The following is a 144,179-nucleotide window of genomic DNA, read 5'->3' on the forward strand; positions in this document are numbered from 1 at the left end:
ACTAAAAATACAAAAATTAGCCTTGCGTGGTTGGGGGCACCTGTAATCCCAGCTACCTGGGAGGTGGAGGTTGCAGTGAGCCAAGACCGCGCCACTGCACCCCAGCCTGGGTGACAGAGCGAGATTGTGTCTTCAAAGAAAGAAACTAAAAACGGGATGGGAGGGAGGATGGGAGGGAGGAAGGGAGGGAGGGAGGGGCATAGAGAGGTGGTAGTGTGGTGGGTTTATTTCTTGGCCTTCATCTTTGACTACCTGGGGGTTTGGGATCTCATATCCTTCCTCCTACAGATATTGTGAAGATTAAATGACAGGAGAAGTCCTTAGAGGGGTGCAAGGCACACAGCCTCACTCAAATGGTAATTGTTAATGAGTATTTAAAGATGCCATGTATTGTGAAACTACCATAATGGTAGATAGATATCATTATGCATTTGTCAAAATCCACACAATGTGCACCACCAAGAGCGAACCCTAAGGTAAACTATGGGCACTGAGAGCTAATGATGTGTCCATGTAGGTTTAAGATTGTAACAAGTGTACCACTGTGGTGCAGAGTGACAGTGGGGCACGTGTGGAAACAAGGGATACATGCAGCTCAGTTCTTTCTGCTTACCTTTGCTGTGAACCTAAAGCAGCCCTAAAAATAAAATTTAATGAAAATAAAAGATGCCATGTCTTTTTTTTTCAATTACTGACACATTACACAGTTGTGCAGCACTTTACAAGATTCAGAAAACCCCATGAGCATATTATATTATCTCATGCTAGCCTCACAACTTTGAGCTGAACAGGACAGAAGCACAGGCATGGCAGTTTTACAGATGCTGAAACTCAAGGATTTTAGTAGAGAGCATTAGACACTATTGAAAAAATCTAGTCCTCAATTTTCTGATTCAGGATCCTGTGTATGTTTAACAGACTTCTTTCCTCTATTTAATACCCACTATTTAACAAAAACAAACAAACAAGAAAAACCCTACTATTCAGTTTTTAACTTGGTTAGTTGTTTTGCACATTAAGCATTAAGTCACATGATCTACTTGTTAGTTTCTAATATCACTTGAAATTGGCACAAGTCCCTGAAATAAGCTGTTAGAATAAATTTCACGATTATTTAAGCAGTATGTGAGCTTATCTCAGAACAGCAGCTGTCCTGTGGTGTCAACATGAGGTGGGTGTGGTAAGTGTCAAAGGAGTTACAAGCTGTAACCACTTTTAGATTTCCACTAATACGTGACAGAACTTACAATAGTGAACTGTTTTGCCCTGCACTTCAGGCATTAGTTTCATAGTTCTAGACATTTAAAAAAGTGTTTTCCTGGTAAGACCTCACTTGACATCACAACTCTGTGGAAAGCCAAGTATGGTTTCCATTTTATTGGAATGGAAATCGAACTGCCTGAGATTAGGGGACTGCCACACAGCTGGAAAACGAGGTAGGCCAGGCCTTGTCTAAGTCTAGAGTTCCATTCAGTGGAAAGTCTGTGAAGTTCTTGACTGCTGCTGTCCAAATATGCCTGCTTCCAGAGAAAAAACTACTGAGGGCTTTAGTTTTACCGGGGTTTGTTAAATTCCATTTTCAACGTGTGTGTGTGTGTGTGTCTATTTTTGCCTGTAACCCTGGACTCTATTGATGTATCCAGGATCTTTTCCACTCATGAAAGATTAAAAAAAAGGAAAAAAAAGAAGCCATTTGTCAAACATATTTCAAGAAGAAAAATACACTGAAGTTATCTAAGAACATTTAAAAACATTTTTGCACACTGCTGATCCTGCACACATTGAGCAAGAGTTTTTGTTGTTGTTGTTGTTTTTTGAGACAGAGTTTTGCTCTGTCACTGAGATGCTGGAGTGCAGTGGCGCCATCTTGGCTCACTGCAACCTCCACCTCCCAGGTTCAAGTGATTCTCCTGCCTCAGCCTCCCGAGTAGCTGGGATTACAGGCGCCCACTACCAAGCCCGGCTAATTTTTGTGTTTTTAGCAGAGACGGGGTTTTGCCATGTTGGCCAGGCTGGTCTTGAACTCCTAACCTCAAGTGATCTGCCCACCTCGGCCTCCCAAAAAGTGCTGGGACTACAGGCGTGAGCCACTGCACCCAGCTGAGCAAGTTTTAACCACCACAGGTTGGGGCCACTGGACCACTGCTATACTAAAGACATTTCCTATTTTTGTTCCTGAGAGAAGGTGGCAAGGAGAACCTTGGTAATGGGGCATTTGTAGAGCTGAAGACAGATAAGCTGGCTGCACCTGAAAGACAGCTAGGCCAATGGACTTAGCAAAGAGCAGATGTTTCAGTATCCCAGCTGGGGCAGCAAGATGGGGCTGTGACCACATCCAAGTAAAGAATCAAGGGCAATCCATTCTGCAGGCCCTCTGGTAAATACTGCTCATTGACCCATGGATCCACTGTGAGGAACTGAAAATCAAACAAAACACCCAGTACTTTGGGCAGAAGCTACCATAAGGATCAGATTAAAATGTAGGAAACTTTTAACATCCTTAAAGGTATACAAGAAAACATGGCTCCTGTGAAAAGGAAGCGAATATAAGGAAATTAAGGAAATGAGAGGTAAAGGAAGGTCAGTGAGGTAAATTCCAGAAAATTAGAAGTGCAATAAGAAAATCCATATTAGAAACAGGAAGCACCAGAATGACAGTAAAAATTAAGCCAGTCATGTAGAGATTAAACTTGAAGTTTTCCTAGCATGAAGTCGCTGGATAGATGTATTTCTATACTGAGGTAATGTTCTTTCTGAATTACAGGGATAAATTAAAAAACAGAAGCACCCAGGCAGAAAAACAAAACCTACAAGAGAACAAAAATTAGCCTGGTCTTAGACGTGTCTTCTGCTATAATGCCAGAAAACAACAGAACAGCATCAATGGGCTTTTCAAAGAAAAGTGTGACAAGCATTGTAAGCCTCGTCGACTTTCATGCATGAGTTAAAGAGAAGAAACCGGAAGGGGGGCAGCTGAGGACAGTCACGTAGAGCAGCATCAGCCCAGGTTGCGTCATTCATTAGTTTGCGTTCAAAATGAGTAGGGAATGATCACTAATTCTTTCTACTACGGCCTCCAAATTCTGAGCTCTTTAATTTTGATATGATTTGTCTTTAGCTAGACTGTCTTCAAATAATTTTTTAAAAAAGAAGGGCACAGGGATATGCGTCTTCTCAATCCTCAGACATCCAGAATGTTTGCCCAGCAAGCACCCCCTGCGCCTCCCTGCCTACAAATTCCCCGCCCCCTCACCCCCATCTGTGCCTTTTATAATAACAAATTTATATGTTCCCAGAGCCTGGAACACACTGGATGTTAACACACACCAATGACTGCAAGGGTACAAGTCAAAGGGAACTCTGTGTATGCTATTTTACAGGAGTGTATTTGTCCTTTCTTCTCTTTCGTTAAACTCCTCTTACTATCATTCCCAATGTCCTCATTCCTTCATCTTTTTTTTTTTTTTTTCCCAGGAAATTTAGGAATCTTTCACTAGAAAATAATGTAGATAAAATTACAGGTTGAAATTTTGATTTTATTTCAAAATGATAAATAAACCGAGGCATAGTTCTGACCAGGTACTATGTCTGCAGGGCTTTTGAAATTAAAGAAACAGTCCAGGAGGGCTCCAGTCAGACCCAGAATGACACCAACCACACTTGTGACTGGCAGAGATAACCTCTTTGATCTTCAGGAATTTTTAAAAGTTCTTCATCCTAATTTCTGAGTATCATAAAAAGTAAAAAGTACTTTCATTTTATTTTTCCTTTGAAAATGTTTTTAGTGGCAAACAGGACTACTTGTTTTCCTTACTTCATTTTGATAAGCATAGCAGTTATATGTCAATTTACTTAAAATTAGAGAGGGAGACCCCAGAGACCTGAGTGGCACTTCTCATCCACTGAAGGCCCACATAAATAGGTACTCATGTTCATGTTATCGCGTCTACAAATAGCAATAAAATGATGTCTGTAAATTGGAAGTACAGCAGTAGCAGTTCATACATATTTGATATGCTTTCACACAAGGATTCAGTAAACAACAATAAATATAATTTCCCCTCTTCAAAACAAAAAATGGATTTATACGGAAAAAGGGTTAATTGACTTGGGGTTTATCAGCACACCATTTTTAATGTGCTTTGAAAGAATTAAAAACCATGAAACTGTATTCATTGAATACCAGTCCATAGTTACATTTTTTCTTTTAACCTGGCTTAAATACATACATCATGGCTTTCTATTAAAATCCTTAAATCTAAGGGGATGTGTGGTGGATAAGACTATATTAAAAATTCTTCCTCATTAACAATTTCATTAAATTAAAAAAAAATCTGACATTTCCCTTAAATGTTAAGTTGAAGCCTGATCTACGCTGCTGTGTCCTGTGAAATGAACCTAATTTTCCAAGTCAATAGGAACGCCTGAGTGGCCATTTAGAGTGCTGCATTTTCCTTCCCTCATGATTCCTGCTGGGTCCTCTTCGCTGAGGCTTTTCCCTGAGTCATATATTTACTGGAAAGGCTACCTAGAGGAGGGGAAGAAACAAAACCCAATATAAATGAAACAAGCCTCACTTTATGACAAAAGCCGTAAAATTACTTATTAATTAGTCACAAAAGCTTCATACTAGAATTGGTCACTTGTTTAGAATCAAGTAATAAGACTAGATATTAAAAAGTATATATGCAGATGATCGATTAAATATAAGCTTAGTCAAAATTCTTTCTGAATGCAGATAGGTTCCTAGAGTGATCTCATTTTAATACATTTACATATTCACTATTTCCACGCTGGTACAGAGCACCAGACAAACCTAAGGTTCTGCCTTGTATAATTCAGTATCTTCATTTGCAACCAAACACAATAGATTGCAAAGAATTATCTGGCCAGAAATAATTATCTTAGATCATTACTCTGCAGATACAAAGCTGTGGATGGTAATGATTGTAGCAATAACTCATAGATATAAAAGGAAAAAAGGAAATTTATATTTGCAGGTAGAGGACATGAATGAGGATTACTGATTAAAACCAATACCACAGAATAGTTACTAAATTTTGTTCTGGAGTCTGAACAAATAGATCAATGAAAAAACTTAAGAAACCTGAGAAATTCTTGGTGATTATATGTAACAAAGTAATACATAATGAAGTTTGCATTTCAAACCAATGGGGCAAAGTATGAATTATTCAATAACTGTATTAAGTCAAATAAGTAATTTTGGAGGCAAAGAAGGTAGTTTCCCTCCTCACACCATATCCTTCTTCTCTACCCATTTCCAAGTGAACTACAGAATTAAATGTAACTAAGAGAAAGTCAGAGCATAAGAAATAGTGAGTATTTAGGTAATCCTGGGGTAGGGTAAGAGCTTCCTAAGCATACTACCACACTTAATGAACTTGTAAGTCAACAGATAAAAGAATGAACACCAATAGACAACTAGGTAATGAAAAGGTAATATACAAAATAGGAAAAAAAATGGCATAAGTATATGAAAAAATTCAATATTGGGGTAATCAATGAAATGCAAATTAAAACTATCAATTTTTGGTTACCAAATTATTAGGAGGAAGAAGATCAGGAGGAGGTGGGTAGAAATTCTGCTAAAGAAATATTCATAAAAACCTTATAATTTAACAATGCAAAGAACTTAAAAGTCCCAAACTTACAATATGACCAAGTATATAAGGAACTATGCACATAATAGAATATTAGGTATACACAGAAGGATAATAATGTGAAAAAACAAGATATAAAACTATATAAATAGTATTTTCAAAAAACTAAAAAACACCCCACCAATCATGTATTTGATGCCTCATTTTCTTTCTCTGCAAAATGAGGACAATAATACCTGCCCCTCGAAGTTATTGTGAAGATTAGATGAATACATGTAAAGCAACTGGAATAGTACTTGGCACATAGAAAATGCTTAATAAATGTGAACTATTATTACATTAATGTAAAAAGACAGGAAAACGTTATCCCCAAAACCTAAAAAGTAGTTAATGCTAGAATGGAGGGATTTTAGATGGTTTTTATTTTCTTCATTTTACTTAACAATACTTTCTAAATTTTCCATAGCAAACATAGTAAGTACGCAAATAAAAACATTCCCGAAACACATACTTTTCAAAGCAGGACATCTAAATAATCAACTCACAACGAAAAATATCAGCCAGGGAATTCAGTAAGAAATTTCAGTCAGGAAGAAACGAAGTACTCTATTTTCTACCATTGTATTCTAGGCACCCATCTTTGATATTGTGAACTGCACAAAGTATTGAGATTAGGTTTTTCAGCCAGGTGCGGTGGCTCACACCTGTAATCCTAGCACTTTGGGAGGCCAAAGTGGGCAGACTGCCTGAGCTCAGTAGTTCAAGACCAGCCTGGGCAACACGGTGAAACCTGGTCTCTACTAAAATACGAAAAAAAATTAGCTGGACATGGCAGCGGTGCACCAGTAGTCCCAGCTACTCAGGAGGCTGAGGCAGGAGAATTGCTTGAACCCAGGAATGGAGGTTGCAGTGAGCCAAGATCATGCCATTGCACTCCAGCCTGGGCGACAGAGCAAGACTCCATCTCAAAAAAAAAAAAGAGATTAGGCTTTTCACCAGAGGGAAAAATGCTCAGATCACTATCTCCTACTCTATACACATATAAACTCTGGATGGATTAAAGGTCTAAATAGAAAAAACAAAGTTTTAAAGCTGTTAGAAGAAAATAGAGATGGATATCTTGATGACCTCAGGTTAGAGAAGAATTTCTTAAAAATGACCCTAAATTATGAACCAAATGATGATGAAAATGAATTATGGAAAACTAATAATTTGATTATCTCAAAATTAAAAACTTTGGAATGGCAAGACACACAAAAAGTTGAAACAGAAGATATACTGCAGGTAGACACTTGAAATTTATGCAATAATAAAAGAGCGGTATTCAGAATAAATGAAGAACCTTTAAAAATTAATAAGGAAATGATAATTTAATGGGAGAATGGGCAAATGATTTGGACAGACAATTCACAGAAGAGGAACTCCAAATGGCCAATAAATACGTAAGAAGGGCCTGTAATCCCAGCACTTTGGGAGGCTGAGGTGGGCAGATCACTTGAGGTCAGGAATTCGAGGCCAGCCTGGCCAACATGGTGAAACCCTGTCTCTACTAAAAATATGAAAATTAGCCGGGTGTCATGGTAAGTGTCTGTAATTCCAGCTACTCAGGAGACAGGAGGCAGGAGAATCGCTGGAATCCGGAAGGCAGAGGTTGCGGTGAGCGGAGATTGCGCCATTGCACTCCAGCCTGTGCAACAAGAGTGAAACTCCATCTCAAAAAAAAAAAAGGAAAAGGGCCCCTTGCATCACCAGTCATACAAATACACATGAGAATAACACCATAAGTAGTTCTCATCCATATTTGCAAAAATGAAAATTCTGAAAAAAAAAAATCAAGTATTTGAAAGGATATAAAGAAATGACCCACACAGTGCTAGTGTGAGTTCTAATTATTTCAGCCAATACAAGGGTAATCTGATGGAATCTAACTAAAATGCACATAAGCAAGCTATGACCTAACGATTTGACCTGTAGATACACAAACCCTAAAGAATCTCTCGCACATGCTCAAGGGGACTTCTACAAGGATGTTCACTATAGCACTGTTTATAACAGCAGAATATTGAATACAACCTAAAACTGGGTAATAAATACATAGAATATTTTGTATTCACAGGGTGGAATACTGCAAAGAAAAACCCCCAAATCTAAAAACAGCAATATATAAAAATTTTAAAACAGATGGGGTCTAGCTTGTTGCCCCGTCTGGAGTGCAGTGCAGTGACTACTCACAGGTGCTATCTTTGCATACTACAGTGTCAGATCTCCTGGGCTCAAGCCATCCTCCTGCCTCAGCCTCCTGAGTGGCTGAGACTGCATGCCCACGTCACCATCCCCGGTTCATAGGACATTCTTATTATATACCATGATATGCCATTTAAATTTAAACATTCACCAAGGAGAAACATATGGTAAGGAATACATATGGAAGAGTACAAAAAAATGAACCAGAAGGGGCTGGGCGCAGTGGCTCACACCTATAATCCCAGCTACTCGGGAGGCTGAGGCAGGAGAATCACTGGAAGCTAGGAGGTGCAGGTTGCAGTGAGCAGAGATCACACCACTACACTCCAGCCTAGGTGACAGAGGGATACTTTGTCTCAAAAAAAAAAGGGGGGGGGGAAACTAGGAGACTTAACCTCATAATAATGGATGTTTCTAGGGCTGAGAGGGACATGACAGAGGAAACGATTTTGGTGATGGTACTCAAGGCACTTCCACCACCTCAGTGACAGGTCTTTTATTTAAAAAAAAAAAAAAAAAAAAAAAAAGATTGAGCCAGGCACAGCACGGTGGCTCATGCCTGTGAGCTACTTGGGAGGCTGAGGTGGGAGGATCACTTGAGCCCAGGAGTTCGAGGCTGCAGTGAGCTATGATTGTGCCACTGCACTCCTACCTGGGTGACAGAGTGAGACCCTTCTAAAAGAAAAAAAAAAAAAAATGGAAAAACAATGCCAATTCTCTAGAAGGTAAGTTAGTTACTGTTATACTGCTACTTGCCCCTGTTTCTGTTTTTCCCAAAATGTTAAACCCTTTGGTAAGTACAGTACTAGTAGTTTTACTACTGTAGCATTTAAACATGTAATCTACTATATCCGAAAAATGTTCACTATACCTGAATATAAAATATTTGCATGTAAAAAAACAAAAGTACTAGAAATAACAGATGAATGAATTTTTATATAATATAGAGGAATAACATGACATTTATAAAATTTGGTATCATATGAAACCATGCAAAAGTTGGCTAGATCACACTATTAAAACAAATATTCATCTGTATGGCAAACACATATAAGTGAGGTTAAAAGAATAATAAACTGGGCCGGGGGGAGTGGCTCATGCCTGTAATCCCAGTACTTCCGGAAACTGAGGAGGGAGGATCATCTAAGCCCAAGAGTTCAAGACGAGCCTGGGCAACATGGTGAGACTCCGTCACTACAAAAACATTTTAACAATCAGCTGAGTGTGGTGTCACTAGCGTGTGGTCCCAGCTACTCAGGAGACTGAGGTAGGAGTATCGCTTGAGGGTTCAAGGCTGTAGGCAGCTGTAATTGAGCCACTGCCCTCCAGCCTGGGCAACAGTGAGAGCCTGTCAAGAATACTCCAATACAAAAGCACAAAGACATAAATATAAAGAAAGATAGATGAAATCATGTAAAAAAAAAAAAAGGTAAAGTTCAATGGTAATAATAGGAATTCAAGCAGGTGTAAAAGGAAAAAAGACTATCCCAATGACGTCGGGGTATGGGAAACAATGTCATTGACTCTCCGTGATTGTCAACAATCACAATTTGGGAATACTGGCATCACTGTCAAAATGTGTATACTTTTAAACCTATCATTCTTATGAGTGGGCATTTATCCTGATGAAATAACAATATGTGAATATTGTGAATATTCACTAGACAAATATGTGAATATTCATTAGAGTGTTTTATGTAAACAGTGCTCTTTCAACCAGGGTCCATGGGTTCCTGAGCCTACCTGACAGGGCATGTGGCTTGATCTCGGCTCCCTGCAGCCTCCACCTCCTGGGTTCAAGCGATTCTCCTGCCCTCAGCCTCCCGAGCAGGTGGGATTATAGGTGCACACCAGTACACCTGACTAAATTTGCACTTTTAGTAGAGATGGGCTTTCACCATGTTGGCCAGGCTGGTCTCGAACTCCCAACCTCAGGTGATCTGCCCGCCTTGGCATCCCAAAGTGCTAGGATTACAGGTGTGAGCCATGGCGCCCAGCCGCAAGGATAGTTTTGAGAGAGTCAATTTCCAGCTCTTCAACTTCCATATATACTCTTTCTTAAAAATTATATGCCTGTGAATGCCTTTGTGGTCAAGGCTTAGGCTGGTTTTCAGGAATCACTCCACCTATCCTTTCTAACTCCCCTTTCACAATTATTCACCTACTTTACAAAAGAAAGGCGTATCTCCTAACCAGCCAAATCTTACTGTGGTGTATTGCCACAAGGCAAAAAAAAAAAAAAAAAAAAAAAAAAAAAAAACAGAGAAGAGGAGAAGCAAACAAAATGCTGGTATCTGTGGTAAATGTAAATGCCCCTAATTAAAATCCAAATTTTTAGCTTTCATAAAATTACACTGATAGTGGATGATCATTAGAAACAATTTTTGATGATACATCACTGTGATTTTTGGTCATGTAATTAAGAAGGAATCAAAATAATTGAGTGGCACTATTGCAATGTATCTTCTATTCCCAAACTCTTAAAGTATTTCTATTATTTTTAATTTGCCATCATAAAGAATATTGGGGTTTTTCCATTTTTATCAACTATAAAAACAAAAAAATTAGGGAGAGAAAAGGAACAGCTTCATTCATGCAGTGAATAATATTGACCCAAAGATACATGAATGTATAGGGAAAAAATCTCATCTTTCTTATAAATAAAAGTCATTTTCAGTAAGTAAACATAAAAAGTAATTTTTAATTGAAATTTGTAACATTTGTTTTGATCAATTATATATTCTATTAATTGTGAAAACTCAATGTAGAAAACATTTTCATCCTTTGAGATTTAATAAAAAGCTTAAAAATTTAATTTGTAGAAAATAGACAGGGTCTAGCTTGTCGCCCCTGTCATTTTTGTTGCAGATAAGCATGATAAGCTACTCAATAAAATATCTGAAAATGTGTAATAAAAGTGTATCATCTCAGGGAGAAGTTCAAACAAACAAAATATATCATCTTATGATGAAATTCTATAGAAGTACAACAAAGGAATTTGAGGAGGAAAGGGAAATGATATGTAATTTTTGCCTGTTAAAGAAGAGCTGAGCTGTATATAAATGATGGTGGGTATGAAAAAGCAATAATATTTATACTTCATTTGATACATTTAAGGCTGATTTAAAAGTTTTATTTTAAAATGTCAATATTTACAGACCCCCTCTCCCAAGAAATTACATGCTTTGCAACTACAATGACACCAGATTTAGATATCAACTTTAAAAATGTACAAGGAAATATGTGGACTTCCAATATTGTGGGAAAGAATATGCAAGCACAAGCTGTGAAGACACTTGATATATCAAATATGTGAAAACAGCCAGTCCATTAATAAGACATGATTAAACAATGGTATATTAATACATCAGAATATCCAGAAAAGGATATCAACAAGAATGATCTATATTCACTGACAGTGAGCTCTCCCCATACTATTTTAAAAAGTATTTCTATTATTTTAAACTTATTTTCATAAAGATCACTGGTTTTTGTTTTTTAAAATAAGCAGGCTTTAAAATTCTGGTCAATGATAAATGCTGTAAAAGAATACATCACCATGAGAGCAAAAAGACACCCACCAATCTCTTCCAGCAACTCCAATTTCTCAGATTCCAAGCCATGAGATTAAAATGGAATAAATAAAAAGACAGAGGTAGTTGTTTTTTTTTTTTTTTTTTTTTTTTTTTTTTTGGTAATTTTCTTTACCAAAAAAAGGGTAGGAAGATTAAGGAATAGAAAAAAACATTAGTTTTCTGAGATTCTCATACTGAATAAACTGTCATATACAAACCAGAGTAATTAACGTAAGCATAAAAATCAGTTTATCACTGTGGTACCACAATCTCTACATACTTTTGTTAAAAATTTCCATTATTTATTTGTCCTCCAAGTTAGAAGAGATAAATTACAGCAAGTGTTTGCTAACCACAGTAACAAAGGGCAGTGATAATTTATTGAGTGATGAGATGTGTCGATGCTGTGTTAAGTGCTTTATCTACATGAAGGTAATCCTTACAATCGTCCTGTGAGGTGTTAGCACCAATTTACCAAAAAGGAAACTGAGGCACAGAGAGGTTGCATAACTTGACAGAGGTCATATAACTAGTAAATGGTTGGGCTGGATTTCAAACTCAAGTGTCTCACTCTAAAACTCATGTTCTTGACCATTCTCCTGCTTTGTCTTTTTATTCCTTCCAAATAAGTTCACCTCTAATCAATAAAACCTACTGTATATCTAAGGCATTGTGTGGGGGGGGATGGGGCGGAGGGAGGTAACAACAAAGACCAAGGACATTCACGGGATTTTCTATCTACTATGATCTCCTTTGGGAGGAAAGAACTATATGCAGCCTAGAGGAAAGGATGGGGGTAGGTATCAGGAGAGGAAAGAGAACTTGACTGAGTGCCTGCTCTGGGTGGTACTTTAATCTTCTTAGCACCCTATGAGATAAACGGTGTTAACACCAATTTTATAGATGACACATCTGGAGCTCAGAGAAACCACATCTCTTGCCTAAGGTCAATACACCATATATGAGAGTAGGGGGGCTGTCCATATCAACATGCTCTCTTGAGAAACTACCAGTGGGCCAAAGACATACTTAGTACTACGGAAAGGAAGAGCTGTGGGGAAATTAACACTACTTACAGGTGAGATACAGTTCACATTTATAACAACATAAATAATTTGGATACACATATCACAGATAAACTAGAAACAGTTATATCATCTGTCATATACTTACTTGGAAGAGTCCAATTTATTGGATAGGATAGATTTTAACCACCTATAAATGCTTTCTTTTGTCTGGTATAAAGTAACGTAATTTTTTCTGGTATAAGTAACATAATTATTGCAATACATTTTTCCTGTAGTAAATTTAAGTTAATACTTTTTTTCCAGTTGCTCAAAAGATTTATAAATATGTACGTTTTTTACTCAGAAGATAATTACAGAAATCATAACTTATTGTCAATGTCATTTCTAGGTATATGCCCAGCATCTATATTTCTCTCTCAATTGAACAATGCTGGCACTGGAAGACTTGGTGGTACCCTGAAGGAATAATAACATCAATGCAATCACCACTACAAACCTTTTCTACGCTCTCACTACATGCAGGCGCTGTTCTAAGTACTTTTACATGGATTTCTCAACATCCCTGTCAGGTATTATTATTACCCCCTTTTTACACATGAGGAAACTGAGGCATATGGAGAATAAGGCAGTCTCTCAGAATCACAAAGCTAGAAATTACACCCATGTAATTGTAAACACTATGCTACACTATTCTCAGCAAAATGAACACCGTTGCTACGCAAGAATTCGTGTTTTTTTTTTTTTTCTTTTTCCCTAAATAAAGTGTTTAGAAAGTGTCTGCTCAAGGCTGAAGCTAATGGCCAGATGTGGTGGCTCATATCTATCATTTTAGTATTTTGGGAGGCCAAGGTGGGAGGATCACATGAGGCCAGGAATTCAAGACCAGTCTGGGCAACATAGTGAGACCCCATCTCTATAAATGGGGAGGCTGAGGTGGGTTGGTTTCTAAGTAGCTACCCTGTCTCCACACAGCAGCCATAATGAGCTTTTTAAAACAGGATTCAGATAATATCACTCCTTGGCTCAAAACCCTAAAATACTCTCTCATTTCACTTAAAGGGGGAAAAAACCCAACAAAAACAGTCACTACCACTGCTGAAGGCGCTTCATAATCCAGATCTACCTACCCTCTGACTTCACCTCCACCTCCACCACTCACTCAGCCTCCTGCCTGCTCTACTCTGTTTTTTTTTTTTCAAATTTCTTCTCTCTCTCAGGTTTCCAATCCTGTTCCACTCCTGCCACACTGCCTCAGTGATGCTGTAGGATAACACCCGTTTCCATCTCTGAGTTTACCAGTCGAACACCAAGTTCCCCGGACTGGCCCCTCTGTTTCATTGGATTCTTTGCTTAAATGTTACTTGACCAGAGAGGCTGCCTCCTTAGCCAACCATTCTCTTTCCCTTTTCTTGTTTTGTTATTTCTTCCTAGCATTTGCCACCACATGACATATTATCTCTGTATCTCTTTATTGTCTACCCTCTTCTGAGAAGGATGCAGAGTAAATGAGAGAAGGGGCTTTGCTTGTTCACCGCCGTATCTTCAGTGTTGAGGCCGGTGTCCTGAACTTAGAAAGGGAGGGAGCGGCTGGATAACTATTTGTTGAAAGAATGAATAAATGAAGTAGCTGAGAGGTAACAGTGGAGTTCAGGCTAAGCTTATTTTTTTTCTTTACTTTGTGTGTGGCAAATACTCTCCAGGAGGAGAAAACACTGCAGGCAAGACAGCAGCAACAAAAAGCACGGGACTGGAACAAATAATTGAAGACTCTGGTTGCCACTCATGGGTGGTATAAACACCACTTGGAATTTACAAAACACACAGGCCCATGCTTACCCACTGAAGAATGAGCTTTAGGAAATAAAGGTAGAGGATGGGCAACCGTATGTTTTAAAGTTCCCCCAAGTCATTCTGATGTCCAATCCCTGTTAAAAGCATGTATTCAGAGAAAGAATCTCAAAAGGCATGTGGTAAAGTATGCAGTAAATAAAATAACACACATTTGTTTTTTTTAAAACCCACATACCTGACTGGGGACTCAAAAATATTGTTGTTTTTTGTTTCTTTTTGTCTTCATGTAAAAGCACTGCCTAAAAAATGAAATAGACTGGTTTACAAAATTGAAAGGAAGAGCATCTGAAACAGCCTTAAAACCGAAACCATATCCAAGGAGAGCTGAAATAAGGCATGTGGGTGGCAGAATTTTGCAAGTTAACTGAAAAGCGAGACCATATGCAGGAGTTCTGAAACAAGGCCCTGCCATCCGGTGCCCAGCAAGCCTCACCACGCACCACACCCACAGACAGAAAGAGTGCTGCAGGTCAGCCACAGGAAGGAGGGCCCGGGCTGCCAGCATGGCGGCAAGGACCTGGCACAGAGTGAGAGCACTCAGGGAGCATCTCCTGAGTGAACAGATGACAGACACGCCTCCTTCTCGGTTTGAGCTAGGTTTACCTGAACAAATGGACCAGTTGGTTTCAATGGTACAGGTGAGGGGGATCCAAACATACAATCTGATTTAGACATTCCTAAAAAAGAAATTAGCACTTTTTGTCCCTACTTTAAATTGAAAGCTGTAGCCCTGTTTTCAAATTTTCACAGAGAGACTGTCTGTTGGTGTGACAGAAGCTCCACTCAGTATATTGTGTGGACAAAGGAGCAATATATCTGAAGAAACAAGAGAGAGCAGCATAAGTTTTAGACAGGAAGAAGCAACTAATTATTTCTTAACTGCCACCAAGGGAAATTCCCTATATCTATCTCCATGCCTCCACTGTCGTTTCACGTTTAAAATATGACTACTAACTTTAATGTGTCAAGACTGCATTCGAAAGGGACCACATTTCCAGATAAGTGCTCTTCCTTATGCTTGATAATCCCCCTGCCACCCAGATTCCCCCCTCTTTTTGAGTTGCTGCTGTCCCCCATAGGCTGCCAAAATCACTGTTCTGTTGTGAGAGCTTCCCTAGTAAACAACTTAAAACTTGCTGCTAGCGAGAAAAAAGAAATTCATCAAAGCTGGGGCAAATTCTCCACTTTGTTGTACCAAAGAGGAAGACTGTAATAATGTTTCAGTCATGAGTAATCAATACAGGCTTCCAGTCATTTTGGGAATAATTCTGGGAATACTATTTAAAACTTATCTATACTATTTACAGTTTCCTTACCCATAAAACTGCAGATATTAACGCATTTAATGAAGCTGTTGTAAAAATTAAATGAAATTATCCATGTAAAGTACTTAAAATAGTGCCTAACTCATCATGAATGCTCAATGAACGTTGGCAACTATTATTGTAATTTCTTTTACATACATTTTCCTCTTAAAACAACACAAGAAAATCACTTTATTCTGGTATATGTCCCATGTGAGCAGCTAAAGCTGTATCTTTCATAAACATTTAAACCCTAGTCTAAAAATAATAGATAAAAAATTTTAAATATTTTTCTTTTCATATAAAGCTCCTTTAAAAAAGAATGGGTATAATCTAAAAATCTCCTGTCTCAAAAAAAGATACACTATATTGCTGAATATGATAAAATAAAATAGAAGAGAGGTATTCTTGTTCCAAGAACTATACACATGGAGTATTTTAAGGAAACTGTAAAGCAGCTGACATTTTATGCTGTCCACAAACATATATATACAACTGAGGATAGCGACAGGATTGACTACTTAAATAGAAAAAAATTACTTCCCAAGATTTCTTTTCTATGCTCATCAAATTTCATCACTTGCACAGTTCTGAGAAGTGAGAAGGTAAATTGTTTTGTAAATCATTACTTATTATACACACACAAGGTACCCTTATAGTTAGTAGTCTGCTTAAAAGGTGCCCACAATAGACGTTTCACCCATTTAGCAAAAATGGCCAATTTGTATTTAACAACTCAAAGCGGCCAGATTTGGGGATGGTGTTGTACTAATGATGGCTAATAGATATTTTCTTCATCATAAGAATAATCATGCTCACTTGTAGAAAATCAAAATGACAAAATCTACAGAAAGAAATCTTCCATAATTCCCCTCTGCAGATATACCCACTGCTAACTATGCAGCCTATTTCTTTCTGTTCCCTTTTCTACGCATGTGCCTGTGTGTGGCTCACCTGTGCACAGAGCATGGTGTCCTGAGATAACTCTAGCTACCGCCACCCCTGTGATTTGATTTTACAAGTACATATACCAAGTAGCAAAGCTCAAGTTGCAGCTTCTTTTCTGGTCACTGAGGCTACATTTGCAGGTACCAGGGATGGCTACACTTTCACCTCACTGATAATCTTAGAAAAGTTCACCAAATGACTCTCATAAGACTCTAAATAAAGCCAGGAATAAGATATATGGAGGATCAACATTAAAGGAGGGGGAAGGGATTTTACTTTCTTGAAAAAGAAGATCTTTTTTGAGTAAATATATTGATAAAGAAAGATAACTAAAATAGTAAAGAGCTCTAAAAAGGAGATTTCCCTTGAGATGTTAGAGCAAACATCAAGGTGTGATAGGTGTCCATACCTGAAGAGCCTTTAAACTGTGGGCATTCCTTTTTAATGTGCCCTTCTCTTCCACAAATAAAACAACGCTTTTCTCTTAAGTCTTTGTCATCCTGTCTCTTCCATTTTTCCACTGGTGGTCTGAGGATCTTCTCCCTCCCCAGGTCAGCGGCTGCCCGCACTGGCTTGGCTTTCTGAGGTGTGCACTGTATGGGCTTATCTTCTTTTGTTGACACCTCCCTTTCTGTGTATTTGTTGTGAATTTCTTTGTCCTCTTTGCTTCTTTTTTCCTTGTTCTCAGGGTATCTTTGGTTCAGGGCATCTTCCTGATCTCGCCGCCGTCTCACTCTGTAGAAGACATCATATTAGTACCAAAAATCTAAACAGAAGCCTAACAAAATATTAAGGCAATTCCCAAAATATTAAGGCAATTCTAGATTTAAGAGATAACCAGGAACAGAAAGTTTAAAAGGAAAAGCAAGAACCTAAATGAAAATCCATCTTCTCTATTAAGACGTTCCCTCAGGGTTTAAGGGTGCAGTTTTTCTTTTTCATTTTCAAAGTTGCTCTAGTGCTGTAAAACCAATAACTGCAATTAGTGGCACTCCTTGGTTGAATGCCTACTTTGACACTGATGTAATGAAAGGCAAATCATACTTGGAGTGATTTCTTGAATGGCCTTTCTGGCACATTAGCATTCCTTCTTTACTAGGCACTGGAAATTTTAGATGTGAAGGCTTAAATTCACAAAGGAACAATGGTTATAAGATTTATAAGATTTATATTCTCAAAACGTCAAAATCATTTCTCCCTTGTCCTAATAATCACCGATTTTTGAGTAATGAAGAAAAGGACTGAAAAAAAGGGCTTCTCAAATTCCAGATGGTAACCTAATTTGAGCACCATGTTTCAAAATATTACCGTACAGTTAAAAACACCACCACTACACCATTACTGTACAGTTAAAAACACCATTACTGTTACCACTACATTACTGTACAGTTAAAAACACTATTACTGTTACCACTACATTACTGTATGGTTAAAAACACCATTACTGTTACCACTACACCATTTACTGTACAGTTAAAAACACCATTACTATACACCACTACACCATTTACTGTACAGTTAAAAACACCATTACTGCACACCACTACACCATTTACTGTACAGTTAAAAACACCATTACTGTACACCACTATACCACTTACTGTACAGTTAAAAACACCATTACTGCACACCACTACACCATTTGCTGTACAGTTAAAAACACCATTACTGTACAGTTAAAAACACCATTACTGTTACCACTAGATTACTGTACAGTTAAAAACACCATTACTATATAGTTAACAACACCATTACTGTTACCACTACATTACTGTACAATTAAAAACACCACCAAAACAACGTGTCCCAGGCAAGAAAGCAAAAACATGTTTCTCTTCCCTCCCCATAACCACCACCAGAAGAAAGCATGGTGACTAAACTGCGTGGCTTACCTACTCACAACAATTATTGAGGGTTAAGTGGAATACAAACAAAGAGTGTTAAAATCCAGTGAACTGTTTGTGAATATAAATCCCAACGTGCTGAACAGGTACTGTACATTAGAAACGTCACTGAGCTCCTGAAGGAGGCTCCCTTGACTGTTCACTGACTGAAATGATTCTGAACTTCTCACTACTGTAAAAAGGAAGAATTTTTGTTTCCTCTTTTCACCATGTTGGCAAGACTGGTCTTGAACTCCTAGCCTCAAGTGATCCGCCCACCTTGGCCTTCCAAAGTACTGGGATTACAGGTGTGAGCTACTACACCTGGCTTTTTTTTTGAGACAGAATCTCGCTCTGTTGCCCAGGCTGGAGTACAATGGTGTGATCTCGGCTCACTGCAATCTCTGCCTCCTGGGGTTCAAGCGATTCTCCAGCCTCAGCCTCCCGAGTAGCTGGGATTATAGGCACCCACCACCATGCCTGGCTAATTTTTAGTAGAGATAGGTCACCATGTTGGTCAGGCTGGTCTTAAACTCCTGACCTCAGGTGATCCACTCGCCTCGGCCTCCCAAAGTGCTGGCATTACAGGCATGAACCACTGCACCTGGCCTAAAGTCACGTTTTAAATCACTTCATTTCATTAAAAAATAAAAAAACTTAAATGTATCTGAAAACTGCTGGATTTCACACAAGTGTATTTTCTTTGTTATAATAGTACCTCATTTAAAAATTGGGACATTAAGAAAATAAAAACACAACCACCCCTTCTGAACATTTACTTACTTTCTCCTCATAGGACAGTCTTTCATAAAGTGTCCGATTTTCCCACAAATTCGACAACATCTATCATTTGGGGCCAGCTCTCCTTCAGTTAACACATCTGGATCAAAAAAGTATTCCTAGAAGAACATAAATATATAAAAGTCTGAACTATTCATGTGAGATTGGAACACAAAACTTGATATTAAACAGTCATCTTACAATTCAATGTTGATAAAACATTACTTTTAATAAATATTATTTATACTGCTTAATTCCAAACAAAATCTAAAACCATCAAGGTCTAACTCAGGATAGTTTTAACTAAATCCATTTTTGTTTATTTCTTTTAGTCATGCAGAGCACTCATGAGCCCGAACCCTAAAGGTTTAAGCACACTTCTAAAGAAGCGGATTACACATCCCTGTGAGTCAGTTTTCCCAGGATGTGGGAGGGAGTTGAGGCCAGGTACAAAGGCTTTGTCTCCTTATCACATGAAAAGGCTAAAACCTAAAGAATTGAGAAACATGATTTGCATTACACAGATCATATTGAAGAAAAGAAAAAAAAAAAACTATGTGTTGCTACTTCGCTTAGTTGTGGCTACTGAAGGAAAAATAACAGAACAAAGGAAAGATAATGGTCTAGCCTGTAGCCTCTTTGTACTAAAATTAAGGTGGAGGCCAGCAACATGAGCATCCCCAGGGAGCTCGCTGGAAAAGCAGTCTTGAGCCTGATCTTAGACTTGCTGAATCAGAATCTGCACTTTAACAAAATCCTCAGGTGATTTGTTCTAACAAGTTTCAGAAGCACTGGTGTAGAAGCCACATCAATATCTAGCAAAAACCAGATGTACAGATATAATCAAACACTGAATGTGCCTATAAAACAAAACACTTATGCTAAATTTTAAATGTCTTCCCTGGGAGGACAGAGGGAATAGGGGGTTGTTGGTCAAAGGGTACAAAGTTTCAGATACACAGGAGGAATAAGTTTTGAGATCTGTTGCACAGCAGGGTGACTATAGTCAATAACAGTGCATATTTCAAGATAATTAAGAGTAAATCTCAAATGTCTCCCCACAAAAAATGGTGAGGTGATAGATATATGTTAATTAACTTGAATTCATCATTCCATATACATGTATCAAATCGTCACGTTGTGCTCCCTAAATTATATGTCAATTAAAAATAACATTAAAAAGTCTTTATAAGGAAATTAATGCAGAAAAACATAACATTATTCTTAACAAGACCATCTAGTCCCTAGCCATTTTTCTCTCACTGAAGTTATTTTTTTGACACAATACTGCTTTGTTTTCAATAAATGTGGTTCCTTAAAAACTCGAGTATCAAGTTATATGAGAAGAGATACCTGTCTGCTACAGGAAGCACTGTTATCCCCCTAGTCCCAGCAGAAGATTTACTACTTTTTGCAAGCAGATTGGAAAATCTAGATTCTAGATATGTACAAACTGGGCTTGGCCAAGGCCGGCATCCAGCCAAACGCTGGCGGAACAGCAATGCACCTATGAAGGCTAGCACAGATAACCAGGAAAAAAAAAAGGTATCAAAGAGGAAAACAAGAATGGAACAACCTTAAATCCATCTTCTCTATCAGGAAGCTACCTCAGGCGTTAGAAAGTAGCTTTACTTTCTTTCTGTTTTCAAAGTTGCTCTAGAGCTAGTACATGTTTCCCTGGTGCCATGTTACAAGGAAAAGCAGCAGCAGCAAAATTAATAATTTTTCTACCCAAACTCCAATTCTTGCTATTTCTCTCTATTCTGATGGCCTTTACCCAGGGATGTTTAAGAAAAAGGGGGACTCTGGGAATTATTCTGTGCTATAGTCATTTATTTTGGCTAGACTCACCGACTTTCTAAATATTTAAGTTACTACTGAAGTGATGTGTACATATTAGGCACCTTTTTTTTTTTTTTTGGGGTATTTTCAACAGACACTTACCATTTTTGAGGGGTAGTCCTTTGGAAATCCCTTGACAGGAATACCAAATACTCTTCTACCATTGATAAAAGCCTTCATTATAAAATTTGTCACTAAAAAGAAGAGTAAGAACTCAATGAGGTGGGTTAAAAGGAAAAGAGATTGTGTTACAAATGACAAACTACCTGGGCCTGGTGGTGCCCGTTATTGTAGCACTCTGGGAGGCTGGGGTAGGAGGATCGCTTGAGCCCAGGAGTTTGAGACCAGCCTGGGCAACAAAAGCAAGACCCTGTCTCTATTATAAAAGTAAATAAGTAAGTAAAATAAAAAATAAAATGACAAATGAAGTAACTTACTTTTCCTTGATAATCCAGCTCCAAGATTATGATTCAAATCAAAGGGATCTAGGCAAAAAAATTTAAGAGCAAATAAGGTAATCAAATAGAAAATGCCACCATTCATGCAATAAGTGAAGTTCATAAAACAAGACAAGGATATCATCTACTTTGCTTATCATTAATAAGTTTTAAATTCACATCATAGAAAAGAAGTGCAAAAAAAAGTTTTAAATGACACCTGTTAAATGAGCTTAAAAGTTATAATAAAGCGAAGCAATACTTATTCCTAAACATAAGGCAAGTTTTTCCACTACAGTGTTCATCAGAATAGAGGGTACTGCTTTACATTTAAATCATTATAAAGCTCTTTATGTTACGACTGGCTGCCTATTTTTGAACAAAATACTGTTTGCAGAAGACACATTAGCCTGATATTACTTAATGACACTAGTTTTGGATGTATATAGAAGTTATAAATACATTTAAAACATTTTAGCACTAAATGTTCCCACTATGTAACAAGTTTCTTAAAGATCACTTTAGAAAATAATTCATCATGGAGATTACAAAACACACTTATAAGATAAAACACACAGAAATATACATCTGTCCCAGTGGCATGCCATTGGCTACCTGGATCTCAGGATACAATTTCCAGTAAAAGCTTAATACAGACTCTCATTTGATCTTATGTCTGCATCTCCGTCTGCATCTCAAACATCTTACATAGCTGTATATATGATGTGTTTTGGAATATTGTTTGTTAAATAACCTAGGAAATGGTAGGAATGATGAAGCTAATGTCAAAGATGTATGAGAGGTCTGAATAAACTGTCTCATGAAATAAATGGGGTTAAAAGCACTATTTCTAAACCCAAATACTGTTTTATAAGTGATCTAAAATAATATACACCCATAATGATTCATAATTTAGACATTATGTGTAGATCTCTAACTTCTATTTTTTACATCCCTAAAACAATACTCAAGAAGGCGAAGAGAAAAAAGTGATGACCTTTTTTCGGGAATCCTCTTACTGAGAAAATGAAGGACTGCATGGATATAGTATACACCAGAGAAGTAAAAAGAGGCATCTTCCACTAGCCAGTTACGCTGCTAGTGAACAGTAACAGGTGTACCAGATTGAGATTGAGCCTAAGTTTATCGAAGTATAGGACCCTTCCTTCAGCTTAACCCTGCAATAATCACTGCTAGGAGAAGGTTACCTTCATCAGTTTGGTCATTCTTTCTTCAAGTGATTTTTATATGTGCATGTGTATTTTTGGTTATTTGCTTGGTGTAGTGGAGATACTACAATATTAGCTACTGTGCAGTTAAAGAAACTACTACTGGTTGGGTGCTGTGGCTCACGCCTGTAATCCCAGCACTTTGGGAGGCTGAGGTGGGCTAATCACCTGAGGTCAAGAGTTCGAGACCAGCCTGGCCAACATGGTGAAACACTGTCTCTACTAAAAATACAAAAATTAGCCAGGCGTGGTGGCATACGCCTGTAGTCCCAGCTACTTTGGAGGCTGATGACAGGAGAATCCAGGAATGTGAACCCAGGAGGCGAAGGGTGCAGTGACCTGAGATCCTGCCATTACACTCCAGCCTGGGCGACACAGTGAGACTCCGTCCCCCACAAAAACAAAAGCAAATGACTACTATCACCACTGAAATGCCTTAATTCTAAAATAGCTGGTTATATGATTATGAATAAAGTCTTCTTTTTAGTTTAGCCTATTACTAACAGCTTGTCTGAAAGTAATGTAAAAATTAGAGGCAAAAGATAATAACCTTAAAAACTTAAAAAAGAATACATTAATAGGCTGGGTGCAGTAGCTCACACCTGTAATCCCAGCACGCTGGGAGGCGGAACTGGGCGGATCACCTGAGGTCAGGAGTTTGAAACTAGCCTAGCCAACATGGTGAAACTCTGTCTCTACTAAAAATACAAAAAAAATTAGCCAGGTGTGGTGGCGCATGCCTGTAATCCCAGCTACTCGGGAGGCTGAGGCACGAGAATCACTTGAACTGGGGAGGTGGAGGTTGCAATGAGCCAAGACCGCGCCATTGTACTCCAGCCTGGAAGACAGAGCGAAACTGTCTTAAGAAAAAAAAAAGGAATACCTTAATAAGTGACAGATGATAAGAACTGCAGTGATAACAAAAAGGAGTAAGTCAAAAGTTCTATGTGTTTGACACATGAGATTTTAAAAAATCAAAACTGTATTTGTAACCCATGGTGATCTGCATTTCATTTTACAAAAGTTCATTGTATTTTAATACTGCCAATATGCAGAAATAATAAAACCACAACTTAGAATAGTCCATATTATTTATGTGATACAAATATATTTAAAAATTTAAAAATCTCATTAAAATTAAAAAAAAATATTTCTTAGGTCATTTCTCAACTAAGGCATTTAAATTCCATTTTGTCTCAAAATAAGAATCCCACAAATTGGAAATAAACAATCAACTATTAGCATCAACGGCTCCAATAGATCACTACCTTTAACAGAAAAAGAAAAGGTGGCCAGGCGCAGTGGCTCACGCCTGTAATCCCAGCACTTGGGGAGGCGGAGGTGGGTGATCACCTGAGATCAGGAGTTCGAGACCAGACTGGCCAACATGGTGAAACCCTGTCTCTACTAGAAGTACAACAATTTAGCTGGTTGTGGTGGCAGGCGCCTGTAATCCCAACTACTCAGGTGGCTGAGGTAGGAGAATTGCTTGAACCTGGGAGGCGGAGGTTGCAGTGAGCTGAGATAGCGCTACTGCACTCCAGCCTGGGCAACAAGAGCGAAATTCCATCTCAAAAAATAAAAAAATAGAAAAAGAAAAGGCCTCCATATGGTCAAAATAAATGTCAAAATGTATGTACAATTACTTATAGGTGAACTCCATCAATAGCGAATGAAGATCTTGAAAATTCACTTAGTGGCACTCTTCAAACCCCCGAACAGGAAGGTTGTATAAGTCCCACTTTCTTGAAGCTGCCTTATCACTACTGCTGCCTTATTCTTCAGTATGTTATGTGTCCAACAATAGTAAAAAATTTGTCATGGTGAAATGGCTTCAGTCATTTAAAAACAAATCTTTAGGCTGGAAAGAGACAAGTTGGCCTGGTATGGACAATGAGACTGGGGCACTGCACACCCCAAGCAGCTGGAAGAGCTCTGCAAGGAGGAAGAACAATGTCCTTATAGTTCAAGCTCTATAGTCTATTCAACTTCAAGTTTACTTGTATTCGTACCTTCAATAACAATGTATTTTGAGGTCCACTGTTTCTTAAAAGTTGTAAGCAGACTTTTTCTCCTGATGCTAATAACATGTTCTTTAAAATCAAATTCCTCCGTGTAGAAACGAAGAAGGCCCAACCATAACTGCCCAACAGATTCGGTATTTTTTCCACATTCTGGCCAATAGGCAGGCTAGAAATAGAAGGGAACAAGGGATACCATGGTCTTTAGTGAAGTGTTAATATCAACATTCATTTGTATCTTAGGGAGTAAATTTGGATTTATTTCTAATTAACTAGAGCTCAATTATACAACTTTTAATCTTTACTCTACGACTTGGAGATAGAAGCGCTCAAGAGTTTTCAGTGTCAAGTCTCAAAACACGTTAGTCGGAGGATCCAGAAATAGATTCTAAGAGCCTTGGTGATACGTAGGTTATTAGATCTCTTTAGTTCAGTGAAAGTCTTTCTAAACTCTGGGTACAAAAACCACAGAACAAATATTCATTCACTTGGAATAAAGTTACTTAACCACTTGGAATTATTAGGCATTAAAGAAATACTAGATATAGTCCCTAGAAATTCACTTGGCTTAGTAAAAATATTTTCACATCAAAGAAAACATCTGTAAACACTATTTTTTTTTTACTATCATAAGATAAATAAATATAACAAGCAATAAAATAGTTGTTGGCCATCTACACTGTAGTATAGCTAATTTTTAGTCAAGGATATAGGAAAATCTTTACTCTTAAAATACGTACCAGTTCATCTATTTGATCAAAAAAATAAATATTCCAGCCATCAACAAATATTTCAGGTTTCTTTTCACCTTTGTATATCTGAAATTAATTTTTAAACTATTAGTATGGATTACAAACTTAATGCATTGATACAAAAACTTCTAGGAAAATAGGTAAAAAATTAACTACAGAACCACAGAATTTTCGAGGAGGAGAAAGGCTCAGAGATCACCCAGTTTTCCAGAGAAGAAATACAATTTCATTCATTAATACCTCTTGAAGGACAGGAATGACTGGTGGATTCCTCTGCTGGAGAAAATATAGCACCATAAGAGTATATGCATATGATGATAAGCTGCCTCTAGATGCATCACCAATATCACACATCTAGACGGAAGGAAAACAAAAAAGGAAAACAAAGAACAAAGGAAAGGTCTGTTTTCTGCTAACTTTGCGTCCATTCTATTATCACTAAAAGTAAAGTGCATATGTTGAGGACTAATATAAAAATCACATTTTCAAAGGCAAAACCAACCCAACCTAGCAAAGCAGTGGACAGTTGGCTACACGCAAGTTCAGGTCATTGTATAAAATTCAGAACAAAATTTTAGCTTTCTTCATAGGGTCTCCCAAATAGCTATATGATGCATTTCACATGACTATAGTTCATTAAAAAATAGATTTATGTTTTCAACAGTGTTTAAAGATGCAATGAAATTTCCTGATAAGTCACAATAGGAAGCATACTCACCTTTGTAAATACTTTCATGGTATAGCACAAATACTTCACTCTGGGATCAATGGCGGAATAAGCAGATAAAAGCCTTGTGTTATGAAGGGCCTGTTAAAAGGAAATAACACTATAAGACTAACAATGAAGTGTAAAGGGTTTTTTTGGTTTTTTTTTTTTTTTTGTGGTAGTTGTTTTAAATAATGGAGATGGGATCTCACTATGTTGCCCAGGCTGGTCATGAACTCCTGGGCTCAAGTGATTCTCCCCCATCAGCCTCCCAAAGTGCTGGGATTACAAGCATGAGCCACCAGGCGAACCTAGATGAAAAGATTTTAAGCTGGAATATTCTAAATAGGTTTACAGTGTGATTCATTTTAGGAAGAAGGCATTTCAACTGAAATTAACCTTTTTTTTTTTTTTTTCCCTAAAGACAATCTTCATTAACTTACTAGACAATAATAAAGAATTATAAGTAACATCTGACCTCATGGCTTTTGTATGTCCTTGGTCTGAACATCTAGAAAATAAGGGCTGGCGAAATAAACAATCAGTTCCCTTTCAGTAGACATAAGATCTCTCTGCAAAAACACCCCCAAAGGGTCAGAGAGGTCCTATAAATCCCTGAAACATATCTGAATTATCTTTGAATTCTCAGCCTCAGAACACTGCCAGGTTCACAGCAAGTAAGCATAACAACTCTTGAAAGATTGACTAAGATGAAATGAATGTCTTCTTTAACTTGAGGTTTCTGCAAGGTGAGACATTTGTTCCCTTTATCTCTCTAAACAAAAAGCCTGAAAAAAACCTTACCAATGTGTTATACAAACTGATATCTACTTCCAGACCACTTCTCAAATGGAAGAACTTCACAATTGGCACCTTTGCTGTTGTAATAGGTAAGATGTTTCTCAGACCTAAGTTGGGAAATAAAATGTTATCATTAAATACAGCAGCTGGAGATATAAGTCACTCTTACGTTAATGTTTCAATATTAAATGGTGTAAACCTAACTTTGGCCTGTTTCATTGCATTCATTAGGACTCATCAAAGAATTCCGTTATTAACAAACATCTGGGAAGATTAGTCTGGCAAAGTTTACATTTATTAAACACATTGATACTAGAACTACAAGACTCAGTCACTCCCCTCTGGGAACTGACTGGATTGTATGTACACACATGTGTACATTCTCTCCATGTGACTATATCTAATTTGGAGAAAAGCCTAAGGGACAATCATCCTCCAAACAAGTTACTCACCTTAAAGCTAGAAGTTATGAAGTTAATAGGAATTAGTTTCAACAGGAGAGAGGAAACTGCCTGAGCTAAGCTTTGAAAAAGAGAGAAAAACCAGCAAAAATCGTGGCAGTTGAGGGAATTTACCAGGCAAGGCAAACTGTACACAAAAAGCGTAGATGCCTGAAATAGAATGGTATGTTCAGGGAAGTTCCAGAGAATTGTATAGGTTACAGAATGAACATGAGGGAATGGAATATGAGGCATAGGAGATGGTGGAGAAACTGGGAAGGGCCCAACTACAGAACATACACATTTTGCTAAGAATTATCCTTAGAATCAAACAGGAGCCGATGAACTGGTCTAAGCTGGGAGGAATCACTGACCACATCTAGTTAGACAATACCCCTGGCAGTGGACAGACTGGAAGCACCAGGAATAGAGGCAGGGTGACCACTTATGAAAAATAACTGGGTGTGAACTTTCATGGTGGCATGGGAATACACGGCAGAAGCAAGGCACGTTTGAGAGCATCTGTAACTGGGTGGGGAGCAAGAGCTAATAAGAGAGGATCAGGGTTTTAAGAGTAAGTGCTGGCCGGGCGCAGTGGCTCACGTCTGTAATCCCAGCACTTTGGGAGGCTGAGGCGGGTGGATCACAAGGTCAGGAGATCGAGACCATCCTGGCTAAAACGGTGAAACCCCGTCTCTACTAAAAATACAAAAAATTAGCCGGGCGCGGAGGCGGGCGCCTGTGGTCCCAGCTACTCGGGAGGCTGAGGCAGGAGAATGGCGTTGGCCCGGGAGGCGGAGCTTGCAGTGAGCCGAGATCGCGCCACTGGACTCCAGCCTGGGCGACAGATCGAGACTCCGTCTCAAAAAAAAAAAAAAAAAAAAAAGAGTAAGTGCTACCACTTCCTGAGCACCTAATGCGTGATAGGGATATGTAAGACTCCTTTACAAACTTTACATTCTTAGGTTTATCACCCTCATCTGTAAGATGAGGAAACAGAGACCCAGAAAGATTCACAAGCTTAGGAATATGCAGCTGGTAAAATGTGGAGCTGGAATTCAAATCTAGGTAAGATTGACTCCTAACTTACACTGAACTTAGTGTGGGTCAGGCTAATTATCATTTCACCCGTTTTGTTGATTCCAAGGATGCCAATATCAACAACCATGAAAGAGGATTCAGAAGGAAGGGGAGATTAACAGAGTTGGTTGCTGCTGAAGCAAAGCAGTAAAGCGAAAGATAAGCTCATTCTGAGATGTCAGAGTTTGAGTTTCTACTCAGAGAGCTAAGTGGTGGTTTCTAGAAAGCAGATACATAGTAATCATATCATAGAACACAGGACAAAATAAGTAGGTAGAAGACATTTCAGGAAAAAATCTGTGTGGCAGACACAGGAAATGAAACTTAATCTGATGGGGAAAGGGGGCAAGGAAGCTCATTTTGCTGAATACTTAGAATATGCTAGGCTTTGCACTTTAATGTATTATCGTTCTTAAACTCAAATGCCATAGAATTGTTATTTCCACTTTAGAGATGAGGAACTGAGTGCTTGTTATGGAGCTGAGTGACTTTCTGGGATTGCACAGCCAGCAAGGGGGAGATGGAATTTAAAACCAGAGTCTGATTCTAGAACCTCCACCTAGTATTTGCTATCCCACCTCTAAATTAGACAGGGCCCTTTTCTTCATATCCTTCCCATTCTGGAATTTGACACTGTTGATCATTGTAACACTTCCAAGTCTAGGATTTATTCACAGCATATCTTCCCAGTTCCTTTTCAGTCTCTTTTCTTAATTTCTGTCTAGTCTCTTTCTCTCAATCTCTCTCTTTTTCTCCAAGGCTTTCAATACAAAAAACGGTTTTACTTTCATCTTCAATTCTGACTGGCAACCCCATATTTCTAATTGCTTTCTGGAATGTTAACTCTTGGAGATTATATGCTCATGGCAAACTAAACACTTCCACACAGGTGGTTCTCTGCAAATATTCCTGGTTCTCAAATACCCAGATATAGACCTCAGTCCTTACTTCCTACTTGTAGGTACCAAATCTAGGAAATTTTCCCACTTGGAATCTCTCATATCATTTTCCTGTTAGTACCAGTGGCACCTTGGCTGAGGTCCTGCTGCCCTGTCATCTAGATTACACTTTCCCTAAAAGACCACACCAGCTGCCTAAAAACCTTATGTTATGCTTTTATTGGGTCCTTTCCCTCCTGAAGAAATTCCAGTGTTTCCAAATATCTATAAGACTTCACCTTATCTCCTCATATTTCCCATTTAAAAATCTCCAAATGTAGAGATTTTTACTCCAAATATTTCCCATTTAAAAATCTCCAAATCTCCAAAAATCTCCAATCTTCTCACTGCTCTCCAAAATATCCCACAGTCTCACATTCACATCTATGCACTTAGAAATGATTTCTTTTCCCATCCTTTTCAAATCGTATTCACCATCATCCAAGATCAGAGCAACCTCCATCTCTTCCATCAACCTCCCCTGTGCAACTCTTTCCCACATTCTCTCTTCTTAGAAGTTATTTAACTGAATATTACCTTACATCGTTACATAGTTTGGAAGATTACCTTACCTCTTAAGATATGGAAGCTTTCAAAAGAAAAACATATAGATTTTTTAACTTTTCCACCATCCCTAAGTATCTAACACAGTGTTGTGCACATAGGAGGCACCCAATAAAATACCTGGGGAGACTGTTTTAAAGATATGAAGTTTTAAACACAGCTCTCTAGTTGTTATGAAATTCTTGTTCCAGGCAATCTGCATTCCATTATTATTATACATCATCTGTGTGCCTAAGTCATTTCTAATCTAAAAATGATCTGTTTTTAACATTGTTCCTTCTTAGGAAATATATACTGAGGTATTTAGGGGAAAGGACATAATGTCTGCAGCTTAATCTCAAATGGTACAGGAAGAAATTGAGAGCAAGCAAAAGACGGAATGATGAATCAAATATGGAAAATGTTAATTGGTGGATCTGAATAAAAGCTATATGTGGAACTCTTTATGCAACTTTTGCTGCTTTCCTTTAAATGTGAAATTAAATTATTTCAAAACACAAAGTTATAAACCTAGCTCAATACTAAAAAATTAATAGTCATGCTAACTTAGTACTTTAGTTTCTTTGCACGACCTTCAAAACAAAACAAAACAAAACACATGATCTTTAGACGTGGAATTCCCAAGTTAAGGGCACGTTCATGCTGTGACTTAAAGTCTGTTCCTAACCAAAATGTACAAAAACTTTTCATGGACAGACCATGGATTTTAAGCTCCTGAGGACAGGGGCCATACATTGTTCACTTTCATTCTCAGTTCTTAGCACAGAAGTTTGCTGAACTACATTTTAAAAGAAGATTTTTCACTGTTAACGGTATCCACAGCTGCCATGACAACAAAAGGATATGTTAACAGCATTTGAAGTGTGTGCATGGTTTACAAAATCTATACATTTTATAGCTGTAAATACTCTAGAAATTACCCAGTTCAGTTTTCTCAATTTATCAATGAAAACAAGAGATCAGGCCAGGCGTAGTGGCTCACACCTGTAATCCCAGCACTTTGGGAGGCCAAGGCAGGAGGATCACTTGAGCCCAGGAGTTCAGAGACTAGCCTGGACAACCTAGCAAGATCCAATTTCTTAAAAAAAGAGATCACTTCAAGTGAACGACTTGTTCATGGTCACACACAGCTTGTTGAGCAGAACAGCTGCAAATTCAACCCACAAGCCCAGTCTGGGGTGCTTTCCTTGACACTTCACACCATCAGCAACTCCCACACTTTGACTTATACAATGCCAACAAAGGAAAAGAATTTACAGACTTTCTTGCCTGTCTGGTGCAGGCTTTGTCTTGAAATAAAACTGAGCTAGGCAACAATATGCACATAAATTATCACCAATTCCTCAGTCTTTCATACTTAAGCATACAAGATTTTAAAAAGACATTAATACTGTAATTATTCCATGAATGAGCCACTATACTGCTTCATGGCATTAGTAAACTCTAAATACGATTGGCCTTTCATGTCTGTGGGTCCTGCATCCCCATATCCAATCAAATACAAACCAAAAATATTTGAGGGAAAAAAGCACTAATAAAAAAAACTAACGATACAACAATAAAAAATAATACAAATAAAAAATACAGTATAATACTATTTATATAGTATTTACACTGTATTAGATATTGTAAGTAACCCAGAGATGACTAAAAGTATATGGAAGGATGTATATAGGTTATATGCAAATACTATGCTATTTTATTTTATTTTATTTTTTATTATACTTTAAGTTCTAGGGTACATGTGCACAATGTGCAGGTTTGTTACATATGTATACACGTGCCATGTTGGTGTGCTGCACCCATTAACTCGTCATTTACATTAGGTATATCTGCCATTTTATATAAGGAACTTGAGCACCTAGGGATTTTTTTAATCTGCTGGGGAAGGGAGGGGTGAGGAGCGATGGGTGGGCCTGGAACTAATACCCCATGGATACCGAGGGAAGACTATATAAAACACTAATTAAAAGTCAGAAATACTTTTAGAAAAAGTTTACAAAAGTACCTGAATGTTTTCTGAGGACTCTTGCTAATTCTTCAATAGTTCTGACACAGTCCAATCCCTGCAACAAAGAAGGCACAAAGAACTTAACCAAAACTGGAAGACAGGTTCTGAAACTGGCTATAGTTTCCATTACCTTCAGAAATAATGTAATTAATTTCAAGTCAGTCTATATATATATTTTTCCTTTCTAGTTGGGTATTAGAGTCAGTATTCACAGGAAATATCCTGAGGGTACAAAAACCACTAAATACCCTACTTCCTAAATATTTTTGGGTGTGCAACAAAGGCTAAACTCAGTCAGGAAGTCTATGGACCCAGGGCTTCCAAAAAAGTCTCTGAACCATGGCTGAGGACCTTCATTTCTTCCCCTCCACATAATATCACTCGGATGTACCCCACGTCCCAGAATAGATAAGAGGAGGCTTCTGTGCCCCAGCTCATTTATTCTAAGTAGACCTTCATTATGGTTTAAGAGTTGATGAATTGCTGTGGAGAGTGATTAAGCTCAAATTATTTCCCTACAGGACTAGCCAGAATTATAATGTATATAACTAAAGTCATACAGCAAATACAAATAGTATCTCAAATAAATCATTCTTTAAAATATTTGGGCTGTCTCTATCAACATACGCCTTTTTGATGGTTATAAAAATCCCAGAACATACTTAGAATGTTACTTTAGAAATGCCCTCAAAACTAGTTTATAAGCCATGTAAAAAAGTGAGTAAATAAATCAATCTTGAGGATGTATGATAGGGTCATTCCATATGTTGAGCCAATCTTGCTTATATACTTTATTCAAATTCAGGCTAGATCACTTTTGACTATTTTCCCAAATCAGATACATCCTCAAAATAGAAAGACTTGAAACTAAGAAAAGGTACAAAAAGGCCTTCAGCAACAGCAGCATCATTCATTTGGATATCTAGCATTTGGACTGCTGTTAAGGATTTAAAAGAATAGGGACTCAGCACTTCCCAGACTTTATACCTTTATATAGTGTTTTATATTTTATAAGTGCCTTCAGATATCCCAGGGGCTGGCAAGCTTGTTTTGCTTTGCGTGCCATATGGTCTCTTACAACTACTAAACTCTGCACTTACAAAGTGAAAGCAGCCATAGACATTACATATGTGAATGGGTGTGATTCTGTTCCAATAAAACTTTATTTACAAAAACAGGCAGTGGGGGGCTGAAGTTAGCCCAAGGGCCATCGTTTGCTGACTCCTGACCTACATGATCCATGATAATGTGTACAAAAATCAGCAGAGGCAGGAGGAACAGATATTATTCTTTATCGATTATTTACCAAAGACCACATGTTTAGGTACTGATGAAACCAAGTTTGTCTCAAATCCAGGTCTCTGGACTACAAGGTTAAGTACTCTTACCATTTACCACACTGCCTGTCTGGTAATAAACTTTATAGATAACCTTATATGGGTGTGTGAGCCAAGTCAGCACAGTAGCCAAGCCAACGGGACACTGGAGAGATTGGTTTGGCTATGTAGAATTCCCAGGCATCACTTTCCAATCCACTTTTTGCTACAGGGTGAAAGTATAACCTTTCTACTCCTCACATTCCTCACAACCTTTCTAAGCTTCTTAATGTATTTGGCCAGAGACTGTGCCAAACAGCACACTCTATATGGTATGCCCTGATCAATTTGGAAAATACCACGCTGCAATGTCAGTCTAGATTGGTTAAATCACACTGCCACAGCAAATGGAAGTTTTATGTGGTCACTGTACCTCAGCAGTTTCAAGTCCATTAATCGTCATACAGACGTCAAGGTCACTCTGTTTGAACCCAAATCCATTTTTGGAGGAGCCAAACAGGCTCAATTTAGTTCCTGTTAGGGATATATGAAAAGTAATAACTAATTACCTGAGTACATTTAATTTTTGATCAAAATGGCCCTCTCATGAATCAAACACACCCAGTTGTTTAACTATCCTATGTTAATCTCACACTTATGCTCTCTGATTAACTGGGCATTTATTCTAAAATCTTTTTCTCTCAAAGCTTCCCTTACATACAAGCTGTATATGGCAAGAAAGATTACCAGGTGCTTCTTTATTCTTAAATGCAAAGACATTTCAAGGAAAATGTTAGATCACCTCAACACATTTAATAATGTAAGCTTAGTTTTGACTCTAAACACACTATTCAATGAAATTCACTAGGCACTTGCTAGAATAAACCCTATACTGTTTCTGTTGGTAAACGAGGATTTGGCAGACCAAGGACCATCCTGGGTATATCACAAAACAACGGAAACCCTGATTCTCAAAATCAGTGTGCTTATAACACAAGAACTCATTTGGAAGAAAGGTCACACTACTTTTCTTAAAAATAAAAAATAAATCATTTACCTGGAAAGTCTTGTCTTATGAAACTTTCTAGGTTTTGCCGAATATGTTCACGAGCCTGTTCTTCTATAATTGTTGGAGAAAAATCCTCTGTTTAAAGATAAACAGACATATTGACAAGATAAGACTGTTGACGCTCTTAAAAAAGCTGAAAAAAAAATTATTTTTTAGAAAATAAAACTTATAAGCTTAAACTTTAAAATTCCTAAATTGTTGTATCTTCTCAGTAGACAGCATTAACAAGGTAAAATTTGTTTTTTATTTTTGAGACAAGGTCTGGCCCTGTTGGCCAGGCTGCACTGAAGTAGCGTGATCTTAGCTTACTGCAACCTCTGCCTCCCAGCCTCAAGTCATCCTCCCACCTCAGCCTCCCGAGTAGCTGGGACTACAGGCATGTACCACCATACCTGGCTAATTTTTTAACAGTAATGTAAAATTTAAAATATCCTTTTTGAAAGAATCTAAGAAGTGCTCTTGAAATGGAAAGTAATTTAAACAGGGATCTCCACCTGGGTTTCCTGAAAGACACCAGGGTTACAGAAAGGGCCTTCAGGGATCGCCACCCCATTAAAGTGGGAATTTAAAAGTTTGTGAGCATTTGCATGTATTTTTTTTCCCTAAGGAGAACCTAGTTTTTTCGCAGCTCATAATATCCAAAAAAAAAAAAAAAAAAAGTTTCCAAAAAAAAAAAAAAGCAGCACTGGTTAAGAACACGTGTCCTCTGGCACAGGTGAACACCTATGATGAAGCCATGTGAAACAAGCTCCTTCATTTTAAGCAGCTGAACATCTCTCCTTTAAATGTTTTCTTTTTGTAAAACTTTAAGCCTCTCTACACCAAAGCTTCCCCAAACTCGTGTTCCTTAAAGGGCTGTTATGTAGGCTATTAATTAGTGTTACTCAAAAAGTATTCTATGTTCAAATTTTAGAAATAATATTTCTCAGATGTCTTTATTATGCTAATATGTCCTGGAAATCTCTAAAGGAGATCGACCGTCCCTGAGAGAAGGGAGTGTGTAGCATTATTCCCTACTTGGCCTGGGTATACTTCTGGTGATGATATATTATTCACTGCATCTAGAAAATCATTTCAAAGGATGCCGGTTGGGAAATGCTAGTACTCTGATTTTAAGACCTACAAAGATCCTCAGCAAGGCAACTTTTGGCCCCTCACAGAGACAGTATTTTGAAATTCGTATTGAGATTTTATCCTCTCTTCCAACCATTTTGGGAAAATTATGAACTGAGACTCTTCAGAAAATATCTTTTTTTCTGGAAGAAAATGTCCCTCCCTTATCCTCATCCTTACTTTGTATCCTGGCTTATAACAGGCCATCCATTTTTGTAGCAAACTTTTCAAAAACGATTATATAACCTGGTCCCTTCTTTCTGGGGCCTGGATCTGCTTACACAGCAGGAGGAATAATGCCACCAACCTTTACATAGCCCAACTAGCCAGGAAAGTGTGTCCAGGCTTCAAGTAACTTGAATTTTAAATTTTGGCCGGGCGCAGTGGCTCACGCCTGTAATCCCAACACTTTGGGAGGTCGAGGCGAGCGGATTACTGGAGGTCAGGAGTTTGAGACCTGCCTAGCCAATATGGTGAAACACCATCTCTACTTAAAAAAAAAAAAAAAAAAAAAAAATTAGCTGGGCATGGTGGTGCATGACTGTAATCCCAGCTACTCAAGAGGCTGAGGCAGGAGAACTGCTTGAACCCAGGAGGCGGAGGCTGCAGTGAGCTGAGATCACACCACTGCACTCCAGCCTGGGTGACAGGGCTAGACTTCATCTCAAAACAAAAAAAAAAAAAAATTTTTTTTCTTGGCAGAGTAATGGAAAATTTAAATGGGGTAAGATATTTAATATTTAATACTAAGCTTTAAAAAGAAACCTGCTGGCCGGGTGCCATGGCTCAAGTCTGCAATCCTAGCTGTTTGGGAGACGGAGCTGTGTGAATCACTTGAGGTCAGGAGTTTGAGACCAGTCTGACCAACATGGCGAAACCCTGTATCTACAAAAAGTATAAGAATGAGCTGGGTGTGGTGATGCACACCTGTAATACCAGCTACTTGGGTGGCTGAGGCAGAAGAATTGCTTGAACCCAGGAGTTAGAGGCTGTGGAGAGCTGATATCACACCACTGCATTCCAGTCTGGGGGACAGAGCAAGACCCTGTCTCCCTATCACCCTCCAAAAAAAGAAACCTGCTATGATTGCTATGTATCTTGATGCAACAACTATGCTGTTAATAAAAGAAAATACAGAAGACACTTGAAAAATAAAATCCTCCATTTGCTTGAGCCCAGGAGTTCAAGACTAGCCTGGGTAACACAGGGAAACTGTGTCTCTACAAATAATGAAAACATCAGTCAGGCATAGTGGCATGCATCTGTGCTCCCAGCTACTTGGGAGGCTGAGGTGAGAGGATCACTTTAGTCTGGGAGGTCGAGGCTACAGTGACTCATGACTGCTCTGCTACACTCCAGCCTGGGTGACAGAGTGAGATCCTGTCTCAAAAAATTAAAAAAATAAAAAATAAAAAAGATCCTCCCTGCATCTTTTCTCATCTTTCTTTGACAATTATTGCATGTCCCAAACAGAACAGACATGACATGGAACACTTGTGGATACAATGGAGAATGGAATAGACTTGTTCCCTATTAATGTTTAGAGACCTAAATAGGATAGTGATTCTAAAGACTCGAGTAAATGTCAATTTAATATTTTGACAAATCAAAAGAAATGTGAATAACTTACTATAACACTGGATACAGACTTGATCTAAGATATTTAAAAACTTGGGTGTTAACGGTGGCAGAGGTTCTAGCTGGATTCTTTTGAAGTCTTCAGGACAGTCCTTCTTTAGATGACCCTCTCGTTTGCATAAACTGCACACTACCGTAGGAGACTGCAGGAATATGGCAAAGCAAAACAAGACTTAACACTTTATTTGCCAAATAAAGGAGTCTGGAATCATGTTTTAAAAGTACATAGTCTCCTATTCACTTTCCAAAGGAAATGAAAATGTAACATGCGTCCACTCAAATGATCTGAGAGTTGGGGACATCCTATGGTATCATTAGGAGAACGAGGTAGTTATTTTCACTACTAATAGCATTCCCTTCCTCTGCTAATTCCCATGAGTCTTAAGGAGGAAAGGAGAGCGAGCAGTCATATCAGAATGAAAGGCCAACTTGTTAAACACTACCAAATAGGAAAACTCCTAGTATATAAAAATTGAAATTAAATGCATTCAAATTCCTTAAAGTCTCCTAGTTCCATATATGACTAGTGGTGGTACTGATTACCTTTCCTTTGGTGAAGATAAGTTTACTGAATTCATAAAAAAAATCAGACTGATCCACAGGTGAATTTTCTTCACATACATTTTCTTCCTTAAGACTTATTTTATTAAGTTCCACTAGGAGAGCTCCTTCTACATGTTTTCCACATTCTTTCACGTCTTCATACTTAGCAGGGTCGCCTAACTCATCATCCTCTTCAGATAGGGCATCCTCATCCCCTGATCCCGTGTAGGTGTTGTCTAATTCATCTTCATTAGCCATGCCATCTTCATCTTCCCTTTGGTTAACGGTGAGTCTAGGTTCTTCTTCCTCCTCTTCTTCTTCGTCTTCCTCCTCCTCTTCATCAGAGGGAATCATTTCTGAAATCTGGTCCTGTACTGAGTGGGTATAGTGGTTTAGAGAGCCTTCTAGTTCCTCAGTGCCTTCTATAATTTCTCCATCAAGATCAGCCTTGTTATCTAAAGTAGCAAGTCCCTCACACTCTTTGGCTGTAGGATTTTGGAAGCCTTCTAAATCCAAAGAGATCTCTGACTCATTATTACGTGTGCTGCCACAGACAACATGCTCTCCACGTTTCTGATCAATAGCCAACAGATGCTTGCCCTTCCTACCAACTTTCTCTTTCTCGTTTTTCCTTCCTGTTTCTTGATGGTGTACTTTATCATCCTTGTAATCATCATCGTTAACATCTGCTCGGATACAGTCTGAGTTTTCAGGGGGGACCCTGATGTGTTCATTTCCCATTTCTTCTGTTGGTGGACTTCCAAAGCTTCCAGCAGTCTCTTTAAGAGTAAGTGGCTGTACCTTACAGGTATTTGCAGCTGAACCGGTAGCACCGGGACCTTGAGCCAAAACTGAGTTTTTGAGCTTATCATCTTTTGTTTGCACATCTGGATCATGATTTATTACTTCTGAAACACATGTAACTGCATTCAGAGGCTTTGGAAGGCTGGATTTTGTAATTTTGTGTGGAAGAGCAAAATACTTGTATGTTGTCCTTAAACAGTGAAGTATATATTCAAACACAGGTTGACTATTTAGGGTTCTTGCCACATTTCTTTTAACAGAGTAGGGATCTGTAATAAAAAAAAAAAAAAGAAAGAAAAAATCCATCTCTTCATATACTACTGTATTTCATGTTTTAAAACTTAGCCTGCTGCAGATAAAAACAGACAACAAACAACAGTAAAATTTATCTTGTATTTTACAGGCTTTAAAAAAAAAATAAACTGGGGGTGGGGAGTAAGAAAATAGAGTTTAAGAACAAAAAGCAGTATTTTCTGAAACATCTGCTCTATGAAGGGAAGCCATTCTCCGTTCAGAACTAGTACCCCTTCTCCCTACTGTGCTCTCTGACTGTGGAGGTAGAAAAGATGTTATCAGCGTGGCTCTCAGGCCCTTGGGAAGGAAGATCTTCCCACAAGGCTCTGCTGCTGAGTGCTCTGCCTCCCCACTCAGTCAGGCCCTGCGGTTTATCGAGCTTACCTCCACTCTTCTGCCCTGGGAAGCCCCATCACTGAATTGGCTGGACTGAATTTCAGGGGCGAGAGGGAGGCACCAGGAGGAGACACCACTTCTCTCAATCTTTTCTCCTCCCCTAGAACTCCAGCAGGTTAGGCAATTGGCCAGAAGAGCTGAGCCACAGAAACTGCAGGGGAGGGTTTAAAAATGTGAGATCCCCATGATTGCACACAGAATTTATGCAAAATGCAAAAAAACCCTCTTATGCAACATAAAGCTTGAAAAAAAATCAAGCAAAAATAAGAGAATTCCATTTAGGAGGTTCTTTAAATTATTTAAAGGAGGAGAATTAAGATTTCTAGAGGGGTTTCAACCTCCTGACTTTGCAAAGCTGAGAAGAGCTAGTTCATTTAATGATATCTATAGGGCACATCAGTGTGTCTTTGATAAAGTGATTTCAGTTAAATGAGCCTTCACTAAAAATGTGTTTTTATGAATAAGTTCTAAATGTTACTGTAGATATGTCAAAAATAATTACTCATTCTCTCTACTGGAGAGGAGTCCAATGGAGAATGACATTTTTGACGAGAAGAAGTATTGTCCTCACCTTTGCAAACTAAACAACTTCAACAATCCATAAATGGACTGAATGAAAAAATCCAGAGGTGAGAATGGTAAAGAGGAAAGGGGGATTTACACATCACTGTGAAAAACATACTTTAGGCATTTAAGTAGTTAAGCAATCTACAAAGAAAGCAAGGACTCAGCCAGCCATTACTCAAGTTGTTTATACTTTAAAAACCCAGGGTGAAAACAGTTTGATTCCTTGAAATGACCCACAGTAACACATGCAAGATTCTAACTATTTATTTCCCTTTGAGGGCAGGCCTACCTTACTTGTGGGAGCTGAAAAGAGACTGAAATAAAAAGCATGCTGTTAGACTGGTACCTTTAAAAAAAAAGAGTCGGGGGGAATAAGATAAACATTTTGAGATACCTTCAATGGCAATGCGCTTTTTGGGCCAATCCTTCAATTCCCGAGATACCAATTCTTTGACACGAATACTTATCACTAAATCAGCCACATTAAATTCTAAAGCATAGAATCGCAGCAATTCCACCCAGAGCTGCCCAACTGGTACTGAAGGCTGGTGTTTCATATCCAATATTAATGACACCTATTAATAGCAAAGAGAAACATACAGGTTATTTCAGATGCAAGTACAATCTGGAAAATTAAAGATCATTCAAGTATCAAATTTAAAAAATCTGGAAAACCTTAACAAAGATATAAGCCTGACAATTCATCTAGATAAATCAATTCTAACTTCTATTTTGTTTGTGGTAAAACAGCATTACTTCACTGCAATATTAGGATTAGAGTATGCTATAATCCAGTCATTATCACAGGAACAGACAAGATGGGTTTTATTTATTTAACCAGACAGCGCTCCTAATTTTGAACTGTTAATAACAGGTGGAGAGGACTGTGCATAGGTTGCTAATATTCTCAGCACTGAACTCTTCCTGTTACTGCTGCTGGAGGCACCTTTATAGTCACAGACACACAAAAATGGACAGTAGCTAAAGGCATAGAGAAAAAGGAAAAACACTCCCCTCGCTGCCCTGAGAAGCTACATAAGCACACTGACTCTGCCAGTGGCAACTGGTTTTTAAAGTCAAGTAACTCTTGCCATCAGAAACTGACACTGGTTTTACAGTTACAGACTTCAGACAAGTTGGACCATAACTGTGATGTAATATAATAGAAAGCACATATTACTTAGGATAGGGGAAAATATGGGCCCAAATAGAGATTCTGCCACGTCATATCTCTTAATTGCTCTGTGACTTAGCTTCCTCATTCTCAGACTGGTAGCACAACACAGTGGCTAAGAGAACTGGCTTTGGATTGGGACAAGCTGAGATTTGAAATCCAAACTCTGCCATGTACTAGCCGTGTATGATCCGGGTCAAGGTCTATAATCTGTCTAAGCCTGGGTTTCCTCATCTGAAAAATGGGGATAACAGTACCCACCTCATAGGGTTGTTGGGAGGACTGAGTGAGATAGTGTCTGTAAAGTGCTTAGCACAGTGCCTGGCACACAGTGTTCAAAAAATGGTCGCTATCATTATCTGCAGAGTAGGGATGATACCACCTATAACACAGGATAGTTATGAGGATTAAATCAGAAACAAGGGAAAGCATCTGGCAGACTTGGTTGCTCTCTGTATTTTTTCACGTAGGTATAGCCTTTTAAGTACAAGAAATCCATATATCACTGAAACACAATGTCACAACTGTAAGATGCTCTTAAGAGGTAATCTAGTTCAACTCCTGTATATTACAAGAGAAGGAACTGAAGCCCCACGAGTGCCCATGGCTTGTCAGAAGGTTGCACTGCCCGGTAGTGGCCGAATGAGAACAATGTCTCAATGTCTCCTGATCTCAGTACAGTGCACACCATATGCAACCCCATAGTGCCTGAGGCTCACTTTATTTCAGAAGTGGCAGCATGATTAATCTTTCCAAATAACATAAAAATGTAAAAATAAAGCATTAAATGGATTTACAGCAATAGCTTTTCCTATAATTCACACTGGAAAAAAGTAATTTCCTCTAAGGTGCACAAATTTGTCTCCAATCATACTTTATTATATTAAACTTCAAAACCAATGGTATATTTTTCTCAACCACAAAGGTTGTGTCAAGTAATATAAAGTCATCTGGTGGTTTTACAAGGCAGAACTGATTAAAAATGGAAGTTGTTTAGGTCCCAAACACTACAGTTTGAGGACACAAATAAATCCCCCAGAAATTTTAAGCATTATTACATTTTACCTCTTTATCCATAGCAGCATTACAAAGGATTTTTAAGCATCTCACTGAAATGACTTGATAATACCGTAACATGAAACTGGAGAGACCTTTGAAATATCTAGACTACAGGAACTTAAACCGGTTTTCTTTAAAACAGAGAACATTTTCTTTTTCAAATAAAATAAGAATAGCAGCTAACATTTACTGAGCGCTCACCACATGCTTGGCACTGAGTTAAGCATTCTGTAAGTAACCCTATGAGAGGGTACCAATATTATCCCCATGAGTAGGGAGGAAACTGGTGCACAGAAAGGCTAAGTCACTTGCCCAAGGACACACAGCTGGGAAGTGGGAGAGCTGGGATACAAATTCACATATTCTGGCTCCACAGCCTATACTCTTCTCCACTACAGAGACTCCAAATAAGAAACAGATAAAAGTGGTTCTGGTGGCAGCAGCGGTAGGGTGATACCACCACTCTCCTCCTCCTCCTCCTCCTCCCAGTATTCAAGGATTCTAGAAAACACAACTGGAAAATCTGATTCACCACTAACTCCTCATTTTAGGCACGAGTAAAACATGAACTGGAGGAGTGACATGACTTGTTTATATAGAGCTGGGATTCGAATCCAAGAATTTTGTGGATATTACTGTCAATTTACCCCAAAAGGTAATGGGAAGATCAGGGGTCTTTCATCTATTTGGGAGAGAATCTTATTTTATTACTAGGATCATGACATTGCAGAGATTTTTGTTTGAAATTCTAATGGCTATTCTTTCCTTGTGCATAAATTCCCCTGCCCACCCCCAACAGTATGGGACCAGTACATTAAATCATATATGCATTCGCTGTAATTTTAGTAACTGAAAGCTAGTTAACCTTTCATACATTTAAACCTCATAATACCACCTAAGACTAAGCTCTTTGTGGATAGATACGGATTTACCTTTGAATTTTGAATCTCTTTCAAAGGACTCAGCACAAAGAAACTACATAAATAACTGTGGATTTAGTGATCTAACTTTTTTTTAAACCTTTTCTCATTACTTGTCGATTCAAGGTACTAAATAGACTGGCAAATGAAAGAACCATGAAATAGTTAAGATAGTTAAGGAAAGAAGAGGAGACTGACTAATCCACAAACTTCACAATTGGCAGTTGAAATTGACAACTAGAAACAAACGAGAACAGACCTGTCCCCTTTTAATGGGCTTTTCTCTTGGTGCCTCTTCTTTCGCTGTGTCTGTATCCCCCGCAGCACTGTCCGTATATTCCCAGATCACAACATCTGTTTCAATGTCTTTAAGGTTGAAATTCCCCAGTTTGCTTAATGAGAATCCTTCAATCTAGGAAAAATCAGACACATGTTCAAATAAGATAGAAATAATTTTATATCAAACACAGCCTACTAATCTTGGAATAAAAAAAATATTCAGAGTTCATCGAAAATACAAAAGATATAATTAGCATCTATACATTTAAAAATATTTTTAAAAGTAAAAAACAAGGCTTTGATTTGCTAAAGGAATGGTGACTTTGTGAAATAATTCCTCAGTAAATATTCTAAGAGTAGGCAAAATGGCCTAGTGGCTGACGTCATGGGTTCTGAAGTAAAACTGCCTGGTCCCAAATCTCAGCTCCTTCATATACTAGCTGTACAATCTTGGGTAAGGTACTTACTCTCTGTAGGCCTCAGGTTCCTTTAAAAAGGGTAACACTAGGACTTCCTTCATGGGATGGTTATGATATTAAAAAAATGACCATAAGGCACTCAGATAGAGGTAGTATCTGCTTGTAGCATATAGCACATAGTAACTGCTTAATAAATACAACTATATTGCTAGAAAATGAAAATTACAAGAACTAGATCCAGTTAATTAGAAAATAATTTTAAATACTATTAATTCTGGTTATGCTGGACATTTTCAAAGTAAATTTTATGTGCTATTAATGAATGTTAATGCAAAAGAAAATGGTCCGGCTGAAAAGGCTCGTGAAATGTCAAACAGAGCTGAACAGGTTTCTTCATTGTATGATGGGATTCATCACAGCCTTTAAAACAGGTTAATGAACAGGCCAGGCATGGTGGCTCACGCCTGTAATCCCAGCACTTTGGGAGGCCGAAGTGGGCGGATCACCTGAGGTTGGGAGTTCGAGATCAGCCTGACCAACATGGAGAAATCCCGTCTCTACTAAATATACAAGATTAGCTGGGGGTGGTGGCGCATGCCTGTAGTCCCAGCTACTCGGGAGGCTGAGGCAGGAGAATCGCTTGAACCTGGGAGGCAGAGGTTGTGGTGAGCCGAAATGGTGCCATTGCACTCCAGCCTGGGCAATAAGAGCGAAACTCCATCTCAAAACAAAAACAAAAAACAAACAAACAAACAAACAAAAAAACAGGTTAATGAACAAAATAATACGGGATGGAGTATGGATGTGATATCACATTTCCCAAATGTATTTTTATACCAAATGGGCTACTTCATTGGTTTAGAAGAGAGTGATCCTTCTAATCACTCATGCATTCCTTTCCAGGGCCTGAGTAACCTGGCCCTTTTCTACTTCTCTGATTCTTCTATCTTCTTGACTCAGAGATGACACCTGGTATTCCCTCTGCTTAAAATGCTCTTCCCCCTAACAAAGTGACAGAGAGTATGACTCATTCTCTCTCACTTTATTCAGCTCTGTTCAAACGTTTTCTCTAAAGAGCTCCACATTTATCATTCTCTGTCCTCCTTACCCTGGTTTATTTTTCCTCAGAGAAAGTACCACCACTGCATATATATATATATATAAGTCTCTTGCCCCAGTGGATGTATAAATTCGAGGGCAAGGATTGTGTTTTGTTCACCACTTCCTTTTTTTTTTTTTTTTCTGAGGCAGAGTCTCACTCTGTCGCCTAGGCTGGAGTGCAGTGGCACGATCTCGGCTCACTGCAACCTCTACCTCCTGGGTTGAAGCAATTCTCCTGCCTCAGCCTCCCAAGTAGCTGGTATTACAGGTGCCTGCTACCATGCCCGGCTAATTCTTATATATTTTTTTTAGTAGAGATGGGGTTTCACCACGTTGGCCAGGCTGGTCTCGAACTCCTGACCTCAGGTGATCCACCCGCCTTGGCCTCCCAAAGTGCTGGGATTACAGGCATGAGCCATCATGCCTGGCCCCATTCACCACTTTTAACAGTAACCCCCAGAATTGTTAGTGCCTGGCCATGGTAACTGCTTAGTAAAGATTTGTTGACAGACTGAACTAGTCTTCTACAGAAAACACTTTGAAAATATTAGGCGTAGTGATTGTTTCTTGGTTGAATGTATGTATTCAAGATTTTTCTCAACTGGGTAGCTTGCCTTTTTATTTATTTAGTGATGTTTTCTGAAGAGCTGCAGTTTTAGAATTCGATAAAGTTTAATTTCTTAATGTTCTTCTTTATTGATATGGTTTATGCTTGTAGTCTTTTAAGAAATCCTTTCTGCAAAGGTTTTTCCCCAGGTTTTCTTCTGGGAGTTTCAGAGTTTTTAACTTTTACATTTAGGTCTTTGACCCAGTTTGGTTTCCAGCTTTTTGAGGTGGACCTTTAGGTCACTGAAGACCTTTCTTTTTGAATTTAAGCATTTAAATCTAAAACGTGCCCTATGCACACTATTTTAGCTGCATCTGACAAATTTTATATATCTTGTTTTCTTTTTTTTTTGAGATGGGGTCTTGCTCTGTTGTCTAGACTGGACTGCAGTGGTGTGATCATAGCTCACTGCAGCCTCGACCTCCTAGGCTCAAGCAATCCTCTCATCTCAGCCTCCTGAGTAGCTGGGACTAGGGTGTGTGCCACTATGCCAAGCTAAGATAGCTTATATTTTTATTATTATTTAGTTCAAAATATGTTATAATTTCCCACTTGAATTCCTCTTCAATCTATGGAATCCTTTCAAATGTACTACGACTTATTTTAAGAACCAGCATAGGCCCTCCTCTGGGAGGCCAAGACAGAAGGATCACTTGAGCCCAGGAGTTTGAGACCAGCCTTGGCAACATAGTGGAACCTTGTCTCTTAAATCAAAAAAACAAAAAGAACCAGCACGTAGTCTACCTTGATGAATGTACCATATGGACTTGGAAAAAATATGTATTATCCAGTTTTGGGGTGTAGTGTTTTACCAATATCAATTAGGTCAAGGCGGTTGGTATTGTCTATCAGTTTATACTGCCTATACTGATTTTTTGTTTAGCTAACACAGTCAATTGATGAAGGCTGTTAAAGTCTCCTTGTCTGATGGTAGAATAGATTCCATCAATTTTTACTTCATGTATTTTGTGCTCTCTTAATATGTGCAAACATTTACGATTGTTTGGTCTTCCCAATGAATTGACCCTACCCTAATAAAATGTCCCTTTTGTCTTTGGCATGTTTTTTCGCTTGAAATCCATCTCACCTGATATTAACATAGCCTCTCTCGTTTGGTTACAACTTATATCTTTTGCCATGCATTTACTTTTAACCTATAAGTCTTTACATTTTAATTTATTTCTTCCAGACAGAATATAGTTTTACTTTTAAAATTCATTCTGAATGGGATCTAGTTAAAATGAAGAACTTTTGTACAGCCCTATCAACAGAGCAAACAGACAACCTACAGAATGGGAGACAATTTTTGCAAACCATACACCAAAGGTCTAATATCCAGCATCTATAAAGAACTTAACAAATTTACAAGAAAAAAAGAAACAACTCCCTTAAAAAGTTTGTGCAAAGGGCATGAGCAGACGCTTTTCTGAAGAAGACATACATGCGGCCAACAAGCATATGCAAAAAGCTCAACATCACCAATCATTAGAGAAACACAAATCAAAACCACAATGAGATACCATCTCACACCAGTCAGAATGGCTACTATTAAAAAGTAAAACAAAAAACAGATGCTGGCAAGGTTGCGGCAAAAAGGGAACACTTTCCTCAAAGAGCTAAAAGCAGAACTACCATTCAACCCAGGAATCCCATTTCTGAGTACATACCCAGAGAAATAGAAATCATTCTACCATAAAGACACATGCATGCGAATGTTGACTGCAGCACTATTCACAACAGCAAAGATGTGGAATCAACCTAAATGTCTATCAGTGATATACTGGATAAAGAAACTATGGTACATAATACACCGTGGAATACTATGCAGCCATAAAAAAACCAAGATCATGTCTTTTGCAGGAACATGGATGGAGCTGGAGGCCATTACCCTTAGTAAGCTAACAGAGGAACAGAAAACCAAATACTAAATATCACAAGTTCTCACTTATACGTGGGAGCTAAATAATAAGAATTCATGGACACAAAGAAGGGGAACAATGGACACCAGGGCCTACTTGAGGGTTAAGGGTAGAAGGAGGGAGAGGAGCAAAAAAAAAAAAAAACTATTGGGAACTAGGCTTAGTACCTGAGTGATAAAATAATCTGTCCAACAAACCCGTGGCACGAGTTTACCTGTATAACAAGCCTGCACATGTACCTTGAACCTGAAAGTTATAAATAAATAAATAAATTCTGGTAATCTATGCTTTTTAGTGGGGATATTTAGTCTATCAATATTTAAGGTGATTACTGATATCACTGGTTTTAGGTCTAACATTTGAGTGTTTTCTGTTTGTCCACTCAGACAAAATTTCCAGTTGGTTCTTTGAATATTTCCTACTTCTCTAGCTGACATTTCCTATCTCCTCATTTATTCCAAGTGTATTATTTCCTCTGTCATGAAGCATAGCTAATAATAACTGCTTTAATGTCTTTGACGGTTGCATCTGGGTCATCTTGGAGTTTGCCTTTGTTCATTTTCTTCTCCTTTGAGAGGAGGTCTCACTTTCTTGACTCTTTTGGAGTAATTTTGGATTATATTTTAGATATTGTAAATATTACATTATTAAAATTTTGAATCATTTATTTTACTCCAAAAAGTGTTTTTGTTTTAGCAGCAGGTAATTAACTTGTTTAGGCAAACTGGAAATTATCACACCTCCAGTACATTGTGGCTCAGATCTTGGATCAGTTCTTTAAACCTTGGCTCCTAACTATATTCAGTCTGCCCCACACAGGCCTGGTTTAGGAGTCTGGCATTAAAATTTTGAAAAATTCTCAGTCATTAGTCCTTCAACTATTTCTTCTGTTCTTTTTTCTCTTTCTTCTCCTGTTGGTCTTCCCATTATACATACGTTTCAATCTGGACTAATTGACCCAGTTCTTAGGTATTCTCTTCCTTTTTCCTCTCTACTTTTCAGTTTGAGAATTTTCTGTTGCTATCACTTCAAATTCACTGATTTTTCCTGGCTATGTCTAGTTGACTAATGAGCCCAAAGGCATTATTCATTTCTGTTACAATTTTTTGGATTTCTAGCATTTCCTTTTAAATCTTTTTAGAGTTTTCACTTCTCAGCTTATATTACCCATTTATTCTTGCATGTTGTCCATTTTTTCCAGTACAGCTTTTAGCATATTATTATTTTAAATTACCGGTCTGACAATTTCAACATTTCTGTCATATCCAAGTTAAGTTCTGATACATGCTGTCTCTTCAAACTGTGCTTTTTGCCTTTTAGCATGCTTTGTAATTTTTTGTTGAAAGCTGGACATGATATACTGGGTAAAGAGGCTTTTAGGATGAGGTTTTGTTTATCTGGCTGGGAATTAGGATGTTTACTGTTTTCTGCAGTTGTCGTGGCTGAAACTTCCTCTGGTGTCCTTGTTTTTGTCTCCCTTGTTGCCTTTGTGTTTCCCTAAAGACTTCTTACAAAAGGTCTGAGACTTGTAGTTCAGACCTTGTGATTCCTGGAGAGGGGAAACACTGTATAGTCCTAAGATTAGGTCTCAGTCTTTTAGTGAGCCTGTGCCCCTAGACTGTGACCTTCTTAAGTATTTCCCAGTCCTCCTACTACCACCCCTACTTAGATGAGAAAGGAAGGCTAGAGGGGTGGAGTTAGGTACCTCCCTTCTCCTCCCTAGTAAAACCCAAGGTGGTTAGGCTTCACTGAAATAGTACCTCTGGAGCGCAGGCTTTCAATAATAAAAGAACACTCTGGACATTATTTCTAAATGGCTACCTTTCCTCTCATCCTGCCAGAAGCACTGGGAGATTTTTCTCAGGTCTTTACCCTCAGAACTTAGTGGGATTCCTGGAGGTATAACTCACACAAAAGTCTGAGGAAGCCCTCCTAAGCATGGGACAAATTTTTAACCCTCAAGCTTGTCCAAACTGAGCCTTGGGAAATTTGTCAATTACACTTTAAATTCTTCTACCCTAGTATTGGCTTCAGTGGCAGGATTCCGCTCCTGGCCTTCTGCTCTGGTAAGCTGTGCTTCACCGTATTACCCTGCTCTCTAATTTTGGGGGCAGTGGTTTGCCCATGACATCCACTGTCTGATGGATCCAAAAAGGATTGTTGATTTTCCGTTTGTTCGGTCTTTTTTTTCTTGTGAGGGTGAGAGTGACGACTTCTGGGCTCCTTTCACGCCAAACTAAACTGGTTCAGGAGTTGGCCAGAGACATCCTGAGTTTTTATACTCAGGGTTCTTTTTAAGGGTTTTAAGGGTTCCAATCTGTTATCTTTCGTTTCAGTTCCTCCTCCTGTACCCCTTATCTGCTGGTGGCCCTGGTTCCTCTGGCCAGGAAGAGGACTGATTTTTGTTTTAAATCAGAGCTGCCCTTAGGGGTAGAGCTACAGAAAAACAGGAGACTCACTCTGTGTTGGTCATTTGCTCCAAGTTTTGACTCCCCTCTAAAGCCTGTTAGCATTTGTTCAGTCTGCAGGATATTCATGCTGTTGTTTCTGTATTTTGCCCAGAGTTTATAGTTGTTATCTGCAGAAGGATCACTTGATTAGGAGTTCACACTTCCACACCATAAGTGGAACTTGACTTTCTACTGAAGAAAGAAAGGACTATAACATTTGTTCTCCTTCCTTGTTTCAGGAGTTTTACATTCATTATTTCATTTATGGTTCAGAATGACACTGAGGCTCAGAGATTAAATAACTTGCTCAAGGATGTGAGTGGCAAAACCGAGATGAGTCCCAGTGCTGTTAAACCTGAAAATTACCCTTTTTTCTACTATATTATCTAGCATCTCTAAAGTATGAATATCTGCTAAGGACTAGGTTTGTATAATACAAAATTATTCTTCATTCACAACTCACTATGATTAACCTCAATCATATCAAGATTTAAGGACAATAAAATGGGATTTTTGATTGGGAATAAAGGTCGGAGAGGGTTGGAGTCTCCAACATGGAAGAGATCTGGGTAGGCTGGGACAGAATGACTAAAAGATTTGTGAAAAGACAGATCAGAAAACACGTGCACAATACACTAAACTTCTTGACAGGGAATTTGGTCTTGTCCATCTTTGTACTTCAGGGACTACTACAATGACTAGTATACACAGTGCTTTAAATATTTGGAAGGAATTAACATTTAGATACTTTTGCGTACATAATTATGAGGACCTCATTGGATTTTCTGCAGAAATAATGTATGTAAAATATCTAGCATAAAGATACTTAATAAATATTAGTTCCTTTCTCTTCACTTCCTAACTAGTTTAAAATGTTGAAAACCACAGGATCATTCTGGTTCAGGTGGTAGCGTGCCTTAACGGATTCAACGATTTCAATCCAGTGTTTGATCACCACATACCTGCTTTTGTCATTAAATTATGAATAAACAAATGATCCAATCAAAATCAAATTGAGGAGCACTTTAGAGAGTTTCCGGTATCACTGACAAGGAAATAATATGCTGGCCATAGGAAAGGGTATCTGTACTACCCTGAAGTATCCTTAGGAGAATCTCATCACCAGAGGAGGTTTTTCTTTTTCCTGCATTCTCATGTTAATGACAGATGACTACTTAGAGAAGATCAAGACGCATGAAAAAGCAGACCTCACTCAGTAAGATGGCAGCGAGTAAGGCAACTTATCCAACTTGTTTCAGGGTTTTTTTAGGTGCAGGAGTCCAACTGATTTGATTCTATCCTAAATTCCTGTCTCTCCTAGATCAAGGTGAAAGGAAAACTTCAAAGACCTTCACAGATTCCTACTTGGGTGTGCTGGAAAGAGTTTTTTATCAACTAAGGGTTGACTTTGTTCTCTTGCTCTTTTTTCTACCAGGACAGTAGTCTGGTAGCGATACCCTCTCATGGCTCTGAATTCTCTCATTTCAATACTACAGGCACAAAGAGAAGTACCTTTAGATTACTAGGATACACAGCATGCAATAATCCCTTATGCCAGGACAGTTTTACAAGTGAGTTATTCTACTTCAGTCTTTATTCCCAGGGCCTGATAGATAAAAGTCCCTGCTTAATCTCAGCTTATTAAGTATAAGGAAAAAATTCTCTTTAAATATATTTTTTGATGTGTACCCATTGTTAAGAACTCCTTAAATGATGAGAGAAACCTATGTGCATTAAGAAAAGTAGTTACAATAGCCAATGTGTCAAAGTAAGCTTTTCACTAAGGGGTCTTTCTATAAAATGGGAGTCTTTCTACACATAAAAGTATATCAAGGTAATACCAAGGGATTAAAAATAAGGTTTCTAAGAGGATGAGCTAATATCATTTTGACTCTTTCGGATGGTCTCTTCTTAAATCTTATTTGAACAAATCGACTCAACATTAATTTATCCAGAAAGAAAGAGTGATCACATGAATTCTAATTCATCTTAAAAATAATGTCAAAATATTATTCAAGAGATGACTATTAGGTTCTGCAACTTGTGGTACAGGTAGCAATCTCAATGTTTATATATATGTGTGTGTGTGTGTGTGTGTGTGTGTGTATATATATATATATATTTTTTTTTTACAGGTTATGGAGAGAAATAGATTAGAAACAGAAAGTAAGTTACAGTGTACCAAATGCTTCCCACAGTCTGTCTGTCTGGAGGTGATATGTAAATCCAAGTATCAATTTAGAAAACTGTACCCAAAAAAAGAATGTACCAAATGGTAAATTTACAGGGTCACAGTCTCTTGTTCGTCTCAGGACCACACATATTTCAAAAATTAAGAGATTTTGCAGTCTAGAAAGGTAATAATATCCCTAAGCAGGTTATAGGGCAGCATACTGAAATCAAACACATTAGTATTTCAGCAGTGAAAGGTATGAGTATTCACACTAGTAGAATAAATAAATCCATTATCAGTTCTGGTTAGGTGTCTAGATTTTGAAATTATGCAAAATTTAATTGTGGACCTGTAATAAAATCAGTTCAGATATATAAGCAAAAAAATGTTTTATACCCATGATCCTAGATATACAGGCAAAAGGGGTTCTTTCCTCTGCTGAAGAAAGAAAATGGCCATCAGGGCAAACACATAAGGTGGCAGACCTCCTTCTTCAGGGCGATCTATACTGCAAAGCTACAAACAAGAGAAAAGAAAGTTAAGCATTCTTTTTGTATGAATTTGTCATTTACACGATTTGGCCTAAAACCTGTAACCTCATTCTTGTTTACTACATGATTTACGGTAATTCTTCAGACAAAAATAGCAGTTATGAAATATACAACTTCCTTAAACTTTTGCAACCACATATTGTGGTTTTAAGTGATAGTTTCAGTTTCGAATATTTAATCCTGTTAACCATACTCACTTGTGGATGGCCCTAAAATATTATTTCCTATTTTATTTTTTGATATACATGGTCAATTCATTCATTTGGTTAGAATACATGTTAATGAATTAAAAATATTTGTTCAGTTACAAATGTAAGCCAGTTCAATGGTCCTCTTACCCTAACCCATAGCGTCTGGCATATGCATGCTTTGGTCACAAAGGTTGGTGTGGGGAGAGAATGTGGACAAACTCATCATCACTAATGGAAATAACAACTAAAAAGGCACATTCTACTTAGTGATGAAGCAGGTGGTGGTTTTCAAAGGATAGCATATTATAATTATAATTTACCCAGTGAAAAGTGGGAAATCCTTTGTTCAGGATCCAAGAAACAGGAAGTATCTATTGGTATTGATATACCTGAATCAGTAAAGCTTTTGCTTATCTCTAAAAGCACATACACAGAGTCTCAATTTTTTTTTTTTTTTTTTTTTTGAGACAGAGTCTCGCTCTGTCACCCAGGGTGGAGTGCAGTGGCGCAATCTCGGCTCACTGCAACCTCTACCTCCCAGGTTCAAGCGACAGAATCTCAATTTTATAATCATGACTCAACCTTACATTTTGGGGGAATGTTAAATCTTCTACTGTTTGAGTATTTTAATTGAAATATATTTAAAACATTATGGAAATGTAAACAAGATCAGAGAGTATCTTCTATTTTTTGCAGTCTCTCTGTATGTTATTAGATATGATATGAGAAGCTTTAGCTCAACTTTCCTTTGCCTAACAACCACTGTGGTAAACTAGTTAAAATGTAAGTTCCTGGGCCTTATCCTCTGAGATTTGACCCACAAATCTGATTTTTAATAAGCCCTATAAATCATTCTGATCTTTTGAGCAATACTGTTAAAGTGAAATAGAAACACTGAATCTTCCATCTGTACATGTTTCCATTGCAAAATTCAGATGCCTTTCTCTTTTGATGTCTATAAATTTGCATTTAAACACTGAAGATTAAATTAAGTAAAAATCAAAGCATACTGCTTATACTATATGTAGAATATATTCATGCATCAAGAACTCAAGCCTACCTTTGCCCAGTACCTAAACGCAATCACCAAAGGAACCAGCTTTGGTTCTAGTTTTCCAAGGGCAGTTAAATGCTTTGTTGTCAGACAAGCATTTTCATTTCCTGCGCTCACTTTACACAGAAGACCACTGGTGAGAGGTGGGGGATGAGGATGGGAAAGAAAAAAAGAAAAAAGTGTTATACAGGTCTGAAAGTGTCTTTTATGCCAACAACTAATATACATGGATAATAAATACTTCAAAAAGAAAAAGCTTAAAAGTGAAAAAAACTTACTACATCTTTATGGGTCATTTAATAAAGTAAATTTTCTTTACAAAAAAGATATCGTGGCTATTTTCTGAGTAACCTTTATTTTTCAGATCCATAATTCTGTTTTCAAATATTAAAATTATTTTTTTGGGGGAAATGCAAATAAGGAAAATATTATAAAATGTTTCAAATGGGAGCATGATTCATCTCTGTAACAATAAAAGAGTGTTTTCCCAAGAGCTGGAGGAATGTGCCTAATGAACAATCATTACAGCCCATAAACCACCCATTTACAGTAGTGACAGTAATACTTTCAAACAGAGGGAGGGAGAGAGATAAACCCGAGAGGTCACACTGTTACTCAGCACTGCCATAAATGCTGCTAAAAAGGATGGCAAATACAGGTGATTACAGCAAGTAACCATTTAATAAGGCTGTTTTTTTATCAAGTTGAAATGGACTGAAATGCTTCCTTCCTATATTTTTTCTTTTAAGTCATTTTATTATTTTTAAAATAGGATTTTCCCCTTTCACATCAAATGCCAAAAGTATAGGGATAATGTTAGTAGGAACCATGTGTGACAACCAAATAAAAAGCTTATAATTTTAAAAATTGGATGTAGTAAAGAACTTGTGCTTTTGGTGAATTGATAGTTAATAAATAAACAGCTTAAAGAAATGAGACCTTTGCTTTTCTCTGCACACCACCACTGGCACCCTAGCGTGGAAGTCTGCATCGACATCAATAAAAGAGTCTGAGGAAAGAAGAAAAAAAATATTAAGTGGGTTAATTAAAGCTTTGTTTAAAAGCAGAACCAGATAAAGTACAAGTACCAGTTGTCCCTTAGCTGTGAGTCTTTTGAAAGACCACTACTAAATAATGCTCTGAAATGACTTGAAAAGGAAAAAATATTATATTCAAAAACCAAGTTATCACATTAATATAAAATCCTTAGTTTGTAAAGTGAATGTTTCATTAGAAGTGACTACATCATCGCATCAGAAAATTCAAATGTTACATGGATAACAATTAGAAATATAGGTAATACATTTAAAAACAAAGTTGCTGCAAAAGCTACTAAAATATTCAGTGTCGAAATATGTATTGATTGAAGACAAAATTTAACCAAAACAAGGAGGATGGGGATGACTAATTCAAAAGATGATACAGTTTCATGAGGACTATGTAAAACACAAAAAGCCATAAAGCCCCAAGCTGGACATTATATTAGACAACTGATAAACCTAAATGGGCACAACTGCGGATTCATTAATCAGGGTTGGGTTACACCTATTCACTGTTGGTAAAATATTGATTTTAATCATTGATAAAAACAGATTATCCTTTAGTTTTACCCTCAAGAGTACATTTTACATATTTTGCATTTCTTAGTCACATCTAGGACTCATTTAATCTTTATAAATAGTGACAATGTCATCAAGCTAAAAGCTTTACTTATGAAATGGTTATTCTGCATAGTAGAACTACTAACAGGACTTTAGTTAATAATTCATGGGCATTTGCTTTGCTTTTTGCTTTGGATATTACCCATAAAAATAATTTTAAAAGCATGCCTTGCTATTTTCAAAGTTTGAGAGATAGGATATATCCAAATTATAAACATAAAAATTTTAAAATGTGGAATTTGGCCTTACCACTGTTCTTTAAACAATCTTGAACAAGTAAGAGGACATCTGGCTGAGACATCTAGGAAATAAATCAATGAATACATGAAATTATTCCTAAGTGATTTTGCTTCACTGATATAAGACTCATCCGAAGTTCCCCAAATTCCTTTCTAAATGAGAAATGCACATTGCTACCAAAGTAATTGCTCACTATGCTGTTTGCATATGTCAATCAAAGACAGACAGATCAACACCAAATGAAGATGAATGTGGGCAAGAGACCTACTACACAACTAACTCCTGATTAACTAATTGTTGAGGTAATTTGCCTCTCAACAAGTCTCAAAGTGGTAGCTGGAAGTTTGTCAAACTGCTAACAATATTACCTCTCTCTCTCTAATACCATTGCAACAGATAGCTTACTGGTCCTGGAGTCCGTCTTGCATTTCTTTTTAAAATCCTTGTTTTGCATTGGAACCAGAACCATTTAAAATCATCAACTGTATCCTTACAACTCTCAATGACTTCTTACTGCCCTTCGGTCAAAACCAAATTCTTTAATTACCACGGTCTACACGATTCTGCAAGTCAAGCCCAGCCTACCTTGCCATCCTCATCTCCTGCTCTTCTTTTTCTCGGTCCCTTCACCATACTTACACAACCTTTCTTTTAGCTCCTTGAATATGCCAAGTTCTTTATTGATTTCGGGTATTTGCAAATGCTGCTCCCTCTGCCCGAAACTCTTTTCCTCCCAGTTTCCCCCTATCCTGCAAGCTCTTTTTCATCTTTTAGAGCTCAGCTTAAATGTTCCCTCTTCAAAGAGGCCTTCATGACTGCTTTATCTCTGCCCAGCCCTTGTCATTTTCTATCCCTGAATCTTTACCTGCAGAGCTCTCACTATAATTACAAGGTAATTACTAATCTCCTTTACTAGATGAGTTCCATGAAGAGGAACCATCTCTGTTTTGTCCTTTATAACCTAGTACGTCTGCCATACAAATGGCATTAGTGAATATCTGCTAAATGAATTAATGACACCAGATCAAAATAAAATAACTGCGATGGCTGGTAAATCACTGATCAGAATTTAAGGCTAAAACACAGTCTACTGGGTAGCTTACCAGGTAGCTACAGCAGTCAGGTATAGCAAGAAGTAAGAGGCTGTAAAATAGAACCTCTGGGGCCCCAGAATCTGGACTTTTTTTTTGAGAGAGGTGGGGCTGGCCAGGCTGTTCATGAGCTCCTGGGCTCAAGTAATCCTCTGACCTCAGCCTCCCGAGTAGCTGGGATTAGAGGGTTAAGCCACTGCACCCAGCTCAGAATATGGACTTTTAACAAGCAACCCAAATAACTGCAAACAGATCATTTATAAACAGGCCTGTGGGAACTACCAGTAGAGAAACAGATAATCTACTAAAGTGCCTTCTGGTTTTTTCTTCTTTTTTTTTTTTTTAAAGAGAGAGGGTCTCACTATGCTGTCCAGGCTGATGCAATTCTCAAGTGCAGTCACAGCTAACTACAGCTTTGAACTCCTGGGCTCGTGATCCTCCTGCCTCAACCTCCAGAGTAGCTGGGAATACAGAAGTATGCCGTGCCCAGCTACACTCCAGTTTTAAAATTCTAACTCATCAACATACTTTTAAATCATGCTTAAACCAGAAATCCAGGCTAGGTGTGATTCTTTAAAAGCCTAATTATTCTAATAACATAGGTATACCAAAAGAGGAAACTCCAGAGATAATTAAGCTTCCAGATCATAAATGTTTAAATATCTATACTGTTTAAAATCTGAATTCCCTTTCTGCCACTGGAAAGTTGATTTTATCAAGAAAATTTACTCTTTTTAAGTAACAGAACCTAAACACCCCCATCAGGTGCACGTGGTTGAAAAACCAGTGTTGGATGTATAAAAGATCCACAGACTAAAATAAGTATGAAAATTTGCAGAGTATTAAAAAAAAAAAAGCTCTGAAACTGAAGGCAAGCAGATGCTGTCATTACACTTAAAATATCTTCAAATATCTGAAATATATTCATAGTTTACATTTGCAAGAAAGAATTTCCATACCACTCTGAAAATGCCAGTATTTCATTTTGTACTTACAATGGCTGGAAATTGGATGTCAATGTTTACATCCGAATTTTTGAAACCCAATCTGCTACAGGATGACCCATATAATCTTAGGGAACAATCTAAAAAGTAAACAAATAAATGAATAAATAAATAAATAAATGTCATAAATACAGTAAAATTGCTCAAAAGTTGTAACAAAACATTGCTATTTCAGAAACAGAAGCATCAATTAAAATTACACAAAAAAGCAAACTTGTATTCAAGACTAGCATAAACAAAGGATAGAAATAGGTGGCTCTTTGCTCTTCACTTCATTTAACAGGGAAGGCAGCATCAACTATCATTTAGCTTAACAGCCACTCTTCATGTCAGTTGTAAAATGTCAAATTGCTACATTATCATGTATTTTATGAAGAAAATATTATTATCTAAATGTCACATTTTATGAAGAAAATACTATTTAAAATAATTTTTAATATGTGCCAGTTGAAAAAGAATGCCTTTGTTTAAATTTATAAACCTGATAGTATATTCAAGAGCTAATGCAAACGTTTCTTTTCACCTTTTAGAATGCACACATAGGTGTAACTTACTGTAAAGAGGTTTCACTAAAACAATAAAAAAAAAATCTTTTGACATATTTAATATGAATTTCTCAATATGAACAAAAAGCATTTGCTACAACATAATCCCTATAGATAAACTTTTGAAAAATAATTACAGTATCACTGATATAATTTAAAATGCTAGGCAGCAGGCACTTCACTCTTCAGAGGAAGACGTATGTGTGTATATGTGCACTATCTATATTATAGCATTTATTTTCAATGTTTTACTATGATGTCAAAATAGTACCCTTTCTCATCAGGAGTTGGTTTTCTTGTTTGTTTAAGGTTTGCTAAACTTCAAGTGATTTCACTGGGTTTTAGCAGTTTTCCACAACAAAGTACATTCATTTTTACATGAAATTTTACGTAAAAATCATCAAAATTACAATGGACTTTTCAGGAAACACCTATATAATAAAATGAGTAGATTATTTTCCCTTATTGTTATGAAAGTATATCTGTTACAAATACTATATGTATGATCTTTCAGTAGAACAAATAGTTTTAAGATTTATAAGGTGACAAATACAAATAATGATTCCAACCCTAGCTGTGGATCAGAATCACTTGTCGAGCTTTGTAAAAATAGTTGTTCCTGGCTTCACAGGTAATTCTGATGCACAGCAAGGATTGAGAATGATTAAGCTATTCCAACCATTTACCTAAACACGAATGGACAGTGGGGGTTGGGGGACGATGTGGGCTGGGGTTTGTTGCTATCAAGGATTGACAGCAGTTGTGTCAGGCATGGAGCATATCTGACCTTAAATTTTCATGTATTACACTCCAAATAGTTGTCCCCCCTCCCTATCATGCCAAAAGTCTAAAGTTAAAAACAGGCAGAAAACAAACATAACTTGGAAAATCAACTCAACAGTGCATAAAATCCAATACAAATTTATTAAAACTGGTTTTCAAAGTTCACTTTAGATGCTACAATTCTTTTAAGTACAGTTAAATAAAATCTTTTTTTTTTGACATGAATAACCTGAAAATAACTTCAGGATACTTCTCCTGATTTTAACTCAAAATATGGTGTCAATTTAGATGAGTAGAAAGGCAAACAAATATATACACAGGAGTCCCATAGTGTCCCAATAATGCAGGGCATTCAACTTAAAGTTCGCACACAGGGTAAAATTGATAATGCAATGACAATGCATATGAAAGTCCTTGTTACCTTGGGGAAAGCTAGGGAAAACAAAAAACAAAAAAAACAGAAAACATGAGAGCTTCATGACATGGGAAATAAATTTTTATTTGGTGAAAATTACTACTGGTAGGAGAAATGAATGAGGTACTTTTAGGTAGTTAAATAGAAAAACAAATCTAGAAAATACCTGGTAACTTGTGTTGGAACACATTTTCCATGATACGTTTAATTTCTAGCCTCTGTTCCAAGTTCTCATTGTGTAAGCCAAATTCCTGTACCACTTTGTCAATGGCAATGCCAACTGCATTTATCTGGGAGGGTGTTGGTGGGGGTAACGTAGTGAGCAACTCTTCCTCTTGCTTCTCCTTTTAAGATCAAATGTTGAGATTAAAAATGACTTACACATAGTTTTTACCTTCTACCATTCACGAAGACAACGCCCTATAGAGTTTTCTTTTTCTTAGGCCTCCCTTCTCATCTTAGCTGTGTTATTTTTCATCCTATCAAACATACACATACTTCCTTTTGCACATAATGTGGATCAGTGATAACAGAGGATAGGCGGGCATAAGGAGAAAGTGTAAGGAAAGAATATTAAAAACAGCACTTACAAACACTGTTTGCTTTAATACTAGTATAAGGACATATACCTGGGTCCTATCAATGACTTCATATATCCTGATGCTGCCCTTAAGGAAATTCACAAAATTAACCAGTAAATACATCTGACCAGTATTATGTATTTTGGCTCAAATATATTCAATAAATAAAGCAGTAAAGTTATCAATATCATAGCCTTAAGGAGAAGAAAGCCACAAAGATGACAAGTAATAACAACTCACAGGTAAGCAGACTTGTTTGGGTTACATTCAATTTACCTTAATGTTTTTCTTGTGCCTCTTCTCCTTGATATGCTTATGGGCAAATGCAATGGATTCAATTAAAACATCACAGAGTCTGCAGGTGTACTTGGCTGCAGGGTAGTTTCGTGGTCGCTATAATTTGAAGAGATTTATTTAGAGAGACATAAGTAAAACCAAACATTCAGATAAACAAAATCAGCCAGGAAATGATTTCCCCTTCAATTTCTTTTCTCTAAAGAGACAGGAGTTTCACTATGTTGCCCAGGCTGGAGTGAACTGGCTATTCACAGATGCCATTAGAGCATACTACAGCCCCGAACTCCTGAACTCAAGCAATCCTCTTACCTCAGCCTCGCAGGTAACTGGGGCTACAGGAACGCCTGGCTTCTTCACTTTTAAAATTGCTCCTGTCATTGTTCCCTTTATCACTCTCCTAACAGTCATTTTAGGTACAATAGCAATGACTCCTAATCCTATTAAATCACACTGGATATCACTTTTAACTTGTAGTGCTTAAATACTGATAACCAAAGTAGGATATCTAATTGATCACAGCATGCATACTCAATTAATAACAAAATTTAGGCCCAAACCAGGATTCTAACCAATAAATATACATAGAAGGATGTTACCCTCTTGAGCCTGTCAACGCAGTCTCTCTTCAGTCTCTCCTCAGCCTGCTGTAAGCCCAGCAGCTCCTTCGCTGAAAGCACAGACTCGTCGATCACAGGGCCTTCCAAGTCTCCATCCTGCTCGTTTTCCTCATTTCTAGTCTTCCGTGGCTTCCTAGGTCTGGACCTCTGCTTCTTGTTTTCTTCAGTTGGGGGAGAAATATTATTGGCAATATTAAATAATGCTACTCCTGAGTAAAAAGCAGACGTTACATATGCATGAAATCATGGGAGAGAATAAATCCCATCCGAATGCAGAGCAGAAGGAAAGGTAGCTGTCCCATGGACAACGTGCTTGAATCCCATGGACAACATGCTTGAATATTGTATTCAGTGAGTGCGTCACCTGCAGACATTAATCCATACAAATCAGCTTTTTGGAAAACTTAAAAGAATTCTACTTCAGTCATATAATTTGATTTTTATTATCTCTTCCTGGTATACTGCTGAGCATAGTAAAGCAACAGAAAAATTATAGGCAAGTATATGTATAATTCTATTATATTTAATATATCACAATACATATTGTAAAATACCTTATGTATTCCATAACATCTGTAAGTACACCTGTTATTCTCATTAAAACCATCCACATTTGGTTTCATCTTCTGTAAGTGAACAATCTCAGTAAGGCAACATGGACAATGTACCCCTGGACAACTCAGAAATCAACTATATCCTCATCTGGAGTGAAAAATCACTCATTTAGTTGCAAATTTAGACTTCAATAACACATAAGCGAGGTTCCTCCATTAATATGAAGAAGTCCAAGCCAAAATTTTATTTACTAAGGACAACTATCTCTCATTTCACCTTTGCTTTTATTTTAGCTTCTTTGAACGGCCTGTATGCTGAGCATATTTCAAAGGAAAAAAACAACTGGCAATTGAAACAAAAGTTTTCTCTAAGTACATTTGTTTATAAACTCTGCTATTAGTTCCATAATCCTTATAATGAATAAAAATAATCCTGTTTCTTTTTAAAACCTACAACTTTTCAACTTGTTAAAGTGATTGTGGGATTAAATGATAAAAAATTGCTTTAGATAGTTTTGACAACTTATATCGAGCTTTAAAAAATGAAACTATTAGTAATACATTAGTGCTTGGAAATGTAAACTTACTGAAATGCCCTACATGAAGTAATTCCTCCATCAAGTTTTCAGAGGAACTCATGACTACTAGTATGGCAATTACAATGAACTGGCTGGCTGAAAAGGAAATTTTATAGGACCTCCAATTTTTAAAAAGCTTGCTGAGAGCTCTAAAGAATAGGCAGCAAGCATTGTGCTAAAACTACCTGAGATGACAATCACAAAATTCTGCAAACAACTTCCATAATATGAGAAAATTAAAAAAATTAAAGTGTTGGAAAAGTTGTTTCAAAAACTCAATCAAAATGCACTGAACAAATAAAATACTAAAAGGTAAGTTGTCATTTCAACAGAAAATCAGGCTACCTTGGGCTACCTTAATACTTCCTTTTTAATACCCGCCTACTCCCGATTAAATTATTATAATCTTTTAGGGCCAGCATTTCTGGTAGAAAAAAATTTCTTTTTCAGATAAGCATTTCTTCTACTTAAAGATATATCCATGCTCATTTAGTAAACATTATCGAAAAAAGTTGCATCTAACTTCAGTGTTTATTACAGGTTTCTTAGGCAAAAACTCATTACAAATTTAAAATAACATTGCAATACCCTTTAGAAACGCCCCTGTTAGTTCGCAAGCCAGTTAGCGATAGGGAACCGAATTCCTTTTTTAAACTCTTCCTCTTTTCTGGTCACAAAGGCTTCTCCACATAACTATATTTGCTGTCATTTTCTAGAAAGAGTAACTTCTTTCTTCCTCCAAAGACCACAATTAACTCCTACTGCTTTTATACAGAAGTGGATGGCTGCAGAAATTCTGTCAGATAACGGCAGCTACCACGATGGTGTGTCTTATTGTGCAATAGATGTAAAGCACTTTATATGTACTGCCTCATTTAATCCCTACAGCAATCCTGCTAATACTAATATTGTCCCCATTGTACAGATGGGGACAATGCTAATCCAAGAGAATAACTTCTCCAAGAACACATGGCTAAATCAAAGGGATTGAAAATATAGATTAAAATATGGATGGGGCCAGGTGCAGTGGGTCATACCTGTAATTCCCAGCACTTTGGGAGGCTGAGGTGGGAGGGGCTGCTTGAGCTCAGGAGTTCAAGACCAGCCTGGGCAACATAGTGAGATGTTATCTCTAGCAAAAATGAAAAAAATTAGCCAGGCAAGATGACTCACTCCTGTGGTCCCAGCTAATTGGGAGGCTGAGATGGAAGAACTGCTTAAGCCTAGGAGGTAAGGCTGCGGTGAGTCATGATTGCACCATTGCACTCCAGCCTGGGTGACAAAGTGAGACTCTATCTATAAAACAAACAAACAAACAAAGGATGAAATCCTGAAATTCAGCCTTCTAACTAACAACATAAAAACTGGAGAAATTACTAAAATCCCTTCTTGGAACATACACATTCACATCTGGAGTGGACTAGCACCGAAAGACAATATAACCTTCTAAACCTAGTTTCACAGGCATGCGTGGTAAAAACTGTCAAAATCTCACCAGAGGGACTCTTGGAGGGTAAAGCTAGGTACCGACGAAAAATTGTCGGCCAGGTGTGATAGTTCATGCCTGTAATCCCAGCACTTTGGGTGGCTGAGGCAGGCAGATCACCTGAGGTCGGGAGTTCGAGACCATCCTGGCCAACATGATGAAACCCCATCCCTACTCAAAATACAAAAATTTGCTGGGTGTGGTGGCAGGCACCTGTAATCCCAGCTACTCGGGAGGCTGAGGCAGGAGAATTGCCTGAACTCGGGAGGTTGTGGTAAGCCAAGATCGCACCATTGCGCTCCAGCCTGGCTGACAGGAGTGAAACTCCACCTCAAAAAAAACAAAAGAGAAAAAGAACAATTCTCATAATTACTTGGAGGAAGACTACCTGGCTTACCTCAGATTTATTGTAATAAGAGTTCCCTATATTCAGCATTCCAAGTTTCCCCTATTTTATTTGCATATGGTTCACAAAGGACATGTGTATTTGAGTGGATGCTTTCCAGCTAAGATCATTAATGGCAATGTCCCAAATACATTAAATTGGCAATCTAGGACATTTGAGGGCTAAAGTAGGGGCAGTAATGTAGAGCTGAAAAAAACAGAAGGTAGTACTGTATTTAGGGGAAAACAAAAAGCAAATGTATCATAATTTCCATTATATCTTCTCACATTGTTGAATAAGACCCTTCCTTATTAAGACACAATTTTGATAAAGAAATTTCAATCTCTTTAATGAGATCCTTTTTAGTTTATACTTTCAGTTGAATCTCTCTAAAGTAAATAATGTTATACCAAAGCTTAATGCTTCCTATATGAAGATTTTCAAGGGACAGAAACTTAATTCTTTACTTAATAACTGTGAAAGCATATACTTGTGTGTCATACAGGGAAAACATGCAAGCTTTTGAATTACCTCCAATAAAAAGATAGCAAAATTAATCTCCTATTCAAATACATTTAAAAGCAACTTCTTTAGTTGCTTTTATAAGAATACAAATAAAATAAGAAAACATAAGTTTCTGTGGTCAGCAAACAGTTCCTTTTAATGTCTAGCTGCAAATTTTTGACAAACTTTCTTTTTAAAATGCTTTTCAGCCGGGTGTGGTGGCTCACACCTGTACTCCCAACACTTTGGGAGGTTAAGGCAGGCAGATCAGGAGGTCAGCAGATCGAGACTAGCCCTGGCCAACATGCTGAAACCCTGACTCTACTAAAAGTACAAAAATTAGCCAGGTGTGGTGGTGCATGCCTGTAGTCCCAGCTACTCAGGAGGCTGAGGCAGGAGAATTGCTTGAACCTAGGAGGTGGAGGTTGCAGTGAGCCAAGATCGCACCACTGCACTCCAGCCTGGATGACAGAGTGAGACTCCATCTCAATAATAATAATAATAATAATAATAATAATAAAGTAAAATGGTTTTCAAGATCAACTTCTACAAGACTGACTATAGGTAACAAAATTGCCCACATCCCACCTAGACACAGTAATACAGAAACACTTAAATAGACACAATTTTTAACAAAGAAAAGCACAAATTAAAAGCCCAGAAATTATCAAGAAATGTTCAGCTCCGCCGTCAGGATTTCAGGTCCAGCGAGGCTGAGTTAATGGCCAGAGTAGCAGAGTCCCCAATTTTAGTTCTACTTCCTCATTTACTGCTCTGCATAAACAGGTCTGTGTAAATTTAACCTCTCCGAGCTGCAGCTCCCTGATTTGTAAAATTGTGATTACATCTTTGATATATCACAACAGAGTGCTGCATCAGATAATTCTTTAAGCTATTTCTAGCTTAAAGATTTAAGTTTTATGTCTCCCTACTACTTAACGCCTTTATAACACTTCATTCTGTTTCTGCTACTTGATATTGATATATACTCTTAATTTTCCAATTTAAAAATATCTGAGAACCAGGTGCGGTAGCTCACGCCTGTAATCCCAGCACTTTGGGAAGCCGAGGCGGGTGGCTCACTCGAGGTCAGGAGTTCAAGACCAGCCTGGCCAACAGGGAGAAACCTTATCTCTATTTAAAAAATAGAAAAATCAGCTGGGCATGGTGGTGTGCACCTGTAGTCCCAGCTACTCGGGAGGCTGAGACATGAGAATTGCTTGATCCTGGGAGGCAGGGGCTGCAGTGACAGGAGATCACATCACTGCACTCCAGCCTGGGTGACACAGCAAGACTGTCTCAAAGAAAAAAAAAAAAATCAGGCTGAGTGCGGTGGCTCACACCTGTAATCCCAGCACTTTGGGACGCCAAGGTGGGTAGATTACTGGAGGTTAAGAGTTCGAGACCAGTCTGGCCAACATGGTGAAACCCTGTCTCTATAAAAAATACAAAAATTAGCCGGGTGTGGTGGCACGCGCCTCTAGTCCCAGCTACTCTGGAGGATGAGACAGGAGAATCGCTTGAACCCAGGAGGCGGAGGTTGCAGTGAGCCAAGATCGTGCCACTGTACTCCAGCCTGGGTGACACAGCGAGACTCCATCTCAAAAAATAAAATAAAATAAAATAAAAATAAATGGATCTGACAACTAGAAGAATCTACGAAAAAAGAAAAAAATACCAAATAGCACATTTCCCCCCATTTAATATCAGTAAGCACTTGAGACTTTCATTTTTATCCTAAGACCTAGTAAAAATAAAAGACAACCTTTTTGCTTTTAAGTATTCATATGCATGGGACACAAACTCAAACACCTTATAGGTAACCTGTGTATGAACTGGCCACTGTGAGAAAACATGAAAAGGCATCGGGCGATCTAGAAAGTGTCCATATTCCCTGAATGCATTTAAACTAAAAAAATTTATTTAAAAGTGCTGGCCAGTTTGAAGCACATTCTGTACGACCACTAAAAAATGCTTTCAGTCAATAAACTTACAAGTCCATGTTTCCAACTATGATATTGTTTCATTTTTTTCCATCCAATTTGTGACTTTATTTCATTTCAGTAAATATTACCCATTAGATAAAAATAACCTTCCTGTTTGTAGAAATCATTGCCACATGGACAAAATCTACTTTTTACTTTTAGAAAAACATATTACCTCCTTATTATCCCTTTGGGGCAATTAACCAAGCATGTGAGGGCACTGAGAAATTAGTTTTGGTCTTACTGAAACCAAACAGCAAAGCTTGAATCTATTTCTGACTTTCTAAACTTGTTTCTCAACCTGTTTGTCATGATCCCTTTTGAAAAACAAAGATCTCAGATTATTCATCTCGGGACACTGACACTATACCCAAAAGATGTATCTCCTGTGGCAGGAGATATACACAGTGTATACTGTGTTTGTACATCAACAAGTAAGTTGTTTTAAAAAAACAACCTTTATATTCTGTCATTTATATTATGAACACATTAATTATTCAAATACAAAATTATAATCATAATTTTGAAAACACAAAAACCACTAAGCAATTACGATATGATCCCCTGGGGCATATAGCTACCCTCCTCTGTAAAAAACACGTTATAGAAAACATGTTTACTGAAGTAAAATGAGCCTTGGGGCAAAGTAAACTTTTAAAGGGATCAACATGTGAAATGTGTTGAAGCTGCCCAAATATCATGATTACAATCCTTAAAATAATCATACTAAGTGACCACTTCTTAAAACAGAAACTATGAAAAACTGAAAACGAAATTGCTGAAAATAACAAAACTCATTTGGATGAAAAAGAATAAGACATTGCTGACTCTGAGGTTGTGATCTGACAAGTTGGAAAACATTACCAGGACTTCCTGCTTCCATTTCTGACGTGGTTTCTAGGCTTGTTAGGTCTTTATGAAACAGTCGTCTCACAGTTCTGCAGCCTCTTGTGTCTTGCCACCGATAACCGTCTTCATTTTCTTGAAAGGAGTCTTTTCTTTGTCGGTTTATAACAGGAATTCTAGGTCCAGGTTTGAATTCTCTCCAGTTGTCCGAATTACCAGTATGTTCATCAGACAGCCATCTCTTACTCTGATCTTTGTGGTTGTCATTCATCCAAGCAGGTTGACTGTAGATTGGGTTTTTAAATGCATATGGATTGCTGGAAACAGCACATGGTCCTTTTCTGGGGGTATTCCCATAGTTCCCTGGTGTTATCTTTTTTTTTTGAAGGCCCTTTTCCATTTTACTGCCATGGCTTTTAGCATGGTCATCTATTATTAAATAATCTTGTTGGGGGTGACCCCTTCTGAAGTCATCATCATCCATAGTCCCCCGGTCTTTAGTGCGCTTCGCGAAATAAGGTTTTGCTGTATCTCCCATGGTCTTTGACTTCAATTTTCTTTACTTTGCACCTGAAAGAAGGCATTTTGGGAAAATATCAAACTATATAACAAGATATCATACAAGTATACAAAATAACACATTTATCGTACAGATGCCCAAAGCCTGTGAAACTCTTTCCCTATTTTTTTAAAATAAAAATTCTATCACATTCTTAATAATCAGTGCAATACTCTAGAGGTTGGGAGGCTTGGTCCTCTAACAGTCTTCATGAAAATTAATACTTACTATTTAGCATGAAGATTAAATCTGTGAATAAGAGAAGCTCTATAGGTTCCAGAACGGTAGCATAGTAGAGAATACTACTCAAACCAAGTATGGTCGGCTTTTCCTTCTGTAACACAGCGTTTCTCTTCAAAGAAAACCTCATCCCAAGGCAATATTATTACTAAACTACCGAAACAGTCTTTTTTTTTTAAGTTGGCAATTACTTGTAAGTGTTATACACCGAACTTTACGTGAACGGAGTACTACATCTTTCAACTCCAATTTTCCGTCCCTTCACCACCACTACTCTGGACAGACTGGCTTTGAGCGCTTAGGTTACGGAAGTGCTGCGCTCCCGACCAAGGTGCAGCCGTAATCAAAGGGGCTGGGTTTCCGATCAAGGGACAACTCCAGCTAACCTCCTCAATCCCCATTCTCCAACCCCAAACAAGTTTGGTTTTGTCAGGAACAGCAATTGCCTGAGGAATGACACTCCTCTTCAATCCCCATCTGACCGCTCCACCACCGATCTGCCTTAGTTTCCACCCTTTTGAGACCGACGTGGAGAAAGAGGAGGCGTCCCTGCACTCCTGGCCAAGAAGCCACCGTGGGGACCAGGAAGCAGGAAGTGACCTGCTGTCTCCATAGGGTTCCAGGGTTCCCCCGGCCAGCCAGGGGGCCAGAGCCGAATGTCTTGACCCAAATCCTATCTTCTGCGCCCGCAGTCTGACAAAAAGTGAAAACACGGACTCGAACCCGAGAGCTCAGTCTCTGCCGGCCTGGGGGTTCCTCGGTCACCCAAACTGGTGCGAGGAAGCCGGAGGGGGATGGAACCAACGTACCTCCGGGGCCAGGCCGGACCACTACTCTGGAGTCCAGGAAACCAACTGGAGAATCAGCCCGGAGGCGAGTCTGGCAGGGACGTTGGGAGAAGGCGCCCAGGAGCACTCACCACCTTCGCCGTGGTCCCCAGCCTCTTCCTATCCCGGCCGGGCTCCCTCTCCGTGTTTTCCTTCGGCCCCACTTCCGGCGCTCAGCGCTGTCTCATTGTGCGCGATTGGGAGCCGACTGTGCCCCCGCCCTAGCGCTCCGCCGCGCACACCGGAAACGCGCGCCGCGCCGCGCCCCGCCCCGCGGTGCCCTGCCCACGCTCCTGCCCCGCCTCCCTGCCTGGCCCCGCCTTCCGCGCCTGGCCCCGCCTGGCCTGTCCAGTCCGGTGCCCCAGCGCACTCCCTCCAGGTGTCCGGCCCCGCGTCTGGGCCCTGGGTGCGCCCCTTAGCGCGGGCGGATTACTGGCTCGCCGGATAGCCGGTTCGCCGGCGCGCGGGGACCAGGCCCGAGCTTCTTACCAGAGCAGCGCCTGCTCCTTCTCTCTCCGGGCTTCGACGCTCCTCTGGTTCCCCTCTCTGCTCCGGGCGCTGAATGCTCGGGAAAGGCGCGGGAGCCCAGACTTACGCACCCGGAGAGGGACGCGGAGCCGGCGGTCGGGCACAGCCGCCTTCCCCGCGCTCGGGGCCTCGGCTTTGCTCCAGGGTGCTCACCGGTTGCTTCCAGAGGTAGTAAAGGCTCCGAGGCCTCGTAGTGCTCTTAGTGTTTTTCTGATAAGTCGGAGTGATTAATGTTTTCGTGAATTTTTAATTGCCGACCTTGTAGAAATGCCGGCATTTAAACATCCACTGCTCACCCAGATCTCAAAGTGGTCAAGGAAAATGCTCTGCTTTTTTCTTAGGTTGTGTAAGGATTACTTTTACTTTAAAAAAAAAAAAAAAAAAAATCAGTACATTTCGAAGAATATGTGTAATGGCAAGGGGTGACCAGGGAGGGTTCAATTCGAATTTTTGAAGAACGCACACCTCGAACTCGGTATTGCTTTTTATTTCTTTACTGTATGACCTTCCTTGCTGTTTGCAGTGTTCTAAATGCTTTGAAAAGCATCAAGCAACTAGTGAAATTAGGGAGCGTTGGGAAAATCGAGTTTCCATTTCTCTGCTTTTTTAAAGCATGTAAATGGAAAGCTATCAGGTCCTATGGGGCAATGGCCTTAAAATAATAACACGCAAAGTACTGGCTATGCCAGTAACTGCTGTGAAGGCTTTACAAATACTAACTCCTTTATTTTATTTATTTTTGTAGGGACACGGGTCTTCTATGTTGCTCAGGCTGCTTTCCAATTCCTGGCCTCAAGCCATCCTCCCACCTTGGCCTCCCAAAGTGGTGGGATGACAGGGGTGATCCACCATACCCAGCCTTAACTTCTACAATCCTCACAACTTCAGGAAGACTCTATCATTATCCCACTTTTAAAGATGAGGACATTTAGCACTTGCAGTGAAGTAAATGGCACTGCTGCAATCCAAACCCTGAATATGAGGCTGTTATTAACCATGTGGCTATATTAAAAGTGATGTAAAACACATTCCTACAACTTTTATATAATTCCTTACTTAGATATTTTAATTCTGAAAATACATGAGGATCAAACTGATAATCTCTTCAACAGGCAGACAGTGGCCTTGAAAATATAGAGTCTAAAAGGGAGTATGATGAAGCATGATTACATTAATTCTGAGACAGCAGCGTCACTACGCCCCACCCAAACCAGTAATTCCTGTACAAAAGAACTGGTTTAGAAATCTGCCTCCACCTAGAGTTCTAGAGTAGCAGTAGAGGACAACTCTTTTTAAGGATTTGAATACATTTTTTTTTTTTTTGAGATGGAGTGTCACTCTGTTGCCCAGGCTGGAGGGCAGTGGCATGATCTCCACTCACTGCAACCTCCGCCTCCACCTAGAGTTCTAGAGTAGCAGCAGAGGATACATCTTTCTAAGGATTTAAATTTTTTTTTTTTTTTTTTTTTTTTTTGAGACAGAGTCTTACTGTGTTGCCCAGGCTGGTCTGCAGTGGTGCGATCTTGGCTCTCTCTATCCTCTGCCTCCCAGGTTCAAGTGATTATCCTGCCCCAGCCTCCCTAGTAGCTGAGATTGCAGACATGCACCACCATGCCTGGTTAATTTTTGTATTTTTAGTAGAGAGGGGGGGTATCACCATGTTGGCCAGGCTGGTCTTGAACTCCTGACCTCAAGCGATCCACCTGCCTCGGCCTCCCAAAGTGCTGGGATTACAGGTGTAAGCCACCATGCCTGGTTGGATTTAAAATATTTTTGCTGGGCACTTTGGCTCCTGCTTGTAGTCCCAGCAACCTTGGAGGCTGAGGTAGGAGGATACCTTAAGCCTAAGAATTGGAGGCTGCAGTGAACTGTGATGGTGCCACCACACTCCAGGCTTGGCAACAGGGCAATACCCTGTCTCTCTCAAAAATAAATTTAAAAAATAAAATGTTTTAAATTTGCATTTTCTTCAACGTCTTTCCCAAAGCCCAACTTCTTTTATTCTAATAGTTGCTTTTAAGATTCATCTTGAGGACAAATCAGGCTCTCTAAAATAAGATGCAGTACTAATCAAAATATACTGACAACAGAATATACCTTTTTCTGTCCATATTATGCTGTAATGGATATTTAAGTTGGTCCTAGGAATCCCTACAATCTGGTTGGAAATTTTGGTTTGATTTTTCTTTGGATGTCACTGGAAGGATTAATGAGTTTCTCAGAATCTTTGTGGTGATTGCTTCACGGTCTTGACATATTTCCAACAACCTGGAGCGGAAATGTGAGGGCAAAGGCTGCTATATACTGTTAAGCTATGCTCAGAGGACATTAATACTGCCTCATATGTTACAATATATTTTCTATCTTGAGCTTAACATTGTAATACATCTTGAAATTCTTGTGATTCTATCTTGAAATTAACATTGTAATACATGTACTACATCTTGACATTCTTCTAATTCTATCTTGAAATTAACATTGTAGTACATGTGATACATCTTGTACTATCTTGATTTACTTGATTCTATCTTGAAATTAACTTGTAATACTGTAATCTTGAAATTCTTGTGATTCTATCTTGAAATTAACATTGTAATACATGTACTACATCTTGACATTCTTCTAATTCTATCTTGAAATTAACATTGTAGTACATGTAATACATCTTGACATTCTTGTGATTCTATGTTGAAATTTACATTGTAATACATGTAATACATCTTGATATTCTTGTGATTCTATGTTGAAATTTACATTGTAATACATGTAATACATCTTGAAATTCTTGTGATTCTATGTTGAAATTAACATTGTAATACATGTAATACATCTTGAAATTCTTGTGATTCTATGTTGAAATTAACATTGTAATACATGTAATACATCTTGACATTCTTGTGATTCTATGTTGAAATTAACATTGTAATACATGTAATACATCTTGACATTCTTGTGATTCTATGTTGAAATTAACATTGTAATACATGTAATACATCTTGACATTCTTGTGACTATGTTGAAATTAACATTGTAATACATGTAATACATCTTGACATTCTTGTAATTCTATCTTGAAATTAACATTGTAGTACATCTTGACAAGTCAACTTTTAACAAACCCAGTGCTTTTTTTCTGTGCAGCCATGGAGTCAGAAATACAGGAATTATATTCATAGTTTTATCAGCCGAATTTTTTCCCCAGTGGTTTGTTTTCTTTGGTTTGGTTTGGTTTGGTTTGGTTTTCCGTTTTTAGAGCTCTAATGCTTAAATGCCAGTGGTTTTTATCCACGTTGTTAGCAAGTTATGTTGGTTCCTCCTTCAAATCTGTCCGGAGTCCAGTAACTTATCACCACTTTCTCTGCTTCCGGCCAGATGCTCACCACTATCACTTGCTTCCACCTTGTCCTCCAATCTACTCTTTTTTTTTTTCTGAGATGGAGTTTCACTCTTGTTGCCCAGGATGGAGTGCAATGGCATGATCTCGACTCACCACAACCTCCGCCTCCTGGGTTCGAGCGATTCTCCCACCTCAGTCCCCCGAGTAGCTGGGATTACAAGCATGAGCCACCACACCCAGCTAATTTTGTATTTTTAGTAGAGATGGGGTTTCTCCATGTTGGTCAGGCTGGTCTCGAACTCCCAACCTCAGGTGATGCACTTGCCTCGGCCTTCCAAAGTGCTGGGATTACAGGCGTGAGCCACTGTGCCTGGCTCCTTCAATCTACTCTTGACACAGTAGCCAGAAAATGCATGTTAAAAGCCAGACTGAGCTCCCCCTCAAAACACTTCACTGGCCCCCAACTTCTCTGGTAGCAAAAACCAAAGTCCTTCAATGGCTCAAGGCCTTTCCCTTTACCTACTGATCTCAGCCCTTATTCCTCTTACCCAAGTGGTATAATATAAAATATATTTGGCCTTTGTCCCCAGTTTCTGTCATAGAGCTCTTAAAATCCTTGAAATTTCCTGAGTGATAGAAGTGTCTTTCCGTGTTCATAATGAGCCCCTAAACTCCTGAGTTTATGCTAATGAGATGATTTAGGGTGGGGGCCCTACATAGCCTCAGCATGGGGGCTAATCACCAGAAAGACCAAGTGATTGGAGGAATAGAGGGTTAGAACTTTGAGCTTCACCCACTGACCTCTGTGAAGGGGAGGAGAGGGCCGGAGATCAAGCTCTCTAAGTAGTCTTGAACAAAAGGATTTGATGAGAGAGTCCCTATAGTTGAACACATGTAGGTGCTGGACATTGGCTCACCTAGAGAGGGCATGGAAGCTCTGTGCCCTGCCCCCCAACCTTGCCCTGTGTACCTCTTCATCTGGCTGTTCATCTGTATACCTTATAATATCATTTATAATAAATCAGTAAACGTGTTTTCCTGAGTTCTCTGGGCTACTGGGGACACGGGAACCTCAGAAACCCGTTAGTCAGAAGTATGGGTGGCTTTGACTCATGATTGCTATCTGAAGTGGGGGCAAGCTTGTAGGGCTGAGCCCTCACCTGTGGGATCTGACACTATTGCCAGGTGGATAGAATTGAAATGAATTATAGGACACCAAGTTGATATAATTGCTTCTGTAAAGGCAGAAGGAAATTTATACCCTCAGAAGTTTTGATGGTTTGAATCTATAAAACAAACTGACAATAGATTAACAGGAGAAAAGACATATCGATTTATCAACTTGCAAGCTAGCGAGAGGCAAACAAAGTATGAAACTCAAAGAAGGGCCAAATGGCTGAAGCTTAAATAGGACCCTGAGCTACAGAAAGAAACCAGGGCCTCTGATGGGAAGGTGGTGACCAAAGTCATTGAAAGGTGATGGTAGAGTAAGTGTGTGGCAAGCAAAAGTTTTCTTCTTATACAGATAAAAAGTCTTTCCGACTAGAAAAATGGTTTTAAAAAATAGGTGAAAAGTCTGTCCAATCAGATGTGGTGGCTCACACCTATAACCCCAATACTTTGGGAGGCTGAGGCCTGAGGATTACTTGAGCCCAAGAATTTGAGACCTGTCTGGGCAACATGGCAAAACCCCATCTCTACAAAAAATATAAAAGGTTAACCAGGCGTGGTGGCACACACCTGTAGTCCCAGCTACTCGGCAGACTGAGGTGGGAGGATCACCTGAACCCAGGGAGGTTGAGGCTGCAGTGAGCTGTGATTGCATTACTGTTCTCCAGCCTGGGCAACAAAGTGAGACTCTGTCTAGAAAAAAAACAAACAACAACAACAACGAAAAAACCTGTCCAGGTACATTGTCCTGGGCTCTCCTGAGACACAAGTTCATCTTCTCTAGTTAGTGTAGATTCCAAGGAGGGGGTCTAAGACAATTGCATTTCTTCTGCAGAAACTTCCCTTAATCAGATAGAGGAAGTTTAGAGAAAGTCCCTCCCTGCCTGTAGGTGGGTGAGGGTGGTGGGGTGAGGCAAGAGAAAATCAGACAGTCCTTGGTTCTGAGATTTATTTCTAAGCCCTTTCAATTTCCCCCTTAAAAGTACTCAGCCATGCCAAAGTGCCACAACTTGGGGCATTATTTTCTAAGCTCCAATACTTGGTATGTGGGGAAATCACCAACTTCCACTTATCTGGTCACAGAAATGTGCTGCATTGAATGTGAGAATAGAGTGAAAACTATTTTTTTCATTACACTCCCTCCCATACACGCACATTGCACCCTGGCTATACTAGCCTTGCAATTCTTCCATCACAAAGCCTCAGGGCTTTGCCCTGGGTGTTCCCTCAGCCTAAAACAGGTTCTCTTAGATGTCTATATTGGTCACTTCCTCTTTCCTTTCATGTCTTTGCTGAAAGGTCACATTCTCAAGGCAGCCTATTCTGACTACCGATTTATTTATGTATGTATTTATTTTATTTATTTATCTTTTTGAGACGGAGTCTCGCTCTGTTGCCCAGGCTGGAGTGCAGTGGTGTGATCTCAGCTCACTGCAACCTCCACCTCCCAGGTTCAAGCGATTCTCGTGCCTCAGCCTCCTGAGTAGCTGGGATTACAGGTGCCCATCACTACACCCAGCTAATTTTTTTGAATTTTTAGTAGAGATGGGGTTTCTCCCTGTTGGCCAGGCTGGTCTTGTACTCCCGAACTCAGGTGATCCGCCCACCTCTGCCTCCCAAAGTTCTGGAATTATAAGTGTGAGCCACCACACCCAGCCCTGTCCACCCATTTAAATTGTAATCTAACATTTTACCTGGTGTATTTTTTTGTCTTGTAAAAAGAATTCAACATCTAAACTGTTGGAACTTTAAATTTTTTGGACCTTAAAGGAACGTGCTTATGGAGCCTGAGTCACTTGACAGGCAGCTGTAACCTAAGCAGCTATAACCTAGGCAGCTGTAGCCTTTGTTTCTCTCATCATAGATTAACCTTCTTCTTTATCTATATGGTTTTGTAAAATGTTGTAAGTGACTAATGGGCTCCAGAGAAGACCCCTTTCCTCTTGACTGTTGATCTTCATTATAGATTACCTTTCCTCTTAACTCTCTCACACTAAGGCTTATGACTAGCACATTGTCTAAGAAGGAACGTTAAATATACTCTTAAGTTGGGAAGAAAATGAAAACAAGCTGTATGGAAAGGAAAACAAATCATAACTAATTTATAACCCATAAATCAGCTTTCTATGGAAAATTTTGCCGGCACAGTGGCTTATAGGCTGGGCATGGTGGTTTACCCTATAATCCCAGCACTTTGGAAGGTCAAGGTGGGAGGATTTCTTGAGCCCAGGAATTTGAGACCAGCTTTGGTAACATAGTGATGTTATATATAAAGTTTCGGTGCCACAAAAGAAATAGCACTCGAATAAAAATTTTCTTTTTGATTCTCAGGAAGGCAAGGTACTTCTATAGAAGGGTGTGCCCTTACAGATGGAGCAATGGTGAGTGCACACTTGGACAAGGGAGGGGAAGGAATTCTTATCCCTGACGCACATGGCCCCTGCTGCTGTGTCGTTCCCTTATTGGCTAGGGTTAGACCGCACAGGCTAAACTAATTCTGAGTGGGTAATTTAAAGAGAGTGATGGGGTGAGGGGTTTGATGGGAAAAATGGTTACGACAGAGCAGGTAATCGGAATGAGTCAGGGTGGAATAAGTAATCACAAAAGGTTGCTATATGAGGAAGTTAAGTTTAAAAGTAGAAGGCAAATAATTGAACATACTGACATATTGATTCTTTGAAAAGAAATTTAGGACCCATATCTAACAACCCCTCCCCTTGTATTTCCTTACAGCTTTCTTTTCAAACTTTTTTTAGCATGCCTTGGCTTAGTTGTTTTGCTTGATTTTCCAAAAGAAGAAGCTTCTCTGGATAAGGTGGAGGATAGTTAAGGGAGGTTTTATTAAGTGCCATTTTTATGAGCCTCTGCATCAACCCACCGATGCATGGTATGACACGGCACCCAACAAGAGTAAGTACACCTATTATGGCTGCGAGGGAAGTAAGAATTTAGACTATTATTGCTTTCCATTTACCAAACCACTTTTCTAGCCATCCTGTAAAGGGATCATTTACCCCTGAGTTGCTGGCTAACTCATTGGATAGAGCAATCAGACCTTACAATGCCTTTGTTATACTTCCATTGGGGCAGTGTTGTTTGGGATGAAGGTGCAACATTGAGTTTTAATCATGATGCAAACTCCTCCTCTTTCTGTTAATATCATGTCTAAGGCTAGCCTATTTTCCCAAGCCATCTGGCTAGTATCCTCTAATTGTTCAGCTATTCCTTTAACAACATCTCTAGTGTAGTTAATAAATCGCTGTTGGTTGTAGTAGATGTAGTTTATCCAATCTACATTTTTATTGTCACCTACCAAAATATTGACTCAAATCCTGCAGCTATTTGATTTCAGGCTTTAAATTGATCTGGTATTCCCCCATGGGACTCTAATTGTGTCTAAATAAACATGAGAGTTGAAAGACCCATAAGGGGCTTCCCTCGCTTTACGATGTCTTATTTTTCCTTCCTCTGGTTGATGAAACGCCTTGGCAAAAGGGATAGCCAATTGAACTAAAGCACAAATGCCACTTCAGTTATTGGCAGAGTGTCCAGTAAAGGTCCATCACAATATCACCACACATCTGCTCGGGGATGAATAAGGGCTGACTGATTGATAAGCTCTTGAAAATTCTTAAGCTCACTGCATCCCTTCAGGTCTCCAAGGAATGCTAAGTTTCCTCCCTGTTGTGAGAGACATGAAGTGAACTTAGTGTTGGGAGATGGAAGCTGGATGGCCCTTGGGGGCTGACCCGCAGGGTGCCAGACTTTGGGGTATAGCAGAGAGAGAGCTTGGCACAACTTATTACTCCAGGCTGTAGAATCCTGGAAAAGGGCTACCATGCAGCCTACACATGGTCGACTGGAGGATTACCCTAGTGGAAAGGGGACAGTCTGGGCCTCTGGCCTGCTGTGTGCACAAGCATAACAATTGCTTTTGTTTAATGTGTGGACGGAATATTTGATCCAGTCCAACCAGGCATTTGCATCTTGGTATCCTGTCTTAATTGCCAAAGTTTGTTTTAAGTGTTTAACTTTTATGATCCTCTAGTAAAATGAATGCATGGTTTTAGGAAATTACAAAAACCAGTTGGGGCAGTCCATCCTTGCTCTTTAGTGGTCCACAGAACGTTGGACCAACTATGGCATGAAAGCTCTACATCGGGGGGCAAGACTCCTGGTTGGCACTGGGGTCTTTATTGAAATCTCCCCAGATTAAATGGTCCCAATTTACTAAGGCCCAGTCTGGGGAGAGTCAGGAGAGACAGAGGTACTTTTCTGAAGTAGAGAGCTGTCTTTGACTTGGCAAGTCCCCACAAGGTATAACAAAGCAAGTATCAAATGCAATAGTTTGAGGCAAAATTGACTTGCTTATGTTATAACTAGATGGTCAGCAATAGAGCGAGGAAAGAAGCAAGAGTATTTGAATAGATGAAAGGGAGTTAAATTGTTCTTAGCTTTAGTTTGGTAGGGTTTTCCCCTGGGACCATGGCCCACGACTCTAGAGGGGGTTTGGCGCTTTGTTTTTCCTTTTTCTTTTCTTTTTTTTGAGACAGAGTCTAGCTCTGTTGCCCAGGCTACAGTGCAGTGGCGGGAACTTGGCTCACTGCAAGCTCCGCCTGCAGGGTTCACACCATTCCCCTGCCTCAGCCTCCCAAGTAGCCGGGACTACAGGCACCCACCACCACACCTGGCTAATTTTTTTTTTTTTTTTTTTTTTTGTATTTTTAGTAGAGATGGGGTTTCACCGTGTTAGCCAGGATGGTCTTGATCTCCTGACCTTGTGATCTGCCCACCTTGGCCTCCCAAAGTGCTGGGATTACAGGCATGAGCCCAGCCAGGGCTTTCTTGACTCGGGTGTAATGTGTCATCCTCTTTCTGCTGTACAAATGGCAGTCTCCGTGGTTAGCAGCACAAGGTAGGGTCCTTCCCAGGTGGCTCGAGTTTTCCTTCTTTCCACCCTTTGATGAGAACGTGATCCTCAGGCTGGTGCTGGTTTACCGGAGATTCTAGGAGTGGTACCTGTGCTAAAAGACTTTAGTTTTGAGGGAAAGGAAAGTGGAAGATAAACCAAGTAAATGATTTCTAAGAAATTCATCTTTTGTTTTAAATGTAGGGATATTAGCAGTGGACTTTATAGCCCTTGGTGCCTTCTTACTGAGAAATTTCCTTTAGCACCTATTTGTATTAGTTTTTAGACCAAAGAAAGTCAAACACCATTTTATATTTGATAACGCTTCCTGTATGATTTTTATACCTGATAAGCTAAATTTCGACTTTGTATTAGTATGTTATTAATGTTACAATCAATTTTAATAAAATCATGTAGACATATTTATCTAATTTTAACATCTAACCATAAGGTAAGATTTTTATAGACTCTTTTTAACCTTTTATAATTTTTGTTAAAGAGCAGGTTAGTGCTTTAAGAAAAATCCATTGTGCTTTCATTTTAATGTCCAGTTCACAGAAAAACTGGATGATACCCTTTTAACTTTAGCCAATATGTTTACACACAGAATTTCCTTTATAATTAACATTTTAAAACTTGCTTAAACCTTCAAAACAAAGTTTTTTTTTTAACCTTTTAATGTAGGTAAAAATCCACATTCTTATGCCTCCTTATAATCCTTTTACTAAAAGTATATTTTACTTTCCTTATACACCTTGCATATAAACTGTTTCTTCAATAGTTTTATATTCAGGAGTCCTAATTACTGTTACATTATACAACATTTCTTGCATAAATTCCCTTTTATAACACACTTTTTTTTTTCACGACTTTCACAGACAATTCGTTGACATGCCTCAACTTTCTGACTTGTTGCAAATGTCCCTTTCTTTAAACAACCAGTTAATTTATTTTAGGACAAGAATGTACCATATAACATTCTTTTTATGTAAATTCTCCTCCCACCCTCCCTCCTTTTTTTTCCCCAAAGATGATAACCATTCTTTTCCAAAGCAAACTTCCTTCATGTCTGTGGACTAGACTGCCTAAGGCCATAAGATTAGAAGTTAGGATAATACATGTTACACTGTTAACTTTTAGCAAACTTTACTTTTGTTGAAAACCTTGTAAGTTTGGGATTTCAATTATCCTTTGCTATTAATAAGACCTTGTTTAGTCCAAATTAACTCAGAATTGGTATAGATGGTTCCTTCATGGTTCTGTAAGTACTTTAAGGCTTGGCTGAGTGCAAACAGCTCACACATTTGAACAGACCAAGTGTTGGGCAATTTTCCTGGCTCTATTTCTACAGGAGTTTCTCCATCAATCACTGAATACCCATTGTGTCTTTTTCCCTCAATCACCCGGAGGAACCATCTATGAATAAGTGCCATCCAGTCTGGAAGGGGGTGTCTCCTGGGTCTGGTCAAACCTTTGTATGGTAATCAATGAAATCTAAACATGTATGTTCCTTCCTTAGATTTGGATTTCTTGTCAGGAAACTTGCTAGGTTGAGTGAATTATCAGTGGTCAATGTTAAATCATCCTTTTCTAACAGAATGGCCTCATACTTAAAGATTCTGGCGTCAGTAAGCCATCTCCCTGCTCTTTGGTTTAAGATAGTTCTAACTTGGTGCGACTTGCTTACTGTCAATTTTCCTCCAAAGGTTAACTTTCTGCTTTCCTTGACTAGTATTGCTGTAGCCGCGATGCATTGAGGCCATCCATAAGTGACTGGGCCTGAGACCTTTGATAGGAAGGCTACGGGCTGCTGGCAGCCTCCGTGTTCTTGAGTCAGCCTTCCTAAAGCTACCCCACTGTCCACATTAACAGAAATGTAGAATGGCTTTTCTAGGGAGGGTAAGGCTAAAACAGGGGCAGTTATGAGCCTTTCCTTCAGCTTCTTGACTTGATCACCTTCCTCAGAAGTCCACGGGAGATGGTTAGGCTTCTCCTGGGCAAGTTTTTGATATAACAGTTTACTGTGCAGTGCATATGAGTCAATCCATAAGCGACAGTATCCGACTAACTCTAAAAAGTTCCCGAGTTCTTGTTTAGTCAAGGGTAAGGACACGATTCCCTCGATTCATTCAGGCCATATTCTTCACTTGCCTGCACTTATTAAGTGGCCTAAATATTTAACTTCGGGCTCTACATACTGAAGCTTTCTTTTTGAGACTCGTAGCCTCTCAAACTGCAGATGGTTAAGAATATGCGTAGAGAAGTCAGTTACCTTCTCTATATCTTCATCAGATATGAGAATGTCGTCCATGTACTGAAGAAGGTATATTTGTTCTGGAAGGCATATTTGTTCTGGGATGACAACTTTTTCTAGTACTTGTTCTAAAATGTGGCCGAAAAGATTAGGGGAGTCTGTGAACCCTTGGGGTAAGACTGTCCATCGATATTGTTGTTTCCGCCCTGAGTGGGGATCCTCCCACTCAAAAGCAAATATATCTCAGCTATCTTCAGTGAGGGAACATGCCCAAAAAGCATCCTTCAAATCTATTACAGTAAACCATTGATGATTATATGGACTGGCAGTATTGGGGTGTTATAAGGGGACATACAGGGCTCGAGAAGCCCATCCTTAATAAGCCCTTTGATTATAGGTTTTAACCCTATCCTACCTTCTAGGGGAATAGGGTATTGCTTCCTTCTTACTACTTCTCCCAGGATTTTTAGCTTGATGTGGATCAGAGGGACTTGGAGTTTCCCTCGGTTTTCTTCTTCGGACCAGATATTAGGATTAATATATCTTTCATCTGTAGTGGTGTGTAGGTTTAATGAGGTGAGGAATCCTCTTGGGCTGACTTGTAGACCTATGCCTAACTTTAACATTAAATTCCTCCCCAGTAAATTAGTTCCTGCTTCAGGGATTAACAAGAACTGAATATAAGCTAACGATCCTGGTATCTAACTTCTGTGCTTTCTAAAATTTTTGCTCTAAATCCTTCCCCTTTTACCCCAGAGACTAAAAGTTCCTCTGAGGAGGAGACAACATTAGATGGGAGGGAAACAAACAGAGGAGCAGGCAGTCCCTGAGTTGACTAAAAAGGTGATAAGCTGGCTTTGGATCCGTTTCCATCGGTCCTTACAGCCGCTCCTCAGACCCCAGCAGCAAAGATGATGAAGCAGATCGAGAGCAAGGCTGCTTTTCAGGAAGCCTTGAACACCACAGGTGATAAACTTGTAGTAGTTGACTTCTCAGCCACGTGGTGTGGGCCTTGCAAAATGATCAAGCCTTTCTTTCATTCCCTCTCTGAAAAGTATTCCAATGTGGTATTCCTTGAAGTAGATGTGGATGACTGTCAGGATGTTGCTTCAGAGTGTGAAGTCAAATGCATGCCAACATTCCAGTTTTTTAAGAAGGGACAAAAGGTGGGTGAATTTTCTGGAGCCAATAAGGAAAAGCTTGAAGCCACCATTAATGAATTAGTCTAATCATGTTTTCTGAAAACATAACCAGCCATTGGCTATTTAAAACTTGTAATTTTTTTAATTTACAAAAATATAAAATATGAAGACATAAACCCAGTTGCCATCTGCATGACAATAAAACATTCATTCTAAAAAAAAAAAAAAAAAAAAAAAAAAAAAAAAAGGTGCTAAGCTCATATTTAGATCCAACCTCAAAATTTATCAAGGGCTCCTGGTGGGACTCAAGATAAAAGAGAGAGCCTCTGAACCCCTTATTCTTCCTTGAAAGTCATGAGTGGAAGGGCTTCTTTTTCCTTTCTTAGTTTAGGACATCCTCATTTGAAGTGGCCTGTTCTTCCACATCTATAGCACCTATCTTGTCCTTCCTCCCTCTTAGTTCTGGGATTCCTTAACCCTGCTCCTCCATACTCTTTAGGGGGTCTGGATGAGGACCTTGGTCCTCCAGATGGAGGCTGGGGTCCTTTTAGAGAGGGGTCTTTAGGTTGCGAGGGAACAGGCTGGTGGGATGGTAACCCCAGTCAGGGTTATAAGGAGGAAGGATAACGTGAGTAGTGGGGGAATTGGAATGGGATCTGAGGTGGCAGCACTGTCTGAGGGGAAAGATTGGGGACACTGACTGGGGCACACTGAGTCTAGGGGATCCCATGCACTGGAGTCTTTAGGCATGACAGCTGGTTCCTCTGACTTTTCATTTTGAGGTGCTAGATTGGGTTCTTCCCAATTTAAGGGAAAAAGGAGGGCTGGTCCTTGCCTCCAACAAAGGGCATAGCCTAGTTCTTCTTGAGACACTGGACCTTTATCATTAACATATCGGATTAGAAGCTGACACATTACATCCTCATTCGACCCAAACTTTGGCCAGAAGATTGAGGGTTTGAAGATGGGTCCCTGAGTCCAAATAAGACAGCAATATTTTATCATTTGTTGCTTTTTTCTATATTCAGTCCTTTCATTATCCTTCCAGTGTTTTAGCATGAGACCTAGGGGGCTATCTGGGGGGCTATCTTTGTTCCCATCTTTATCCCCTTTGCTCCCTGTCTTGCTTGGGGTATTTCTCATCTTGATGGTTTTGAGGTAAGGTTCAAGTTTCAATTTCCCTTGCTGGAAATTTTTCAGCTTGTGGGGTGAGGCTCAATTTCCCCCACTGGCAATTTCTTGCCTTTTGGGATGAGGCTCACTTTCCCCACTGGAAATTTCTTGCCTTTTGTACTACTGGAGGTTCGTGTGAGGTTCAATCCCCCGCAGTGGGGATGTCTTGCCTCTTTTTAACCTCTATGCTACCCTGATGAAGGAGTACTTCACCGCCCCTCCCCACCCCCCGCGGCTTTCTTACCTTAGTCCCCACCACCAAGGAAATACTTTACCGGCTCCCGTGGCTTCTCCTTCCTTGATCTGTGCACAGAGTCATTGCTGCAGTATGTGAGGATCCTTTAAGCTTGGTGGCTGGCTTTTTTTTTTGTCCCCTGCATTGCTGAGAGCTCGAGTTATTCCTTGCACTGGGTAGGTCTTGATTTCTCACCCCTGAAGTCATCTCAAGTGGGCGGTGTGCTCCTCCTTATGAGAGAGAACCAGAGACCATCCCTGGAGGGGAACGTAATCACAGGCAAGCCCCCAAATTGTTATATGTAAAGTTTTGGTGCGACAAAAGAAATAGCACCTGAATATAAAATTTTCTTTTTGATTCTCAGGAAGGCAAGGTACTTCTACAGAAGGGTGCGCCCTCACAGTTGGAGCAATGGTGAGTGCACACTTGGACAAGGGAGGGGAAAGAATTCTTATCCCTGATGCAGGTGGCCCCTGCTGCTATGCCCTTCCGCAATTGGCTAGAGTTAGACCACACAGGCTAAACTAATTCCAACTGGGTAATTTAAAGAGAGTGACGGGGTGATTGGTTTGGTGGGAAAAATGGTTATTACAGAGCAGGTAATCAGAATGAGTCAGGGTGGAGCAGGTAATCGAAAAAGTTTGCTTTATGAGGAAGTTAAGTTTAAAAGTAGAAGGCAAAGAATTGAACATACTGACATATTGATTCTTTGAAAAGAAATTTAGGACTCATATCTAACAGTAAGACTCCTGTCTCTACAAAAAAAATTCAAAATTAACCAGATGTGGCATGCGCCTGTGGTACCAGCTACTCAGGAGGCTTAACTGGGAGAATTGCTTGAGCTCTCCCACCTCAGGAGTTCAAGGCTGAAATGGGCTATGATCATGCCACTGCACTCAGATCTGGGCAACAGAGTGAGACTCTGTCTGGAAGAGGAGGAAGGGAAGGAAAGGGGAGGGAAGGGGAGGGGAAGGGAGGGGAGGGGAGGGAAAAAGCTTATAATCCTGGCTAGGCACAGTCCTGGCTCACATCTGTAATCCCAGCAATTTTGGAGGCTGAGGCAGTCAGGTCACTTGAGTCCAGGAGTTCTAGACCAGCCTGGGCAACATGATGAAACCCCATAACTGCAAAAAATACAAAAATTAGCCAGGTGTGGTGTCATACAACTGTAGTCCCACTTTGGGTAGCTGAGGTAGGAGGATCACTTGAGCCTGGGAGGTCAAGGCTGCAGTGAACCTGATTATGCCACTGAACTCCAGACTGGGTGACAGAGTGAGATCCTGTTTAAAAAAAAAAATACATAAAAATAATCTTTCTTTCTCTTTCTTCTCTCTCTCTCTCTCTCTCTCTCTCTCTCTCTCTCTCTCTCTCTCTCTCTCCCTTTCTCTTGTCTTTTCTTTTTTCTTTTTGAGACAGAGTTTCACTCTTGCTGCCCAGGCTGGAGTGCAATGGCATGATCTCACCCACTGCAGCCTCTGCCTCCCAGGTTCAAGTGATTCTCCTGCCTCAGCCTCCCAAGTAGCTGGGATTAGAGGCACCCACCACTATGCCTGGTTAATTTTTTTTGTATTTTTAGTGGAGATGGGGTGTCATCATGTTAGCCAGGCTGGTCTCAGACCCTTGACCTCAGGTGATCCGCCCACCACTGCCTCCCAAAGTGCTGGGATTACAGGAGTGAGCCACCATGCCCAGTAATAAATTTCAACAAATAAAATATTACAATCTTGTTACAGGAACATCAAGTTCATATGCCTGCTGCATAGTAATAGACCAATACACGGAGACAGCATGGTTTGCAGCAGAGAAAGAGTTTAATGATTGCAGGGCAGCCAAGTAGAAAGGCAAGAGGAATCCTCAAATCCATATCCTCTGGGGAGTTCTGGACTGGGATTTTTAAGGAGATTGTGGAGGGCAAGGGGCTGGAAAATTGCGGCTGTTGATTCATTGTGGTAAGGGGATGAAGTCATCAGGATGTGGAAACTTCATTCGTTGGTGAGTCAGCTTCTCATAGAATCCTACAGACCAGCTGGCATCAGTAGTTACAGTATGCAGGATCTGAAAGAATATCTCAAATGGAAAACAATATTTCACAATGCTTAAGTTGCTATCTCTAGAACAGTTAAGGGGAAGTATAATCTTGTGACAGAGTTTGTGTGATTCCGGTGCAGTGGGCAGTAAACAACTATGAGGAAACAGGTCAGAGAACAAGCTGACCTAATAATTAATGCTGAATGTGCTGCAAGCTTGGTTTGTTTTCATCTTCTCCCTCTCCCTTTTTCACTGATTAATTTTATAAAGTTTATAGGAACAGGTTTGATCCTGTTAAATTTCTTTTAATTTTGGAGCACTGACTTCATTTTTCTGCAGTCTGTATTTCCAGGATGGCTATTCCCAGTTTTTTTGCTGGAATAAACTCATTCAAACTGAATTCTGATTCTTTTGATTATTTCAAGTTGACAGTTCTATAGAGCTATATATACCTTGTTACCTGACACATCATTTAGCTATTTATTATTGTTATTTATTTCCTGTCTTTTATTTTATTTTCCACTAAAATATAAATTCCACAAGGGTAGAGATTTGCCTATTGGGTTAACCTGTATGTCCTCCAGAACCTAGTATTTCATGAGGTATATAAACCACTTTTTCTTTATATGTTTATTTTACTGGACACCTAGGTTGATTCCATATCTTGGCTATTGTGAATAGTGCTGCAATAAATAGGTGGAGGCCAATGTCTCTTCTATGTGAAGATTTTCTTTTCCTTGGATAACTTCCCAGTAGTAGGATTGCTGGATCATACAGTAGTTCTATTTATCTTTTTTTGAGATGGAATTTCCCTCTTGTCACCCAGGCTGGAGTGCAATGGCGCCATCTCAGCTCCCTGCAACCTCTGCCTCCTGGGTTCAAGCGATTCTCCTGTCTCAGCCTCTCAAGTAGCTGGGATTATAGGCACACACCACCATGCCCAGCTAATTTCTGTATTTTTAGTAGAAATGGGGCTTCACCATGCTGGCCAGGCTGGTCTCGAACTCCTGACCTCAGGTGATCCACCCACCTCAGCCTCCCAAAGTGCTGGGAATACAGGCGTGAGTGACCATTCCCGGTCCTATTTGTCATTTTTAAAGGGAGCTTCATACTGTTCTCCATAGTGGCTGTACAGGTTGCATTCTCAACAACAGTGTATACAAGAGCCCTTTTCTTGGCCAGGTGCAGTGACTCATCCCTATAATCCCAGCACTTCAGGAGGTTGAGGCAGGGGGATCACTTGAGCCCAGGAATTCGAGACCATCCTGGGCAACACAGTGAGACTCCATCTCTGAAAAAAAAAAAAAAAGAAAGAAAGAAAGAAAAATTCCCCATCTGCATCCTCACCAGCATTTGTTGTTTTTTGTCTTTTTGAAATTGTCATCCTAATTGGGGTGAGATAATACCTCACTGTGGTTTTGATTTGCATTTCCTTGATGATTGGTGATATTGAGCATTTTTCATTTATTTGTTGGATTTGACCATTTATATATCTTCTTCTGAGAAGTGTCTATTTCTATTATTTGCCCATTTTAAAATCAGATTATTTGTTATTTTGCTGTTGCAATATTTCAGTTCCTTGTATATTCTGCATATTAATTTCCTGTCAGATGAGTAATGTGCACATCTTTTCTCTCATTCTGTAGGTTGTCTTTTCACTCTGTTGATTGTTTCCTTTGCTGTGCAGAAGCTTTTTAGTTTGATATAATTCTGTTTGCTTATTTTTGCTTTTTATCCTATGCTTTTGAGGTCTTATTCATAAAATCTCCCAGACCAATGTCATGAAGCATTTTTCCTATGTTTTCTTCTGGTAATATTATTGTTTCGGGTTTTACATTTAGGTCTTTGATCCATGTTCAGTTGACTTTTGTATAGAGTGAGAGGTGGGGATCTAGTTTCATTCTTCTCTATATGCATATCTAGTTTATCTAGACACATTTTTTAGAGAGACTGTCCCTTCCCCCATGAGTGTTCTTAGCACCTGTTAAAAATCAGTTGGCTGTAGACATGTGGACTAATTTGGGAGTTCTCTATTTTGTTCTGTTGGTCTGTGTGTCTGTTTCATGCCAGTATCATGCTGCTTTGATTACTCCAGCTTTGCAGTGTATTTTGAGGTCTGGTAGTGTGATGACTCCAGCTTTTTTCTTTTGCTCAGTATTGCTTTGGCTACTTGGGGTCTTTTGTGGTTCCATACAAATTTTAGGATATTTTTTCTATTTCTGTGAAGAAGGTCATTGTTATTTTAATAGCAATTGCACTTAATCTGTAGATTACTTGGGAGAGTACTGTCATTTTAAGAATATTAATCCTTTCAATCCATGAGCTTGAGACAGCTTTCCTTTTTTTTTTTTTTTTTTTTTTTTTTTTGAGATAGGGTACCAGTCAGTCACCCAGGCTGGAGTCTGGAGTGCAGTGGTGCAATCTTGGCTCACTGTAATCTCTCCCTCCTGGGCTCAAGTGATCCTCCCACCTCAGTCTCTCCAGTAGCTGGGAATACAGGCATGTGCCATCACGCTTAGCTAATTTTTGTAGTTTTTGTGAGATGGATTCTTACCATGTTGTCCAGACTGGTCTGGAACTCCTGGACTTAAGTGTTCTGCTTGCCTCGGCCTCCCAAAGTGCTGGAATTACAGGAGTGAGCCACTGCACCCGGCTGTCTTTCCATTTTTTCGGTATCCTCTTCAATTATTTTCGTCAGTGCTTTGTATTCCTTATAAAGGTATTTTACTTCCTTGGTTAAATTTATACCCAGGTATTTTATTTCATTTTATAGCTGTCGTCAATTGGATTGCCTTCTTGATTTCTTTATCAACTATTTAATTTTTCATATATAGGAGCACCACTGATTTTTGTATCTTAATTTTTTATCTTACAACTGTACTAAATTTGTTTATCAGTGCGAAGTTTTTTGGTAGAATCTTTAGGTTTTTCTATATGTAAAATCATGGTGTCTGCAAACAGGGACAATCTGACTTTCTCCTTTCCCACTTGGATGCCCTTTATTTCTTTTTCTTGCCTTATTGCTCTGGCTAGGACTTCCAGTACTATGTTGAATAAGAGTGATCAAAGTGAGCAATCTTGTCATTTTAATTTTTATTTTTTTTGAGATAGAGTCTCACTCTGTCACCCAGGCTGGAGTGCAGCGGCCCAATCTCAGCTCACTGCAACCTCTGCCTCCTGGGTTCAAGCAATTCTTGTGCCTCAGCCTCCCAAGCAGCTGGGACTACAGGTGTGCCAGCACACTTGGATAATTTTTTGTATTTTTAGTAGAGACAGGATTTCACCACATTGGCCAGGCTGGTCTCAAACTCCTGGGCTCAAGTGATCTGCCCGCCTCAGCCTCCCAAAGTGCTGAGACTACAGGTGTGAGCCACTGTGCCCGGCTGGCAACTTTGACTTGTTCCAATTCTTACAGGAAAATCTTTTAGCTTTTCCCTATTCAGTGAGATGTTAGCTGAGGGTTGCCTTATTTATGCTGAGGTACTTTCTTTCTATACCTAATTTATTAAGGGTTTTAATCTTGAAGGGATGTTGTGTTTTATCAGAAGCTTGTTTTGCATCTATTGAGATGATAATATGCTTTTTGTCCTTAATTCTATTGATGCAATATATAACATTTATTGATATGGATATGTTGAACCATTTTTCCTTTCCTGGAATACATTCCGTGTGATCACTGCATATTATCTTTTTGATATGTTATTGGATTTGGTTTGCTAGTATTTTGTTGAAGATGTTTGTGTCTGTGTTCATCAGAGATACTGGCCTGTAGTTTTCTTTGTTTATTGTGTTGATTCTGGAATCAGGGTCATGCTGGCCTCATAGAATGAGTTAAGAAGAATTCTCTCTGCTTCAACATTTTGGAGTATAAGAAAAATTGGTATTAATCATTTAAAGGTTTGGCCGGGTGCAGTGGCTCACTCCTGTAATCCCAGCACTTTGGGAGGCTGAGGAGGGTGGATCACCTGAGGTCAGGAATTCCAGACCAGGCTGGCCAACATGGCAAAACCCCATCTCTACTAAAAATACAAAACTAAGCTGGGTGTGGTGGCATGCGCCTATAGTCCCAGCTACTCAGGAAGCTGAGACAGGAGAATCACTTAAATCTGAGAGGCAGAGATTGCAGTGAGCTGGGACCATACCATTGCACTCAGACCTGGGCAACAGAGCAAGACTATGTTTCAAAAAAAAAAATTCTTTAAAGGTTTGGTAGAACTCAGCAGTGAAGCCATCTGGTCCCGGACTTTTCTTTGTTGAAGTACTTTTTATTAGTGATTCAATCTCAGTACTTGTTATTGATTTGTTCAGGTTTTCTATTTCTTCTCGGTAGGTTGTATGTGTCCAGGAATTTATCCATTTCCTCTAGGCTTTCTAATTTATTGGCACATCATTGTGCATAGTTGTCGCTAATGAGTCTTTGTATTTCTATGACATCCATTACGATATCTTCATTTTTGGCTTTTGATTTTATGTATTTGGATCGTCTCTCTTTTTTTCTTAGTCTAATATTTTATTGATTTTTATTATCTTTTCAAAAATCAAACTTTTTGTTTCATTTATCTTTTGTGTGTTTTTTTTCAGTCTCCATTTTGTTTATTTCTGCTCTGTTCTTTATTATTTCTTTCCTTCTACTAAAATGGGGTTTGGTTATTTCTTTCCTTCTACTAATTTTGGGTTCTTGCTTTTCTAGTTCCTTGAGGTGCCATTAGGTGATTTATTAGAAATCTTGGAAATCTTTCTAGTTTTTAGATGTAGGTATTATTGCTATAAACTTGCCTCTTAATACTGCTTTTGCTGGGTCCCATAAGGTTTTCTTTTGTTTGTTTGATTTTTGTTTTGTTTTGTTTTGTTTTGTTTTTTTGAGATGGAGTCTTGCTCTGTCACCTAGGCTAGAGTGCAGTGGCATAATCTCGGTTCACTGCAACCTCTGCCTCCCGGGTTCAAGCAATTCTCCTGCCTCAGCCTCCCAAGTAGCTGGAATTACCAGCACCTGCCACTATACCTGGCTAAATTTTTTGTGTATATTTTTAGTAGAGATGGGGTTTCACCGTGTTAGCCAGGCTGGTCTCGAACTCCTAACCTCGTGATCCGCCTGCAACAAACTCCAAAGTGAGGGATTATAGGTGTTAGCCACTGTGTGCAGCCAAGTTTTGATATGTTGCCTGCCTGCCTGCCTGCCTTCCTTCCTTCATTCCTCTCTCTCTCTCCCTCCCTCCCTCCCTCCCTCTCTCTCTTTCTTTCTTTCTTTCTCCTTCTTTCTTTCCTTTCTTTTCCTTCCTTCTTTCCCTTTCCTTCCCCTTCCTTCCCCTTCCCCTTCCTCCCTTCCTCCCTTTCTCTCTCTCTCTCTTTCTTTCTTTCTTTCTTTCTTTCTTTCTTTCTTTCTTTCTTTCTTTCTTTCTTTCTTCCTTCCTTCCTTCCTTCCTTCCTTCCTTCCTTCCTTCCTTCCTTCCTTCCTTCCTTCTCCTTCCTTTCTCTCTTTCTTTTCTTCTTTCTTTCTTCTTTCTTTCTTTCTTTCTTTCTTTCTTTCTTTCTTTCTTTCTTTCTTTCTTTCTTTTTCTTTCCTTCCTTCCTTCCTTCCTTCCTTCCTTCCTTCCTTCCTTTCTCTCTCTCTTTCTCTCTTTCTTTCTTTCTTTCTTTTCTTTCTTTTCTTTCTTTCTTTCTTTCTTTCTTTCTTTCTTTCGTTTTTGACTTGAAAAGCTTTGTTAAAGCAAATTTGCACCAGTTTACAAAACTTCCTGAAGTATGTTAACATACTATCTACTAAAACAATGCCTTAAAAGTTAGCTTTTCTAAAAAAACACATGTTCATTTTCACAAGGGCAATTTCATGTATTAAACTGTGTTTAGTGTTTTAAAAGAGTGATATTCCTCAAAATAAACTATGTAAAAAAGATTAATAGTCCTTCTCATTTATTTCCCCTAAGTTCCATGCCGTTCTGAAGAGGTGGATGTCTTATGCTCAGAATCCCTTCCTGAGCCACCCATCCCCTCAAAAGAATCCCTTTATCATGAACTTGTGTTCTGCTACCACACAATAGTCAATCTGATTTTATCCATGACTGGATTACTATATACATATCCCCATTTTCTATGACCTAACTTTCCCTCTCTTCATTTATGTAGTTTTCTATCGTCAATGAAAAGTCAAGAGAGATGTGAGTCTGATCTTATTTGTTACTCAAAAAATCTTATTTCTGACTGGATTCAGACTTGGAAGCAGAAGCTCACAGCCAGGAAAGTCTGAGTCTCTTGGCAGTTTGTTCCTGGGGCTTCTCTTTAGCCTCCTTCGTGCTCTTGGACAAAAGTTTAGCGTATTCTGCAGCCTCTTCCTTATTTTTCTTAGTACGCTGCTTCTTCAGAGCAATACACCACCGTTTGTGCTGCAGGACACATGGAGCAACAAGATGCTGAATCTTGGGTGCTTTAGTCTGAGGTTTCTCACTTTCTTTGTTTAAGGGCTTTCTTACAAGATACTGGCAGACATCATTTTCTTTAGAGAGATGGAAAAGTTTGAGGATTCTGCTAGCTCTTTTGAGCCCCAGGTGACGAGGCACCATAGTATCAGTCAGTCCAGGAATATCTTTCTCTCCTTTTTTTTACAATAACCAAGTTGAGAATGCTCAGATTGGCATCCACAATGCAACCACAAACTGATTTTCTTTCTTTCTTTCTCCAGTTCTCCTTGGTCTGTAACAGGACCTTACTCAGTAGCAGGTGGACACGGCCATGGGTCATGACACCCTCCTTCATGAGGAAACCTTGTTTGTCATTGCCACCACTGATGTGGACCACATAACCCTTCCATTCTTCACCCAGAGAGTCAGCAGCAACTTCTGTGGCCATAGGCTTCTCATAAAAAGTATGAAGTTTGCGTTCTCTTCAGTGAGTTTCTGGCAGTCAGTGACTGGGAAGGAGATGCTCAGCTTCATCTTGAAGCAGCTGAATGCCTCTGAGGGTCCATGGAAAAGAGTGATATGTTGTGTTTCCAGTTTTATTTGCTTCAAGGAATTTTTTTTGATTTCCTGGTTAATTTCTTCTTCAACCCACTGGCCATTTGGGAGCATGTGGCTTAATTTTCATATATTTGTATAGTTTTAAATGTTCCCTTTGTGGTTGATGCCTAGTTTTATTACACTGTGGTCAGATAAGATACCTGATATGATTTTTTTTTTTTTTGACACAGAGTCTTACTCTGTCACCCAGTGTTGGGAACAGGCCCCCAAATCTGGCTATAAACTGCCCCCAAAACTGGCCATAAACAAAATCTCTGCAGCACTGTGGCATGTTTGTGATGGCCATGATGCCCACGCTGAAGGTTGTGGGTTTCCCGAAATGAGGGCAAGGAACACCTGGTCCACCCAGGGTGGAAAACCACTTAAGGTGTTCCTAAGCCACAAACAATAGCATGAGCGATCTGTGCCTTAAGGACAGGTTCCTGCTGCAGATAACTAGCCAGACTCATCCCTTTGTTTTGGCCTATCCATTTGTTTCCCATTTTAGTTAATCTATAATCTATAGAAACAATGCTTATCACTGGCTTGCTGTCAATAAATATGTGGATAAAGCTCTGTTTGTGGCTCTTAGCTCTGAAGGCTGTCAGCCCCCTGATTTCCCACTCCACACCCTATATTTCTGCGTGTGTGTCTTTAATTCCTCTAGCGTCGCTGAGTTAGGGTCTCCACAACTGAGCTGGTCTCTGCACCCAGGCTGCAGTGCAGTGGCATGATTTTGGCTCACTGAAACCTCTGCCTCTGGGGTTCAAGCAATTCTCCTGCCTCAGCCTCCTGAATAGCTGGGATTGCAGGTGTATGCCACCACGCCCAGCTAATGTTTGTATTTTTTAGTAGAGATCGGATTTCACCATGTTGGCCAGGCTGGTCTTGAACTCCCTCCTGACCTCAAGTGATCTGCCCACCTGGGCCTCCCAAAGTACTGGGATTATAGGTGTGAGCCACTGCACCTAGCTTTTATATGATTTTGTTGTTGTTGTTCTTTGAGACAGAGTTTCACTCTGTCACCCAGGCTGGAGTGCAGTGGCCCGATCTTGGCTCACCGCAACCTCCAACCTCCCGAGTTGAAGCAATTCTCCTGCCTCAGCCTTCCTAGAAGCTGAGATTACAGGTGCCTGCCATCATGCCTGGCTAATTTTTGAATTTTTAGTAGAGACACGACTTCCCCGTGTTGGCCAGGCTGGTCTTGAACTCCTGACCTCAAGTAATCCACCTGCCTTGGCCTCCGAAAGTGCTGGGATTACAGGTGTGAGCCACCACACCTGGCCCAGCGTTGATATGATTTTGATTACAATTTTTTAAAAGACTTTTTTGTTTGTTTCATGTCGTAACATATGGTTAATCCTGGAGAATGTTCCATGTGCTAATAAGAATGTGTATTCTACAGCTGTTGAGTAAAATGTACTGTAAATGTCTCTCAGGTGCATTTGGTCTGTGGCGCTGTTTAAATCTGATGCTTCTTTGTTGATTTTCTGTCTAGATGATCTTTCCAATGCTAAGTGTGGGATGTTGAGGTCCTCAACTATTATTGCATTACAGTCTATCTCTCTCTTTAAATCTAATAATATTTCCCTTATATATCTGGGTGCTCCAGTGTTGGGTGTATGTATATTTAAAATTGTCATATTATTATGCTGAATTGATGTTTCTATTATTATCTAATGGTCATCTTTGTTTCTTCTTACAACTTTTAACTTTAAGTCTATGTTGTCTGATATAAATGTAGCTACTCTTGCTCACTTTTGTTTTCATTTGCACGGAATATCTTTTTTCATCTCTTCACTTTTATTCTATGTGTATCTTTATAAGTGAAGTGAGTTTCCTGTAGCAGCATAGAGTTGGGCATTGGGTTTTAAAAAATACATTCAGCCAGTCTATATCTTTTAAATGGGGAATTTAATTCATTATATTCAAGCTTATTGTTGATAGGTAAAGACTTAATCCTGCCCTTTTATTGATTGTTTCCTGGTTGTTTTGTAAATCCTTTCTTAACTACTTCTCATGTGGTTTATTTTTGTGGTTGGGTGACTTTCTGTACTGATAAGGTTTGATTCCTTTATGTTTTTCCTTTGCTTATTGGCTTTACCAGTGAATTTTATAGTTTTGTATGTTTTTATGATGGTGGTTATCTTCTTTTCACTTCCAGATGTAAGAGTCTCTTGAGCATTCCTTGTAAGTTTGGTCTAGTGGTGATGAATTCCCTTAGATTTTGCTTGTCTGTGAAAAATTTTATCTCTCCATCATTTTTGAAGGAAAACTTTGCTGTGTATAATATTCTTGGCCAATAGTTTATCCTTCAGGACTTTGAATATATCATCCTGTTCTCTCCTGGCCTGAAAGGTTTCTGCAGACAAATTCACTGTTAGTCTAGTGGAGATTTCCTTATACTTGACTTGATGTTTTTCTCTTGTTGCTTTTAAAATTCTTTTTTTGTTTTTGACTTTTGACAATTTGAGTATAATGTGCCTCAGAGAAAACCCGTCTGGATTGAATATATTCGGGGTTGTTTGAGCTTCTTGAACCTGGATGTCTATCTCACTCCCAAGACTTGAGAATTTTTCTGCTATTATTTTATTAAGTATGTTTTTCTCATCTTTTTCCTTCTCTTCTCCTTCTAGAATGTCAACAATATGTGTATTTGTTTACTTAGTGGTGTTGCATAAATCCTGTAGGCTTTCTTTATTCTTTTAGTATTTTTTTTTTCCTTTTGGTATACCTGTGTTATTTCAAAAGTCCTGTCTTCCAGTTCAGAAATTCTTTCCTCTGCTCAGTCTAGTCTGTTGTTGAAGCTCTCTTATTCATTTAATTCTTTTGCTACAGGATTTCTGTTTGGGTCTTTTAAATGATATATATCTCTTTGCTGAATTTCTTATTCAAATACTAAATTGTTTTCCAAATTTTATTGAATTGTCTATCTGTATTCTCGTATATCTCACTGAGTTTCTTTAAGATTATTATTTTGAATTCTTTTCTGGCATTTCATATATTTCCTTATGATTGGAGCCTGTTACTGGAGAATTATTATTTTCCTTTGGTGGTGACATGTTTCCTTGCTTTTTCATGGTTGATGTGCCCTTACGTTGATTTCTATGCATCTTAAGGAAAAGTAGCCTCATTATATTTTACAGAGTAGGCTTTGTATGAGAAGACTTGTTCAGATGAATGGGTCTTAGAGTGTTGGTTTGGTGTGGTGTATTGGTCTTGGTCTGAGGTTGATACAGTAGTGTAGTCTGTGTAATGTACTCAGGTGTAATCCACACTAGTGGTGTTTGTGTTTCTCAGTGGCCTACAATGAGAGAGTTTGTGGTGATGGCAGTGCAGCTTTGCCAGGTTCTGCACATATGTACATAGGCATCCCTCTGGCCCAAGGATATATTGGATTTTTGGAGGCTTGGGTAACTGGCAGTGATTTGGCCACTTCAAGGGTAGATTTGCCCTGGATGGTACCAGCCAACTGTTCCTCCAGCCGGAAGTTTGGTGAGGGTAGGGGGACTTTGTTACCCTGTTGCACAGAATCAGAGTCACAGCTAATCTTGGGACCATGGTCTGCACAGCTAGGGTTGTGACATTCAGCCACCTATGCGGGCTTGGTGGAATGAGGATGGAGCCCCAGTGCTGGAGAGCAGCAGTGGCTACTGGACCCCAGAGTAGGGACCACTCCAGAGGGGGCTCTGGTTTCAAGACTGTGCTGTGCTACAGCAGCTTGGCTCACAGTGGGTGAGTGTTTGGGTGGTGCACACCTTATCCTACTCATCTGGGGCAATGCAGCTGTGTGAATTCCCACCAGCTTTCCGAACTAGATTCAGGGCTTGCAAGGATTGTGAGATTCTTCTGATGTAAGGACTTGTGGGTGTTTGTGGCAGCGATGGGGATAGGTGGGGCTCTTGTCCTTGACCTTCCCCTACAATGTGGAGTCTCTTCTGACTCCAGGCAGATGTGATCCATGTGGAGGAGATGGGGCTGCAGAGTCCTGGTGCCTCCATGCTGCCCTCCTGCACTTCTAATCACCACAACTATAGCTCTACTCCCCCACTGCACTCCAGCACTTTCCCTTCTACCCTCCGTTCAAATCTTAGCTCTGTAGTTATTGCCTTGGTCCTTTTTTGCTGAGGTGGGGTTCTGAATGTCTGGTATCTCTTGGCAGGCATCTTGCTTTTTCTTTTCCTAACTCAAAAGGCTTCTTCTTAAATCAGTCCCTTGTCAGGGGAATGCCATAACCCTTAAACCAGTGTTTCTCTACCTCAGGACCATTCTCTTTTTGGGTTGGATAATTCTTTGTTGTGGGTTGTCCTGTGCATGGTAGGATGCTTAGCAGCATGTCTGACCTCTACCCACTAGATGCCTCACCCCACATTGTGACACTCAAAAATGTCACATTTTATGCATTGCCAAATATCTCTGGGGAACAAAATCACCCCCAAGTTGAGAATCACTGCCTTAGACCATCAGATCTACCCTGGAGCTAAGGGCATGGGCCAGCTTGCTTTAGGGGCGCTTGAGTTACATGAGGGAGAGTGAGATACTGAATAAAATCTGGGTCCTGTTCTGAAGGAGAAAGGTGAGAATGGATGGCAGCCAACAACGTTCATTATACCTCCATTAATCAAATATGTCTCCAGATCTGGAACATATTTCAGCTTTCCTGTAAATCAGGCTATATGTGGAAAAATTGAAAAATATGTTTAGAATTTTGATGTTTGGGCAGAGAAGAACTTCCAGTCAGACATCAACCTTTTTTAGAACATCAAAGGAGACAGATGCTCCTTTTTCTGCCCTATGGTTGACGGAAGATGGAGAGAGAAGTGCTACAATGTTGTATTGGGAAAGAGGCAACCTTCCCAAGAGTCCTTGGGAAGCTCTACTTAAGCAGTCTTTGCAAAGACCTTCTTTTAAATTAGGCTTAGACTGGACTTTTCTGACTTTTGTGGCTTGAGGAATAGCAAAGAGCTATCAGGATCTCCTGATTCTCCCTGCCAAAGAGTTTCTTAGTTTAAATTATTCCAGATATGTTGTGTAAAGCCAAAAAAATTTTATTTTCAGAACACGTTTTTAAATCTTAGGAAAATCAGTGAGATAGCATACTCATAATAATTAAAATCTAGGCTTTGCTATTCTGGAGTGAGTCATTTATTTATTCATTCATTTTATGTATTCAGCAAATGTTGAGTGCCTGATATGTGCCTGTTATGTGAGGAAAACAAAGTCCCAGTTCTTGCAGTGTTGAATGTCTGGTAAAGGCAACACATGTCCTGAAATTGAACACCTAAGACCTGACTCAAACAAATGCACTTTCTCCCCTAAAATTGATCTATTCTTGCTCTGGCACCCTACTGGCCTCTAGGAACTATGGAAACAAATCTTGAATTTGCCAGTTAGTTTATCTCAATCTTTTCAAATTTAAATGATCTCTTTTCTGGTTCCACCTGTTTTGGATATATGCCCCATTGTTCAGATTTCCTTCTTCAGTCCCTTTGGATGCCCTCTGAGAACAAGATGAGCTGCAGTTGTCTGATTGGTAAAAAGGGTCCTTGAACACATATCCACAGGCTCTTTGAGAAGCTCTCTTGCTTTTCTGGTCTTTCCAGTCTCTCCTTAGCCATCTTGTTGATATCTAATGCTGAGGTTTAAGACTCATGAACTCATGGCACATTCTCTTGCCTTAGTTCATCTCCAGTGGTTTGCTCCTTTTGACCCACCCTGCACTTTCAGGCCCACTTGCAGAATGGGTGATCCACCCTTTCACCCTAGTTGTGGCAATCTCTTGGCTACTTTGCCACCTGTCTTCCATGGCACCGTAAAGAATCCAGACACACCTGGATTCCTTCCAAGAACACATAAATCTCAAGTATGCCTGAAAGTCCCAATTTTGGCTTTCCTCTTTTGACCATTCCCTGCTATTATTTTTACAATGCTGAAACCATCCTACATTTCCATTAGGTGATCTACTTCCCCCGATTCCATGCTGGGCATGGGTCACCTGCTTTACAATTTGCCCTCAACTAATCTCACCCCCAAAGTGATTGATGGAAGTTCTGCTTTCTTTCCTGTTGCCATGGAAACCAGTCACCTGTCTTTCCCTCCTCTCCTGACTTCTAAGTCTCAGTCATGTTTTTTTCTGTGGGCATTGAATACCCAACTCCCAGCTGTTTCTTAGATCCCACAGCTATGCCTCTCGAACTGTCTCCATGGGAATAGCTCTCTTCTCTCCACATTCATCAAACGCTGTAGACTTCTTGCTAACCATAGACTGGACCTCAGGGCTTGCCCAGGGTTAGACTTTTCTAGACATCTCTGAGCATTCACTGGATCTGGAAGCTGAGTCCATTCCTGGGCCACTGGGCTACTTCTATAGAGCCTATAGATCACCCATCACTGCTCAAAGCTAGGGTTATCCTCTGGCTTTCAGATGCATCTCTAGGCCATCTTCATCTTTAAAGACTCAGTCTGTGGCAGAAGCCAAGAAACTGCTGCCTCCCACCTTATCAACCAGCCATGCACAGATGGAGGCCCCTCTCCTAGTCCTGGACACAGAGATATGATGGAAAGAAATACAGATTCTTCAAATAATCTGTATGTCTTTCAAGAGGAAATAGAGCTGGTGTTGGGCAGATCTGAGCTGGGGTGGATGGAAAGAAATTTCTAGTGATTGGATAGCCACTGAGCTGAAAACTAAGTATATATGTCTGATTGTCTTCTCGAAATTACACAATTTACGAGTTATGCTAGAAAATGAAGGCTTAGACTGGGTGCAGTGGTTCACAGCTGTCATCTCAGCACTTTGGGAGGCCGAGGTGGGCAGATCACCTGAAGTCAGGAGTTCAAGACCAGCCTGACCAATATGGTGAAACCCTGTCTCTACTAAAAATACAAAAATTAGCTGGGCGTGGTGGTGGGTGCCTGTAGTCCCAGCTACTCGGGAGTCTGAGACAGGAGAATTACTTGAACCCAGGAGGTGGAGGCTGCAGTGACCTGAGATCGTGCCACTGCACTCCAGCCTGGGTGACAGAGTGAGACTCTGTCTCCAAAAAAAAAAAAAAAGAAAGAAAAGAAAGAAAGAAAACAAAGGCTTAAACAGGTAGAAATCACAGGCAGATGGCAACATGATTTAACCGGTCTATGTGAGACTTCACCAAGGTCTTTCTGACTTCAAGGTTTATATTCAAGGTGCCAAGCTCCTGTCACCTGACTGAATCCTCATACCTTAAAGAGCTATTGTTCCTTTCTGGATTGTGTGACCAGTATCTGTAACTGTGACTCAGTAGTCCCAAGACCATGGTTCCAGCTCGGCCTCCATTTTGCTTTGATCTTGGGCAAGTTGTTTTCCCTTGTGGGCTTTGATTTCCCCAACTGTAAGCAAGAGTCAAAGAACATGAAGCCAAACATTATTGTTTTTAATTAATCATGAACAGTTCAATTTTTCCCATTGGGGTGTGCATTTTTATAAATTTTTGTATTTATAATGATTTGTTCTTATTATTTGAAATTTAAGTAAAAAGTTAAATTATATATTCTGTGATTTTTGTTTTTACATTTAGATTTATCTTCTATTTGTGAAACTGGGTTTTATATTAGAGTTGTGATATAAAGCTTTCTTTTAAAATGTATAAATTTTTTTAAAGTCAAATCTATTTACAGAAAATTATTAATAAGTAAATAATTATCCAGAGATGGCAAAAATCATGAAGTTGATATTTATCTCATTGAACTTTGGGAAGTACCAGGTCTAAAAGAGAGATGAGAAGATGCTTAGGATTTAACAGTGATGCTGTCTAACATTTGGACATTAAGAAAAATAAGAGGAACTGGATAAAGAAGACCAAACAAGAGGGGGTTGAGTAGTAAGAGAGAAATTAAGAGTGTAACATAATTAGTCCTTGTGCTGCGCTGCTCTGACCGCATGGTTGCCAAATGTATCAAAAAAGCTACCTTTTTTTTTTTGGTCACTTCCAAGATGGCTGAATGGGAGCAGCTCTGGTCTGCAGCTCCCAGTGAGATCAACACAGAAGGGTGATTTTTGCATTTTCAACTGAGGTACCTGGTTCATCTCATTGGGATTCGTTGGACAGTGGGTGCAGCCCATGGAGGGTGAGCTGAAGCAGGGCGGGGCATTGCCTCACCCAGGAAGCACAAAGGGTCAGGGGATTTCCCTTTCCTAGCCAAGGGAAGCTGTGACAGACTGTACCTGGAGAAATGGTACACTCCTGACCAAATACTGCGCTTTTCTCACTGTCTTAGCAACCTGCAGACCAGGAGATACCCTCCCATGTCTGACTCAGCAGGTCCCACGCCCATGGAGCCTTGCTTACTGCTAGTGCGGCAGTCTGAGATTGACTTGTGATGCTGCGCTTGACCAGTGGGGAGGGGTGTCCGCCATTGCTGAGGCTTGAGTGGTTCACAGTGTAAACAAAGTGAGTGGGAGGCACAAACTGGGTGGAGCCCACCGCAGCTCAGCAAGGCCTACTGCCTCTATAGATTCCCCCTCTGGGGGCAGGGAATAGTAGATCAAAAGGCAGCAGACAGCTTCTGCAGACTTAAACATCCCTATCTGACAGCTCTGAAGAGAGCAGTGGTTCTCTCAGCACAGCATTTGAGCTCTGAGAATGGACAGACTGCCTCCTCAAGCAGGTCCCTGTCCCCTGTGTAGCCTGACTGGGAAACACCTCCCAGTAGGGGCTGACAGACACCTCAAACAGGCAGGTGCCCCTCTGGGAAGGATCAGGCAGCAATATTTGCAGTTCTGCAGCCTCTGCTGGTGATACCCAGGTGAACAGGGTCTGGAGTGGACCTCCAGCAAATTCCAACAGACTTGCAGCTGAAGGGCCTGAATGTTAGAATGAAAACTAACAAACAGAAAGGAATAGCATCAACATCAACAAAAAGGACATCCACACCAAAACCCAATCTGTAGGTCACCAACATCAAAGACCAAAGGTAGATAAAACCACAAAGATGGGGAGAAACCAGAGCAGAAAAGCAGAAAATTCCAAAACACAGAGTGCCTCTTCTCCTCCAAAAGATTGCAGCTCCTTGCCAGCAACGGAACAAAACTGGATGGAGAATGAGTTTCACAAGTTGACAGAAGTAGGCTTCAGAAGGTCAGTAAGAAGAAACTTCTCTAAGCTAAAGGAGCATGTTCTAACCCATCGCCAGGAAGTTAAAAACCTTGAAAAAAGGTTAGACGAATGGCTAACAAGAATAAACACTGTAGAGAAGACCTTAAATTACCCGATGGAGCTGAAAACCATGGCATGAGAACTTCATGATGCATGCACAAGCTTCAGTAGCCAATTTGATCAAGTGGAAGAAAGGATATCAGTGATTGAAGATCAAATTAATGAAATAAAGTGAGAAGACAAGATTAGAGAACAAGGAGGGAAAAGAAATGAACAAAGTCTCCAAGAAATATGGGACTATGTGAAAAGACCAAATCTACACTTGACTGGTATACCAGAAAATGACGGGGAGAATGGAACCAAGTTAGAAAATACCCTTCAGGATAATGTGCAGGAGAACTTCCCCAACCTAGCAAGGCAGGCCAACATTCAATTTCAGGAAATACAGAGAACAACACAAAGATACTCCTCGAGAAGAGCAACCCCAAGACACATAATTGTCAGAGTCACCAAGGTTGAAATGAAGGAAAAGATGTTAAGGGCAGCCAGAGAGAAAGGTCGGGTTACCCACAAAGGGAAGTCCATCAGACTAACAGCGGATCTCTCAGCAGAAACCCTACAAGCCAGAAGAGACTGGGGGCCAATATTCAACATTCTTAAAGAAAAGAATTTTCAACCCAGAATCTCATATCCAGGCAAACTAAGCTTCATAAGTGAAAGGAGAAATAAAATATTTTACAGACAAGCAAATGCTGAGAGATTTTGTCACCACCAGGCCTGCCTTACAAGAGGTCATGAAGGAAGCACTAAACATGGAAAGAAACAACTGGTACCAGCCACTGCAAAAACATGCCAAATGATAAAGACCATCAATGTTATGAAGAAACTGCATGAATTAATGGGCAAAATAACCAGCTAACATCATAATGACAGGATCAAATTCACACATAACAATATTAACCTTAAATGTAAATGGGCTAAATGCCCCAATTAAAAGACACAGGCTGGCAAATTGGATAAAGAGTCAAGATCCATCAGTGTGCTGTATTCAGGAGACCCATCTCACATGCAAAGATGCACACAGGGTCAAAATAAAGGGATTGAGGAAGATCTATTAAGCAAATGAAAAGAAAAAAAAAAAGCAGGAGTTGCAATCCTAGTCTCTGATAAAACAGACTTTGAGCCAACAAAGATCAAAAGAGACAAATAAGGCTACTACAAAATGATAAAGGGATCAATTCACCAAGAAGAGCTAACTATCCTAAATATATAAGCACCCAATACAGGAGCACCCAGATTCAAAAAGTAAGTCCTTAGAGACCTACAAAGAGACTTAGACTCCCACACAATAATAATCGGAGACTTTGACACCCCACTGTCAATATTAGACAGATCAATGAAACAGAAAGTTAATAAGGATATCCAGGACTTGAACTCAGCTCTGGATCAAGTGGACCTAATAGACATTTACAGAACTCTCCACCCCAAATCAACAGAATATACATTCTTCTCAGCACCACATCACACTTATTCTAAAATTGACCACATAATTGGTAGTAAAATACTTTGCAGCAAATGTAAAAGACAGAAATTATAACAAACTGTCTCTCAGACCACAGTGCAATCAAATTAGAACTCAGGATTAATAAACTCAGTCAAAACCACACAACTACATGGAAACCGAAACTGAACAACCTGCTCCTGAATGACTACGGGGTAAATAATGAAATGAAGGCAGAAATAAAGATGTTCTTTGAAACCAATGAGAATAAAGACACGATGTACCAGAGTCTCTGGGACACATTTAAAGCAGTGTGTAGAGGGAAATTTATAGCATTAAATGCCCACGAGAGAAAGCAGGAAAGATCTAAAATTGACACCCTAACATCACAATTAAAAGAACTAGAGAAGCAAGAGCAAACACATTCAAAAACTAGCAAAAGGCAAGAAATAACTAAGATCAGAGCAGAACTGAAGGAGATAGAGACACAAAAAAACCCTTCAAAAAATCAATGAATCCAAGAGCTGGTTTTTTGAAAAGATCAACAAAATTGATAGATCACTAGCAAGAATAATAAAGAAGAAAAGAGAGAAGAATCAAATAGATGCAGTAAAACATGATAAAGGGGATATCACCACTGATCCCACAGAAATACAAACTACCATCAGAGAATACTATAAACACCTCTATGAAAATAAACTAGAAAATCTAGAAGAAATGGATAAGTTCCTGGACACATACACCCTCCCAAGACTAAACCAGGAAGAAGTTGAATCTCTGAATAGACTAATAACAGGTTCTGAAATTGAGGCAATAATTAATAGCCTACCAAACAAAAAAAGTAAAGGATCAGAAAGATTCACAACCAAATTCTACCAGCGGTACAAAAAGGAACTGGTACCATCCCTTCTGAAACTATTTCAATCAGTAGAAAAAGAGGGAATCCTCCCTAACTCATTTTATGAGGCTAGCATCATCCTGATACCAAAGCCTGGTAGAAACACAACAAAAAAAGAGGATTTTAGGCCAATATCCCTGATGAATATTGATGTGAAAATCCTCAATAAAATACTGGCAACCCAAATCCAGCAGCACATCAAAAGGCTTATCCACCACGATCAAGTGGGTTTCATCCCTGGGATGCAAGGTTGGTTCCACATATGCAAATCAATAAACACAATCCATCACATAAACAGAACCAACAACAAAAACCACATGATTTTCTCAATAGATGCAGAAAAGACTTTTGACAAAATTCAACAGCGCTTCATGCTAAAAACTCTCAATAAATTCGGTATTGATGGGATGTTTCCCAAAATGATAAGAGATATTTATGACAAACACACAGCCAATATCATACTGAATGGGCAAAAACTGGAAGCATTCCCTTTGAAAACTGGTACAAGGTAGGGATGCCCTCTCTCACCACTCCTATTCAACATAGTGTTGGAAGTTCTGACTAGGGCAATCAGGCAAGAGAAAGAAATAAAGGGTATTCAGTTAGGAAAAGAGGAAGTCAAATTTTCTTTGTTTGCAGATGACATGGTTATATATTTAGAAAACCCCATCATCTCAGCGCCAAATATCCTTAAGCTGATAAGCAACTTCAGCAAAGTCTCAGGATACAAAATCAATGTGCAAAAATCACAAGCATTCCTATACACCAATAATAGACAAATGGAGAGCCAAATCATGAGGGAACTCCCATTTGCAATTGCTACAAAGAGAATAAAATACCTAGGAATGCAACTTACAAGGGATGTGAAGGACCTCTTCAAGGAGAACTACAAACCATTGCTCAGTGAAATAAAAGAGGACACAAACAAATGGAAGAACATGCTCGTGGATAGGAAGAATCAATATTGTGAAAATGGCCATACTGCCCGAAGTAATTTATAGATTCAATGTTATCCCCATCAAGCTACCACTGACTTTCTTCACAGAACTGGAAAAAACTACTTCAAGGTTCATATGGAACTAAAAAAGAGCCCACATAGCCAAGACAATCCTAAGCAAAAAGAACAGAGCTGGAGGCATCACGCTACCTGACTTCAAACTATACTACAAGGCTGCAGTAACCAAAACAGCATGGTGCTGGTACCAAAACAGATATATAGACCAATGGAACAGAACAGAGGCCTCATAAATAACACCACACATCTACAACCTTCTGATCTTTGACAAACCTGACAAAAACAAGCAATGGGGAAAGGATTCCCTATTTAATAAATGATGTTGGGAAAACTGGCTAGCCATATGTAGAAAGCTGAAAGTGGATCCCTTCCTTACATCTTATACAAAAATTAACTCAGGATGGATTAAAGACTTAAGTATAAGACCTAACACCATAAAAACCCTAAAAGAAAACCTAGGCAATACCATTCAGGACATAGGCATGGACAAAGACTTCATGACTAAAGCACCAAAAGCAATGGCAACAAAAGCCAAGATAGACAAATGGGATCTAATTAAACTAAAGAGCTTTTGCACAGCAAAAGAAACTATCATCAGAGTGAACAGGCAACCTAAAGAATGGGAGAAAATCTTTGCAGTCTACCCATCTGACAAAGGGCTAATATCCAGAATCTACAAAGAACTTAAACAAATTTACAAGAAAAAAACAAACTGCCCCATCAAAAAGTGGGCAAAGGATAGGAACAGACACTTCTCAAAAAAAGACATTTATGCAGCCAACAGACATGAAAACATGCTCATCATCACTGATCATCAGAGAAATGCAAACCAAAACCACAATGAGATACCATCTCACGCCAGTTAGAATGGCAATCATTAAAAAGTCAGGAAACAACAGATGGTGGAGAGGATGTCGAGAAATAGGACATCTTTTTCACTGTTGGTAGGAGTGTAAATTAGTTCAACCATTGTGGAAGACAGTGTGGCGATTCCTCAAGGATCTAGAATTAGAAATACCATTTGATCCAGCCATCCCATTACTGGGTATGTACCCAAACGATTACAAATCATGCTACTAGAAAGACACATGCACACGTATGTTTGTTGTGGCACTATTTACAATAGCAAAGACTTGGAACTAATCCAAATGTCCATCAATAATAGACTGGATTAAGAAAATATGGCACATATATGCCATGGAATACTATGCAGTCATAAAAAAGGATGAGTCCATGTCCTTTGCAAGGACATGGATGAAGCTGGAAACCGTCATTCTAAGCAAACTATCACAAGAATAGAAAACCAAACACCGCATGTTTACACTCATAGGTGGGAGTTGAACAACGAGAACACATGGACACAGGGCAGGGAACATCACATACTGGGGCCTGTTGGGGAGTAGGGGGCTGGGGGAGGGATAGCATTAGGAGAAGTACCTAATGTAAATGACGAGTTGATGGGTACAGCAAACCAGCATGGCATATGTGTACCTATGTAACAAACCTGCACGTTGTACATGTGTACTGTAAAACTTAAAGTATAATAAGATAAAAAATAAAAAAGTTACCTCAAGATATCCAGAGTTTCCCTTGAGAGGGGAGAGTCCCCTGCCAGCCTGGGTCAAAACATTTAACTAATGATGTAGGATGGGGTTAGCAATGATTCACATTTCCAGAAGCAATCCCTGCTGGCTATCACTGATTGTTTTGGAGGTGCGATATTCCCTCCTGGGCCAAAGAGGTGGAAGTTGAGAAGGAAGAAAGCAGTGAAGAGAATGAGAAAAGGGAAGAACTTGGAAGTCAAACGTGGTGGGAGTAGGAAAAAGCTTGGAAATTCAGTAAGAAGAAATTGAGCCTAAGGCAGAGCTGCACTGCCAATATATAAGGAGAAAATACAGCCGAAGAATGACCTTCATTCAAGAAAATAGAGTGCAATGAAATAAAAACAGTAAATAAAAAAGATAAATGGACCTAACCTTGAACTGTCCTGGTTTCTGAACTGGTATGCTTTATCCCCTGGGCATGGAACAGGCCAAAGTGCCTCTCAGTGGGGTTGCCAGAGCAAATAAAGTGTGTCCCATACACTACTTGGAACATTCTTCTACCAAAAAAATTGTTTGTTGCTTGCCTGAAATTCAAATCTCACTGGGTGTTTTGTACTCACTTATTTATTTTGTTTTTGCTTAATTTCTCTGTGAGGGCTTGCACTCTGGGAAAGGATCAACCCAGAGGAATATTTACTGGCTCTCAGGTTGCCTAACCATGCTATCATCTTGCTGTGACTGGGAAAAAAACTCCGTTTTCTTCTTATTCCCAATGTTTTACTTTGAAAAATGTCAAACCTACAGAAAATTTGTGAGAAATGTACAATGAACTTCCATATGCTTTTTATATGTCACTAATTTTACCATTTCTGTCACATTTTCTTCCTTTCTCTCCTTTTGTATGTGTGTATCCTTAGCTGAACCATTTGAGAGTTACAGATACCATGACATCTAAGCCCCAAAACACTCTGCATGTCTCTCAAAAATTAGAATATTTTCTTATATATAAGCATGATGCAAAGATCGCACTCAGGTCATATTTTTTTTTTTTTTTTTTTTTTTTGTTGAGATGGAGTCTCACTCTGTCGCCCAGGCTGGAGTGCAGTGGTGTCATCTCAGCTCACTGCAAGCTCCGCCTCCCGGGTTTACGCCATTCTCCTGCCTCAGCCTCCCAAGTAGCTGGGACTACAGGCGCCCGCCACCTCGCCCGGCTAGTTTTTGTATTTTTTTTTTTAGTAGAGATGGGGTTTCACTGTGTTCGCCAGGATGGTCTCGATCTCCTGACCTCGTGATCCACCCGTCTCGGCTTCCCAAAGTGCTGGGATTACAGGCTTGAGCCATCAGGTCATATTTAACATTGACACAATACTGTCTTCTAATATGCAGTCTATATTTAAATTTCTGCAATTGGTCCTATACTGCTTTTTTGCATGGTTTCTAATTTTAATTTTCAATGTATATTTTTGGAGTCTGGTCTCGGATTCTTGGGCTCAAGCATTCCTCCCATCTCAGCCACCAGAGCAGCTGGAACCACAGGTCCGTGCTGCCATGCTCAGGTCAGGTTTTCTTTTTTAATTCCAAGTTTGGGCAATGATCAGACTTTGCATTTATTTTCATGTCTCTTTAGTGTTCTTTAACGTAAAACAGTTTGCCAGCCCTTTCAAAATTTGTTCATGATATTGACATTTTTGAAGAGTTTAGGCCAGTTCTTCTGCAGATGTCTGATTGTTTTCCCATGACTAGACTTTGGTTAAACATTATTGGCAAGAATACGGCATAGGGTGTCGTTGTGTCACAGGTCTCAGTACATTACACAGCAGAGGACCTGTAATGTGAATTGTTTTAAAAATTGGTGATGTTGAATTTGCTCATTTAATTAAGGTGGTGTCTGCTGGATTTCTCCATCATAATCATTCCTTTTTTTTTCTTTGTAATTAAAATATAACTAGTGATGTGCTACTTTGAGACTGCGTGAATATCCTGTTTCCCCATCTTTCTCCCAATGGTTTTAGTATCCACAGATGACTCCTTTGTGAATCAAATATTACTGTGGTAGTTATGAAATGGCAATTTTCTTTTCTTTTTTTCTTTTTTTGAGACAGAATCTTGCTCTGTTGCCCAGGTTGGAGTGGAGTAGCACCATCTCAGGTCACTACAACCTCTGCTTCCCGGGTTCAGGTGATTCTCCTGCCTCAGCCTCCCAAGTAGATGGGATTACAGGCACACACCACGATGCCTGGCTAATTTTTGTATTTTTAATAGAGATGGTTTCACCATGTTGGCCAGGCTGGTCTCGAACTCCTGACGTCAAGTGACCCACCCACCTTGGCCTCCCAAAGCACTGAGATTACAGGCATGAACCACCACATCCAGCCATTGAAATGGCAATTTTCTATCATTTTTTCTTTTTTTTTGAGACAGAGTCTTACTCTGTCATCCAGGCAGGAGTGCAGTGGCATGATCTTGGCTCACTAAAACCTCCATCTCCTAGGGCCTGATTTTCCTGCCTCAGCCTCCTAAGCAGCTGGGATTACAGGTGTGTGCCACCAGGCCCAGCTATTTTTCATATTTTTAGTAGAGATGGGGTTTCATCATGTTGACCAGGCTGGTTTTGAACTCCTGACCTCAAATGACCTGCCTGCCTCAGCCTCCCAAACTGCTGGAATTATAGGCATGAGCCACTTTGCCTGACTGACAATTTTCTGTTTCTATCATTTTGTCTATGTTTATTAGTTGGCATTTTTCTATAAAAAGGACTTCCCTTCTCTTCCTAATCCCTTTAACATTTCTTTTTAATATAATATGAACTCATGAATTATATTTTATTGAGTATGAATTGCCCCAAATTTGATGAGTGGCAGCCCCCTTAAACTGGTTCTTGTATCTCTTTGACACATCTTCCTCAGTTTTTGAGCACTTTTAACATTTGTGGCACAAGATATTCCAGGCTCACCTGGAAATGAGCTATTCTTCCAAAGGGTCTGGTAAATGGTATTTAGAGAGCAAGATACGGGTGCTGTGTGTGCTCACTACTCTGTGGCAAAATTGCTTTTAGGGCCTTTCAGTGGACAGAACAGGAAAATACTTTGTCAAAACCATGAATTCATGATACTGCCAACTGATACCCAATCCAATAATATAGGATCTTCCTCCTCTCCTTCCCCTCATCTATATTTGTATCTTTTTTCTCCCACAGTGAAATTCCTGGTACCTCAAAATGTCAATAGATGTTTACTCAATTGCTCAATCTTGCAATATACACAAAATGGTTCCAGAATTGCCTCACCAACACCATTACCAAAAGCAAACATAGCAGGTAAGTTTAAGATTCTTTGTTTTTGTTTTTGTTTTGTCTTAGACTCTATTCCATTGAAGGTGTATAGTCAGAATACTTTGTTGCTGTGTCCAAAAATTGTTTGGATTAATTCTTTTTTCTTTCCAATCGTGTTACCAATTTGATTATAATCAAGTTTATTCATTTCTTTCACTTTCAGGTCTCTGTTCCCCCATTCTTGTTGATTTAATTTTATTTTTTGAATATGTAAAATACAAACATGGTTCAAAATTCAAAACAGTATAAAAGTTATACTGAGACAGGTCCCATCCCCTTTTCATTTTGTTTTCCGTTCCATTTCCTCAACCCTCACAGGTAACCAAATTCATTTATTTCTTATTTATCCTGTATTTCTTTATCTTTCTTTTTTTTTGACGGAGTCTTGCACTGTCGCCAGGCTGGAGTGCAGTGGGCTGATCTCGGCTCCCTGCAACCTCCGCCTGCCGGGTTCAAGCGATTCTCCAGCTTCAGCCTCCTGAGTAACTGGTACTACAGGCATGTCACCATGCCCAGCTAATTTTTGTGTTTTAGAGACAGGATTTCACTGTGTTGGCCAGGATGGTCTCGATCTCTTCACCTCGTGATCTGCCCGCCTTGGCCTCCCAAAGTGTTGGGATTAGAGGCATGAGCCACCGTGCCCGGCCTCTGTCTTTCTTTTTTTAAAAATAAATAAATGAATGAATATACATTTTGTCTTTATCACACAAAATGTAGCATACTACATATAGTCTTTTTTCACTTAGTAATATAGTCTGGAAATCAGTTTATGGAGTTTAACAGAAATCTTTTTTATACTCGTACCAGAGTTTATCAACCAAACTCCTACATATGGGCCTTTAGGGTGTTTCCAATATTTTTCTATTACAAATAATGTTGCAATGAATAACTTTGTGCACGTGTTTTTTTCTGTTGTTGGAGGTGCATTTTCAGGGTAAATTCACAGAAGCGTGATTTCTGGATCAAAGGGAAACTGAAAATGAATTTTTGCTAGATATTGCCCAATTCCTTTCACAGGCATTGTACCATTTTGTACGGCCCAGGAGGAAATGAGAGTGTGTGCTTTCCCACAAATTGGTTTGTCAAGAGTTTACATTTTTGCCAATCCTGATATGTGCGAAATAGCATCTCGTACAGTACTTTTTTTTTTTTTTTTTTTTTTTTTTAGACGGAGTCTGGCTCTGTCGCCCAGGCTGGAGTGCAGTGGCACCATCTCGGCTCACTACAAGCTCCGCCTCCCGGGTTCACGCCATTCTCCTGCCTCAGCCTCCCAGTTGGCTGGGACTACAGACGCCTGCCACCACGCCCCGCTAATTTTTTTTTATTGTTTATTTTTAGTAGAGACGGGGTTTCACCATGTTAGCCAGGATGGTCTCGTTCTCCTGACCTCGTGATCTGCCTACCTCGGCCTCCCAAAGTGCTGAGATTACAGGCGTGAGCCACTGTGCCCAGCCTCATGTGTTCTTTTCCTTTTTAAAAATAGATATAAAACTTTGGTCATAATATTGGAATTGAATTGTTCATCAGGGCTGAAATAAAATGAAAACTTTTTTTCCCAGAGAATCTCTATCTTGGTGTCTTCATGTACATAAGAAATCGTTTTATGATGTATTAGAGGACAATGGATTTAAAGATAAAGCATGATTTTATACCAATATTACAAAACCGTTTGAAGCATGAAGTTAAAAAAAAGTCATTATCTGAGTGGAATAAGTTCTATGGTTCTGTATTTTCCCCATGCAAATTTGAAGAAATGTTAATGATGATCTCTTTATTTGGTATATTGCTGTATTACAAAAGGCTCTCACTTGCTTCTTTTCTTTTTCTGAGACGGAGTCTCACTCAATTACCCAGACTGGAGTGCACTGGTGCAATTTTGGCTTACTACAGCCGCAACCTCCTGGGCTCACGTGATGCTCCCATTTCAGCCTCCTGAGTACCTGGGACTACAGGTGTGTGCCACCACACCTGGCTAATTTTTGTAGTTTTTGTAGAGATGGGGTTTCACCATGTTGCCCAGGCTGGTCTCAAACTACTCGCTCAAGCCATCAGCCTGGCTCAGCTTCCCAAAGTGCTGAGGTTACAGGCGTGAGTCACCACGCCCTGCCCAAGGCTCTCACTTTTAATCCTGTGGGGTGCACTGGACCCATTTTATCCCATTTTATGGATGAGAAAACTGAGACTGAGAGAGGTTTGGAGACTTGTGCAAGGCTATGTGACTAATAAGAGGCAGAGGCAGAGGCAGAATTAGAACTCTGGGCCGGGCAGGGTGGCTCATGCCTGTAATCCCAGCACTTTGGGAGGCCGAGGCAGGTGGATCACCTGAGATCAGGAGTTCAAGACCAGCCTGACCAAGATGGTGAAATCCTGTCTCTACTAAAAATACAACAATTTAGCTGGGCATGGTGGCGGGCACCTGTAATCCCAGCTACTTAGGAGGCTGAGGCGGGAGAATCACTTGAACCTGGGAGGTGGAGGTAGTAGTGAGCTGAGATTGCACCATTGCACTCCAGCCTGGGCAACGAGAGCAAAACTCTGTCTCAAACAAACAAACAAAAAAGAAATAGAACTCCAGCTGTTTGACCAGTATTCTTAAAGTCACTAAAAATTAAATATTGATTATGAATTTACATCCTGGGCATTTACATTTCAGTGGTAGTTCAGAATTTAGGGTTTTTCTTGTGTGTTGATAGAAAACTCATTTAAAAAATACTGATTATGGAAATGTAGTTAGTAAGTTAACAGTTTTTTCTTTTGTTACTTTTTGTGTTTTTTTAAATTTGAGGTGGAGTAGTGTTCTGTCACCCAGGCTGTCTGGAATGCAGTGGTGCAGTCTCAGTTCACTGCAACCTCCACCTCCCGGGTTCAAGTGATTCTCCCACCTCAGCCTCCCGAGTAGCTGAGACTACAAGCACGCACCAGGTTTTTTGTATTTTTAGTAGAGATGAGGTTTTGCTATGTTGCCCTGTCTGGTCTCCAACTCGTGAGCTCAAGTGATCCTGTTGCCTCGGCCTTGCGAAGTCCTCGAATTACAGGTGTGAGCCACTGTGCCCAACCTTCTAAGTTAACAATGTTAATTAAATATTTCTTCATTTGGGGCATGCCCAGCAACTCAGGGTAAGCCAAATTTATAGTTTATGGAGATGCTAAGTAAAGTGGAGACACACTTTACTTAGCACATACACAGAGGACTCATCTGCCATTTTCAGACTTTCTTGGGTATTCCTATCAGTTTCCTGTCGGTGACTTCCTCTCTCCCTGAAGGTAAAGACTAAACTCGGTAAGATGGTCTGCAGCCCCTGAGAAGCCTGCTCCTTCCAACCTTCCGACTTTATGCTGCTCATTCTCCTCAGTGCTCTCTTTGCCCTAAACACATGTTGCATTATTTCAGTCCTCCAACTGGCCGCCCATATTCCTCTTCCAGGGGTGCTTTGCTCTATTTTCTTCACCTAGTTAAGGTCTCGTCATTCAGTTCTCAGGCCAAGCATTGCTTATTTGTGGAAGAGGTCTCTGATCCCCCTGACGAGGCCAGCTTCCCTATTCATTCTCTCATTGCACCATGTGAGGGCTGCATAGCCCTCCTGACCACTGTCATTTTACAGGCTTTTGTGCAGTGACTTGATTAGTGTCTGTCTTTCTCATTGGCGTGTGAATACCAGGACTCTGGTTTTGCTCAACGTGGGGTTCCACAGCCTGACATAGTTCCTTTGCACATGGCAGGAGTTCAACAAATATTGATGGGTGCATGACTTTGTGCATGGTTGTCTCTGTGCATCTGCACGGGGGTTCCCTCTGCTTGGCATGCCACTTGCACACTGTCTCATGTCTAGATCTTTTTGCACCTTAATAGTTTGAGCCTTCAGTAGAAATACATACAGTAGGTTCTGACTTAATAACCTCAATCGGTTCTTGGAAACTGTGACTTTAAGCAAAATGATGTGTGACAAAACCAATTCTTTTTAAATCAACGTTATAATAAAACAATGTAGAACAAAACGATGTTATTTGAGGACCTGCTACAAATAGTTCTGCTTAAAGTCGCAGCTTCCAAGAACCTATCGACAATGTTAAGTGAGGACTTACTATGTGTTTAATCATATGATATTTTATGTAACCCAGCTAGCAGCTGAGGCCACATTGCCTTGTAGCTTTACTTCTGCCTGCATTTTTTCTGCTTTGTGATCTGTGAACTTGGACACAAACCCCACTCATACTCTTAACCCACTTCCAAGCCTGTATGGGCTTAGTGGCTTTGGTGAGAATTTGAGGGGCTGTCTTCTTCATCACTGCATTGACTCTTCTTTTTTCTCTCTCTTTTAACTTTCTCTTTCCTCCTGTCTCTTCTTCCTCCTTCACTTCAGGAGTGTCACAGACATCTCACCCTTCGCAGGATAATTTTGTGGAAGCCACAGTGCCAGCCAACATCCATGACCCCATGGGTACCTCCCTGGCTGAAGTGGGCTGGCCCAGGGTCTTCTCCCAACAATGATGGATCTAGTACAAAATGAATTCTAGTGCCTGCTGCTGAAAGGATACAATTTCATTATTGCTATGGGCTGAATGTTATGTACCTCCAAAATGGGAATGTTGAAATCCTAACCCCCAAGGTGATGGTATTAGGAGATGGAGGCTTTGGGAGGTGATTAGGCAAGGACGAAGAAGCCCTCTTGAATGGGATTAGTGCGCCTTTAGAAGGCACCCCATAGAACACCCTCGCGATGTGAGACACAGTGAGAAGAACCAGGAGCGGGCCCTCACCAGACATGGAATCTATCAGTGTCTTGATCTGGGACATTCCAGCCTCCATAAGAGTAAGAAATAATAAATTCCTGTTGTTTATAAGCCAACTAGTTTACGGTATTTTGTTATAGCAGCCAAAATAGACTAAGAACATTATGTTATATTAGAGTGATAGCATATAACTGGTCAAGTTTGGAGGATGTCCAGTGCCCAAGCCCATGCCGTCAGGGGGAGAGGTTGGTGAGGAGAAGCATGAGAGGCAGTGAGAATAACTTTCTCACCCTTCCTGAGACACATTCCTCCTACCATGGTCCCATTACGGGGCCTTCCTACAATCACTTTCCAGCTTCCCCTTGTTTCCCCATTTCTACCCTCAGACCAAGTAGTAGAATGATTACATTCTCAAGAGGTCCTATGAGGATGCTTGGGCAAAATCAGACTCAGGTCAGGCCATTTTAATTTCTAGAATCCCCGGGTAGGACCTGTGGCCAGCTCAAAAAGACCTGATGATAATGTGCCATCTTCCCTTCACAAACACTTGAGTGGGTCTGTCTAAATGTCCTAAGTGGACATTTCTGTCATCCTCAGTTTTTCTTCCAGGGGTTCATCGCATTTCTTTATGGAAAGCTACCTTATGCAAGCATTTTGTGTGACACTGTTCAGAGTTTGAGGTTTTAGCGCTGACCCTGGAGACCATTAGTTTTATTCTACACCAGGTGTTTGTAAGTGAGGACTTCACTTAGATAAATTGACAACAGCCAAGTGCCACCCCACTTCACCCTGACGTTCATTAAGGATTTGCTGTGTCCCAAAAATTATACTCTGGTGGTTATACACATTGCCTCATTATATCCTTAAAACTGCGTTTTGAGACAGATAGGATTGTGATTCCTGTAGCAATCTCGAAACGGGACTCAGAGAGGGTAGGACGTTTGTCCTAAGGCACACAGCTATGACCAGCATAGCTGAATCTTACCTTAACTCACATCAAAGCCTGCGAGCTTAAATGTTGGGCTATTTACCATGGCTGTGGGAGACGGGGAATGAAAAACAGTGTTTTGTTAAATCAACAGCTATGTTTACACTCTCTGTATAAACAGTGAAATGTCCCCAAAGAAATCACACAAAAAGGAACAGTGACTCCTGCCAACACACTGGTAAACTTGGCTGTGCCAAAACTACTAGCTCTTGTTTTCACTCATCAATGTCTTATGTTTCTTTTGCCATCATCTTTTTGTTATTCATTAACCCCAGAGCCTCAACCATCTCTCATTTAAGATAATTGTTCTTATAGTTTTCCAGAAAAACCCATTTCTCCTTTTACTTTTTCCTACTATCTCTTCCCACAAAAGGCAAGGCCCCTAACTTTGTATCATTCCAGGCATTAGAGAACCAAGCTCAGAAACATTTATAAGATTTTTAAGATTATCATTCTTCCCCCAAAACACATGCACATTACCTTTGCAGAGTTATTATTCAAAATATTGACTTAAAAGCTCTCTGGGCTATAGTCAGTTGGTAATTAATTATAATGACTTCAAGGTATGTTAGATTTGTATGGGGGTGGGGAGGGGGTCACCTGCAGCCTCGAGAGGACAGATTACACTGTGAACCAGTTCTGGCGCCTGCTAACAGATCTCAAAAGTTCCTGCAGCAGGAGGGCTAATAACATTCTCCCTTCTAGAAAAGCAGAGTGACTCAGGATACAGATGTTCCGCCTACCCTGCATTTGTAATTATGAGCTGGCTGTGGCAATTCCCAGGGAGTCTTTGAATCATCTGTTCTTGCAGTTTCTCTTGCTGCTGCTCTTTTTAGAACAATCTAGGACATGTCAGCTGAAAACATGTACCAGTTGCTTGCAAAGAAGAGAATGGCTTTTTGTGTGGGGGTGGGGGACACAGAGAGCTCTCTTCCTCCCTCTCTGCTGGGGAACATGGTAGGCAGAATGAGCTAATAATTCTCAGAGAAAAAAATGTGAGTCCTGAAGATCCCCGATGCCTAGAGAGCACGGAGTGAAGGCCGCTTAATATTAGTCCTGGTGTGTATACAATGAGGGCCAGAGCTTAAGGAAGACGTGCTAATTTCACTTTAATTAACACATACTAACGCAAAGGAGATGAACCAGAGAAACCTGAATTTGCAGGCAGCCTCAAGAAGCAAAAATAAACTGGGTACCTATTGTGAAATCATCTTTGGTGCAGTGTGGCTCAGGGATGTGCCACTCCTAATACTTTTTTCTCATCTGCATGTGAGTATCTGGACTCCGGATTCAGATAAACAGATGGGACTTTAGGTCAGATGGATTCCTGAGTCACCCTGACACAGGCGGTAGGCTGTATTTAAAAAATTTGTTGAGTATTTATTTGTACAAAGCACTCTGTAAGGCACTAAATTGTAGTTTCTGCTCTAGTCTTCTCTTTCAATGACTGGGGTTTTGGGAGGGGTGATGGAAGCAGAAGTGAGTTATTTATGTCACAGACTTTGACAGCAAAAACATACTTCAGAGGAATGCTTCTCAAAGATTTCTCAAATGCAGGTTCCTGGACTAGTGATAATTATGAAATTAACAATTTGGACAAAATGAAAGACAAAGAAACAAGGTGAACTTTGTATAAAGCTAAATGTGTTCAGTTGAAAATATTTTTTTTTTTCTTTAGAATGTCTGTCCTACTTTTCTTATTTTTAAAAGACCATTTCATGGTGATTTGAGGAGAATAACACCATTCTCCTTTACCCTCTCATTTCTAACCCCTTTTCTGCCAGAGGAGAAGCACCTCAAGAAACTGACATCTAGATGAGAATCAAAGTCCCATTTTTGACCTAGTCAAGTCCTGCGTCCAGGCCAGCTGAGATACAGACTTTCAGTTGGCAGACCTGAGGGCAGCCTTCTACTTTCTCCCCGAAACCAGATTCAGACAGGTCCATTCTACAAGGCCCTTCTGACTCATTCCTGGTCACAGGCAGAGTGGGTGGAGCAGAAAGTGAATTATGGATCTGCTGAGGTGGGCCCTGCTCAGCTTGCTGGTCACAGAAAGATAAAGACAGTTGCAGGTAACACTGACACTGTACCTTGCCCACTGGGGAACCATGCCCTGTGATGCCAGCCCTCACTCATCACATTCAGTACTTCTCTTCATTTTGGATGGCAGGGAAGTGGGGTGGAAGCTCTCCTCCCAGCACTGGTCTACAGGTAGAAGTGTGGGAGGGAGACCCTTCCTCCATGGATCAACATGGGGAGTGCAGCCGGGTGCTGGGTGAGCTGTGGTATTTAGTAAAAGAGCCTCAAGAAGCCTCGAATTTCATTGCAACCTGCCAGCATTGAATAGCTTAGACTTATGCAAAGAATCATAAGTGTTCTTAGTTCCACAATCAGGCTAAGAAGGATTTTTTTTTTTTTGATTGAAGATTAAAGTGTTAAGTGGTGGTAAAACACACATAACATAAAATTTACCATGTTAATAATTTTTAAATCCACAGTTTAATGGCATTAAGTACATTCACACTGTTGTGCTGTCATTGCCACTATCCAGACTGAAACTCTATGCCTATTAAATAATAATTCCCCATTCTCACCTCCTCCCAGTCCCTGACAACTATTCTGCATGTCTTTATGATTTTTTTTTTTTTTTTTTGGAGACAGGTTTCACTCTGTTGCCCAGGCTGGAGTGCAGTGGCACGATCTTGGCTCACTGTACCCTCAACCCCTGGCCACAAGTTATCTTTTCATCTCAGCCTTCTGAGTAGCAGGAACTATAGGCATGTGCCAGTAGGCCCAGCTAATTTTTGTATTTTTTGTAGAGATGAGGTCTTTTTTTTTTTTTTTTTTTTTTTTTTTTTTTTTTTTGAGACGGAGTCTCGCTTTGTCACCCAGGCTGGAGTGCAGTGGCCGGATCACAGCTCACTGCAAGCTCCGCTTCCCGGGTTTACGCCATTCTCCTGCCTCAGCCTCCCGAGTAGCTGGGACTACAGGCGCCCACCACCTCACCCGGCTAGTTTTTTGTATTTTTAGTAGAGACGGGGTTTCACCATATTAGCCAGGATGGTCTCGATCTCCTGACCTTGTGATCCGCCCGTCTCGGCCTCCCAAAGTGCTGGGATTACAGGCTTGAGCCACCGCGCCCGGCGAGATGAGGTCTTATCATGTTACCCAGGCTGGTCTCAAACTCCTGAGCTCGAGCAATCTGCCTACCTCTGCCTCCCAAGGTGCTGGGGTTATAGGTGTACACCACCGCGCCCAGCCATCTCTATGAATTTAACTGCTCCAGGTTCCTCATATAAGTGGAAGTATGCAGTATTTATCTTTCTCTATCTGGCTTATTTCACTTAGCCTAAGTCCTCAGGTTCATCAGTGTTGTAGCACATGTCAGAATGTCGTTCCTTTTTAAAATCTGAGCCATATTCTACTGTGTGTATTTAACTGTTTGTTCTCTAAGGGATTTGAGACAAACCCTCAACGTGGTAGCCAGTACCTGCCACGTTAATGTGAATAGTTCTGGGAATGGCCTAAAGTGGCGTGGGCAATTCTAGCATCTTCCTGAGCACAGAGCTGGAGAGTGCATGGAGGCCCAGGGTAAATTCTGTATCTCCGCTGAGAAACAGTTATTGCAACCAAGAAGGAGGTATGGGCTGCCTACCCAGTCCCTGGGCACTATTTCAGTGGCTGCTGTCTTAGGATCCCTCCCACTGGAAGCTCACATGTGGATTGTACCTCAAACTACTGGCTTGCTCTTGAAAATGCCTTTTGTGCCGGTGGGATCCTACAATCCTCTGTGTGTAGCACTTAGGAAAGAGACAGTTCTGCTGTCAGGATTATGTTCTTGAGAAGTTTCTACTATATGCCAAATCAAGTGAGAGAAAATGTTGAACCTTAATGTCTTCAGACTTTAATTTACCAAAGTCAAAGGATTTCATCTTTAGACTTCAACCTCTCTTTGAAACTGTAATCACTAATGTGAGTTTATGTAAATTTGGGCATTTTTGTGTGGTTGGCTTTGCTTTATTTGGAACATTTTAGACTTTCATGTGGTGTTTGTTGTAAAATGTCATGAGTTATGTTGGGTATTAAGTGGAATATAATTGGAGATGGAAAATTTAAAAAGCAATGGATTTTGGCCTTCAGTATGTGCGGTCTTGAAGTTTTCTTCTTTCTTTTTTACCGTTTTATTTTATTTTACTTTATTTTATTTTATTTTATTTTTTAGAGACAGAGTATTGCTATGTTGCCCCAGCTGGTCTCAAACTCCAGGGCTCAAGTGATCCTCCCACCTCAGCCTCCTGAGTAGCTAGGACTACAGGCATATAATCTCGTGCCCAGCAAAGTTATCTTAATTCTGTCCTTACTGATTTCAGAGCCTTTTGGGGCAATAGCTGAGCTGCCCATTTTACATATCCCAGAAGCCAACACAAGGAGAAGGATGGGATAGGAGTAGGGCTCAGCTTCTGGAGGTGGAAGGGGCGCTGCTCTGAGATTACTCTGCCCATTGGCTTCAGGTGTGTTTGTTAAATCTCACTGATGGAGAGATGCCAGCTAGTGTCTTCTTACTCTGCCTTAAGAGACCCTCTGTTACTCTGTGGGCATTAGGCACTTGACCAATAACTAATGAAGTTGTTTTTTTGATCTTCATCTGGATCTCGGTGTCAGTTCTCCACTGGTTGGAACCAGCGTGGGAGGAGGGACGATCAGAGTTGTTATCTTCAATGTATTTCTTTTTTCTTTTTCTTTCTTTCTTTTTATTTTGAGATGGAGTCTTGCTCTGTAGCTCAGGCTGGAGTGTACTGGCAGAATCTTGGCTCACTGCCACCTCTGTTTCCCAGGTTCAAGCGATTCTCCCACCTCAGCCTCCCAAGTGGCTGGGATTTGAGGCACTCACCACTATGCCCAGCTCATCTTTGTATTTTTAGTAGAGACGGGGTTTCACCATGTTGGCCATGCTGGTCTTGAACTCCTGACCTCAAGTGATCCACCAGCCTCGGCCTCCCAAAGTGCTGGGATTACAGGCGTGAGCCACCACTCCTGGCTCTTTAATGTATTTCAAACAACAAAGAGTTGGCAAGCCCATGTGAATTCCCAAAATCAATTTTTTTTTTTCAAACTGATCCATGGACTAATCTTCTGGAATCCACTGCCTTAAAGATCATGCAAATCTATGTGCTCATTTTACAAAAGAGGAATGTGAAGCCCAGGGAGTTTATTTAACTTGCTGATGGGCACAGATGGTGACCAAGCTGTGCTCAGAGCTGCAAGCTGTTTCCATCAAACCTGCTAGGAGCCTCCAGCTGAGATGAGGGCCCCTGCCACGTTCACCTCCTAGGATTTGCAGTGGTGTAAAACGTGCCCCAGGACCTGCAGTGGTCTGGGGGAGGGTGGGAGAGACCCCTGGACCTGTGCTGGCATAGCTACCATGTCCATGACACTGGGAGGCTAAGACAGAGAGGAAAACAAGACGTGTCCAGCTTCCCTACTCAAAAGCCACAAAACAGTGCAGTCAAGGACAACCCTGGTCTCATCTGCACTACAGGCATTTCAGGAGGACCAAATTAGGTAACCAAGATGTGGGTGCTTGAAAAATTATGATGTGTAATCTGAAAGCAATGTTAGCATCAGGCTACCGAGACAATCTTGTGTGAGCTAAGTGTGGAATCAGCATCATCATTTTATAAGCATGCTTCACGGGCCAGGTTTTCACATCAGTCTTGGTATCTCCATCCAAAGCAAATGGACCCATTCATGCTGGAGAAAAAAATCTTCTTGATTTTTATGTAGTGAACTGAGATTCCTCTGATGCCTCACAAGGCTATTTTTCCAATTTCAGATGGGAACCTGGCTTCCTTAAACTTTTCCTTTTTATAGCCCCCTGTAAAGATTTTTGATATCTCATGTAATCTTCTTATTCCCAAGTACTTTTTAAAATGCGTTCTTTAGAGCTCTTCGTTATACTGTGAGTAGGAAATTCAAAGTTATCACTTTTATCTGTTTTAGCTAAGGATTGAAATGACATTTAGTATAATTTACAAGGAGGAAAAATGTAAGGATTTTAACTAGATATTAAATAGAAAGAAAGCAAAACAACCTTTAAAACTTGCTTTTCTTGCTTTAGAACGTTATTTTTAAGATTTAGCCTGAAAGTGAGAATCAAGAGCTTATCTGGTTTGCTTTATGGTTTCTAAAAAGTCATTTGATTCTAACATTATATGGTTCCTATTGGTATTTCTGTTTTTGATGGACAGATAATGTGCTGTAATGTCTACTCATGTAATATCTAGTGTTGCATGATTCCTATCCGTATCTCTGTTTCTGAGAAACAGAAGCAACGTTTATTTGAGTGGAAATATGATTTCAAATCATATTTCAAAGACTTCAAAGAACTGACAGTTCTCGTCTCCCCAGGAGGGAATCCTGAGTCAAAGGTCAGGGAGTAGCCTGTGAATGAAAATGTGCTCTGCCCACAAGAAAAGATATCAGTCACAAAGCAAAACTAACACTGTAAATACTAGGGGTCTTCAAAAAGTCCATGAAAAATATGTATTATGAAAAAACTGTGCATGGATTTAAAATTCTTTTTTACACCAAATAAACCTGTACTAATTTATTATAATATGTCTGAACAAGGTCTAGTTTGAGGCATTAAGGAGAATGAGTCATCAGTTTGAAAAGGGTCCTTATAAGAGAAACATGGATTCTGCTAAAATTCAAGCAAGAAGAGACGTCACATTTATGGTGAAACTTAGGTGGAAGAATGGTAAAATCACTGATGCTTTACAAAAAGTTGATGGGGAAAGTTCTTCAAATGATCATTTTACAAATGAATAACTTGTTTTAGAAAAGGACGGGGCCATATGAGGTGGATCATGCTTACAATCCCAGCACTTTGGGAGGCCAAGGATGATTGCTTGAGGCCAAGAGTTTGAGACCAGCTTGGGCAACATAGCGAGACCCTTTCTCTACAAACAATAGAAAATTTACCTGGGTGCAGTGGTGCATGCCTGCAGTCCGATCTCCTTGGGAGGATGAGGCAGGAGGATTGCTCACATCCAGGAATTCGAGGCTGCAGGGAGTTATGACGGTGCCACTGCACTCCGACATGGGCGACAGAGCGAGGTCTTGTCTCTTAAAATAAAAGGAAAAGAAAAGGAAAGGATAACATTGTTGAAGATGAAGCCTGCCGCAGCAGACCATCCACATCAATTTGCAAGGAAAAATTTTTCTTGTTCACACCCTAATTAACAACACAAACAACAGCCATCATCATAGACAGGAGAACAACATTATCAGGACTGACAATTAACAGCACAAACAACAGCCAACATCCTAGACATCTCGATTGGTTCAGTTTACACAATTCTGACTGAGAAATTAAAGTTGAACAAGCTTCCCACTCAATGGGTACCAAAACAGTTGTGCCTGGGTCAGCTGTGGACAAGAGCAGAGCTTTCCATGGAAATTTTAAATACAGAGGATAAAGATCCTGAAGCATTTCTTCAGACTTGTAACAGGAGAGGAAACATGGCTTTGCCAATATGATCCTGAAGACAAGGCACAATCAAAGCAACGGCTACCAAGAGGTGAAAGTGGTGCAGTCAAAGCAAAAGAGGACGGGTCAAGAGCAGAGGTCATGGCAACAGTTTTTTTGGGATGCTCAAGGCATTTTGCTTGTTGATGTTCTGCACAATAACATCTGATTATTATGAGAGCATTTTGAGAAGGCTAGCCAAAGTTTTAGCAGAAAGACTCCTGGAAAAACTTCACAACTTCACCAGAGAGTCCTTCTCTACCATGACAATGCTCCTGCTCATTCCTCTCAGCAAACAAGGGCAATCTTGCAAGAGTTTTCATGAGACATCATTAGGTGCCTACCTTCCAGTCCTGATTTGACTCTGTCTGACTTCTTTCTGTTTTCTATTCTTAAAAAATCTTTACAGATCACCCATTTTTGTTCAGTTAATAACAAAAAAAAGACAACATGAACATGGTTAAATTCTCAGGCCCGTCAGTTCTTTAGGGATGGACAAAATGGTTCGTATCATCATTTAGAAAAGTGTCTTGAACTTGATGAAGCTTATGCTGGGAAATAAAGTTTATATTTTTTTATTTTTATCTTTTTTTGTTGTTGTTGAGACAGAGTCTGGCTCTGTTGCCCAGGCTGGAGTGCAGTGGTACGATCTTGGCTCACCACAATCTCCACCTCCTGGGCAAAAAGATTCTTGTGCCTCAGCCTCCCAAGTAGCTGGGATTACAAGTGCACACCACCACGCCTGACTAATTTTTGTATTTTTAGTAGAGATGGGGTTTCACCATGTTGGCCAGGCTGGTATTTTTATCCTTTAATTCCTTTTTTTTTTGAGACGGAGTCTTGCTCTGTCATTCAGGCTGGAGTGCAGTGGTGTGATCTTAGCTTACTGCAACATCTGCCTCCCAGGTTCAAGTGATTCTCTTACCTCAGCCTCCTGAGTAACTGGGATTACAGGTGCACACCACCATGCCTGGCTAATTTTTGTAGTTTTAGTAGAGACTGGGTCTTACCATGTTGGCCAGGCTGGCCTTGAATTCCTGACCTTAGGTAATCCTCCTGCCTTGGCCTCCCAAAGTGCTAGGATTACAGGCATGAGTCACTGTGCCCGGTCCCCATGACCTTTTTGAAGTCCCCTAGTATGCCTTTACATCCATTTCTAGAATGGTTCCCACCATTCCTTCATTTATTCCTTTATTTATTGAATAAATAATTATTAAATGCTTGTTATGTATGTTCCAGGCTTTGCTCTAGTAATTTGGGATATATCAGTAAACAAAGCAGGAAAGGAAAAAAAAAAAAAAAAAGGCAAAATCTCTGCCTTTAGGAAGTTCACATTCCCACAGGAGTGACAGGAAACAGCCAATGACCAGTAAGCATCACAAAGAAGTCATGCCAAAGAACCAGGTAAATAGCTGGGCGGTAAAGGACGAGGGGGAACTCCTTTGTGACGCCAAATGGGCCAAAGGGTCGCTGGGAAAACCAAGCGTTATTGTCCATCTTGCCTTCAAGATAATGTGACATAAGCTCTAATTTTTGAAGTATGTTTTTTTCCTTAGAAATTTTACTGAATCCAAAATAAAACAAGAAGATCATGGTGGATATAGTTTCCAAATTTATTCTGCAACAAAACATGTTTGAATACAAGCAAATAATACACATTCATTCTTTTTTGCAGAATCCAGAATTCTCTTTTCTCCACACTAGATGGCAGTAGAGTTAAAGAAAAACACCCAGCAGGTCTTTGTACAGGGATTTGGTGATTTTTCCCATAAAGCTGCAATGAGGATGGACTCAGAGCAAAATCTATATAAATAGAAAGTTAAATTACAATGGAAGTGTGAAATGATGCTTTAACATGCCACACACTTATTTTGGCAAAACATTTTTGGGGCAGAACTCTCTCTCTCCCTCTCTCTGTCTTTCTCTGCCTATGTGTCTTTACAGGGTAAGCCTAGACAGCATTAGAGAACCATTAACTCTGACTCCTAATACATGATGTTAACTTTAGGTTGGCAAAAAGTCAGTTTAGCTTTTTTTTTTTTTTTTTTTTTTTTTTTGAGACGGAGTTTCGCTCTTGTTGCCCAAACTGGAGTGCAATGGTGTGATCTCAGCTCACTGCAACCTCCGCCTCCCGGGTTCAAGCGATTCTCCTGCCTCAGCCTCCCGAATAGCTGGGATTACAGGCGTGCACTACCACACCTGGCTAATTTTTTGTATTTTTAGTAGAAACGGGGTTTCACCATGTTAGCCAGGCTCATCTCGAATGCCTGATCTCAGGATGATCTGTTCACCTCAGCCTCCCAAAGTGCTGGGATTGCAGGCGTGAGCCACCACGCCTGGCCAAGTTAATTTAACTTTATCCTTTAAAATTGCTTCTGGGTTTGTTAACTTTTTTTGATGCCATTTAACTGGTCCACTCAAGATTGGTTAGGTCTCAGAGGACATTTAGCGTGAAAATGGGAAACTCTGAGGAAGTCAGCCCTTCAGTGGTGTTCAGATGTTTTAGCAAGAAGTTTAAGAGAAATGTTGTCAAGATTCTCAGAATAACACTAACAGTCATGAATATATGGGGGAGGGGGAGATAAAGCAACTGTGTTCAGCTGCTAACATTGATGAGCCTGGGCAGAAGGTGTATGGTGTTCATCCTACTATTCTTGTAACTTTTTCATAATTTTAATTTTTTTCAAAGTAGAAAATAGAAACAAGTTATCACAAAATGTGTAGCTTAACACCTATGGGTAATAAATGTGTAGAAGGAATTACTATGTAGCATAATCACAACTACAGCAAATACACCGAACACCTGAGTCTAAGAAGTCCTCGATGAGATGGATCTTTCTAGAAAATCAAGGCCAACTCTTGACTAGTGACTGGGCCCTGGTCTGGTATTCATTCGTTGCATCATCCATCTGATATTTATGGAAAAACTACTAAGTGTGAGACTATGAATAGGGGTTACTGCAGTGAACATTGTAGACAAAGTCTGCTCTCCTAAAGTTTACACGCAACTGGAAAGATAGAAAAAGGCAAATAAACATATAATAGATTGGGTGGTGGTAAGTACTAGAAAGAAAACAGAAGCAGGAAGTGAAGATAGACTGACAAGGTATTACTTTTACTTTAGACAGGGTGGTCAAGGTAGGACAGCCTCTCTGAGTAGGGGACATGAGAGCAGATCCTTGAGAAGTGAGGTGTGTGGACTTTGTGCATATCTGGGAAGAATGTTCCAGGCAGAGCGTATGCCTGAAGAGCCAGAAATGGGCAAGCAGTGAGTGACTTCAATGAAGTGTGGGTGGGAGTCAGGTGGAAGTTAAGGATGGATAGGTACTAGGGCCAGATCTGGCTGTGTGGGCCAGCAAGTCGACACACATCAAAAAGAAAAGGATCATTAATGCCTAACATTTATTATCAAATAGCTTTGTTTGGAAAATGGTTTGGTGGTTTCTCGAAAAGTTAAACAGCAATTCCACTTCTAGATATATATACTCAAAAGAGGTAAAAGCAGCGTCCCACAGAGATACCGGCACACCCATGTTTATAGCAGCATTATTCACAAAAGCCAAAAGGAAGAAGAAACTAAGTGTCCATTGAATGATGAGTGGGTAAGCAGAAGGTGATATAGACATACAGCATAATACTATTGAGCGTTAAGAAGGAATGAAATTCTGATACATGCTACGACATTGATGAAGCTTGAAGATATTAAGCTAAGTGAAATAAGCTGAACACAAAAGGACAGATACTATATGATTCCTCTTATATGAAGTACTCAGAATGGGCAAATCTGTAGAGACAGAGAATAGAATGGAGGTTACCAAGGGCTGACAGGGGTGGGCAATGGGGATTAGTGTTCAATGGGTGTAGAGTTTCTATCTGGGATTGTGAAAAAGTTCTGCAGATGGATGGTGGTGATGGTTGCATAACACTGTAAATGTACTTGATGCCATTAAATTGTACATTTAAAATGGTTAAGATGGTAATGTTTATATTATGCACATTTTACACAACTAAAAACTTCATTGACTTTTCTTATTCATATTATCTACTTTGTCTCTCAAGGTAACTAATTTACAAGGACTTTAAGATATGAAATGCTTTTTCCAGCAATATTAATCATCAATTTTTGTCATGTTTTCTCTTTCTTCCTCTCAAAAGTAAAACATACTGACACAACAAAAGAGCATTATCTACACTCATGATCACCAAGAGCCTTTTCTTTTTTTTTTTTTTTTTTTTTTTGAGACGGAGTCTCGCTCTGTCGCCCAGGCTGGAGTGCAGTGGCCGGATCTCAGCTCACTGCAACTCCGCCTCCCGGGTTCACGCCATTCTCCTGCCTCAGCCTCCCGAGTAGTTGGGACTACAGGCGCCCGCCACCGCGCCCGGCTAGTTTTTTGCATTTTTTAGTAGAGACGGGGTTTCACCGTGTTAGCCAGGATGGTCTCGATCTCCTGACCTCGTGATCCGCCCGTCTCGGCCTCCCAAAGTGCTGGGATTACAGGCTTGAGCCACCGCGCCCGGCCTCAAGAGCCTTTTCTTAAGAAGGTAATACATTAATAGATTAAAATCACATTAACAAATACTTATTTATAAGGATAAAGGATTGGAAACAAACTAAATGTCCATCAATTGAGAAATAGTTAAAACCTTTTAACCATTTGTTCCATAGTCATGTGAAAATATTTATGAATAAATTTTAAAATAAAATGTAAAGCTATAAAATTTTACATGGAGAAGGATCTCACCTTAGTTGGAAGAAAAACATTCTGGAGGAACTGAAAAAAAAAAAGGTAATTTGCTAAGATGCAAAAGGTGCTAATCTCTACGTGTGAGATATCATGGATAATATTTATTTTCATTATATTTTTATGTATTTACGTTCCCCCTCCGCAGTTTTTATTATGAAAACAGGGAGAAAATGCAAATACATAAAAAACATACAGAAAACTTGAAAGACTAATACAATGAACATCCATATACCCTCCAATTAGATTCAATAATTGTTAATGCTTTCCCATATATAGTTTTTAACAGCCCAGATATCCCCAAGATCTCATACTTTCTCTATTTTCTATCTATCTATCTATCTATCTATCTATCTATCTATCTATCTATCTATCTATCTATCTATTAATTGTCTATCTATCTATCATCTATCCATCCATCCATTCGTTTATCCATATTAGGAGTTGACAAATCATGGTCCAAGGCCAAATTTGGGCCATCACTTGTTTTTGTACAGCTTTTAATCAAAAAGGAGTTTTACATTTTAAACAGCAACATATTATCTGGTTATATAGGTACCTATAGAATAGTTTTGAATTTGCTTCTTGATCTTCAGAGCCTAAAATATTCACCATCTAGTCCTTTACGGAACAAATTTGCCAGTCCCTGATCTACACACATACCCACACCCACCCACCCTCCAAAATTTACTGAAACATTTGAAAGCAAGTTGCAAACATTATAACGTTTCTACCTCAAATACTTCATTATGTATCTCCTAAAAATAAAGTAATATTCCCACTTAACTATGACACTATCACACCAAAGAAAATGAACTATGATTTCACAATATCATAAATACCCTTCTATATGCAAATTTATGTGACTGCATTTGCAAGTTTTACAAAATGAAATGCATAACTTTATAATAATAAATAACAAATCTCTTATTAAAAGTCATATTTTTATAATCAACATGAATTTTTAGTGTCAATTTTATTATTCGAGGGGTTTAGGAAAGCTGCTCTAACCAGCTGATCCCCTGGACATTTCAGATCAAAACTTAATGTGTTTTCAGGTCAAACAGCTCATATTCTATAAAGCATTTAGTACTGGTAGTGGTGGTTCTGTTTGCTGTAGATATTGGCAGGACAAGTCAGGTTGTTGTGTACTCTTTTATTTGTGTTCAAAAAAGTAATATCTAATATCCCTGATAATTTTTAAAGCGGAGTGACTTGTACTTGGTTGTTTGTTTTACTAGTCTTTCTACCATTTTGGTGTATGATTGTAAATTTCCATAATAAAAAAGTATGTATACATCGGTATAATAATACACTTGATTTATGACCTACATATCCTGAGACAACAGCATTTAAAATATGTCAGAACCCTGAAACTTAGATGTGAAAATTGCATATGTGTTTGTATGCGAAAATTGTACGTGTGTGAAAATTGTATGTATGAATCTTTTATTTTAGGATAAGTAATAGCAATTGTCAAACAAAACACAGAAAGAAAGATCGGTTTAAATTTTGAATGGATTTTGAGAAAAGGCTACTTTATCCTGTAAGAGTCTTGTTTTTGTAAACATTTCATTTTTTGTGGGATGTGAATCATGTGTTGGAATCACCTGATTTAGCTGTGGTATCACTAAGTCTGGAAGGTTTTGGGGATACTCTGTTTTTAAACTTCCCCACCACCAATCATGATTATGGTTACATGAGATACGTGTCCTGAAGAAAGAGGTCTGTGTCCCAAAGCTCTGCAGTTACTTAAACCACGTACTTTGTAAACTCATCTTTGCTCTGTTTGAGCCATAATGTTATGTCTGCTTTCACCACAATCACATGGCTGCGGAAACGGCAGGTCAGGCCCCCTCCCAGTGTGCTACAGTGTAGAATCTACTTTATAAAATCAGTTGAAAGATTCAATACGTTTCTTCTCCTTGCTTTAAGAAGATCTCAAAGATAAACATCCTTGCACTTTTTTTTTTTTAAGTGGAGATTGGACCAGGCGCAGCACTCATGCCTATAATCAGCACTTTGGAAGGCTGAGGCAGGACGGTGACTTTAGTCTAGGATTTCCAGACCAGCCTGGGCAAAATAGCTGTCTGTATTAAAAAAATATAAAATGGAGATAATCATGCTGTGTTATTTAGTAAGGAAACATTTGATAATATAACATGAAAAGAGTGATAGTGAGCTCTTGAGGACTCCAATGGCTCAAAATGTAGTCCTATTGTATTTTTACAAATATAAAACATATAGGTTTTTAATATGCTCAATGAGATATCAACAGAAAAGTTACTATGGAGTCTTAAATCCAGAGCAGCCAGATGTACTTGAATTAGCGTAAAAAGAATTCATTCTTTTGGAAAGAAGTTGTGGCAAAATATTTTCTTCTAATTGAGTAGGAAGTGTACATTTATTACTTCTTCTTTGTACGTTATCCTTATTTTATGATAATATAATTTTGACCTAGACTATGTAATTTTGCTCTTCTTTATTATATCAATATATAATTTTATTTTTCTATCTGTTTGGCTTCATGTGAGTTCATGAAGCAGCTTTTCACTTGTTAATGTCATTTCTCTAACATGTGTCTTTTTTTCTTCATTCTTTCATTGTACATTTATTGATCACCCACTACAGTTCATTTTATTTGTAGTAGTTATGTTCCATGAATTAGTGAATACTAAACAATTGCTCTAGGATAAATAATAAGGTTAGCTTCCTTTGAGTCTCTGGTCATATTTTTTGTCAACCAATCAATACATAACCTTTTTTTATGTGTGTTTCTGTTTAATAACATCTTATTTAATATCTGTTTGAGTTACTGACATTGAACTCATGGCCAACAGTGCTGTAACTTGTGCCTGAACAAAACTTGTCTAACACATATATTTTCTCTGTAAATAACATCACAGCCTTCTTGTGCTTTGGCATGCTGGACAACACTTCATCACTCTACTCAAGGCCATTTAAAATAGTGAAATCACCAACAAAAAAGCACAAACTGTAAAAAATATGGCAATAGACAGACTGCGGGAAGAACACTTGTTTACGGTATGAAAGGTGAAACGAGGCAGAACAAAGCCTAGCTTTACATCCGCTGGAAACTTGCACACTGAGAGTTTCAGCTTTTCCCTGCTCTGTGTATGCTCATGTCTGCAAAAGTGCACTAAATATGGATTTGAAAGTGACAAATAAATTTCGGTGAATTCTCAAATATGGAATTTGTGAACAACGAGACTTGGCTGTATTTGCAGTTACTCTGCTAGGTTCTGGGAACTCAAAGATGAACAAGACTTAATTCTTATGCTCAAGCAGCTCAAAATTAATTTCAGAGGAGGGATGCGAACATACCTAAATCTAATTCAGTGTGATAACCACTGTAATTGAACTATAAGTACGATGTTATATGAGTTTTCAGGAAAAAGCACTTAACTCTCTTAGTACTTATCACGGAATGATGAGAAAACCAATCAACTTGGAAGTCAGGTCTGGGCCAATTTTGGCCCTGTCCCCTAATGAGTGTATGGCTACATCTAAGTCCTTTAAAATTGTGATTCTCAAACTACTCACTGGAGAAGTGAAGATGGTAACACCCACCCTTCAGCACAACTGTGATGAAAGCATCTAATGCTGTGCTTGGAAGATAGTAAGTCCCCAGTTAAAGACTTAGGCTTGAAGCAGTGAAGGACAGCTTTACAGAGGAGGTGACATTTGAGCTGTGCCTTGAAGCATGAGAAGGATGTCCACTGCTGGGAAGGAGAACTTCGGGCTTGTAAGCCCTTGATAGTTTTGTTCTTTATCATGCTCTGATCTAGCCAAGTGAGGTGCTAGGAACATAGTAGTTACTCAGTTAATAAATGCTGATAGCTTGAGTGAGTAAAGGGTGAAGGATCCCTTTTTGATCTCTTTGATACCTGCTTTTTTGCTAGACCACCTATTTTCATAGCAACACATATTCTTGGTACATTATATATCAAGCTTTGGAGATTTAGTCTGTAGAATTTTTTTTTTGTTTGGGTTGGAGTCTTACTCTATTGCCCAGGCTGGAGTGCAGTGGTGTAATCTTGGCTCACTGCAACCTCCACCTCCCGGGTTCAAGTGATTCTCCTGCCTCAATCTCCTGAGTAGCTGGGATTACAGGCATGCGCCACCATGCCTGGATAATTTTTTTTTTTTTTGTATTTTTAGTAGAGACAGGGTTTTGCCATATTGGCCAGGCTGGTCTTGAACTCCTGACCTCAGGTTATTCACCTGTCTCAGCCTCCCAAAGTGCTGGGAATACAGGCATGAGCCACCGCGCCTTGTCTAGTCTATAGAAATTGAGCAAGAGACAGTACATACTTTAGCTAGGAGTTGTATCCTCCCAAATTGATTTTGAGTAAAAAATGTGGCTGGAAAATGAAAGACATGTGTCTTAGTTCACTTTGTGTTGCTACAAAGGAATATCTGATGGTGGGTAATTTATAAAGAAAAGATGCTTATTTGGCTCATGGCTCTACAAGAAGAATGGTGCCAGCTGTCTTCAACCATCAGTGCTTGTGGGGCTAATAAAGTGAGAACTCACTACTATGAGGATGGCACCATGCCGTTCATGAGGGATCTGTTCCCATCATCCAGACACCTCCCACCAGGCCCCACCTCCAACACTATGGATCGAATTTCAACATGACACTCGATGGGGTCAAATATCTGAACTACAGCAACATGATAAGAAGGAAAAAAAGAAAAAGAAAGAAAAAGATGAGAAAATTTATGTGTGTGTGTTTGTGTGTGTGTGTGTATGTGTATGTGTTTGTGTGTGTGTGTATGTGTGTGTTTGTGTGTGTGTGTGTGTGAGACAGAGAATGCTTAAGGGAGACAGATGACATGTAACAATATGGATAAATCTTAGCAATGTAATATTAAGTGAAATAGTAACTCCCCCAAGAACTTATGCAAACCTACAATCTGGAGACACGAGGCAGCACTGTAACCAAGAGATCAAAGCTAATCTCACCAAAAAGGGGCCTCTGATTGTGATCTACTAAGAAGAATATAGCACCACTTCTGTGGTATTTCCGCCCAAAATGCACAACCTGATTTCCATCAAAAGGGAACATCAGGAGAACATAAATTAAGGCACATTAATAAAATACCTGTCACAGACATGTTAAAACTCCTGAAATTCACAATGTTAATGTCACAAAAAGGCGGAGAAATGTTTCAGATTAAAGAAGACTGAAGAGACACAACAACTGAACACAATATGTGGTTCTGGACTAGATTATGTCCTTGAAAAAATTGCTATAAACAGTATTATTGTAACAATTGACAAAACTTAACCATGGACTATATATAACAAACAAGTATGGTATCTATGTTACATTTCCTCATTTGTGGTTATATAAGCATTTCCTTGTTCTTAGGAAATACACATGGATATATTAAGGAGTAAAAAAGTAAGATATATGGAATTGTTTTCAAATGATTTTTAGAATTATATATATTATATATTCATATATTTATATTGCATATATTATAATACTATATTATGTTATAATATATTACCATATATTATACTTGTATATTGTGTTGCCTGTTGCCCAGGCTGGAGTGCAGTGGTGATATCTCGGCTCACTGCAACCTCTGCCTCCTGGGTTCAAGTGATTCTCCTGTCTTAGCCTCCCAAGTAGCTGGGATTACAGGCACACACCACCATGCCTAGCTAATTTTTTTTTTTTGTGCACCGTTTCTGGAAGTACTGCAATACCAGGTCAATGAGTGGAGTGGACGGAGCAAGCTCCTATTCCATCTCTTATTTCCAAAAATCCATTTAATATATTGTCCTCGGATAGAGGACATATCAGATATTAAACTGATAAGAACAGATACTACACTTGATATTAGCCAAAAGGCCGAGAAGTGATGCCTGGCTAATTTTTGTACTTTTAGTAGAGACAAGGTTTCACCATGTTGGCCAGGCTGGTCTCGAACTCCTGACCTCAAGTGATCTGCCAGCCTTGGCCTTCCAAAGTGCTGGGATTACAGGCGTGAGCCACTGTGCCCGGCCTGAACTTCCTTTAAGATAAAAGGTAAAAAATAATATGTAAAATAACACTAGAAACAAAGAAAAAGAGTACATACAGCGCTACATCTTTTTACAAACCTGAAAAACTAGAGTAGTTTAGCTAGAATAGTTGAGTAGCTGGCATTAAGCTGTATAATGAGAAAGGAAGACATGGAGCTCAAGACTCAGCAAGCTGGTTACTCTGGGTGGGGCGCTTGGCGGTGGGGTAGCCAGTCACCTCCAGCAAGTGGATTGCTGGAGGACATTGTTGAGCTCCTCATTTTTTTTTTTTTTTTTTTTGAGACAGAATCTCGCTCTGTCACCCAGGCTGGAGTGCAGTGGCACGATCTCGGCTCACTGCAACCTCTGCCTCCCAGATTCAAGCGATTCTCCTGCCTCAGCCTCCTGAGTAGCTGAGACTACAGGCATGGGGCCACCACACCCGGCTAATTTTTGTATTTTAGTAGAGACGGGGTTTCACCGTGTTAGCCAGGATGGTCTCCATATGTTGACCTTGTGATCTGCCCGCCTCGGCCTCCCAAAGTGCTGGGATTACAGGCGTGAGCCTCTGTGCCCGGCGAGACCCTCATTTTTCCAGTGGTTGTTAGATTCATGGAAGGTTATTACATTACCAAAATCAAGCAATCAGAAAAAAACAGGAACCAACTAATAGAGGACCATGCATGGGACCCAGTGAGATGGCCATGACACACGCAATGTGATTAACCTGTTTGTTTTCATCCGAGGCCAATCAAAAAAAAAAAAATAATACAGAAAGAGAGGCAGTAGGAGAAGAGAGACAGGGGCAGAGGGAAAGAAAGAAACTGAGAAATCAAGGAGTAGGGAAAGAAAAGTGCTTCAGGTTTTTTGAAGGAAAATAAATAATAAAACAACTCTGGAGACAATAAACTGGAACAACAGAGTGGGAAAAGATGTAGCAAATTTTCAAGAGACTTTCAAGAGACCATAAGAATGGATTGGAGGAAGCCGAAAGACCAAGGCATGGGAATGCTGTGGCAGAAAAAAGTCTAAGCAGTATTTCTGAGCCGCAAGAGGGACACTCTGTCTCCACAGAAGGGTGTCAGCCAGAGGGCTGGATTCCAGGAAAGGGTGATGTGGTTTAACAACAGACCAAGGTTTGGTCTAAAGGAAGGCTGACACTTAGCCAGCTGGGGTTTTCCAAAAACTTGGAGTGTTGTGGTCACTTCTGGCCTCTTCAATACTCCAGGCTATTAATTAGGAGGAACCGCTAGATTAACCTGCGGCCATAATCACCTCTGATGAGGGCTTATGTACAGAGGCTTATTGTCGGTAATTGAGGGGACTCCTCTGGGAGCTGCCGTCCTGTTGCAGCCCTTCTGGTGCCCGGTGTGGGAATAATGCATGCTGGGTGCACACAAGGGAAACTGGGCTTGTGCAGGATGCAGATGCATTTATCAAGGAAACGTGTCACTCCCAACAGTTGTACTGGAGCCTCTGGGTGCACAATGACCACTGGCCAGTGAACAGGGGCGGGCTTTGTCAGCAGTAAAAGGACCAGGATACTTTAGAAATATTCAAGCCATCTGGAGCCCGGCAAAAGTTCATTCCGTCCTTCCTGTCTTCTGCTCTCTGGCCTTTGGACACAACCATGCCACAAACAAAACCAACCAAAGAAAGTGCCTCCCTTGCACGGGGAGGGGAGGGTCCCATTCACCTGGTGATTCAATCAGTCCCGGTGAAGAGGGAAAAGGAGCCTGCTGCGATCTGGCTCCTTCTGTGACTGCGCCTTACCTTAGGTGTGCTCCTGTCCTGCTAAGCTAACCCTAGATCCCTGAACAAATGAGGCTTTCCTCTCATCACCCGCTCCGTTTGGAATGTCCTTATTTCCCTTTCTTTGTCCACCTGGGGAATGAATACTTTTAAAAAATTTTAATGGATCATGAGGTCAAGAGATCAAGACCATCCTGGCCAACACAATGAAACCCCATCTCTGCTAAAAATACAAAAAAATTAGCCAGGCGTGGTGGCATGTACCTGTAGTCCCAGCTACTAAGGAGGCTGAGGCAGGAGAATCACTTGAACCTGGGAGGCGGAGGTTGCAGTGAGCCGAGATCGTGCTACTGCATTCCAGCCTGGTGCCCAAACGAGACTCCGTCTCAAAAAAAAAAAAAAAAAAAAAAAAATTTAAGCACTGTGTTGTAGTGGTAGTTTTCATATAACATGTTCCTTGATATTCTATGCCCTGCCCCATTCCTTATACATACAGGATTTCCCATGCCTTGGCAATCCCTCTTATGCTCTTTGGATGTTTTTCAGAGAGCCCTTTACTGCACTGATTTATTTACGTATCTTTTTTTCTCAACTTTTCTCCCTTGAGACAGAAAATTAAAATCAGTGCTCAATAAATGTTGGTTAAGTGAATAATAAGTACTAACCACAAGCCAGGCCAAGTAAGTGACTTACACACCTTCATTCATTTAAGACTTCACGCAGCCTATCAGGTGGTGACTATTATTAATCTTGTCCTTACAGATGAGGAAATAAAGGCTAAAAAGGTTAAGCCATTTGTCCAAGATCATATTACTATTATTATTGTTTTTAATGCATCATTCAAATGACACCAAGATCATATTATTATTAAGTTGTAGAAATTGGATTTAAACCTAGATAGTCTGACTCTGCATCCTCCCCCTTAACTACTATATGGTGCTGCCTCCTGAATAATCAGGAGTTACAGGTTTGGCCAGGGACAGTGGCTCACACCTTTAATCCCAGCACTTTGGTAGGCTGAGGAGGGAGGATCGCTTGAGCCCAGGAGTTGGAGACCAGCCTGGGCAACATAGCAAGATCCTGACTCTAAAAGAAAATAACTTTAAAAATAAGCTGGGCATGGTGGCATGTGCCCAGCTATTTGAGAGGCCGAGGCAGAAAGATCGCTTGAGTCCAGGAGTTCAAGGCGCAGTGAGCTATGATTGCACCACTGCACTCCAGTCTGGGTGACAGAGTGAGAACCTGTCTCAAAAAAAAGAAAAAAAAAAAAAGAGTTATAGGTTAGTCAAGATACCAAGGTACTGGGCATTTCTACACTGCAAGTATTTCGAGGCTTAGTGTAATTGCAATGCAATATTTAATCATGATGGATGCATATGAAATCTAAGACACGAACTTTGCCTCAAGGAGTTTGTGAACCACTTGAGAAACTTCAACTACTATTGGGAATGATTTGCGAACGATGTAAAATATTATGAACTACCTCTATTTATTTTGTTGCCTCTGGGTACAAGGCACCTTGCTGTATATTGTGATACATTAAAAAGATAAATGAATACAGTTAACTATACCATCCTGCTATCCTAGTTTTCCAGGATGAAATGGATTTTTTTTTTTTTTTTTTTTTTTTGAGACAGGATCTCACTCTGTCACCCAGGCTGGAGTGCAGTGGTGTGATCACGGCTCACTGCAGCCTTGACCCACCAGACTCAAGTGATCCTCCCACCTCAGCCTCCCATGGGGACACACCACCATGTCTGGCTAATTTTTTTTGAAAAGATAGGGTCTTGCAAAGTTACCCAGGCTTGGACTGGATTTTCTAAAAAATAAAAGTTTACTGAGATGTAATTCATATACTATAACATTTTTCCTTTTAAATTTATTGTACAATTCAGTGGTTTTAAGTATACTCACAGGTTTGTGCAACCATCACCACTATCAAATTTTAGAACATTTTCATTACCCCAAAAGGAAACCCTATACTCGTTAGCAGTCTTTTTCTTTTTTTTTTTTTTTGCTTCCCCACAACAACTTTCTGAGCTACTGACAATCATTACTCTACTTTCTGTATCTATAGATTTGCCTATTCTGGTCATTTAATATAAATTAAATCATGCAATGTATGACCTTTCATGACTGGCTTCTTTCACTGAGCATAATGTTTTAAGATTTATTCCTATTGCAACCTGTGTCAGTGTTTCATTCCTTTTTATGGCCAAATAATATTCTATTATATGAATAAGCACATTTTGTTGATCCATTCATCAGCTGATGGACATTTTAGTTGTTTTCACATTTTGCTATTATGATTAATGCTGCTATGAACATTCATGTACCAGTTTTTGTGTGGACATAGGTTTTGATTTCTCTTAAGAAATAAAATTCTCTTAAGAAATCAAAGCCCGCCTGGGAGTGGAATTGCTCGCTCATATGGCAACTCTATAACTTTGTGAGGAATTGTCAAACTGCTTTGAAAAGTGGCTGCACCGTTATTTTGCTACCAGGAATATATGACGGTTCCAATTTCTACACATCCTTGCCAACACTTGTTATTATATATCTTTTTCATTATAGCCATCCTAGTGGGTGTTAAGTGGTAAAACTCACTGTCGTTTCAATTTTGCATTTCCCCATGGTGATTTGCTTAATGATGTTAACATCTTTTCAATTGCTTCTTGGTCATTTGTAGATCTTATTGGGGGAAATGTGTATTCCAATCCTTTGCCCACTTTTTTTTTTTTTTTTTGAGAAGGAGTCTTGCTCTTTTGCCCAGGCTGGAGTGCAGTGGCACAATCTCGTCTTACTGCAACCTCCATCTCCTGGGTTCAAGCAACTCTCCTGCCTCAGTCTCCCGAGTAGCTGGAATTACAGGCCCCCACCAGCATACCTGGCTAATTTTTTTTTTTGTATTTTTAGTAGAGATGGGGTTTCACCATCTTGGCCAGTCTGGTCTTGAACTCCTGACCTCATGATCCACCCGCCTCGGCCTCCCAAAGTGCTGGAATTACAGGAGTGAGCCACCACACCTGGCCTCCTTTGCCCATTTTTTAATAGAGTTGCTTGTATTTTTATTTATGAGTTGTGGGAATTCTTCATTTATTTTGAATGCTAAACCCTCATTTGATATATGATTTGGAAATACTTTCTCCCAATCTGTAGGCTGCTTTTCTACTTTCTTGATAATGTTCCTGATATACAAAATATTTTAATTTTGATGAAATCTAATTTATCTATTTTTTTCTACTGTTGCTTGTGCATTTGGTGTTATTGCCAAATGAAGAGTTACTCCTAAGTTTTCTTCTAAGAGTTTTATGATGTTAGCTCTTTTTCTTAGGTCATTGATCCATTGTTTTTTCTAAATTAACACTCTTACTCTCCTAATGTTTTCTTTTTTTATTTACTACAGTAAAATTTTTTATGATCCATTTTAATTTTTGTATACGCAGTGTGGTAGGAGTCCAACTTTATTCTTTGGCACATAGATATCCAGTTGTCCCAGGGCCATTTGTTGAACAGACTATTCTTTTTCCACTGATTGCCTTGGGCATCCTTGTCAGACCAAAGCCAATTGGCCATAGATGTATGGATTTATTTCTGGACTCTCAACTCGATTCTATTGATCTATATGTTTAGCTCTATGCCAGGAGCACAATGATTATTTTTAGAGATGGGATCTTGCTCTGTCCCATATGCTGGAGTGCAGTGGCATGATTGTAGCTCACTGCATCACTGCAGCCTTGAACTCCTGGACTCAACTGATCCTCCCACCCCAGCCTACTAAGTAGCTAAGACTACAGGCATGTGACACCATGCCCAGTCAATTTTTAAAGTTAGTTTTTGTAGAGATGGGATCTCACTTTGTTGCCTAGGCTGGTTTTAAACTGATTTTAAGCAACCCTCCTGACTCAGACCCCTAAAGTGCTGGGATTACAAGCATGGGTCACTAGCCTAGTCCATACTGTTTTGATGACTATAGTTTTGCAGTAAGTTTTGAACCTGTAAAGTGTGAGTTCTCCAACTTTGTTCTTTTTCAAGATTATTTTGGCTGTTCAGGTCTTTTGCATTTCCATATGAATCTTAGAATCAGCTTGCCAATTTCTGCAAAAAAAAAAAAAAAAAACTACAGCAGGGATTATGAAAGGGATTAGGTTGAATCTATAAATCAGTTTAGTGAATACTGCTATCTTAACAATATTAAGTCTTCTTATTCATGATGTGTTTCCATTAATTTAGGCCTTACTTTAAATTTTTTAAATAATGTTTTGTAGTTTTCAGTGTACAATTCTTGCACTTCCTTCATTAATTTCTTTTAATTCCTCTTTATTCATTGTATTTATTTATTATATTCTTTTTGATGCTATTATAAACTAAATTTTATAAATTTCATTTTTGTATGGTTAATTTATAGTATATAGAAATACAACTGATTTTTGTATATTGATTTTCTATCCTACAATCTTGGTAAACTCATTTGTTAGTTCTAATAATTTTTTTGTGTGTGTGGGTTTCTTTGGATTTTCTACATACAACATCACATCGCCTGTGAATAGAGATAGTTTTACTTCCTTTCCAGTCTGGATGCTTTTATTTCTTTTCCTTGCCTACTTGCTCTGATTATAACTGCCAGTACAATGGTGACGAGAAGTAGTAACAGCAAACACCTTTGTCTTGTTCCTGATCTTGGGGGAAAATATTCAGTCTTTCATCATTAAGTGTGATGTTAACTGTGAGATGTTAGTAGGTGTCCTTCATCAAATGGATAATGTTTCTTCTATTTCTATTTTTTCAGTGTTTCTTATTTTGGAAAGTTGTTGAAAATTGTCAGTCTATTGAGATGGTCATGTGCTTTTTTTTCTTCATTTCATTAATGTGGTATATAACATTGGTTTATTTCATATGTTAAACAGACTTTGCATTTGTATTATGATTCACATTGTCATGGTGTATGATCCTTTTTATATATGACTGGATTCAGTTTGTTAGTATATGTTGAAGATTTTTGTGTCCATATTGATAGAATGAATTGGAAAGAGTTCCTTCATCTTCTATTTTTTTTTTTTTTTTGGATGAGTTTGAGAAAGATTGTTAATTCTTCTTTAAATGTTTGGTAGAATTCACCAATGGGCCTAGACTTTACTTCGTGTAAAGTATTTTCATTACAGACTCAACCTCTTTATTTATTACAGATGTATTCAGATTTTCTTTATAAATCAGTTTCAGTAGTTTGTGTCTTTCTAGGAATTTGTCCATTTTATCTAGGTTATCTAATTTGTTGGCATATTATCCTTTTAATTTCTGTAAGGCTGGGAGTGATGCCCTCTCTTCCATTCATTTTTTATTATATTTTATTTTATTTTTAAAATTTAATTTAATTTTAAGTTCTGGGATACATGTGCAGGACGTGCAGGCTTGTTTCATAGGTAAACGTGTGCCATGGTGGTTTGCTGCACCTATCAGCCCATCACCTAGATATTAAGCCCCACATGCATTAGCTATTTATCCTGATGGTCTCCCTCCCCGCGGCCCCATTCATAGCTTTAGTAATTTGAGTCTTCTCTCTCTCTTTTGGTCAGTCTAGTTAAAAGTTTGTCTATTTTGACTTTTCACTCTTGTTTTTATTAATATATTCTCTATTTCATTTATTTCCATTCTAATCTTTATTATTTCCTTCCATTTTGCTTTGGGTTTAGTTTGCTCTTCTTTTTTCTGGTTTCTGAAAATGGAAGATTAGGTTTCTGAAAAATGGAAGATTAGGTTTCTTCTTTTTTCTGGTTTCTGAAAATGGAAAATGGAAGATAAGAACTATTTCTTCTTTTTAAATATAGGTATTTATATAGCTATTAATTTTCCTCTAAGCACTTCTTCAGTTACATCTATAAGTTTGACATGTATCATCTTTATTTTCGTTTATTTCAAACTATAATTTTGCTTGTGGTTTAATCCTTTTGACTTACTGGTTATTAAGAGTATGTTGTTTAATTTTTACATATTTGTGAATTTTTCAAATTTACTTCTAATTAATTTCTAATGTCATTACATTGTGATTGAAGAACATGCTTTGTATGATTTCAATCATTTAAATTTATTAATTTTCGGCATAATATATGGTTTATCCTGGAGAATGTTCCATATGTATTTGAGAAAAATGTGTATTGTGCTGTTATTGGGTGGAGTGTTCAATTGATGTCTGTTAGGTCAAGTTGGTTTATAATGGTTGCTTAGTCCCTTTGGGCTGCTATATAATAAAGTACCACAGACTGGATGGCTTATAGACAACGGAAGTATATTTCTCACAGTTCTGGAGGCTGGAAGTCTGAGATCAGGGTGCCAGCCCGACTGGGTCTGGTGAGGGCTCTCTTCCGGGTTGCAGATGCTGACTTCTTGCTGTACTCTTATGTGGCAGCAAGACGGTGAGCTAGCTCTCTGGTGTCCTTTTTATAACGGCACTAATACTATTCGCGAGGACCTCACTCTCATCATGTAATTACCTCCCTAAAGCCTCATCTCCTCATGCCGTCACATTGGGGGTTAGAGTTTCAGCATATAAATTTTTGGAGGACAGACTTGTTTATTGCAGTATTTTTCAAGTCTCCTATTTTCTTATTGAAAGTGGGTAACTGAAACCTCCAACCACAATTACTGAATTGTCCATTTTTTCCTTTAATCCTATAAGTTTTTGCTTCATGGATTTTGGAACTCTGGTATTAGATGCTTATATGTTTATAACTATTAGGTCTTTTATCATCATAAAAATCTTCTTTGTCTTAAAGTCTATTTTGTCTTCTATCAATATGGGTCTCCAGCCCTCTTTTAGTTATGGTTGCATGGTATTTTCTTACTTTTAACCTCTTTGTATCTTTAATCTAAAGTGTGTCTCTTGTAGACACAATAGAGTTGGATCTTTTTTTTAAAAAAAAAATCCATTCTGTTGGCTGGGCATGGTGGCTTACGCCTGTAATCCCAGCACTTTTGGAGGCCGAGGTGGGCGGATCACTTTAGGCCAGGAGTTAGAGACCAGCCTGGCCAACATGGTGAAACTCTGTGTCTACTAAAACTACAAAAATTAGCCAGATGTGGTGATGGGCGCCTGTCCCAGCTACTCGGGAGGCTGAGGCAGGAGACTTGTTTGAACCTGGGAGGTGGAGGTTGCAGTGAGCCACTATACTCCAGCCTGGGCGACAGAGTGAGACTTTGTCTCAAAAACAAATAAACAAAACAAAACCCATTCTGTCAATAACTATATTTTGATTGGAGTGTTTAATCCATTTACACATAATATAATTACTAACAAGATAGGATTTATGGTTTTCATTTACATTTTTTCTATATGTTTTATGTCCTTTTTGTTCCACTACTTCTCCATTATTGCCTTTTTGTGTTAGAAACTTTTAAATTTTTGAATATACCTCTAAGAGTGTTTTTAAAAACATCTCTTAATTCTCTTGATGTTCTTTTGCTATATAGTTTGAATTATTTTCTTGGAAGTTGCACTGAGGATGACAATTAATATTAATTAATTTATAATTAATAAAGTAATCTAGTTTGGATTAAAATCAATTAAATTTTACTGTATATGAAATTTTGCTGATAGACTGTATTTAATGTAATATTCTTTTCAAGAAAGTTAAGTTGTTAAGTATGGTTTATTTTTATATCTTTTTAGGACTTTTCATATCATTCTATGTCAGGCCATGTATTTCTTACTTCAAATAACTTCTTTTTCTTTCTTTTTTTTTTTTCTTTTTTTGAGATGGAGTCTTGCTCTGTCGCCCAGGCTGGAGTTCAGTGGTGCGATCTCGGTTCACTGCAAGCTACGCCTCCCGGGTTCAAGCTATTCTCCTGCCTCGGCCTCCTGAGTAGCTGGGACTATAGGCGCCTGCCACCAAGCCTGGCTAATTTTTTGTATTTTTAGTAGAGACAGGGTTTCACCTTATTAGCCAGGATGGTCTCGATTTCCTGACCTTGTGATCCACCTGCCTTGGCCTCCCAAAGTGCTGGGATTACAGGTGTGAGCCACCACGCCCAGCCTCAAATAATTTCTATTGCAGTTGAGGAGAAAACCAAACATATGAAAAGTCAGATGGCAGTCAAATCTTTAAATACTAATTCAAGGCAGTGACAGATATGAGTAACAACTCTAGACAGAAAATGTGCAGTGGCTTCATGACAGGATATTTCAGAAGATCAGCTGATGTGAAACCCACGGCCCAAGTTAGTCAAGGAACACTTCATGGACTTGCCATTTGACCTTAGTATGTGTGGAAGTGCACAAACTCGTTGATATGTAAAGAAAATAAATAGGAACTCACAAAGCTAG

At 39.4% G+C, this 144,179-nt stretch overlaps 2 protein-coding genes, 1 non-coding gene and 1 pseudogene across 6 annotated transcripts; 1 reads left to right on the forward strand and 3 right to left on the reverse strand.

The window, feature by feature from the left end:
- Nucleotides 1-3,515: 3,515 nt before the first annotated feature.
- Nucleotides 3,516-69,105, reverse strand: TUT7 (terminal uridylyl transferase 7). Of its 4 annotated transcripts, XM_050760941.1 has the most exons (28): nucleotides 67,283-69,104; nucleotides 60,906-61,087; nucleotides 60,289-60,405; nucleotides 59,598-59,775; nucleotides 57,680-57,768; nucleotides 55,603-55,654; nucleotides 54,632-54,701; nucleotides 53,699-53,825; nucleotides 52,293-52,412; nucleotides 43,208-43,360; nucleotides 40,190-40,370; nucleotides 37,735-38,807; nucleotides 37,184-37,334; nucleotides 34,429-34,515; nucleotides 33,805-33,905; nucleotides 32,053-32,110; nucleotides 27,026-27,129; nucleotides 26,234-26,323; nucleotides 25,756-25,869; nucleotides 25,504-25,581; nucleotides 24,755-24,932; nucleotides 21,514-21,561; nucleotides 21,179-21,270; nucleotides 19,238-19,353; nucleotides 16,981-17,306; nucleotides 14,923-14,996; nucleotides 14,495-14,558; nucleotides 3,516-4,528 (listed from the first exon to the last, which is right to left on the reverse strand). In XM_050760941.1, exons 1-28 carry the CDS (start codon nucleotides 67,800-67,802, stop codon nucleotides 4,461-4,463), a joined length of 4,611 nt encoding a protein of 1,536 aa, XP_050616898.1. In that variant the 5' UTR covers nucleotides 67,803-69,104; the 3' UTR covers nucleotides 3,516-4,460. The 4 variants fall into 4 exon arrangements, with proteins under 4 accessions (XP_050616898.1, XP_050616899.1, XP_050616897.1 ...); XM_050760940.1 differs by lacking the exon at nucleotides 3,516-4,528 and having other exon boundaries at nucleotides 4,582-14,558; nucleotides 67,283-69,105; XM_050760942.1 differs by lacking the exons at nucleotides 14,495-14,558; nucleotides 14,923-14,996.
- A 12,820-nt stretch (nucleotides 69,106-81,925) lies between these two features.
- LOC126937502 (thioredoxin-like) lies at nucleotides 81,926-82,472 on the forward strand. The gene has a single exon (XM_050760964.1). The coding sequence runs from the start codon at nucleotides 82,000-82,002 to the stop codon at nucleotides 82,315-82,317; it is 318 nt and encodes a 105-aa protein (XP_050616921.1). The 5' UTR covers nucleotides 81,926-81,999; the 3' UTR covers nucleotides 82,318-82,472.
- Nucleotides 82,473-91,854: 9,382 nt separating this feature from the next.
- LOC126937499 (40S ribosomal protein S6-like) lies at nucleotides 91,855-92,595 on the reverse strand (annotated as a pseudogene).
- Nucleotides 92,596-133,779: 41,184 nt separating this feature from the next.
- LOC126938181 (U2 spliceosomal RNA) lies at nucleotides 133,780-133,970 on the reverse strand. The gene has a single exon (XR_007720005.1). It is a non-coding gene; the product is annotated as a U2 spliceosomal RNA (small nuclear RNA).
- Nucleotides 133,971-144,179: the final 10,209 nt, after the last annotated feature.

Source organism: Macaca thibetana, chromosome 15 (assembly GCF_024542745.1).
Source record: "Macaca thibetana thibetana isolate TM-01 chromosome 15, ASM2454274v1, whole genome shotgun sequence".
Taxonomy (NCBI): domain Eukaryota; kingdom Metazoa; phylum Chordata; class Mammalia; order Primates; family Cercopithecidae; genus Macaca; species Macaca thibetana.

What these genes read in the sequence shown, in the direction of transcription:
- TUT7 (XM_050760940.1), bottom strand. Translation starts at nt 67,802, where the DNA reads ATGGGAGATACAGCAAAACCTTATTTCGCGAAGCGCACTAAAGACCGG. An exon ending in AGCCCATTAAAAGGGGACAG is followed by an intron (nt 40,371 to 43,207) that starts GTCTGTTCTCGT and finishes TGCTATTAATAG; the next exon opens with GTGTCATTAATATTGGATAT. An exon ending in AGCTGGATTATCAAGGAAAA is followed by an intron (nt 21,271 to 21,513) that starts GTAAGTTACTTC and finishes TCTTCTTTTTAG; the next exon opens with TGACAAATTTTATAATGAAG.
- LOC126937502 (XM_050760964.1), top strand. Translation starts at nt 82,000, where the DNA reads ATGATGAAGCAGATCGAGAGCAAGGCTGCTTTTCAGGAAGCCTTGAAC.